This window comes from Myotis nattereri (genome assembly GCF_964212035.1).
Source record: "Myotis nattereri genome assembly, chromosome: 2".
Classification (NCBI taxonomy): Eukaryota; Metazoa; Chordata; class Mammalia; order Chiroptera; family Vespertilionidae; genus Myotis; species Myotis nattereri.
In genome coordinates, this window is record NC_138076.1 from 185,764,529 (window position 1) to 185,908,707 (window position 144,179).

A 144,179-nucleotide genomic window follows, 5' to 3' on the forward strand; every position below is an offset into this window, starting at 1 on the left:
GGAAAAAAATATCCTTGGGTGAGGATTAACAAAAATAAAATAAAATAAGACATATCCTCAGAGAGCGTGCCAAATGGGTACTCTAAAGAAAGGCAGTAAGAGTCCCAAATAACAGGATTATTGATTTTGGCACTAGGCACCCAGACTCACACCTAGAGTAACCTGGTTTCACATCAGCATCTGGAAGAACTAAGGGCCAGAAGGCCCCACACTGGGGGAGTAGGCATTTTGGGGGGAGGCCTCAAAAATCTTTCCCTTACACTGAAAGACTGTGGGTTCAATTCCTGGTCAGGGCACATACCCAGGCGGCGGGTTCGATCCCTAGTTAGGGCATGAATAGGAGGCAACTGATCAATGTTTCTCTCTCACACATCAATGTTTCTCTCTCTCTTTCCTGTCCTCTCTCTCTAAAAATCAATAAAAAACATACCCTCAGGTGAGGATTAAAAATATACTCCTTCCCTTGACCTAGAGGGAGAGACTTGGGCAGGGGCTCTTGTCATAGTTCACTGTCACTAGTAGGCTGATCTCAGTTATGACAGAATGAGACCATCATTGTCTTTTACCCAGGCTGTTACTCCATGTTACTCCACGCAGCTGATACCTGTTACAAAATGAAGGAGGGCAATTTCTCCACTGGAAAATGTGTACTCTTTTATCATATAATTCAGGCCCTTTGTCATATAATTCAGTGATATTGACTGAAAATTTTTATACTTCATGTTTTAAATTTTTGTTCATTTTATTTGCCATTTTCTGCTGTTGGATATACAGCCTTATTGGTCATTGGATACCAGTATTTTAACTGCAAACCTAAACCCCTCTTCATGCATGCTCCTTCTTTCTAAACAACTATTTTATAATGAGAACTTTGTATAGTTCTTGGTCAATCGTTTTGACCTCATGCTGTCTTCTCTCTCCTGATCCAAGCTTGAGCCTGCGAGCCCTCAAATGTCATTCCTCTTCCCTTTCCCAGACTGCCTTTCTGGGGTTCCCTGTAGTGAGAGGATCTGAATCAGCCAGGAGGGGGGCAGAGGGAGACTGCAGACATGGAGGAAAGAATGGGGCACCTCTCCCCCTCCTTCTCCACCTTCAGCAGCACCTCCAGCAGGGCTCGCCTCCCCCCTCTAGTGCCATCTCATACCACCCAGGCTACAGTGGCTTCACTGTCCAGGGAGTGATCCTGCCCCCAGGCTCTGGTAACACTAACTCCGCCCTAGGAGTGGCATTAACTTTCTGCCATTGCCCGTATCGGGGTTGGCTCACCGCCTCCTGTTTGCCTACTCAGCAGCTCCATCCGCTGTGTGACCAGTTCCCACAGTGAACTCCCTCAGAGTGGTTTCTGTGTTCCTGATGGGCTCTGAGGCACATCTACAAAATCAGAAAGCTGGCAAAGTGCTCCCATCCCTCCCCGGAGAATATCAGTCTGTAAGCCCCAGAAATAAATTCTTCCCCTAAATTGCATGTGCTGTATCCCTGCTCTAATTTTTTTTTTTTAATTGCAATCTTCAACAGCAAGAATTACAAAAACCTACCCCTGCCAGGCCACCATAGCTAGTGAATCAGGCTGTGCCTGACACAATAGCCTCTTGCCAGGCGGGTGTAAGAGATGGCTCTAATCTGGCCCTCTGACCACTAGGGCTTGTGTCCTGCCCCGGGCTGGCTTGGTCAGGATGCCTTTTTCTGATTGGTCTTTGCAAAGGGAGAGGGAACATATATCACAATTTATCTGCACAGAAGGGGTTTCTCTTTCTAATTTGCACAATGGGAACTTTATGCTAGAGGTGGCCCCCTACCTGTGTATTTATTTTCCTATCCTAACATACATAGTACTATTTTTTAAAATATGTTTTTATTGATTTTATTTTATATATATCTGCTGTATATATTATTGATTTCAGAGAGGAAGAGAAAGGGAGAGATAGAAGCATCAATGATGAGAGAGAATCATTGATTGGCTGCCTCCTGCACGCCCCACACTGGGGATCGAACAACCCAGGCATGTGCCCTGGCTGGGAATCAAACTGTGGCTTCCTGGTTCATGGGTCAATGCTCAACCAAATAAGCCAAGTCCATAGCATTTTTTTACGTTCTAGATCACAATGCATTATAACTATGGATTCATCTGCCATTTCCATAGATTGTTAGCTCTTCGAGGATAAGGACTGTGCTCTTTTTCAGCTTCATATCTGCAGAGCTTAACAAAGTGCCTGGCACACCGTATGTGCTCAATACTGTTACTGAATGGAGACTAAGTTGTGTTTTACAGTTTGCAAAGCACTTTTGTATATGTTATCACCTTGAAAGCTCACAGCAGCCCTGTGAGGTAATCTAGGTGATTTTGCAATGAGGAAATCGAGACTGAGAGAAGCTAAGGCCACATTCATGACCAGTGATGCAGAAAGGACTGACCCTTGGGCCTACATAATAACAGACCAATGTTCTGTCACACCTATCCAAGCACTCCTCCTGCTCTTGATTTGTTGCACTAACTCTACACAAGACTTGGGGTTTTTTTTCTGCACAAGACTTTTAATGAATTAGGAAAATGCGCCCCCTCTTGGTGGATGAATCACAAAAAGTAATTTCCTCTGAGTAAATAAATTAGAAGAGACCTCCTTCCTCCTGGCTAGGGCAGCCCCCTTAGCGCAGGCACCTTGTCCATGTGATTCTGTGTAAAGCTCGTCCCACCCAGTCATGCATGGGCGTACGTACAGTGTGATTTGGTATAGCTCGTCTGTAAACTGAAGTTCACGAATTCCTTTTGGTTTTGTCTTTCAATTACATAGGGTTTCATTTATTAATTCTAATCCATTTTTATGCTATAAAATTCTTTTTCTGATTTTGTTTTTGACCTTTTATAACGTATTTAAACTCAAAGCATTATTGGGGAGGCTTTTGATGGCAGCATCACATTTATCCATATCTCAATGAAATAGCTACTTTATGATAGCTACTGGCTTATGTTTTCAATCACTATCATCTTCAAATGTTTATAGCACTGGGCACGGCAATTCTGAACAGGTTTACAACCTCTTTCCCATAAACCTTCCATCTTGCTTGAACAGATAAATTTCCCTGCTTTGCCTCTATTTTATTTTTTGCAAGTCACCCATAGCTATTTCTAATAGAGATGTGAGCTCATTGTCTTTTATTAGCTGTCAATTTTCCATAACTTTTATTTTACTTTTAATTCTCATTTCAAATAGCAAATGTACCAGAATCAACATTTTGAAGGCAAGTTTAATCTATAAACTGCACTTTATATCATTCCAGGCCTGCGCTGTTCTTGTTTCAAGATCATTTAACAGATGTCAGAAACTGCCCTCCAGACTCATGGAAATGGTGATGTTAAACCCACAGGAGAGGGGGGAAAAAAGCAACCCTGCAAAATTTTTTTGTAACTTTGTTTGGTCTTCTCCTGAACTTCAAAAAGGAACCACAGCTTCATTTCCTGATTTACATTTTCCCCCTCCTTTACGATATCAACTGGGCTCTCTTTCTTTACATCTTTTTAGGGAATTGTTACAGACACTTCTGGCATTTATACAATAATTTCCTTCACATTAATGTAAAAATTCTGTTACTTCCCAACTCAATAGAAGCAGAAGTTATGATTCCAATTTTATTTTTCTCTATTCTCTTTCCAACCTTTACCTCATGTTCCTTTCATCTCACCTTTTTCATTTTTAAGCCTCAAGATCAATCTTTTTCTTCTGCTGCTCCATACCCTCCAACCCTTGCACAAGTCAGGAATTCAATCATTTCAAACATGTTCATAAGCATGCTCGACCCTCGTTTCTTTCTATCACCTGTCAGTCACTGACACTTGCTGAACACTGCTCTCCCCTCCTCAATGTAGACCGGTCTTGAAAAATAATGCACCACTAACACCTTTATCCACTGAAGGATACAAGCTTGACATTGATCTGGTAAGATGTGTATATTTTTTAAAAATCAATCTGGTCACCAGAAGAATGAGCAGAAAGATAAGATGGTAGTTGGGAGACCAATTAGGAAATAATTGCAGTGGTCCATAGAAAATGTCATCAGGGCCCAATTGAGGGGCCCAGATTTCAAAGGGATATCTGCAGTCCCATGCTCATTGGTGCATTATTTACAATATTCAAGCTATGGGCGGAGGGGAGAGGACCTAAGTGTTTGTCAATGGATGAATGGATAAACAAAAGTTTGGTGTAGAATGGTTTGTATGGCTCAGTGGTTGAGCATCAACCCATGCACCAAAAGGCCACTGGTTCAATTCCCCATCAGGACACATGCCCAGGTTGCAGGATCGGTCCTCAGTTGGGGGCATGCAAGAGGCAGCCAATAGTTGTTTCTCTGTCATTATTGATGTTTCTATCTCTCTCTCCCTCTCCCTTCCTCTCTCTGTAAGCAATAAAAACATATTTTTAAAAAAGATTTGGTATATATACATACAATGAAATATTTTTCAGCCATGAGAGAGAATGGAATCTTGACATAAACGGCAACATGGATAAACCTTGAGGGCCCTGTGCTAAGTGAAATAAGTCAGGCAGAGAAAGACTAAATATCAGATCTTCTCATATGTGAAATCTAAAAAAAAAAAATGAATTTATAGAAACAGAAAGTAGAATAGTGATTGTCAGGGTCTGGGAAGTGGGAGATATGGGGAGATGTTAGCCAAAGAATACAAACTTTCAGTTATAAATTGAATAAATTCTGGGAATCTAATGTGCAGCATTGGTAACTAGGGTTAATAATACTGTGTTATATACTTGATAGTTGCTAAGAGAGTAGGTCTTAAGTGTTCTCACCACACACACAAAAAAAAGGTAATTATATGAGGTTATGAAGGTGTTAACTAGTCCTATTGTGGTAATCATCTTGCAAAATATATGTGTAGCAAGTCATATTGTAAACCAATTTTATATGTCAAATATATTGCCGGAAGCCGGTCCATCCTTGCTGCTTGACACAGTCGCTGCAGGGAAGAAACATCTGCACAGCATATGTTTCAAGGGACCTGGCGTATATGGCATACTGTTCTTAATATGTTTGCTCCCCTTCTTGGCACTATTTGTTTTAACCAAGATCACCTCTCTGAGAAAGGTTGTTTCCCCAGGTAGGGATTTTTCCCTGAAGTTAGGGAGGGAATAAAACCCCTTAACTAAGTGCCAGGTGGGTAGTTAATCACTTTAATTGTGAACAATCACGCTTTAAGCTACATAATCTTTACTCCCTGGAATGGAGATAAGAAACGCCCTAACCTTTGGAATAGAAATTGATAGGATTAAAATCAACTGGTATAAATACAGATGTAACAAGACAATAAAACACAGAACCTGGCTGGAGAACCTAGAGAGAGAACATGGCAAGAGAACCCGGACAGAACTTGGCTGGATATCCTGGCTAGGGAACCTAGCTATGATGATCACCTGAATGCTGCCTCCATGTCATTCCCTCTTCGCCGACTCCGTTCCCACCTATGGGAACCCCTGGACCTGCTGGGGCTGGACCCCAACAATATATCTCAATAAAACTGGAAAAATTAACACAATTTTATAAGTCAAATACATCTCAATTAAAAGGGAAAAAGAAAAATGTACATATACCCTAGGACCTGGCAATTCACTGTAGATATGTGTCCAACAGAAATATATGCCTATATACCCCAAAAGACATGCCAGAGAATGCTAATTGCTGCATTATTTGTAATAGCCTAAAGTTGAAAACAATCAAAATATTTTAACAGTAGAAAAGGTATACTAGTATGTATCATGCTTTAGGCATGCAATTGAATGATTCAACTATAACAACATGCCTCAACTCATTGAGCCTTGAAAACATACATACTGTTGCATTTACTAAACATAAATACAATTGCATTTACTAGTACATTAAAGTTCAAAAATGGGCAAATCTAATGGTGGTGGAATATTTTATTGTTTCCCAAGTGTGAGGTGCCATGGCTATACACTGAATAAATGTATTATGTTAGGAATTATAACAACATTTACCTTTGGGAAGAAAAGGAGGTAGTGACCCCAGGGAGCTCTGGGGAGGCTTCCGTGTTGCTGATAATGTCCTACTCCTTGGTCTATAATATTGTGCCTGCCCGAATACCTTTACTCTAGGATAATTTATTGAGCTTATTCATTGTGTACTTTTCTACATGTAGATCAACAAGCAAACATTTATTAAGCACCTAACGTGTGTATGTAAGATTGTATTGGGCATCGTGTTCTCTCTTCTTGTACCTACTTTGTTAGCATCACCCCAATGGAGGGAGCCCATTCTTACTATCTGGCTCAAGGGACATCACAGTAAATGAGTGCAGCCAGCTCTGCACGTCCATTCTGAGAGGGGAAAGGAGGGACCAGTTAGGCTTGGGCCAGGGGTCCAATCACTTTAATTAGCAGAGTCCACTTTAGCACTTCCCAGTTTGTGACAGTTCTGTGCCACATTTAAACTTCCAATGTAATTACACTGCTGATGGCCAGGAGGCCCCTGCTGCAAAGCTTGAGCGACTCTCCTTGCTCCCAGCATCTGGCTCTGCCTTCTGGAGGCAGCAGTTGGTAGGAGACTAGAGAAAGAGTTTTCTGCGACCTCAGATGCTTGAACGGGTGGGAGGCAGGCTCAAGTCTGAACTTGTGGAGAATTGTGCTCTGGTTACACACTAACTACATTACAGTGGGGCCTTGACTTACGAGTGTCCCGACTAATGAGTTTTTTGAGATACCAGCTGTCTCTCGGCCGATTTTGCATTGAGTTGATAGAGTAATTTCAGTTAACAAGCTCGGTCTCGGAATGAATTAAACTTGTAAGTCAAGGCCCCACTGTACTTATTTTCTCAGCTATAAAGCTGTAAGAGTCACAATACATCTGTTAGTATCTGAGCACGATTGTGTGATCAAATTGTTAATGACATCAGTGTGTGAGACAGCCTTGCCTGTATCCAGATGAAAATTTCAGTTATAAAGTTAAAGAAATTTTTAAAAAGTGGTTCCCCCCAAACCCCGAATGAAGAAAGGCCCTTCAAGTTTCCAGAGGAGGGGACAAAGACTCTTCCTCTTGATAGGAGAATGGCAAGTTTCTTAAAACTAAGACTTAAAAAACTGCTAAGTGAAATATGCTTGTCACCGAAAGATAAATATTCTATGAGTCCACTTATATGGAGTGCCGAAAGCAGTTGAATTCATAGAATCAAAGATTGGAATGGTGTTGCCAGGGGCTACGGGGAAAAGGAAATAAGACGTTACTAAGCAACAGGCCTACATTTTCAGTCAAGCCAGATGAATAAGCTCTAGAGATCTGCTGTAGAACATTGCACCTGTAGTCAGCAATAGTATATTGTACACTTTAACACTTGTTACGAGGGTAGATTTCATGTTGTTTCCTTTTCATAATAAAGTAAATTTAAAAAAGAAAGAAGGAAGAGATATTGTCTTGATCGTCCTTAGAAAATATAATCTCTTTGGAGGCAGCCCAAGTGCCCATCAATAGATAAGTGATTAAAAAGCTGTGGTACATTTATATAATGGAATACTATTCAGCAGAAAAGAAGTAAATCTTAACTTTTGTGACAGCATGGATGGATCTAGAGGACATTATGCTCAATGAAATAAGCCAGTTAGAGAAAGACAGGTACCATATGACTTCATTTATATGTGAAATCTAATGAACAAAATAAACTAAAATAGAAACAGACTAACAATTGGTTGAGGGGAGTGGGGCTGGGGGACTTGGTGAAAAAGGTGAAGGGATTAAGAACGAAAAAAAAAAATTCATAGACACAGACAACAGTATGGTGATTAACAGAGGAAAGGGGTCCGGGAGGAGGTAGGAGATGGTAAAGGGGACATAAATGGTGACGGAAGGAGAGTTGACTTTGGGTGGTGAACACAATACAATATACAGATGATGTATTGTAGAATTGCACACCTGAAACCTATGTAATTGTATTAACCAATGTTACCTTAATAAATTCAATAAAATAATAAGTAAAGAAAGAAAGAAAAGAAAATACCATTTTCTGTGTGATCTTAGCATATTATCTGGGGCTATGAGGATGAGCACCCGAAGAGCTAAATTCAGAATTGCTTTAAAAGAATGAAAGGAGGTTGACCCTGCAGGATGGGACTTGTGCTGATAAACAGTAGGGTGAGGGGGGAGAACCAAGATGGCGGCATAGGTTAATGCCGGAGTTTGCTGCTTTGAACAACTACTTCAAAAGTGAAACCAAAAAACGGAAGGGACATCACCCAGAACCACAGGAACGCTGGCTGAGTGGAAGTCCTACAACTAGGAGGAAAGAGAAACGCATACGGACACTCAGAGGAGGCGCAGTGCTGAAGTCAAATCCTGAGGTGCGGAGTGCGCGGAGCGGTCTGGCGGCGGCGGGCTGGCAGCGGAGGGCGCGGTTGGCGTTTTCAATCGGGAGGGAGTCGCAGACTCTGAGCTCCAGATCCGGGCGAGTCTTTAGGGACCCAGACTCAAACGGGAGAAGCGGGACTGTCTGGCTTCAGTCAGAGCGAGTGCAGCTTTCTCTCCGAGGTTTGCAGCCGTTGCTGGGACTCAGAGAGGCAGAGCCCCTGGGGACAGGACTGAGAGCCCCCATAACTGCTCTCTCCGCCCACTCTATTGATCCCGTGGGACCCGCCCCGCCCAAGCCCTGCACAGAGGCATTTGCCCCATAGCCTCAGGCAAAGGCTAGATTAGCACCTCCCTAGAGGACAGAAGTTCTCTCACTGCAGACACAGCTGATTCTCATAGCCACTTGGCCTGGAGGTCAAACCCTCCCTGGAATTAGCTACAACAATCAAGATTTAACTATAAGACTGCGAACAAAGACCACTAGGGGGTGCACCAAGAAAGCATAACAAAATGTGGAGACAAAGAAACAGGACAAAATTGTCAATGGAAGATATAGAGTTCAGAACCACACTTTTAAGGTCTCTCAAGAACTATTTAGAAGCCGCCGATAAACTTAATGAGATCTACAAGAAAACTAATGAGGCCCTCGATCTTATATTGGGGAACCAACTAGAAATTAAGCATACACTGACTGAAATAAAGGATAATATACAGACTCCCGACAGCAGACCAGAGGAGCGCAAGAATCAAGTCAATGATTTGAAATGCGAGGAAGCAAAAAACACCCAAAAGCAAAATGAAAAAAGAATCCAAAAATGCGAGGATAGTGTAAGGAGCCTCTGGGACAGCTTCAAGCGTACCAACATCAGAATTATAGGGGTGCCAGAAGATGAGAGAGAGCAAGATATTGAAAACCTATTTGAAGAAATAATGACAGAAAACTTCCCCCACCTGGTGAAAGAAATGGACTTACAGGTCCAAGAAGCGCGGAGAACCCCAAACAAAAGGAATCCAAAGAGGACCACACCAAGACACATCATAATTAAAATGCCAAGAGCAAAAGACAAAGAGAGAATCTTAAAAGCAGCAAGAGAAAGAAACTCAGTTACCTACAAGGGAATACCCATACGACTGTCAGCTGATTTCTCAACAGAAACTTTGCAGGCCAGAAGGGAGTGGCAAGAAATATTCAAAGTGATGAATACCAAGAACCTACAACCAAGATTACTTTATCCAGCAAAGCTATCGTTCAGAATTGAAGGTCAGATAAAGAGCTTCACAGATAAGGAAAAGCTAAAGGAGTTCATCACCACCAAACCAGGATTATATGAAATGCTGAAAGGTATCCTTTAAGAAGAGGAAGAGGAAGAAAAAGGTAAAGATACAAATTATGAACAACAAATATGCATCTATCAACAAGTGAATCGAAGAATCAAGTGAATAAATAATCCGATGAACAGAATGAACTGTTGATTATAATAGAATCAGGGACATAGAAAGGGAATGGACTGACTATTCTTGGGGGGGAAAGGGGTGTGGGAGATGTGGGAAGAGACTGGACAAAAATCGTGCACCTATGGATGAGGACAGTGGGTGGGGAGTGAGGGCGGAGGGTGGGGCGGGAACTGGGAGGAGGGGAGTTATGGGGGGGAAAAAAAGAGGAACAAATGTAATAATCTGAACAATAAAGATTTAATTAAAAAATAAAAAGTAGGGTGGGGAACTACTCTTTTTCTCAAGCTTTCTGCAATATTTTCTTAGTAAGTGCAGGTGTTAGTTTGTAAATGCTTTTAAGATTGTACTTAGAAAAACAAACATAGCTAAGAAATCAGCTGTCCTCTGACCTTCCCAAGCTGACACCTCCCGCCTGACAACAGCCAGTACGTAGAAACCCGCTCCTTCCCTGGTTTCCATCAGAAAAAGAATGGCTGCAAACTTGGCAGTTGTGTACATTCTTTACGGAGGTTTATGGGACCACAGAAGAGGATCAGATCACAGACAATCAACTGTTACATTTGTTTTCCTAAATATAATTTTTAAATAATTTTTCAAACTTTTATGTGCCTTTGGTTTTTAAAACTCAAAAACTACAGGAGGTTTATGGTGAAAAGCAACTGCCTTCCCCAATCACACCTAATCCATTCTCCAGGACCAACCTCTTTCAGTTCTTTTCAACTACCTTTATATTTCGTTCTTCTGGTGGCTTTTATCTGAAAATTCCTCCATTTGAAATGTCTCTCCTCCTGTCGGGTCTCTTCTCTCCATCTTCTCAACGTTGCCCTCCAGCCCCACCACACACTCCGGCCTGTTCCCTAAGAGGACCTGACCTCCCAGTCCTGGGACACCTCTGCGTAGCCCTGGGGATCAGCTCCTGCCAAGCTTGTCAAATCGGCCTGACCCCTCTTCAAGGACTCGCATCTCCCCACAAGGAATTTTATACTTGCTGCTCATAAGAGAAAGTTTATCTTATTTTACACAAATAAGTAAAATGTAGAATGATATAGAGCAATTATGGGAGCATATAATCAATGTTCAGAAGAAAAAAAAACCCACACACACTAAGAAGAAATGGTTAACGCTAAGGATATCAGGAAAACATTTTCCAGGAGAAATAAAATACTGTTGTTTGGTAAGAGGGGAAAGCTCTTCAGATAGAGGGAAAGGCCTGGAAATGGTTAAAATCACAGTGTGTTAAGGGAAACTGTATTTTTGAATTGTAAACTTCAAGAGGAGAAAATGTGAGAAATGGACCTAAAAAGTTAATAAGAGTCAGATGGTCCTTGTATATGAAGGTGAGGAGCTGGACTTGAGCCCACAGTCCAGTAGTTGAAAATGTAAGTACCTGTAAATGCCAAACAGATCATGTCAATGAGCAAAACGAAATCGTGTAAATGAGAAGAAAGGCAGGAAGTGTAGGACCCTGTGGGAAACTGGGGAAATCAAGCCCTTCCTAATGGAACGGTCTGATTATTTTCATACAAAATGTAAGGTTAGTGTTTCCAGAGCTTCCAGTTTTTTTAATACTAGCAGAATGTCCAGAGTTTTCTGTCAAATTCTCCAATTTTCAAATGTTGGCAACTATTCCATGTTTTTTCAGTCTCACGGTATGTGGTCAAATGAAAATTATATTCAGCCAACGGACCACAGGTTTTCACCTCTTCTAGAAGCAACCATTATAACATTTTAAGGAAAAGAGGAGCCATAGCCAAATCTGAAGTGTTAAAGGTTATTCTGGTGCCAAAAGACAGAATGGATTGACTGGGGGGAAGGAAAAATTGAAATTGAATATCAGAGATCAGTTTGAAGGCTCTTGCAACCAATCATTGGTAGTAGATGTGCTGAGGGCCTAAAATAAGGCACCACACTTTTATCATTGATTATTATTTTTCAACCCAAGTAGGTGAAATGATTCCGGGCATTTCCACCAGAATTCAACTACAAATGATCACTGAGAACTTTCATGTTTCTGTAAATCTTGGGTGTTATGTACACTTTCAAAGGCAGAATGGATTTATCTCTGCATTATTTTGCATAACTTCCATCTTTTTTGTCATAAATGTACTTGCCAGTAGTAATAAAAAGAAAGATTGTACATCTGGCTTTAGAAAGGCAGCCTGTTGAACTTCTACCCTCTGCTTCTGTATTATATCAATCGAAGAAGCAAACAAAGATATTTTCTGCAAATGGTTCCCACGTGCCCACATCTCTGAATATAAAATAAACAGAGCAGGCCATGAAAACAGAGTCTTTTAAGCAGAGCATTCCAGCTGGGAAAATTGTCTAAACATGAACCTTATTTTTTATAGTCATTTAAAGATGTCCTTAATCTATTCATCAAATTAACTGTTAAAACGGAGAAAATGGGGGAAGAAAAAAAAGAGAAGGGGTGTGGGATGGACAGAGAGAGAGGTTATCCATCTGTTTTTCCATAACACCAAATACTTCCATTTCCGTGTGCTTATATATCGATAATATTTTTTCCAACACAAAATTATTGCATCTAGGGAACAGACATAATAGAGAAAATGTTAGCCACTTTCATTGTATTTTTAAGATTTTTCTGAACCAAGTCTGTGCAAGCCAGATCAAATGCTATCTTCATCTCATGTTCTTAACTATGAAGTCAGTGAGAAGCAATGGTGACTACTCCCACTGACAGGACCTGTCACGTGCTGGCCAAGCTTAGCCCTATTCAATTCCACGAATTCACAGGATATACCCAAGCAGCAAGTCCATCCCATTTGCCCCCAGAACAAAAAGGACAGGAGATATTACAATATGACATTGTGTGCTAGGCAGGCTCTAAAGTGAGTCCGGGATTCAGTGACATTACCAGCCACTGGCACCCTAACCAACACATGGAGAAGTAAGGACTGACATGCAGGAAGGGGAGCTCTAGCCTGTTTTCCCGCCAAGTCCTGTGCTCTGGGCTCTGTCTTCATGTTCTCCAAGCTTTTTTCCTTTTCACAACAATATACTGGTATGTATGGATGTGACCCAGGCACCGGACACCCTACTCTCCTTGCTGTGAAATCCCCTTTCTCCACGGAGATAAAAGTCACCGCTCCCATCCACCACGTGTGATTTGGGTTGGCTTGTTCCTGCTTCTGTCTGTGGAGTCTTGGCTTAGAGGGTAGAGTTCCCACCTCTGTGATCAGAGTAAAAGGAAATTGAAATTCCCAGGAACCATTTTGGAGTTGTGATAAATGGAGGTGTGTTCCAGATTTCCTCAGTCGAAATTGGATTACATTTTCTCACAGAAATAATCATGAGCTTCCCTAGCAGGTTCATAAAATCCCATTTAACCCATAACGTTCTCAGAAAATTTGAGAAACTTCTAGGTAACCCATCTGCTCCGTTCCCATTCTTCCCCAGCTTGTTCTTCTAACTGGGTAGCTTTGCCAGGTTCTCCAGTCTGCTCCACCCAGGTTTACGACGTTCCAGTTGAGCAATCCCCCAAATATTAAAAACCACGGTAGGCTCAGCTGATGCGTTTTGCAGGTTCAGTGCTGCCTGCCCACCTCAGGCCACTGACAGAGTGTGAGATGTTCCACGGCTTCTCCCTTTCTACCCTTCAGCTGTCATGGTAAACAAGGGAGAGTCTGAGGCCTTGTGGGAAGAGCTAAGGAGATTTATCTCAGTGCAGTGGCAGATGCAATGGCGTGAGCACACTCCGCCTATACAAGCTTCCTCGGCACACCGGGAAGTGGCAGCGCCCGCCTGAGTAAGCCCCCTAGAGCCCCTACATAGTACCCTAACTTTCCTACCATTGGTTGCCCTAAGGATGTTGTAAACTTCTGATTGTTCCAGAAAGTTATATATGTCCCTGTACTTAAACAATAAAACTCAGACTGTGTCTTGAACCGGTCTCCAGAGTCGGGCATGCTTCATTAGGACTCCGTCGGCCTCACCCCCATGGGACCCCCTGCCTCATTCTGGCGCCCGAACAGGGACTCCGGCAAGCTTCAGGACGGAAGGTGAGAAAAATCCCGCGTGGATTCCTGCCCGTAACATCAAACCCTGCACCACCAGCGATGAGCCGTAGACCACCATCACCATCACCCCCAGTAGAGGAAATGGAGGACCTGACCATAGAGGACAACCAGCCCCGACGGCAGAGACGACCAAGACATCGATGAGCCCACAACATTACCTGGGGAGACATCAAGAATCTACAGGACCAAGCTGCACGCATGGCACCAGAAGGCAATCCATCAGAAGGGACATTATTCCTATTAATGTGTGCCATCATAACAGCAAACTCTCAGACGCGAGCACAACATGTATGGGCAGCCATACCTCATCCAGGGTTGCTCATGCCTGTCAGCGCCGACAGCCTACAATTCCCTGCTGTCCAAGTGTCTAACTGCTCTGTGGGCTTACACTGTGATGGAGCGGAACCGATCTCATTGCCATAGAATGGGACAGTATGGGCTGGTAGCAGTAGCCCTAACCTCCTTAAGTGGACTCTAGATAATGGGACTGCCCCAAGACAAGGGTGGCTATACCTAGCACCTCATGCAATAATACCCGAGTAAAACCCATTGAGTTTAGTTTCTTAAGTGATGCCCGCAACCATCTAACCTCCTAGTTAAACCCAGCCAACCTCCTCATTTGGGGAGTCATGATAATAGGATTCGTCATAGAAATAGTATTATTTCGCTGTTTATACAACATGTTCAATAAGCTAAGTGCCCAGCAAACCATGACCATACACGTCCAGCAGGCGCTAATAAGAAAAGAAGGGGGAGATGTGGGAAGAGCTCAGGAGATTTACCTCAGTGCAGTGGCGGATGCAATGGCATGAGCGCACTCCGCCTACACAAGCTTCCTCGGCACACCGGGAAGTGGCAGCGCCCGCCTGAGTAAGCCCCCTAGAGCCCCTACACAGTACCCTAACTTTCCTACCATTGGTTGCCCTAAGGATGTTGTAAACTTCTGATTGTTCCAGAAAGTTATATATGTCCCTGTACTTAAACAATAAAACTCAGACTGTGTCTTGAACCGGTCTCCAGAGTCGGGCATGCTTCGTTAGGACTCCGTCGGCCTCACCCCCGCGGGACCCCTGCCTCAAGGCCTCTTATTTTAAATGGTGGCTGCCCATTTAAGAAAGGCCCACTATATGTATGAATTTTATAGGTGATATCAATTGATTAATGGGAGGAGAATAGATTGCTCATTCCTGTATGGGGGGGAGGGGAGGGACTCATCCTTCTGGATCTTCAGACTCCTCCCTGCTGTGTTATTGGAGTAAAGAGGGGGGGAAACAAAGCTATACAGACAAGATCATCTCAGGAGAGCTTGTCAAAGTCTCAGGGTCTGGACAGCTGACCTGCTAAAGTACAACCCACATGGGGCACGTGATGTGCCCTTAGAGCAGTGGTTCTCAACCGTGGCTGCACATTAGAATCACCTGGGAATCTTTTTTTAAAATCCTGATTTCTGGGCCTCATCCTCCGGAAATTCTGTTTCTTTGTTATGGGGTGGGGCCACACATTAGTAACAAAGAAACAGAATTTCCGGAGGATAAGGCCCAGAAATCAGGATTTTAAAAAGATTCCCAGGTGATTCTAATGTGCAGCCAAGATTGAGAACCACTGTTCTAGTCTATTTGAACCTCAATATGCCAACAGCCCCAAACAGCATCACATAGAGCAGAAGAATCATCCAGATTGTCATAGTCAAGCCAAAGAATCGAGTGGTAATAAAATGTTCGTTTGGGGTTTTTTAAAACATATTTTTATTCATTTCAGAGAGGAAGGAAGAGGGAGAGAGAGATAGAAACATCAATGATGAGAGAGAATCATTGATTGGCTGCCTCCTGCACACCCCCTATTGGGGATTAAGCCCGCAACCCAGGCTTGTGCCCTTGACCGGAATTGAACCCGGGACCCTTCAGTCTGCAGGCCGATGCTCCATCCACTGAGTCAAACCAGCCAGGGCAAAAATGTTTGTTTTTATAAGCCACTAAGTTTTGAGGTGGCTGGTTGTGCAGCAATAAATACCTGAAATAGTTCTCAGGTGGCAAGGAATAGGAACATAGATTTGATGATAATGTAGAAAATGAAGTTAGGTCACATGACTAGAAACACTGTAAAGATCATCAGTGTGTTCTTCACTCCAGAAGAGCACAGGCAGGCTACACAGCAAGTTCGTGAAGAGACCATTCTAGAACCCACTCCCCTACCTTATCAATCTGGTGAGGCCTTAAAGCAAGATCATTCCACAGACCTGTGGACCCTAACTCACAGCCACGTTTCAGAATTACTCTTGAACATAATATAAATCCTGTTTTATTCTTTTGTTGGTTTGTTTCATTAAATATTTTATTCTTTTGAAAAGAAGCAGGGCAGCAACTTCTTAGAGGTCGATGTAGAGTTTCTGAGAAGACATTTCTATGACTATGTGATATAAATGATACATTTATTCAGATGAATGATTTAGAGAATGTCTCTCTTCGTATAAAACTTCAGAAGAGAAAAGGTTAATGGAGGAGAAAAAAATGTTCATCTAAAAATTTTTTCTGTAAAGAACAGGAAAGATCTGGCTGTTCACAGTCATTTTTCAGGTGGCAAGATCTGGAGACCATATGTTGCTGTTCTAGGTGAGGAGGATATGCATGGAAAGCGAAGTCTTAAAACAGCTCTACTGTGAATGGCAAGTCAAACTGAAGCTACCCAACATGGAGGTCTCTACAAACGCATTCTCTTACCCTCTGAAGGGAAAAGAGCAGGCGCTCTTTTCCTCAGAACTTTTTAATGATTAACTCTCAAGCAGGGTTACAAGCATGATTTCATCTCCTTACGTTTGATTTTTCTGACAACCATCCTATTCTTTGGGAGCACAGACCAAGGATTTCTAGTCTTTTCAACTGAATTGTTGTCTTTTTAAATGAATACCCATTAAAAACTTTGGAGGAGCCCTGACCAGTTTGGCTCAGTGGATAGAGTGTCAGCCTGCGGACTGAAAGGTCCCAGGTTCGATTCCGGTCCAGGGCACATACCCTGGTTGCGGGCACATCCCCAGTGGGAGGCGTGCAGGAGGCAGCCTATCAATGATTCTCTTTCATCATTGATGTTTCTGTCTCTCTCTCCCTCTCTGAAATCAATTTTTAAAAAATACTTTTTAAAAAAAAGGATGGATGAAACAGAAGAAAGAATATCAATTAGATTATAGGACCTTTGAAATTATCCAGTCAGAGAAGAACACAGGAAGAAAGAAAAAAAAACTTTGGAGGAAAAACACTTGGCAACAAAAGTTTGATTTCATTTTCTATGTTGAACAAATGAGACATAAAAGAGAAAAATATGCCCAGCCTGTGTGGCTCAGTGGTTGAGCACAGGAGGTCACAGTTCAATACCTGGGTTGTGGGCTCAATCCCCAGTGCAGGCCATGCAAGAGACAGCCAGTCAATGATTCTTTCTCATCACTGATGTTTCTATTTCCCTCTCCCTCTCCCTTCCTCTCTGAAATCAATTTTTTAAAAAGGAGGGAAAAAAATACTCTGGTTTCTCTTCAGATCGCATAAATCTTTCGCCTTTTAAAAAGGAGGAAATATAACCTTTTCATTGTCATACAGTTGCAAGTTCTTAAACTTAACACAATTCAATATTTTCAGTTTAAATGACACCATGTGTCATATTATACAAGTATTTGACTGACTTGCTAAATGTTACCAGCCAAAGTATCAAAATCTAGGGGGAAATTAAAATGTTTAAAAGAATGATATCTGGCCCTGGCTGGTGACTCAGGTGGTTGGAGTGATATACCACACATCCAAAAGAAAGGGTTGCATGCAGGTTTGACTCCCAGTCAGGGCACATACCTAAGTTGCAGGTTTGATCTCCTGTCTGGGAGCATACAGGTAGCATCCGATAGATGTTTCTCTCTCTCTCCCTTCATCTCTCTAAAATCAATGAAAATAGATGATGAGAAGAAAAAAAAATGTATCTGTCTCTGGTAATTATATTACCACTAGAGGCCTGGTGCACAAAAATTCATGCACTCAGGGTGGAGGGTCCCTCAGCCCAGCCTGTGCCCTCTCGCAGTCCAGGAGCCCTCAGGGGATGTCCGACTGACAGCCTAGGCATGCTCCTCACAAACATCCCTGTGGGAGTGCACAGACCACCAGGGGGCAGCTCCAGCCCAACTCCCCAATTGCTCCTCCACTGCCGCCAGTTGCCACCACCCGATTGCTGTCCCCTCCCTCTGCCCGCTGGCACCCCCCTTGGCTGGCCTGGCACCAGCCCTGCCCCCCACCAACCGGTCGTTCCACCGTTCAGTCAATTTGCATATTAGGCTTTTATTATATAGGACTAGAGGCCCGGTGCACAAAAATTTGTGCACTCGGGAGGGAGGGGGGGTCCCTCAGCCTGGCCTGTGCCCTCTCGCAGTCTGGGGCCCCTCGGGAGATAACGACCTGCTGGCTTAGGCCTGCTCGCCGGTGGCAGAGGGCAGGCCCAATCCCTAGGTGCAGCCCCTGGTTGGGCTCAGAGCAGGGCTGATTGGGGAGTTGGGGCGCCGCCCCTGTCATGCACAGAGCAGGGCAGATCGGGAGGTTGTGATGCCACCCTCAGTCACGCTCAGGGTAGGGCCGATTGGGGGGTTGGGGCACTGCCCCCTGTCACGCACAGAGCAGGGCCAATCAGGGGGTTGGGGAGCTCCCCCCTGTCACGCACAGAGCAGGGCCGATAGGGGAGTTGGGGCACCGCCCCCTGTCACACACACAGCAGGGCGGATCAGGGGGTTGGGGCGCCACACCCTGTTACACTCAGGTCAGGGCCGATGGGGAGGTTATGGCTCTACCCCATCACACACAGAGCAGGGCCCGTGGGGGGTGGTTGGGGCATTGCCCTCTATCACCCACAGAGCAGGGCCGATCAGGGGGTTGGGGCGCTGCCACTGTCACACTCAGGGCAGGGCCGATGGGGAGGTTATGGCTCTACCCCGTCACACACAGAGCAGGGCCCGTGGGGGGGGCGGGGGGAGGTTGGGGAGCTCCCCCCATCAGGCACAGAGCAGGGCTGATCAGGGGGTTGGGGCGCCTTCCCCTGTCACGAACAGAGCAGGGCGGATAGGGAGGTTGTGGCCCCACCCCCTGTCACACACAGAGCCACAGGGCGATCAGGGGTTTTGGGCGCTGCCCCCTGTCATGCTTATCCCGGTGCCGGGAGGCCTCATGGCTCCGCTGATCCCGGTGCTGGGAGGCATATTACCCTTTTACTATATAGGACAGAGGCCTGGTGCACGGGTGGGGGCCGGCTGGTTTGCCCTGAAGGGTGTCCTGGATCAGTGTGGGGGTCCCCACTGGGGTGCCTGGCCAGCTTGGATGAGGGGATGATGGCTGTTTGCAGCTGGTCACACACCCTTCAGGGTGGGGGGTCCCCACTGGGGTGCCTGGCCAGTCTGGGTGAGGGGCTGAGGGCTGTTTTCAGGCTGGCGGGTGACTGAAGCTCCCAACCGCTCCTTTTTTTCTTTTTCTTTTTCAATCTGAGCCAGCTTTAGCTCTGAGGCTCCAGCTCTTAGGCCTCCGCTGCTGAAAGCAGGTTTCTGGCCTTTGTTTACCTTCTGTATTTGAAACAATGTTGCAATCCTGCTGGCTGAAGCCTGGTGACTAAAGCAGGTTTCTGGGGTTTTGTTTAGCTTCTATATTTGTAACATAGTTGCTTAGAATTGCAGCTCAGAGGCCCGCAGTGGCAGGCGGGGAACGTTGGAGTCCTCCATCACTGAAGCAAGCAGTCCTCATGATCACTTCCAGCTGCCTGGCTGCCAGCCACCATCTTGGCTGGCAGTTAATTTGCATATCGCCCTGTTTAGCCAATGGGAAGGGTAGCGGTCGTACGCTAATTGCCATGTTTCTCTTTTATTAGATAGGATTATTTGCATCAGAGTAAAAGAACTATAGGCTTTTAACAAATTGCATGTTTTGCCTTGGTCTCTTGCCAACAAGTAAATATTTGGTGTTAATTGCTAATTAAGCCAAAATTAAGTCTCATTTCATCTCTTTAAATGGTCTTAGAAGACCACCTTCTTCATTCTTCACAGGCTTTCATGAGTTATGTTTTAGATTTATTTTTTAATAGGAATAATTATTGCTTTCCCTTTTTTATTAATCAAAGATACATATATATATATATATATATATATATACACACACATACACACAGACACACACACACACAACTATTAGAGCTTTGCCAGTTAAACATTACCATATTGCCATATTACCAAATCACCACATTGAGTTTATGTAAATTCCTAGAATTTTTCTTTTTCTTGGTTTCTAGATCTTAGAATCTCTTTTCATGTGAGATCTTCTTACATAATCCTCCCTGTCCCTTTTATCTTCATAAAAATTCAATGAACTTGAACCAGGACATTGTGCCTTTAGAAGGTTTCACAACATGTTTATCACTATGAAAAGAGGGCATAGTTTCCCAACTGTAGCCATGGGAAGTTTAATAGTGATTTTTCTTAGCAAAACATGAAAATGAATACTGAATATCTAATAAACAAGATATTTAGGCACAGAACACTCAATTTTCCAAATCAGCATTCTTATGAATTAAAAGACTAATCTGATGTTTGGATGAACTTCTCTCTGAAATATGTGTGGGTTAAACAAAAGGGGAAAGAATTAGATAAAAGCATTTTAAGTTTTGTTAACACAATTTAGACAGCTATTTAAGACACTGTCATATCTATTGACATCATATCTGTTTATTCTGATCTGGAAGAAAATATTTCTTTCAAATTACATTATTTAAAACATGCATTAATATCAAAATAACATATCTTTTTCATGACAGTTTTATTATTAAAATTTCTTTTTAAAAATTGTATTGATAACCAACTCTTGTACGTTTTATTGTTTACATTTTATGATCTTTTCAAAATGTAGATATTGTTTTTACATAAGCTTAATCTTTATTGATAAAAAATTCTTTTAAAAATTTTACTTAAAATCCATACATATACAGTCTTTATAACTATCATTTCTAATCATTGTAAAATAGTCCACTAAGTTAGCAGAGTATAAGTTACTTCATATCGCCACCCCACCCCACCCCACCCCCACACCCCCACCTTTTTAGCCTGGCTGGCATGGTTGAGCATTGATCTATGAACCAGGAGGTCACAGTTCAATTCCTGACTAGGGCTCCATCCCCAGTGGGAGATGTGCAGGAGGCGGCCAATCAATGATTCTCTCTCATCATTGATGTTTCTACCTCTCTCTCCCTCTCCCTTCCTCTCTGAAATCAATAAAATATATATATATATATATATATATATATATATATATATATATATATATGAAGATTGGACTAAGAAAAAAGAAAAGGATGAAACTAACTGGATCAAGCTGAATACCATGGGCTGAGAGCTCAGGCTGGTCTGAAATCAGTCAGTATAGAATTTAACTATTTTTTAAAATAAATTTTTCTTGATTTCAGAGAGAAAGGGAGAGGAGAGAGAGAGATAGAAACATTAATGATGAGAGAGAATCATTGACTGGCTGCCTCCTGCATGCCCCCCACTGGGGAAAGAGCCCGGGCAACCCTGGCATGTGCCCCTGGCAGGAATCAAACCCGGAGCCCTTCAGTCCACTGAGTCAAACCAGCCAGGGCAGAATTTAACTATTTTTTAAATGTTGTTAAAGAAACACCAACTTTGAACACATTGGAGACCACCACTGTGTTACTTTCCAATCAGGTTTCTTCATTTGTATGCAGACCTTGAATGATAGCTTTTTAGCCATCTCTAGCATACATATAATACACTTCATAGGAAGTAATTCTGCGCCAGTCTTTTTTTTTTTTTAATTCAGACTTGCACACAGCCTCTCCCATAAAATTATGTGGGGGAGCAGACTTCCCCTAGAACAGTGGTCGGCAAACCGCGGCTCGCGAGCCACATGCGGCTCTTTGGCTCCTTGAGTGTGGCTCTTCCACAAAATACCACGTGAGGGAGCGCACGTACAGTGCGATTGAAACTTCGTGGCCCATGCGCAGAAGTCGGTTTTCAGAAAGGAGATAGACGAAACAAGTACACAAGATGAGTGTGGATGGGAGAGTTGGAAGGTGTCGACTTCAGTGAACGTACCTCAATCAGATTGAGGACGTTTTTTAGCAAAGGTCAGCTTAGGAACACCCTAATTAAGTTAATAACAATATACCTACCTATATAGTTTAAGTTTAAAAAATGTGGCTCTCAAAAGAAATTTCAATCGTTGTACTGTTGATATTTGGCTCTGTTGACTAATGAGTTTGCCGACCACTGCCCTAGAACATACTAATCCAGTTCATCAGATGCCAGATGAGGTTCAGACACTTCTGCTCAGCACTTGCTCTTGTCATATGTCATGATAATTATTTGAGCTGAAGTCTTAGGGTAAGTTTTGGATACTTTTGTTTTAATTTATTTTTAATTTTCTGTGAGATACAGTAATTATCTCTAAAAGTATAAATGAATCATTGGTTTAAAAATTAAATTTAGGAGAAAATACAATCAGTAAAATAAGATTGCCTCATGATGAAAAGTGCCAATTTGGCACTAGGTAATATTCAATTAATATCTAACCACACCACTATCACACCACTTTCATTTCATATGAAATGAAAGCAATTGCCTATAAGTTTCACATAAAAAATTTTTTAAGCCCTGACTGGTTTGACTCAGTGGACAGAGTGTCAGCCTGCAGACTGTGAGGTCCCAGGTTCGATTCCAGCCAAGGGCATGTACCTTGGTTGCGGGCACATCCCCAGTGGGAGGTGTGCAGGAAGCAGCTGATCGATGTTTCTCTCTCATCAATGTTTCTAACTCTCTATCCCTCTCTCTTCCTCTCGGTGAAAAATCAATAAAATATATTTTAAAAAAATTTTTTTAAGAAAGGGAAACTTTATTTTTTATTTACTTATTTATTTTATTTATTTTTTAGAGCAAGGAAAGGAAAGAGAAACATCGATATGAGAGAGAAACATCGATAGATTGAGTTGTTCCTGCCTAATTCAACTACTTAGTTTCATCAACAAAAAGTTTATGTGAAAATTTTTTTAATTAAATCTTTATTGTTCAGATTATTACAGTTGTTCCTCTTTTTTCCCCCCATAGCTCCCCTCCACCCGGTTCCCACCCCCCCTTCCGCCCTCACCCTCCCCCCACCACTGTCCTCATCCACAGGTGCACGATTTTTGTCCAGTCTCTTCCCGCATCCCCCACACCCCTTTCCCCACCAAGAATAGTCAGTCCACTCCCTTTCTATGCCTCTGATTCTATTATAATCACCAGTTCATTCTGTTCATCAGATTATTTATTCTATGTGAACAAAATTTAAATCTGAGAAGGACAGCTCCTGAATAGGGCCATCCAGAGTGAGGAAAAGACAAATTCTATCAGAAAAATCTTATTAAAGTCTGGGCTATATTAGGTAAACAGACATTTACAAAAGCATCATCACCCTCCTTTTCTACTGACCTTCAAGATGAGACAAGTGTGGGTCGCTTAGCATCATTGGCTCACAGAAACCAAGTGCCACCTGTACCCTTAGGTCTTGAGATAACCAAACATGCCCCCTACATATTACCAAATATGCTGGTTAGCATCCCTGTTCAAACCCCAAAATACACATTCAAAATACACATCTGGCCCTGGCCAGCATTTCACAGTGGTTACAGCGCTGGCCCGAGGACTGAAGGGTCTCAGTTTCAATACTCTGTCAAGGGTACATGCCTGGTTGCTGGTTGGATCCCTGGCCCTGGTCAGGGCCATGCGGGAGGCAACTGGTAGATGTGTCTCTCTCGCATCAGTGTTTCTCTGTGTGTGTGTGTGTGTCTCTCTCTCCTTCTCACCTTCTTCCCTCCCTTCCACTCTCTCTAAAGATCAATGGGGAAAAAATCCTCCGGTGCGAATTTAAAATATATGTATATGAATTCCTTTAAAGCTTAGGTTTTATAATTCAGCTGAATGAAAATGTCTATTTGCTGATATCAATGTTTTGCTTGTTTTCCTACAGAATCACGCAAATGATCCCAAGGAAGATTTATTAGATAAAACAAAACTGGAGAAAAAAATCAATTTGTAGATTAGATTATAATTATACCATTGAATAACTTTGCACAAGATATAGCCATATCTATTCTGATGATATGAAGAGTTGCTGAGATGAAAGCAGTTGCTGAAATATGTGTGTGGTCATTATACTTGTGTTAAATAGTTATCTATGCAACATTTTGAAAGAAGTTGGATCAAGTCATAAAACTTGTCAAATGTATAAAGGCTTAGTCTTTAAACTGGGGACTTTTCAGTTATTTTCATGATAAGGGCAGTGCATTTCATAAAGTACACGTTTACATTGAAGTTTTTAGTAGTTTTAAGACAAGCTCCTAGAACAGATATGTCAAATAAAAATATAAATAACGTTTTCTGTTTAAGAAAACTCCCTTAATTAAACATCTCTCAACTGTAAGTTAGTTGTACCAGCTGGAGTATTCTACATGCTATTTTTAACCAGCTTAAGGGGCTCACTGTGACAATTCCCAGTCCCCCATGTTACTGTGCAGAAAAGCAAAGAAAGTGCCAGCAATAAAACTGAAACCAAGTTTAGACTCCAAATACAAAATAACACTATTTTAACTCATTTGAAATTTTGAGGGCATGCCAGACAGAATGCACCACTAACAAGATGTTTTCAAATGGCACCACTGAATAATTCAGGGTATTGTGACATTTAAAAACACATTGTTAGCCCAATATAATGGTGATGTAAGCTCTTCAGGAGGCCGCTTAACGCCTTTAAAAAAGTGAACCCTCTCGCCTGGCTGGTGTGACTCAGTTGGTTGAGCATCATCTCCATGTACCAAGAGGTAGCCAGTTCGATTCCCAGTCAAAGCGCATGCCCAGGGTTTCAGGCTTGATCCCCAGTAGGGGGCATGTAGGAAGCAGCCAATAGTTGTTTCTCTCTCATAGATGGATGTTTCTATCTCTCTTTCCCTCTCCCTACCTCTCTCTGAAATAAATAAAAACTTTTTTTTTAAGTAAACACTAGTAAGGAAGGAGAGTGTTTTTTAGGATATTCTCAGTAATTTAACATGGAAAAGTAAATTTCCTAATGTGGCTCTTTCAAACCTCATGATCAATTTAATGGAAGGTGTTGAGGTTGAGATTGCAAGATGACATGTTCTAGAAAGTTTTTAATATCATTTACTAGAGGCCCGGTGCACAAAATTTGTGCACAAGGGGGGAGGGTCCCTCAACCTGGCCTGCACCCTTTCACAATCCAGGACCCCTCACAATTCGACCCCTGTGGGATCGGGCCTAAACCGACAGTTGGACATCCCTTTCGCAATCTGGGGACACTGGCTCCTAATCGATGGCCTGCCTGCCTCATCGCCCCTAACTGCTCATCTGCCTGCCTCATCACCCCTAACCACCTCTGCCTGCCTGATCACCCCCTAACTGCTTGCCTGCCGCCTGCCTGATCGCCCCTAACCACCTCTGCCTGCCTGCCTGATTGCCCCTAACCGCTCGTCTGCCTGCCTGATCATACCTAACCACTCTGCCTGCCTGCTCGCCCCTAATCACTTGCAGGCCTGCCTGATTGCCCCTAACCACTCTACCTGACTGCCTGATCACCCCTAACCACCTCTGCCTCGTCCCCTGCCACAGTGGCTTCATTCGGAAGGATGTCTAAAATAACATCCGGAAGGTTGTTAGGCTGTCCAGTCTAATTAGCATATTACGCTTATATTATTATAGATGATTTCTTATAAGTGTGGGCCAAGATTTCTCTTCATATTGTGCCTCCAAACAAAATACAGAAATAAATTAGGTACTGATGTTAACAGGGCACTGCAATTGTCATCTATAACTCTTACTGTTGAATCGCATCCCCCAAATGATATGTTGAAATCCTAACACCCAGTACCTATAAATGTGATCTTATTTAGCTCTTTGCAGAAGGTGCTGAGCCATGGGCATCTCTTGGGACAATTGGCACATGTGCTGCAAGACCAGGGGCAAGAGAAAGCCCCATCACAAGAAGCAATAATCTGAGCTGGGACGCCCTGGGATGCCCTGCTGCCAGCACTAAGATTGGCCCCAGCCACATACACACAGTGCGAGTGCAGGGAAGCAAAAAGTACCAAGCATTGAGGCCGGACGTGAGCAACTTCTCTTGGGGCTCCGAGTGTTATAGGCACAAAACAAGGATTACTGATGTTATCTACAATGCATCCAACAACAAACTGGTACCCACCAAGACCCTTGTAAAGAAATGAATGGTGCTCATTGACAACACACCACACTGACAGTCGGACAGGTCCCACTACACATCGCCCTGGGCCACAAGAAGGGGACCAACCTGAGTCCTGAGGAAGAAGAGAATTTAAACCAAAAATAAACAATGAAAAAAAATTCAGAAGAAATATGATGAACAGAAAAAGAATGCCAGCATCAGCAGTCTTCTAGCTAGAGAGCATCAAGCAAGCTTCTTGCAGGCCTCGCTCCAAGACCAGGCCCGGTGGCCACACACATGGTTACATGCTGGAGTTCCAGGTGAGGAAAATTAAGGCCTGGAAAGGCCTTCCTATCTTAACTCATGTAATAAAGTTGTTTCTTGTTTTAAAAACAAATAAATAAATGTAATCTTATGTAAAAAACAGATATATTCAAGTTAAGAAGAGGCCATACTGAATTAAGATGGGCCCTAAACCAGCCGTGGGCAAACTATGACCCGCGGGCCGGATCCGGCCCGTTTGAAATGAATAAAACTAAAAAAAAAAAAAAGACCGTACCCTTTTATGTAATGATGTTTACTTTGAATTTATATTAGTTCACACAAACACTCCATCCATGCTTTTGTTCCGGCCCTCCGGTCCAGTTTAAGAACCCATTGTGGCCCTCGAGTCAAAAAGTTTGCCCACCCCTGGCCCTAAACCAAATGACTGATGTTCTTATACAAAGAGAAAACAGGCACTGCCCTCAGAGGTCCTGGATCTGTCTCTTGCTTCAACAGTGTTTGGACGGAACAGACCCAGGGACACCCCTTCTTCCAGCCTCCGGCCACTCTCCTGCATCTCATCCAGTCACCACCTCAGAACCACCTCCGGGACCAGCCAACACACCGATTTTTTTCCTACCTTAACTCCTTATTGCCAGACAACCATGAGCTCCCAAATTTGTCAGAATTATTCCACCGAGGTGGAGGTTGCCGTCACCCACCTGGCCAGCCTGCATCTGGGGCCTCCCGCACCTACCTCTCTCTGGGCTTCTATTTCGACCTGATGATGTGGCTCCTCCAGGGCATGAGCTGCTTCTTCCTCGAGTTGGTGGAGAAGAAGCACAAGGGCGCTGATCGCCTCTTAAAGTTGCCAAAACAGCACTGCAGCTGCGTTCTCTTCCGGGACGTGCTGAGGCCTCCCAGGATGTGTGGGCAAAACTCAGGGCCATGGAAGCCGCCCTGGCCTTGGAGAGGAACCGAACCAGACCCTTTTGGAGCTGCAGGCCCGGGGTTCTATCCACGCAGACCCTCATCCTGTGACTCCTGGAGAACCGCTTCCGGGGTGAGGGGGTGAAACTCATCAAGAAGATAGGCAACACCTGACTCATATCCACAGGCTGGCCGGCCCCCAGGCTGGGCTGGGCGAATCTCTCTTCCGAAGGCTCACCCTCAAGCAGGACTAGGAGCCTTTGGAGCCCAGAGGCCTTTGAGGGGCCCCTCTACATCCCCTGGTGTCTGACTTTACCTGAGCCTCTTCCCGAAACTGCTAGCCATTCTTTTAACCACCTGAAGCCCTCTCCCATGCATCGGACCAAAAAAAACAAACAATAAAGCTTTTTGCAGAGAGAGAGAGAGAGAGAGAGAGAGAGAGAGAGAGAGAGAGAGAGAGAAAGAGAGAGAGAAAAGAGAGAGAGAAAAGAGAGAAAAGAGAGAGAGAAAAGAGAGAGAGAGAATAGAGACATGGGAGGATGTCTCTTGATATTTTTGTTGTTAATCCTCACCCAAGGGTATGTATATATATCCCTATTGATTTCAGAGAGGAAGGTAGAGGGAGAGGTAGAAACATCAATGATGAGAATGGAGGGATGGAGCCCCTGTAGGGGGTATACAGGAGCCAGTTCATAGGTCAAGATCATCCACTGAGTACATTGGCTGGGCACCCAAGGATATTTTTTCCATTGGTTTTTAGAGAGATTAGAAGGGAAGAAGTAGGAGGGAGGGAGGGAGACAGGGAGAGACAGAGAGAGAGACATCAATATGAGAAACATGGATTGGTTGCCTCCAATACTTGCCCTGACCCGAGGCTGGGACTGAACCTGAAACCCTGGAATGTGCCTTTGACTGGGAATCAAACCGGAGACCCTTCGGTGGAGGGACTGACACTTTAACCACTGAGCACCACGGGCCAGAGCTACAGCTCTTGATTTTTAATCCAGCATTTCTCCACTGTCCCTCTGGAATACGGCTGCATTCTCCAGGGCTAGAAGCCAGAAAGGATTTGATAAAGACAGCCTTTCCAGCACAAGAATATTTAAATTGCATGGTTCCCACACAATGCTCTCAAGAGATTGCTTTTCATATTTAAATAAATATAGATTCTTTACCAAAGACAAGTCTAGGATTTGTCATAAATCCAAAATCAATTTCCACGTATTTGGGTAGAGAGCTAAATTTTGCGTTTGATGGCAGCAAAAATAAACTTCAAATGTAATTAGTATGTTCTATTGAGTCAGGAAAAAAAAAGAAAGAAAACAAGAGGGATTTATTATGGCTACCACTTCCAATAGGGACAAAATAATTACTTTTTTTTCACCCTAGGATATTACTTATTAAAAAGAAATTTTAAGCCGAAACCGGTTTGGCTCGGTGGATAGAGCGTCGGCCTGCGGACTGAAAGGTCCCAGGTTCAATTCCGGTCAAGGGCATGTACCTGGGCTGCAGGCACATCCCGGTGGGAGATGTGCAGGAGGCAGCTGATCGATGTTTCTCTCTCATCGATGTTTCTAACTATCTCTCTCCCTTCCTCTCTGTAAAAAAAAATCAATAAAATATATTTTAAAAAAAAGAAATTTTAAAATAGTAACATCCTCATCTTTCCTACCACGCTGTGGCACTGAGTGAAGTAACTTCCAGGGGTTATTTGGTCCCTAATTCAGGGCGGTGTTTGTTCTGGACACTCTTCAGAAGTTTGATCCCATTTAATTTCTTGGCTGAGTTCTTGCCTTTGTTGAATTCTCTCCAAAGGTTAAGGTCAAAGGGGCCTTGCTAACAACAGGCAACCCGTCTCTCCAAACGGAGAAAAGCCTCAAATTGGGAAAAGAATGCAGAGGCAGCGATGCCTTTTGATTCCTGCAAACCACCAGTGATATGGAAGGTCAAGCAAGCAGGGCTGAGATGGAAACAGGGTGTTTTTCCCATTGTAAAGGCTGGGGGAAAACTTGCAACTACGAAGATGGGTGGCGTCTTCCTGAGGCTCAAAGACTAAAGGCTGAAAGTTCCTAAGCTCCCAGCAGCATCAAGATATCCTAGGCAAAACGTTACTCGTCAATGGAATCTGTACTTAAGAAAGAGTTATGGCGCCAACGGTGATGAAGGAAAACACTGCCCTTGATTATAAGGAAAATTTTTAAATTTAATTGTAAAAATCCTCCAAAGGAGCTCGTGTGCCTCATTGCTGAACTGCCTGCGGGTGCAGTGCTTAACTTGAACATTATTACCCTGAGGCCCTCCACCCCCACCCCTGACATACTTAACACCTTGTTTTTCAAACATGCTGTGTCTCTAGGCAGATCTGGAGCTTGTCATAAATCTAAAAATCATCACCACTACCTGGAAGCTATCCAGTTAGCCAGAGAAGCAGCCTTTGCACACCAGTCCACTCTACAAAAAAAACAAAAAACAAAAAAACCCTGCAAGCTGAGTTTGTGCTTTTGGACAGGCATTGCAAACTCCGTGTGAGAAGCTGATGGTGACTGCCCTGAACACAGTTTCAGATTATTTCATTCTTCCCTGAAGCTTTGGAGGGGGGGGGGGGGGGGGAAGCTTGCCACCAGATTTGAGAAAATAAAAAAATTCCATCTCACGTGAGTGATTTCTTGGCACGAAGAGCCTTTCCTTTCATGTTCTACGAAGAGCGTGTGCGCCACATTGCTTCAAAGGGCAAGTTTTCCTCCCACCAACAGAAAGCCAGCTCCAGGAACGGGTGGCAATCCGAACAAAGCTACGTTTGGGAAGCCCACGTCCCAACTTTAGGAACTTGAAGTGTACTTACACCAAACATCTTCATTGCTTCGCCTGAACCGGTCAATATTTTGTGATGGTACTTATATTTTATTTTTTATTTGTTTGGCTAATATGAAAACAATTTCCTTTGATTCTGGGTGCTAAAATCATAAACAGTCTTTCTTGCAGCAATGGGAAATACGATTATGACACGGAAAACTATGTTGACTGCCCCGCACACGCATGCCCCAATTCTCTGGAGTGGAAATCAAAGGCATTCATTGCGTCAATTGCCCGTCAATTGCCGGCCTCTGGAATCTCTCTTTCCAGGCAAACAAGAAGGTGGAGGCATTGCAGGGCCTGGGGCAGCATTCTCTTGACTAGAAGCAAGTTGATTTGTGATTGATAAGAATACTTGCCTTGCCCCGTCCGCAGAAAAGCAGATGTTCCCTTTCTTCCACCGACTTTCTGACGTGCACTCAGATCCAGAGGAGCAGGGGCCAGCTCACGGCCGCGCTGGCAGTTCCCTCTCTCTCCTGCTTTTCACCCAAAATCGTCATTAGACTTTTGAGGTCAAGCAAAAGATTTGATACAAAACATTGAGAAATGCAGTTCTCCAGGCTGTGTTTTGAAATTTATTTTACTCCACAAAAAAAGAGTGTTGGGCAAACAGGTGTGTTATTCCATTTATTGGATCTGAAATGGCCCGAGAAGTAACATTTTCATTTAGAAATCTGCTGTCTTCTGTCTGCATTCCTTTTCCAGGTGACGCTTCAGCGCTGACCATAAGTAACCAGATCACATTTCCCTGTTTTTTTCCTCCACACCAAGAACAAGCTTTAAGATTATCAAGGATTTCAAAATACAAGATCTTACCCCCTCTGGTTTTAGGTCAGAAGTGGTAGAAATACAGGGGACTTGTCAGATGGGGTTAGGCTCTCTGATTGTGCCCCGCCCACACCCTGAGTTATGGCAAGCTAAGGTCACCTTCCTCAATACCAGCGGTTCTCAACCTGTGGGTTGCGACCCCTTTGGGGGTCGAATGCCCTTTCACAGGGGTCGCCTAAGACCATCGAAAAACACATATATAATTACATATTGTTTTTGTGATCAATCACTATGCTTTAATTTGTAACAATGAAAACACATCCTGCATATCAGATATTTACATTACAATTCATAACAGTAGCAAAATTACAGTTATGAAGTAGCAACAAAAATAATTTTATGGTTGGGGGCCACCACAACATGAGGAACTGTATTAAAGGGTCACGACATTAGGAAGGTTGAGAACCACTGCTCTAGAACTAGAAACAATGTATTATGTAAAGTGGTTGGCTTATTATATTACTCTTGTCATTGTTATTATTGCCAATACTACTAATGCCTAATAAAAATTACATGCTTAAAAGATATCTGTTTTGTGGAGGAATGAATATTTTAAATGGTTCTCCACAGACCCCTCAGTTGCCTGTGATGTAATTAATATGCTAAAGCAGTGCCAAACTTTAAGGGACATACTAGGCCCCTGGGAACCTTGTTAAAATGCACATTCCAGATCAGTAAGCCTGAGATTCTGCATTTCTAACAAGCTCCCAGTCCATACTGAGACTTTGACTAAATTCCTAGATAATTCCATTATCAAGGAATGGACTAATTCTTAGATATTCACATGACAAACTTGACTTGGGGCGGTGAATACACAAAGCAATATACAGATGATGAATTGTACACCTGAACTCTATATAATTTTATTAACCAATGTCATCCAATAAATAAATAAAATATATTCTATCCTAACAAAAATTAAACATCAGTTAGATGGAATTGTTTTTTTCTCACCACAGCAATAATGGAATCTCAACAGTATTATTCTATTTGCTCAAGTTATTAGGGACTTGAGCTCCAATCACCTCATCGATGAACTTACCACATGAAATGAGCTAAGAATCAAATTTCAGCCTAAGAAGAGCTGGGTCACACCTATATTCTAAACAAGAGCAAGGGGTCCCAACCCCACACCAGACCCCCAGCTGAGGGTCCCAGAGCCAGGAAAAGAAGTCCCTATGGGCAGTAAGAACTACGGGCCATAAAAAACAGTGGGGGTTGGAGCTCAGTGACACAGAGGCTGCTGGAGCCCCAGCAATTCCTCTTAAAAGGCTGGCATCATGAAATGAACTTACAAGGTCCCACTTCCTCTGAGGTCCAGTGCCAGGCGAGGCTTCAGGGAGCACAGACACATACAAGGAAGAACTGGATTGTCTGGCATCAGGGCAGGAACTCAGGGCGGCTTTCTCCCAGACAGAAGTGCTCGCAGGGATCATTGCTCCTATGCTGGGACCTCTGGGTCACAGGGCTGACTGGCAGCCATTTCTGTTTGCTCTGCCCTCGTGATTCCCTAAGACCCCACCTCATCCAATTTACAACCCACCCAAGCTGTGTGTAGCGGCTTTTGCATATGAATAGCCTGTCCTTGCTTAAGCTAAATTCTCTCAAACAAGCTGCAGCTGGGTCAGGAAGCCCCAAACCTATCACTATAAGGCCCAAGACCCAGCACCAGCACCAGCCTGCCTTGCTTCATAGCAGGGCCTCATCTGGGCACTTCCAAACCTGATACAAAGAGGAGGAATCTGCAGATCTCTCTGTAGCTCCTGCTGGGTGGCCCCAGGCAGTGGCTGACTGCAACTCCCTGGAGACCCAGGAGCCAGTATGCCCAATGGTCAGTGTCAGACCATACCAGATTACATCTCTATATATCCATAAGTGACACACTCAAGGGGCAGACTCAGTGAGCCCCAAAGCCCCACTGAAGCAAGTCCTGCTCCATAGGGGTACCTCCTGCACAGCAACTCTCCCACTGTAGTCGCAGCTGATCCTCACAGCCAAATGGCCTGGAGGTCAAGTACTCCCAGTGATACCAACAGCAATTAAGTCTCAACTACAACAAGATTGTGCTCATAGCCCACAAAGGGGTGCACCTAGAGCTCCCAGCTCAGGTGACTGGGGAGGCTGAGCCACTGGGCCCTATAGAACACCTACTACACAAGACCACTCTACCAACTCAAGGAGACATAACAGCTCTACCAATACATAGAAACAAACACAGGGAAGCAGCCAAAATGTGGAGACAAAGAAACATGTCACAAATGAAAAAAATGGAAGAAAGCAAACTACTGGATATAGAGTTCAAAACCACGGTTATAAGGTTACTCAAGAATCTTTAAGAAACCTCTAAAAAAAATGGAAATAGACCAGTCAGAAATTAAGCATACACTGACTGAAATAAAGAATAATATACAGGGATTCAATAGTAGAGTAGAGAACTGGAGAGCATTATGGTAAGTGAAATAAGCCAGGCAATGAAAGAAAAATACCACATGATCTCACTCATTTATGGAAAATAACATTATAACCTGATGAACAAAAAGATAGATACAGAGGCAGTAAAGCATCAAACAAACTGTCAAATTACAGCGGGAAGGCTGGGGAGTGTTGGGGAGAGGGTGGAAAAAGATCAACCGAAGGACTTGTATGCATGCATATAAGCACAACCAATGGACACAAGACACTGCGAGGGTGGGATGAGGGAATGTTCCAGGGGGTAGGGAAGGCTGGGGAAAGTCAATGGGGAAAAAAAAGGAGATATATGTACTACTATTTGTAATACTTTAAATAATAAAAAAATAGTAGAGTAGAGAATTCTGAGAGTCAAATCAACAATTTGAAATATGAGGAAGCAAAAAACACCCAAGCAGAAGAGAAAAATGAAAAAAGAATCCAAAAAATGTAAGGATGTTGTAAGGAGCCTCTGGGACAACTTCAAGCATACCAACATTTGCATTATGGGGGTGCAAGAAGAAGAGAGCAAGATATTGAGCCTATTTGAAGAAATAATGACAGAAAACTTCCCCTACCTGGTGAAAGAAATAGACTTACAAGTCCAGAAAGCACAGATAGTCCCAAACAAGAGGAACCCAAAGAGAACCACACCATGGTAATGACATAATAAAAATGCCAAGGGCAAAAGACAAAGAGAGAATCTTAAAAGCAGCACGCGAAAACAGTTAGTTAACTACAAGGGAGCACCCATACAACTGTCAGCTGATTTCTCAACAGAAACTTTGCAGGCCAGAAGGGAGTGGCAAGAAATATTCAAAGTGATAAATAGCAAGAACCTACAACCAAGATTACTCTACCAGCAAAGCTATCATTTAGAATTGAAGGTCAGATAAAGAGCTTCACAGATGAGAAAAAGCTAAAGGAGTTCACCACCACCAAACCAGTATTATATGAAATGTTGAAGGGCATTTTTTAAGAGGAAGAAGAAGAAAAAGAAAAAGATCAAAAATATGAACAACAAAATGGCAACAAATACATACCTATCAACAATTGAATCTAAAAATCAAAATAAATGAATAAGAAATCTAATGGACAGAATAAACTGGTGAATAAAATAGAATCAGAGGCATGGAAATGGAACAGACTGATGATACTCAGAGGGAAGGGGGGTTGGAGGAGTGGGAAGAGATTAAACAAAGATCTTATATGTATATATGCATTACCTATGGACAGACAATAGGGTGGTGAAGGCCTGGGGCGGGGTGGGAACTGGGTAGAGGGGAGCAATGGGGGGAAAAAAGAGGGACATCTGTAATAATCTCAACCATAAAGATTAAAACAATCAAAAAAATAAATTTTCATACCTTAAAAAAGAAAAAGATTCACAATGGAGGATATGTTATTCAGCCTTTTTTGATAAAAATATGTATATACTTATGTTTGTATGTGCAGAAGTAGACTGGCTTTCATTGTTATACACTTTTGTACTCTGAAACTTTCTGTATGAAGTGCATGCATTACTTTCTCAATAAAACCTAATCTATAAAAGATAAAAAACAAACAACAATTTTAAGTCAATCAGAAAAATTATATTGAATAATTGATACTAGGGATTACTGTTAAATTTTTTACATGTGATATGGTACTGTGGTTATGTTTTAAAAGTGAAATCCTTATCTTTTAGAGATACAATCCCAAGTATCAACAGATTAAATGATCCTCAGATGTCAGAAATTTACTTCAAAATATCCCAAGGGGACAGATATAAATGGAACAAGATTGGCCATGTATTGGCCACTTGTTAAAGCAGGTTCACTAAGCTCCTCTCTGTATTCTTAAATATGCTTGAAATTTTACATAATTGTTTTGTTTTTGTTTTTTTACAAATAAAACCACATAATAACCTGAAGAAATTAACTTACTTGGACACTGAATAGGAAAGGACTTTCTCCATATTAACCAAGAAAAGGTTCATAATGAAAAAGATTGCAAGAGTTGATTTAAAAATCTGTATAAAAATAACAAAAGTTGGACATTGTTTGCATTGTAAAAGGATTAATATTTTTACACTAGAGGCCCAGTGCACAGATTTGTGCACCAGTGGGGTCCCTCAGGCTGGCCTGCACCCTCTTGCAATCCAGGACTGAAGCAGGGGGTCCCTCAGGAGTGAGGATGACGGAGCCCCAACGCGCTAGGGCATCTGCATGCACGACTCCGGGGACCAGGTTCAGTGATGCAGATCCGTTTTATTGTGGAACTACAGGGGTATATATAGCATGAGGGGACCAATCAGAGGGAGACACGTTGCTATAGGCGACCAATCAGAGGGAGACACGTTGCTATAGGCAACCAATGGCTGAAAGGCTGGGGTACTGTGCACGTGGCTCTAGGAGTTAGTTCAGGCGGGCGTGCTACTTCCTGGTGTGCCGAGGAAGCATGTCATGGTGGAGTGTGCTCACACCATTGCATCAGCCGCAGCGCTGAGACATACTTCCCGAGCTCTACTACACAGGACCCCTTGGGGAACGTCAGATTGCCAGTTTTAGCTCGATCCCCGGGGACCAGGCCAAAACCAGCAGTCTGACATCCCCCGAGGGATGTAGAAGTGGCAGTCGAGCACCGCGCCACTCCCACTCATCCCCACAGCACCTGTCTCTGCCACTGCTCAGTAGCGCTGACGCGGAGGTGGGAGAGGCTCGCACCGCCGCAGCTGTGCTAGACAGGCATGAGCCCACATCTGGCGCCCATTAGTCAGCTAAGCAGCGCTCCCACTGTGAGAGTGCACTGACCACCAGGGGCCAGCTCCTGCATTGAGCGTCTGCCCCCTGGTGATCAGTGAGCATCATAGCAACCAGTCAAACGGTCAACTGGTTGTTTAGGGTTTTATATATATAGTTTTACATAGTTGAATAATAACAAACATAACTATAAGAATATACCCAGGCTTTATTGTCATAAATATAAATTAAAACAATAGCTGTCCTTTATACTTTTTTTATTTTCATGATAGTATTCAGGAATGGAAGGGCACAAGGCCACATACCATTTGTAGCATACAAATAACAAAGCACGCTCCAAATTTTCAGTTCGAGCATTATTTACACTCGTGAGACAGTGGAAACTAAAATACTCAACGATAAGGGGCCAGTTAACAAAAGTATGTATGGCACACACACACAATGGGAAGTTACATTGTACCAGGAGTCCAGTGATGTAGAAATGCTCAGCATATACGTGATACATTATTAACCAATCTGGAAAAAATCTTTTCTGTGTAGATAGAAGAAAATATCCTCATACATTGACACCTAATATATTAATAGTGATTTTAAAAATATGATTGGATTTTAGTTTAAATATTTTTGTATGAATTTTCTAAATCTCTATATTGAATATATGTCACATATTTGGAACATTTTCAAGGAAATTATTTGATATTTTTAGAAAATGTACTGCACTGACCAAGAATTACTCATCGTACTATTTTTCTTTTACCAAAGGGTTCAAGAGCAATACAAAATGCTGAGGCAAAAAAATGAAGTCACCATTTTTCCTTGTATGTTATCTAGCTATCAAAAAACAATTTAACTATTAGAGTGCTACAGTTTCTTCTGAAATTTGTACATCTTCGAAAAAAATGGGGTGGGGATGCTATACAAATTAAATTCAGATTTTACAAATAGTTCCTCTTTATAAATTAGGCAATCCTATAGACCAAAAAGGAAAGCTTCCTTCTGACACTCTATATAGACTCCTGTAGGATTGACCAGTCTGGCTGGGTCTTGTCACTGAAACAGTAATTGGTTTAGGACTGAAATAATCTTCTATTCAATACTCTGTGCAGGTAAGACTGGGAACAACTTAGAGGTTTCTTCACCAATTTTCTAAATACTGACCTAAGTTTTTCTCCTTACTTCTTACCTGAGAGAAAACAAAAGCTATCCCCAATTCCTCCTCCTAACCACGGCCAAAGGAACGTCTCCCAGCCGGCTGTATAGCACCTGGCAAATACTGATTCAACTATTTCAGAGTGAAAATTTATGACCATAAACCCAAAGCAGTTTGCACAGATGATGGCTGTATATAAAAATTATTGTTTAGCCGAAACCGGTTTGGCTCAGTGGACAGAGCGTCGGCCTGCGGACTGAAAGGTCCCAGGTTCGATTCCGGTCAAGAGCATGTACCTGGGTTGCGGGCATATCCCCAATAGGAGATGTGCAGGAGGCAGCTGATCGATGTTTCTCTCTCATCGATGTTTCTAACTATCTCTCTCCCTTCCTCTCTGTAAAAAATCAATAAAATATTTTAAAAAAAATTACTGTTTAAAGCAGTAGGCAAATAAAATGTCAGAAACTTCAGCCTACTTCACTTCTGTTTCCACAGGGAAATCATCTCCATTCTTGATCACTAACACGCATAATGGTTTTAGGATATTTGTAAATTTTAAAAGAATTCCAGAGACAAAATCTAACATTAAAAGCTTGATAACAGCATCACCTTTCATTCAATACTTCTTCAGCCCAGCCAGTGTGGGCTGAAGTTCAAAGCGTCCACCTATGAACCAGGTCACAGTTCCATTCCCAGTCAGGGCATATGCCTGGGTTGCGGGCTCCATCCCCAGTGTGGGGTGTGCAGGAGGCAGCCGATCAATGATTTTCTCTCATCATTGGTGTTTCTCTCTCTCTCTCCCTCTCCCTTCCTCTCAGAAATGAATAAAAATATTTTTTAATTTAAAAAACGTTGAAACGCCCTAGCTGGTTTGGCTCAGTGGATAGAGCGTAGGCCTGCAGACTCAAGGGTCCCAGGTTCAATTCCCGTCAAGGGCATGTACCTGGGTTGCGGGCACATCCTCAATAGGGGGCGTGCAGGAGGCAGCTGAATCGATGTTTCTCTCTCATTGATGTTTCTAACTCACTATCCCTCTCCCTTCCTCTCTGTAAAAAATATCAATAAAATATATTTAAAAAAACAAAAAAAACACATTGAAACACTTAGACACAGAGCAGACTGGTAATAGCCAGAGGGGAAGGAATTGGAGGACTGGGTGAAAGAGGTAACTACAAGTTGGTATTTCCAAATTGTCACAGGCTGTAAGTACAACATAGGGAATCTATACTAATAAAAGGGTAATATGCTAATTAGACCGGAGACCTTCCAGACATCCTCTGGACAAAGCCATGGTGGTGGGGCTGAGGAAGAGGCAGTTAGGGGTGATCAGACCAGGAGGGGAGGGCAGTTGGGGGGTGATCAGGCCAACGGGGGGGGGGGGACAGTTAGGGGAGAGCAGGCTGGCAGAGGGGCAGTTGGGGGAGAGCAGGCCGGCATGGGGGGGGGGGGCAGTTGGAGATGAGCAGGCTGGCGGAGGGGGCAGTTAGGAGAGCGCACGCCGGTGTGTGTGGGGGGGCAGTTAGGGGTGATCAGGCCAGAAGGGGGGTGCAAGGTTAGGAGCCAGCGGTCCAGGATTGTGAGAGGGATGTCGGACATCCTCCAAGGGGTCCCAGATTGGAGAGGTTGCAGGCCAGGCTGAGGGAGACCCCCCAACTGCACGAATTTCATGCACTGGGCCACTAGTACAGTCAATAATATTGTGAAAGCTATGTATGGTGCCAGGTAGGTACTGGGAATATTGGGGAAAACACTTTCTGAAAACGTATAATTGTCTAGCCACTGTGCTGCTAGACCAAAACAAAGCAATGTTGAAGGTGAACTGTAATTGAAAACTAAAACTATTTCAACTAATTTACTGTTTTTACAGAACAAAGTGTGCCAGTCCGTCCTTCATGATGTGCCTCTAATACCCCCCGCCCCCCCTCCCCCGTGTTCCCGCCACACGGGTGGCTTTCTATTCATGCAGCAGGCCAAGCCTACCCTCCTCAGACCCTCGTACTTACCACATCTGCCTCAAACACGCTCCTCACGCACACCCACCTGCCAGGTCTCTCTCTGCTCAACCATGACCACCTCAGAGAACTTCCAACTGTGCTGACTGAAACAGCACCCTACCTTCTTTCTCTAGTTCCACTGCTTGTCTTCATGGCCCTTTTCACTGACTTCAACTATTAGTTTATTACCTTATCCCTCCCCTCCTCACTAGAATTTAAGTTCTATGAGAACAGGGCCTTTTGCTCTATCCGTTCCTGTGTCCCTCAAAAACACTGAACGTAATGTAGAATTAAGTACTGAATTGATACATTTTCTTTTTTCTAAAACATATTTTATTGATTTTTTACAGAGAGAAAGGGAGAGGGATGGAGAGTTGGAAACATTGATGAGAAACATCGATCAGCTGCCTCCTGCACACCTCCTACTGGGGATGTGCCGGCAACCCAGGTACATGCCCTTGACCAGAATCGAACCTGGGACCCTTCAGTCCGCAGGCCGGCGCTCTATCTACTGAGCCACACTGGTCAGGGCTGATACATTTTCTTGATCCCTCCTTTATTGCTCCTTTGATTCCGTTTTCTTTGAGTTCCTCTGTTTTGAACAGAGTCAAGTTGAGGGGAAAAAAAACTAAAAAATCATATAAACAGTAATATTTTACTTTAATTTTGCCTGAAAATGCTTTACGGTATGTAAGATGATATAAATTACACTGCAGGCCCTAGCTGGTTTGCTTAGTGATTAGAGCATTAGCCCACGGACTGAAGGGCCTGTTTCAATCCCAGAGGTATGTACGGCGGTTGCAAGCTTGATCCCCAGCCTTGGTCAGGGCACATGCAGGAGGCAACCAATTGATGTCTCTCTCACATCCATGTTTCTTTCTCTCCTCCTCCCTTCCACTCTAAAAATATTTTTTTAATGGAAAAAATATTCTCCAGTGAGGATTAACAAAAAAATAAATTACAATGCAGCCTGAAAACACATCCCTGAGCCTTGTATAGGCTTAACTCTCGTTTACAGTAATGGAGCCAGAGCAATGGATGAATCGATATATTACTATTCAAATTGGTTTGAAAGTCTAGTTTCTAATCTGGAATGTAAGGAGCTCAGAAGTCGTCTGTCCCAACAGGTAGAAGTTGAATTGTGTATCAACAATTCTTCTTAGATCCATCACAGAACGGAGGTCACAAGGCAAATCACTGACCCAGACAGGAGGAGCTGGAGAATCACAACCTACCAGAGCAGAACCTCCATGGGGACCAGCAGTGGGGTAGGAAAACCTAAACTGTAGTTGGCGAATTGCTGAAAGCTCAGTGTAGATACGGTGGAGTTAAAAACTCCAAGGGACCCAGTCATACACACAGCCCAGCCCCACACACTTTGTGTTTTACCCCCAGGAGTCCTACCAGATTCTCACAGCAAAGACAGGGAAAGTCCCCTCTTGCTTTTTGCCGGAGGACGGGAAAGTAGCCATTTTCAAAGAGACCCAAAGCATTCAGCAGTTTTAGTTTGTTTTTTAATTGATTCCAGAGAGAGGAAAGGGAGAGGATAGAAACATCAATGATGAGACTCATTGATTGGCTGCTTCCTGCCCACCCCCTTCTGGGGATCAAGCCCACCCCCCTGGCATGTGCCCTGACCGGCAATCGAACCATGACCTCCTGGCTCATGGGTCACTGCTCAACCTCTGAGCCACACCAGTGGGACGTTCTGCAGTTCTTGAGGAGGCCTGCCCTCTAGGGAAACCATTTCACCAGAGCCTAACCCTACTGAGGTTTTATTGGGGCCTAGCTGACCTGGGAGAAGTCTTCCAGGTGGGAGAAGGGCAAATACCCAACTACAGCCACCTCCAGCCATCCTGCTCCACCTAAGGAAGGAAACACCGAGAGGCCTGGCAACCCCTTTTGGGTCTCCTCCAGCCTAGAGCTTTGTTACTTTCACCTTAATAAACCTCCCCTTTGGTTAAAAACAACCACCACCACAAAAACCTGAGAGGCCCTTGTGAAGGTCATAGCCCAGGGGCACAGGCTCACTCCCCCCCCCCCCACCTCCCCCCACCACTAAAGCCTATTGACAGTGGTTCTTTAGCAGGCACATAATGTCCAGCTTTCAACAAACAATTACTACGTGGATGACAAAATGTAAAAAAACACATTTCAAAGACAAAAAGCAAGCTGACTCAGATACAGCAGGCACGTTGGAATTATCAGGCCAGGAATTTAAAATAATTACATCAATATGCTAAGATAACATGTATCAATATACTAATGGAAAAGTAGACAACTTTCAGGAACCAATGGCTAATGTAAGCTGAAAGACAGAAATTAAAGGACTCAAGAAGAAATCCTAGAAATAAAAACACGATAATAGAAATGAAAAAATGACTTTGATGGGTTCATTAGACTGGACACAGTTAAGGAAAGCATCTGTGAGCTTGGGAATATATCAAAAGAAATTTCCAGCCGAACCGGTTTGGCTCAGTGGATAGAGCGTCGGCCTGAGGACTCAAGGGTCCTGGGTCCGATTCCGGTCAAGGCCATGTACCCTGGTTGCGGGCACATCCCCAGTGGGGGGCATGCAGGAGGCAGCTGATTGATCTCTCTCATCGATGTTTCTAACTCTGTCCCTCTCCCTTCTTCTCTGTAAAAAAAAAAATCAATAATATATATATATATAAAAAAAGAAATTTCCAAAACTGAAAAGCAAAATACTTTTTTAAAGACTAAGGAAAAGGGGAACAGAATAGACACAAACTTCGGGACAACTACAAAGGCTTAGCATATGTGTGAGGGGAATACCAGAAGAGAAAAAGGAACAGAGGAAATATTGGAAGCAATAATGACAGAATTTCCCCCAAATTAATGTCAGACAGCTAAACACAGAATAAGAATAAATGCCCCCCAAAAAATCTACAACTAGGCCTATCATATTCAAATTGTAGAAAAATAAAAGAAAAAAAATCTTGAAAGAAGCAAGGGTGCAAAAATACCATATATAGAGAGGAGCAAAGATAGAATAGCAGCAGGCATTTCCTCATAAACCATGCTATGGAAGAAAGTGAAATATGTAATGAAAGAAAAACAAAAACACCAACCTATTAATTCTTTACTCTGTGAAACCATCCTTCAAAAGTGAAGGAGAAATAAAGACTTTTTCAGACAAACAAAAATAGGGAGAATTTGATGCCAGGTCTGCCTTGCAAGAAATTGAATTTCAGAGAGAAGGAAATGATATATAGGCCAGTGTCGACATAAGAAATGTCCGAACCTGTAGAGAAGTTTTGATTTAATTTCAGTCAAGATGACAATTGCTGGGAAGCAAAATTTTAACGGATTGAGAAAATGCTCCAAAGAATAGCAGTTTTACAACTTTATACATTAGAAGCAAAAGAGGATGACTCATTTTTGGTTAGGAAGTTTTATGTTCAGAATATCCTATGTGGCTATTTTTGGTTTCCGAGTATGTAGGATCTAAGCCTGTCAGGTTTAGTATGTGGCCCCTTTCTCGTCCACACAATATCTACATAAAGAAAGGCAGAGCATTAGAGAAGGAGTAAGTGAGGATAAGATACTTCAAATGGTTTTGTATCATATTTACCTTGTTGTTTGTCATAAATTACTCCACAACATTCCCTAAAATTAACTTAATAAACTTTACTTAAAGTTTTAAGTCAACTTCGCACTGTACGTGCATGCCCGCACGTGGTATTTTGTGGAAGAGCCACACTCAAGGGGCCAAAGAGCCGCATGTGGCTCGCGAACCTAGTAATTTCAATCACTAGGCAACAAAAGTTGTATTAATAACTGGAAATTGTTTGGAATCAGACGAGGAAAAAGATGAGCAAAATGTGGTTAAGATTTCCTTGGCCCTAATTAAGATTCTTTCTGCCCAACCAGTGTGGTTCTGTGGTTTAGTGCTGACCTATGAACCAGGTCACGGTTAGATTACCATGCCGCCCAGGTGATCTGAGAGTCTCTCTTCATCATGGATGTTTCTACCTCTCTCTCTGTCTCCCTTCCTCTCTGAAGTCAATAAAAATTAATTTATAAACAAGGATTCAAAAAAGTCATATACATAAGAAAATTTTTAACAAAAATTTGTCCTAAGAAATTATTTTCTGCACATTTTAAAAAATATTTTTCATTGAAACCCCCCCAAAATGTACTTGTCTTCAAAACCTAGGCTTTGTTATTCAGATAAACATCAGTTTTACAATATAAGAATTTGTTTGCGCCGAAACCGGTTTGGCTCAGTGGATAGAGCGTCGGCCTGCGGACTGAAAGGTCCCAGGTTCGATTCCGGTCAAGGGCATGTACCTTGGTTGTGGGCACATCCCCAGTAGGAGGTGTGCAGGAGGCGGCTGATCGATGTTTCTCTCCCATCGATGTTTCTAACTCTCTATCCCTCTCCCTTCCTCTCTGTAAAAAATCAATAAAATATATATATATATATATAAAAAAAAAAGATTTTGTTTGCCTTTTAGAGAACTGTTTTAAAGACTTTTGACCATATTTTCCCATTTTTATATTTTATTCAAGTATCTAACTTTTGTTAACTATATTATTAAAATTTCAAATAGCAAACAAAGATAACTTAATCGTTGCAAATTATATCCTTTTAAGAGTACTTGAATATTTAAAGCATTAAAGTGTAAACAAAAAGATAATTTTACAGTCAGCACTTTACTGATATGATTATCATTGCTTTCAATGAGAATAAACCAAATCTTAAAATACACATTTAGAGTTCATTACTCCCCATCTTAATTTCCTTTCATCTGAAACTCAGAAGCAATGTGTGTCCACTTTAGGGAAGATTTAGATATGAAAAATTTATTTTAAAAAAATAAACAACTTTCAATTTTACAATATTTTCCACTTCCAAGATTCTTTTAGCTAGAGCAATATATGCCTTGTGGTTTATAAAATTTCCTTTAGTCCTACTTAGTAAAACAAAACACACAAAAACAAATGGTGAAATATTAATAACTATTAAGAAACCCAATGTGAAAGTGTAAAAAAATACCAAAAAAGCAAAAACACCATTTGTTGCAGTTAGCTAAAATGGCCATTTATATGAAGCAGCTTTCACTGAAATGCAATGTACTGGTTCATTTTACCAAGATTAAAACTATTATATTAAAATGTAGGCTCTGTGGACTAGGTTTATTTTTCCAAAAATTTTATCATCTGTACCAGGGATTGGCAAGTTTTTCCTTAAAAGGTCAGATAGTAAATATTTTAGGTTTGCAGGCCATACGGTCTCATTGCTCCACTCCGAAACTATAGGAAGAAAGCAAGCGCAGACACCACATCAATGAATGGGTATGCCTGTGACTGCAGTTTGACCACCACTGGGCTAAACAATGGATTCTGAATAAGAGACTAATTATATTTCAGGTACCATATTATAAATGTCATATATGGAAGTTAGGAGGAACAATATAGATGGATAGACATCATTCAAGAAACATAATTAAAAGGTTCACAAGTAGGCCCTAGCCAAGTGGCTCAGTTGGCTGGTGTCATCTCATGAACCAAAAAGGTTGTGGGTTAGATTCATGGATGTTTCTCTCTCGCTCAATCCCCCCGGTCCTCACTCTCTAAACATCAATAAAAGCATATCCTAAGGTGAGGATTAAAAAAAAAAAATGTTCACATTTACTTGCCAATCATAATTGATGGTGTGTAATAATGTTTACATACAAATTAAATACACTTTCATTTTAATTCCATATTTTTTGGTGTGTTAATAGAATCAGACTAAACTCAGATAAGCAGCAAAGTACCATGAGTGAGTACTCGGAGCCTAATCAAGAACCATGAAATTTGGTTTTGACATCTAAATATTTCTACACAATGAAAAAACTTTTATGTACTGAATCCCTAAAGAAAATGTCAGGTGTTGTTTTAAAATTTAATTGTTACAATTTTGAAGCTAAATGTGATTTGGTTTTGTTTTATTAGAAAAAATACTCAGCAAGGTCTACAATCATTGGTCAATTAAGAATGACTTACAAGAACATGAGGCAATAAAATAAAAAATACAGGTACAAACTATATATCTGAAACACTTCTATTTGGCAATTTTTTAACAAACCAAAATTTAAAAAGAACAAAGAAGATTGCAGATTACTTCCAGATACAGAATAAAGCAATTAATGAAGTGCTTAAGCAAAAGAAACAAAAACGGTAAGAAAACACACTGCTTTTCTTTTCTTTTTAAAAATAAAATCACATTTGCTACAGATCATATGGATAATACCCTTATTAAACAACCATTCCAGAATGTCTTATAGTACCAGTGCTTTTATTTGCACTTCATTTCATTTTATATGACTCATTTCATGTATATAGCTCTTTACCCCATTGTTTACGAATAAAGTCCCCATAACTTTTATTTTAAAATATTTTAAAGTAAATGAGATATGATTTATGTATCATGAAACTTTCCCATTTTGGAACCAAAGGCTTGGTTCTATATTTTTGTCTATTCTTTAAAAATTTAGTGTAAAAACTGCTGGTTTTTATATCACTGTAGTAAAGTGAAAACTCCTCAATCAGGAGTATTTTCTGCAGTTTGACTGCATATAACCACATACTTTACAATATGTCCTTCCAACAGTAAGGAAATGATTGATTTCACAGTCACTGTCAGAAATGAGTGCCATAATTCTATTATGGGTATAGGTCCTCCCTCAAAGACTTTCTGGAAGGATGTTCAATGTGTTTTGTTCTTAAAGATATTAACAGTAGTACATAGTCCCTTAAGTCTGCAAAGACATTTATTGTTAAAGAAGGTGCTTTATTAACAATTCCTCTGGCAGCACTAGTGAATTACAATATCCTTCAATATTATTTCTACCCATAATATATACATTTAACTTTCATGCCTCTAGAAAAACATCTACAGTACATTTCATAATATAAAAATATATTACAAATCTGCTGAATTATTTACAAGCAATGTTCTATTATCTCTATGCAACATTTATTTGATACAATACTAACAAGTTACACATATTTCCATTTCTGTAAGTTAAAAAAAAAAATCCATATGGCTTCTTGCTTAACCAAGCAAGAAAGTGATTTTATTTTCTTTTTCAAAACCAACTTTGGTGCATAAAGGATTCATTCAGTTTGACAACACTTAAAAAATACAATTTTTCTTATGTTAAGAAAAAACTAATTAACGAAATGCTTTCCTCAGAAAAAAAAAAAAATTAGAGGCTTATGTAGGTTAAAATGAAAATAGAGGATTATTAAAATATTTGAAATAAAGGTTTTTCAAAAACCGTTAACAGATTAGTTATATAGGTAAATATTAACATACTGTACTCCATTAGAAAACCCTAGTCCTGAAAAGGGAGCCACCAGACATACGGCAACACTCTTTAACAGAAATTTGCAGCCCTAATTCGAAAGACGAATATTTAGTTGATTGCAAATGTCGTTCACTGTTTGCTTAAATACAAATTGAACACTTTTCTTATCAGAGTTCTGCAAAAGAACACAAATGGCAACCAATCACATCTATTTATAATTGATAATTTTCATTGCCTAATATGTCCTAATATGACGTCAAATCGATAGACACTGTCAAGATAAATATCCTTACAGTGCTTTTGGTATTTGTATGGGCACACATTGTAATTGTTTTTCTTTCCAATATAAACTACTGCAATCACTAAAGGGGGGAAAAAGCAGCTTAAAGCAGCAAGCATGCAAAGCCTTTAAGAAGCTATTCCACTAAGTTGCCAAAAGAGTGTTTGCTCAGTCTCCCACAGTACCATTCCATGAAAATGTGGACATACAGTAATATATTAATATATTCCACAGAAGAGCCTACTTCATTCACAGAATGTTTACACTAAGCATAAATATTATTCTAAATATTGGATTAAAAAAGAGGAAGGGGTTGAGTCTAATGTGCAACTTTTACTAAACCCATTGTCAGTGACTAAGACTGCAGGTGTCCCCGCTTGTTTGCTTTTTAATGTATTTATTTATTTTTTACCTCTTCAACCTCTTCTGCGGCATTGTTCTAGAAAAAGAGAAAAAGGAATATTCTTTTATTCAACTATATCAAAAACACATTAAGTATTTCAAGAGACATTAAAAATATTTATAAAATATAAGCAATGTGATGATCATTGATCATCATTAAAGTTTATTTCCAAAGCATTCACACATAATGAATACAAATTTAGTTACATAGTATAGCCTTTTAATTAATCCTTTTTATGTAGCCTGCTAGTGTATTTCTAAAAAAGCATTTCATGTCTAACACATACATTTTAATCAACTAATACTACGGAAACTAATGTTTTAAAACCTCAAATAAATAGGTTCTTTTTAGTCTTTTTAAGATATTTTTAGAAGGTTTGCATGCTTTCATTTTGAAATGTGCATAAACAAAGTATTTCTCCTAAAACTAGTTAGAATAATTGCTTTTCCCCCTTTTACTTAATTTCACAAGTTTTCCCTACCAAAATCCAAAACATTGTTAATGCTACACCACAATAAATGTAAGGAGTTCTATTACTCTGTACCACTTTAGGGTAAACTAAATTCTAACTTTCAGAATACCAGAAGCATGAAAGTTTAGACTCAAATGTTAAGATTGAGGTAATTAAAAAAACAACAAAAACCTCCCAGAAGTACCTACATGTGTTAAGAACATCTTCATTACCCAAAAATGAAATCAGTAAGTACTGTAGAATTACACTGAGAACATGCAATTCCTATGCACTATAACATCAACGGTTCTGAGCTTGAATGATTTAAGTCACTTTCACTGTAATATCTAAATTGCTTCCTATAGAGCACAAGGGGGGGGCTGTTTCTGTGAGAAAGGAGACCCTTAGAGAGGGGGGAGTACAAGGCAGAGCAGAAACACTGAAGTTAGTCTTAATCATATAATTAAGATTCATGCCCTTTGTCAACTCTGCCTAGATGTTTACAACCAGTTGTAATAGCAGGGTGACTCTCCCAAAATATCACTCTTTTCGAATGCTAATTTTAATTACATCCTTCAAAGAGGAACCAGAAATAACCTTAAATTAGGTAATAGTAAATAAACAATATTCAATTATTTCTTAAATAGTGACTTTTCTGTATTTTCGGTGGTGGATTTACCTCAATCTTCTTCCTTAAGATATTTCATTGTTCTCTATACCAGTTAATTTCTTGATAACCCAGCTCGGTCCACAGAAACAAGATTTTATTGAACTTAGCACTTTCACCAAAAGATATTTTAAAATTTATTTTTGGAGTAGGAAAACCTGAGTCTCAGTGTTTCCACATGGCAAGGCCCATTATGTTAGAATTTCATTCTCAGAAGATGTCTCAAATTATAGAAATCCTATTGCATTGACTAACATTCCAAAAAGTTGTGTCGTGGAATGAACCAAACGTTCAAAGTGTTAATTACTTCAAAATCTGGCACAGTCTACTTATGATAGCTAAAATTCACATTTGGGATTATCCCAAATTTTTATATGTCCTCTTATTCTTATCCAATCTATTCCTATTATAAAATACATACTAAATTAAAATTTATCTTAAATAGAAATTTTGTTCATTAATAGTGCCTTTAGCCAGGCCGGTGTGGCTCAAGGGTTGAACATCAACCTATGCCAGGACATCACAGTTCAATTCCCAGTCAGTGTACATGCCTCGGTTACAGACTCAAGAGCGTGTGTGCATGTGTGCGCGCACGCGTGCATGAGGCAGTCGATTAATGATTCTCTCATTACTGATGTTTCTCTCTCTCTCCCTCTCTCACTCTAAAATCAGTAAAAAAAAATTTTTTTGAAAATCTGCCTTTAAAGCATTTTCATCACTTTTAAATATATTTTTATTGATTTCAGAGAGGAAGGGAGGGAGAGAGAGAAACATCAATAATGCCCCCACTAGAGATTGAGCCCGCAACCCAGGCATGTGCCCTTGACCGGAATCGAACCTGGGACCTTTCAGTCCACAGGTCAATGCTCTATCCACTAAGCCAAACGGGCTAGGGCTCGCCACTTTTGAAATTTGGGTAGAGGCAGTATGGAGTTCAGTCACATAGTATCTGTGTAACTTTGGGCAAGCTATCTAACCTCTTGCTTCAGTTTTCTAATCTGTAACACAGAGACAGTGGCACCTATTTCACAGGGCTGCTGTGTGAGTAAAGTACATGTAAAGCACCTAGCAAAGTGCCTTAGCACATAGTCAGGAAAGTTGGGTCTCTTTTCCCCACCTCTACCCCCCCCCCCCAATAACTCCCTAAGCACAGGACACTAAAGCGAAGGTCAAAGCAGAAAATTATTAGAAACGTAAACACTGGGAACTACCTCTTAAAAACAAACAGTACTATATTATCTTTCTCAATTCTATAATTTATAAATCTTTGTGATGTAACTGCCATATAGAAAGCTCGAGAAAACAAGATTATGCTTGGTACTGAATTCAGTACTTAAAAAATAAATCCTAACCTTACACCAAATATTTAGAGAGATTTAAAGATTTCAATTCAGAAAGTAAAACATCAAATCAACAATTAAATTACCTGTATATGTTTGGGTCCAAAAGCAAGGCAGTATCTTTGGGTAGCTTTGATAAATGAACTACTTTAGTTTTTAATTGATGTCGTTCACTTTCATTCACCCACACGTCAGGCAGACTATAAATTAAAAAACAAGCCATACATCAAATAACATTAATTTTAAATTTACCACTCATATACCTTCATATTACCCAGCCATTTCTGATAGTTTGACAGGGCCGCCTAGGTTATTAACAAGCTTCTCATAAGCCAAATGAACTTAACAATCTAGGTAGTGGGATGAGGAGAAATAGCAGGGTGAAATTTGAGGCACAAATTTGGGATGCATTAGGAATTTTTGGTAGCCAAGTCATATCAAACTTATACACTGCCTGTCCTTTAGCTTGCTGAGTGAAATTCACATTTGAGCTTGACATGATGGAAATTTGACACCAAGTTTCTTCATGAAGAAATAAGAAGTAAAAACACCACCAAATTCCACTTTTTAAAAAATGCACATGTGCCCTAACCAGTTTGGCTCAGTGGATAGAGCATCGGCCTGCAGACTGAAGGGTCCCAGGTTCGATTCCAGTCAAAGGCATGTACCTTGGTTGCGGGCACATCCCCAGTAGGAGGTGTGCAGAAGGCAGCTGATCGATTCTCTCTCTCATCGATGTTTCTAACTCTCTATCTCTCTCCCTTCCTCTCTGTAAAAAAAAATCAATAAAATATATTTTTTTAAAAATGCACATGTAACCAAAATTCCAAAATCAAAGAAATGTGATCCTATAAGGAAATTCAAATAAAAGCAAATTGATATTTGGACTGATCAATTTCCAGAACACCAAGAATAGAGACATTTAAATATATATATATTTTAAAGAAACTACAGGGTTGGCAAAAGCAGGTTTATAGTTTTTCATGTGAAAAATAATGCAATAGTATATAATAACACGTTTCATGTACTCACAACTATAAACTACTTTTGCCCTACCCTCTATATTTATGACCTTAATATATAAAAATAGCTCTTACAAATCAGTATGAAAGAGGCGGTGAACATTCATTAGGGATAGAGGGATAGGGTAGACAAAGCACACTAACCATCAATTTATCAAAGATATGAGCAGTTTAAAAATGATCTTACTGCCCTAAGCTGAAGGGTCCCAAGTTTGATTCCGGTCAAGGGCACAAACCTCAGTTGCAGGCTTGAGCCCCAGCCCTGGTGCAGGAGGCAATCAATTGATGTATCTCTCTCACATCAATGTTTCTCTCTCTGTCTCTCCTCCTCCCTTCCACTCTCTCTAAAAATCAATGGGAAAATATTCTCAGGTGAGAATTAACAAACAACAAAAAATAAAAATGATCTTACTTGTAATCAAAGAAATGCAAAATATAAGAATGTAATAGCCAGTGTTGATAATAAAGAAGAGAAAAAAGCTCTCTAATGTAGTAGATGGGATTAGAAATTGCTAAAAACTCAGGAGGGCAATACTTATCAAAATTGTAACATTTTGCATAGTTTGTATATTAGCAGACTTTAGAATATCTTTAACAGTAAAGAAAAATGGGTAACTTCAATGTTCAGAAAAAAAAACAACAGCTCATTAAATACATTTTACAGGGCCATGTACTTACTTTAATATGTTTTTATTGATTTTTAGATAGAGATAAAGGAAGTGGGAGAGAAACAACAATCGATTGGCTGCTTCCTACACGTCCCCTCCTGATCAAGCCCAAACCCGGACATATGCTCTGATCAGGAACTGAACCGGTGACTCTTGGTGCACAGGAAACCGCTCAATCCACTGACCCACTCCAGCCAGGCTTCAGGACCATTTGAAAATGTCTTACACCAGTCAGTGTAAGGCAAGTACAATATGACTTCACTCACGTGGAATCAAATTTAAAAAATAAACTAACGAACAAAATAGAAACAGACTCATTAGAGAATAGACTGACAGCTGTCAGAGAGAAGGTGGGTTGCCAGGCTGGGTGAAAAAGGTGAAGAGATTAAGCAAAAAAAGAAACAAAACAGCGCGCGCGCGCACACACACACACACCACTCACAGATACAGACAATAGCATGGAAATTCCCAGAGGCGAGTGGGAGAGGGTAAAGAAGGGATAAATGGTGATGTAAGGGAACTTGACTTGGGGTGGTGAACACATAATACAATATACATAGAGATGATGTACACTAGAATTGTACACCTGAAACCTATATAATTTTATTAACCAATGTCACCCCAATAAATTCAACTTTTAAAAAAGATTTTAAAAATGCATTTTAAGCTCTTTAAGTAGGAGTGGAATTACTAGGATGATGAATGTATGCTTAAAGACTTGTATAGATTTAAATAAAAAATGGAGGCAAAGAGAAGAGGTTAACCAAAGAACTTTTATGCATATATGCATAACCCATATATGCATAATCCATGGACACAGACAACAGTGCAACGAAGGCCTGGGGAAGGGGAGAACTGGATGGAGGGGGTCCAGAAGGGAAGAAAGGACATCTGTAATACTTTCAACAATAAAGATAATTTTTTAATTATTATTTTTAAAATGTCCTATAGTTTAATTTCCATAAAACCTGAAAGGGAAGGAGGAGAAAGTGGTGGAAAATATGTTCTACACTATTAGAAGCTTAATAGTCAAAGGATTTTTTAAAAACTAAATGGATTTCTTTACATTGATATACTAATGTGCACTGTAAACTCACAAACCTACTTAAGAATATTTAATTCACATCGCATTCATTAACATTTTCTTAAACAGAGTTTATTTATTTATTTTTATATTTTATTAATTTTTTACAGAGAGGAAGGGAGATAGAGAGTTAGAAACATCGATGAGAGAGAAACATCGATCAGCTGCCTCCAGCACATCTCCCACTGGGGATGTGCCCACAACCCAGGTACATGCCCTTGACCGGAATCGAACCTGGGGCCTTTCAGTCCGCAGGCCGACGCTCTATCCACTGAGCCAAACCGGTTCCGGCAAACAGAGTTTATTAAACAAATTTTAAAAAGGTTTCAAAATCCAGGACAAATATTACCACATATTGCTAATTTTTTGAAGAATAAGTATACACAATTTGATTCTACTTCTTAAAAATTTATTCTATTCTTGGTGCTTATCAATTCCATTAAAAATTTCTACAAGCCGGGACCGGTTTGGCTCAGTGGATAGAGCGTCGGCCTGCGGACTGAGGGGTCCCAGGTTCGATTCTGGTCAAGGGCATGTACCTGGGTTGCGGGCACATCCCCAGGGGGGATGTGCAGGAGGCAGCTGATCGATGTTTCTCTCTCATCGATGTTTCTGGCTCTCTATCTCTCTCCCTTCCTCTCTGTGGAAAATCAATAAAATATATTCTAAAAAAAAAAATTCTACAATATTACCTATTATAATAAGAGAAAATTTTTTAATAAAAGGATAAAAAGAAAATTAAAACTAAAATCTAAATTAAGGAACATCTGGGTCAGAAGTGCTCTAAAAGGTACTAAAACACCAGGAAAAATGTAATGGTGCTGAAAACTTGGTCAACTGCTTTTTCTATAAAACACTGTGGGTTGGATAATGTTTATAATTTTTTTTAAATAAATGATTCAAACAAAGGGCCAACTAAGGCTGCTTGCATACTACTATAGGGCCATTGAAAATTCTAAAAATAACCACATCCAATTAAAAATCTTTCACAGATTATCTCTTTAATCCTGACCTCAAAATATTTCATAGTTTAATTTCCATAATTCTGTTATATTTGAATCCAATAATGTTAAGTAATTTTTGAGTGTAAGATTTAATTTTTAAACATATTTTTATGAGTTCAAAGAAGAGAGAAGGAGAGAGAGAGAGAAATATCAATGATGAGAGAGAAACATCGATTGGCTGCCTCCTGCACGCCCACACTGGGGATTAAGCCCACAATCTGGGCATGTATCCGGACTAGGAATCGAACCATGACCTCCTGGTTCATAGGTCAACACTCAACCACTGAGCGACACCGACCGAGTATGAGATTTAAATAAAAGATATTAGTCTATTAATTACACATAGTATTCCAAATACTTACATGTCTTCAGGCATCCAATGAAGCAAAAGTTTTATCTTTCCAGAATCCTCTTTTCTCTTAGCTATTACCTAATGATAAGAAATCATAACAATGATTTGTAACACATTATTCTAATATCATTAAAGGCACTTTTAATCCTAATCAAGAACTTTTAAGTGTTGTATCCTGAACTAGATATCACCACCACATCTTGTTCTGCCTTGTTCCCCCCCCCACCCCAATTTTACCTTTGATTATGTACTTTCACAAAAGAGGAAAAAACGAACTGAAGACAAGGTGCCAAATAGAAAAACCAGCCCAGCCGGTGTGGCTCAGTGGTTGAGCATCAACCTATGAACCAGGAGGTCAGAGTTTGATTCCTGGTCAGGGCACAGGAATCTCGAGCAGGGGATGTGTAGGAGGCAATAGATGAATGATTCTCTCTCATTACTGGTGTGTCTATCTCTCTTTCCCTCTCCCTTCCTAAAATCAATAAAAATATATTAAAAAAGAAAAACCATATTATGTTTTCTTTTTTTTTTAAATATATTTTATTGATTTTTTTACAGAGAGGAAGGCAGAGGGATAGAGAGTTAGAAACATCAATGAGAGAAACATCGATCAGCTGCCTCCTGCACACTCCCTACTGGGGATGTGCCCGCAACCAAGGTACATGCCCTTGACAGGAATCAAACCTGGGACCCTTCAGTCCTCAGGCAGACGCTCTATCCACTGAGCCAAACCAGTCAGGCCATATTATGTTTCTTAAGGGACTAAAAATGCTATTTACTATCTCCTAAGTCTGTGGCTTAGCTAGAATGCTGCCAAGGTTCTACACTGGCTAGAATATTTTTAAAGAACAAACAGTAAAGAAAAAATACTTCTAGGAAGGGAAAAATCTGTAATTTACAACGGAGACATTTTTTGTTTGCTTGGAGGTTCTTGGTTGGTTTGTTTTATTTTAAATGAACATCAGCCGAACAGTGTTAGGTTCAATCTTAAGGAATCCACATAAATTAAAAGGTGGATCAACCTGAACAAAAAGACCTGTAGAAGGGTCAGAAAAACAATGTACTTGCCATTCATTACCAGATTCTGAAAACTGAGATAATACTTAAATTAAATAAAAATAGATCAAGGTGGTATTTTGTAATTTACAATTTCCATATTAACAAAATTAGCACGTTAGTGTTTTAATAATCTAAATCTCAATATTTTACCAAGTTTAAATTCTAAAAAGCCACACAAAATTGTCATCCTCAAAACATATTAGAACTAAGTAACAACAGCACTCTATGCAAAAATGAAACACTTTCTATCTCCATTCTGAAAAACCTCTAGTCAATACCCCATTCTAGACTTGACAATGAGATTAATTAAAAAGCACAAAGATAGAGCTGAAATACCTCGACAAAAAAAAAAAAAGATATGAAAACAATGCAAACCAAGCAAGCACAGCAAGCCAACTGACTGGTAACTAGGAATCTGCTGACCTCTTCTGGAGAAGGCTCGAAAGAAAATGTTTCAATTAAAGAAGACAAATTAGGTAAACTGCACAGCATAGAGCCTCACAGATACATTTTCCTCCAAATGGTTTCACTATCGGCATGATTATTTCCTATAAAAGTTAATTTAATAACTAGGAACCTTAAAATCTGACTGCTAACAGAAGTGATTATGCTTAACACATACTGCCTCCATCAAAATCTTCCCAGCCATGGAACTTCGAGAAACAGCTCCTTTCCTTTCTACTGTGTCCAACAAACACCTTTTCCCATTATGGATGTCTCTTCCTTCCACTTTCCCCAGGAAAAAAGCATTCTCCAGATCACACTCCACCCTCAGTCAAGGTTACCTGTACCTCCCCAGTGTCGCTTGGGGGCGGCAAGTCACTCTTATTCCTGTTTCTTAAATTTATGACAAACATAGGTTTCATGTTCTTAAAATCTCTCAGATGTTTTCTACAGCTAGAAAACTTATTTTCAAGGTCACAGACTATTTTGACTTTCAGTAAATTTTTAAATTTCTTCCAAACTCCTTATATCACCATTATTGGTAGTTGCTTCATTTTTTTTTTTTTTTAATCATCTCAATTTCTCCACAGTAAACTTAAGGATTTTATCACAGGAGCTGCTCTAATGAAAGCATGTGAAAGTTGAAACTTTGTTTTTTAAAATACAACCTTCTTTATCACATCACCACTCCCTATTCCTTAATATGCAGAGACACTTGCTCATTATTAGACCATTATTTCATTGGGTTTACTACTTATTAAATGTTAATGAGCCCCAAACCTGTCCTTAAATTTCTTCTTTTCTATTTATACTTAAAGAGTTCCTGGTGATTGTATCCTGTTTGATACCTTTAAATACCACTAATTATGCTGAAGACTTCCTTATTTGAATTTGTGGCCACTCCTATCCTCTAAGTTCAAACTTGTGTCCATCTCCCTATGTGGTGACCACACAGGCATTATATGACTCTACAGAAAGTGCTGAAATTAGAGCTCTTAATACATCCCTCTCCCTTGATCTACTCACCACTACAGCCTCTGTTTTAAATGGCAATTCCATCCTTTGGCCAGCTGCCCAGGCAAAAAAAATCTGAAGTCATCCTTTCCTTCCTTTATTACATCTGGCATGTGATCCATCCATAATTCTTATCAGTACTACTTTCAAAAGCTATCCAGAATCTAACTAAATAGCCCATACCATCACTTTCTCTTACTAGTTAATATGTTTATCCTGTCTCTTCCACTAGAGTATAGGCATGCATGGTTTACTGTTTTGTTTTAGCCTGTTTTGTTCATTGCTACATCAATAATATGTGGCACACAGTAGGTGATCAATATTTAAGGAAATGAACTATCCTAGTTACTACACTATGCGTTTGGGAACCACATCTTATTGAACAATTTATAGACCTACCAAATCATAAACCTACATTATGAAACTTCAAAGAAGGCAGCCAACAATCCCTGCTGAGCAAGCTCCTGATCTTGCTGAATTCCAATAAAATTCCTAGTGCAAGCACTTTGCCTTCAAACCCTCTAATTTTCCTTCCAACCCTTCCATCTTTATTTATATAACTACTAGAGGCCCGGTGCATGGGATTCGTGCACTGGTGGGGGGGTGTGGCCTGCAGGGATAGGCCCGCTGTGGGAGCACCGGACATCCTGGTCAGCTGAGCGGCTGTGGAGCCGCCCTCTGAGCACCAGGGAGAAGCTCCTGTGTTGAACGTCTGCCCCCTGGTAGTCAGTGTGCGACATGGTGACTGGTCAACCAGTCATTCTGCATTCGGCCACTGGGCTTTTACTATATAGGGCATCTCTAATGTTCTTTAAAAGAGTGTAAGATACTATACCTTTCCTTCAACCCAAACTCACTTCTCTCATGTGTTTCAATTTCAGAAAAGGTTCCCTTTCTTTTGTCTAATCTTTGAATTTCCTGCCTTTAATTTTGGAAATAAAAATCAAAATTGGAAATTTATTATAGGAGATGGAAAAAATACAGATTCAAACCAGTGGAGTCACTGATATCATCAATATTGACATTTTGTATGTAAATCCTCATGCATTTTAATTAAACTATGAAAATACAACCTTAATTTAGTGTGTTTTATATTTCAATAGCCAAAATTAAACAACTCTTTTTCCAGGGATTCAAATCACTAAGAGCCGGGTCTAAAATTTTTACTTCTACTAACTTACTGTCACCAAACTATAGTAATTTAAAGATGACCGGACAATAAAATGGCAAGTAGCATGGGAAGAGAGAACACTCTATTAACTCCTAGTCAACCAAAACTATGTTGTGTACTGCTTTTTCAAATTTGATAGCTTTCTTTTTCTATACTGAGCAACATAATAATTCAGCAACTATAATGAGTACCTAGTATATGTCAGAGACAAACAACTGAAGAAAGTTGGGATACATCACTGGAAAAAAACAGAATGAAAACCCCTTCCCTTCACAAAGCTTTGATTTGATAGCCATTATCCATTTTCTATTTAACACAAACTTTAGATGTATGTTTGTGTGTGAGAGAGGAACATGCAGTATACAGGGATGTGAGCTTAAAAGTTAAGTCTGGCCGAAACCGGTTTGGGTCAGTGGATAGAGCGTCGGCTTGCAGACTGGGGGGTCCCAGGTTCGATTCCTGTCAAGGGCATGTACCTGGGTTGCAGGCACATCCCCAGTAGGAGATGTGCAGGAGGCAGCTGATCGATGTTTCTCTCTCATCGATGTTTCTAACTCTCTATCTCTCTCCCTTCCTCTCTGTAAAAAAATCAATAAAATATATTACAAAAAAAAAAAAAAAGTTAAGTCTGATGTTCTAATTTTACAAATGAGGAAACCAGGTAAAAAAAGACACCAACTATGCCTAGTGGCCCAAATGCCAACCCAATATTCCCAAATAGCTCAAATTAAAGGATAAAATACTCAACCTAATAATAAAATGTCAAATTGTAGACAATATTGCTTTATAACCAATAATAGAAAAAAATTTTTAATGTTTTTAAAGCAAAAAGTTTTGGTTTTTCTTGTTAAAATGTATTTTTGTAGATTTTGAGCAATTTAGAAAGTTAAAATACACATTTTCACAAACCTATGCAATTAATTTGAAAAACAAAAACAAATACTTACAGTACTATGAAAAACAACACTGTGTCCCTTCCCTAAACTTTCTATATGAGCTGAGAGGTTAAAGCATATGGCTCGATGTCTTATCGCATCCAGTGTTTGTGCATCGAAGAAATCATGTGGTCGTGCTAAAAATCAATACAAAAGAGATAAAGAATACATACATAAGTACAACAGTCTGCTAAACAACCATGTAGTCCATTTTTCACAAAAATATGTAATAAGAAAGATGGAAACAATTAAGAAGTATCAATCTAGTGTTTAAATCCAAAATTTTCTTTGCTTTCAAAATACAGAGTCTAGCTGACAAGATAAGGATGTACAAAAGCAAAATCCCAACTAATGAATGCATATAAGTTAATTCAGCCTCTTGGTGTGTGAGGTTCTAACTTCAGAACTTATGATTCCACATTTCAGCTACTATACTTTTCATATAATTTTGTATTTTATTCCAGTATCTCTCCGAGCACCACTCTGCATTTTCTTTCAACAATCTGATGACCACCTCCATCTATGTAACACACTGAGATTTCATTCACCACAAATATTTGGAATGCATTTCATGAACATTTTACATTAATATGTAATCAAAATTTTTCCAAATTTAACAGTGGTAATATTATTTGGGGGTTTTGGGTAAGTATTTCTTGATTATAAATAAGTCTTCTAAAGCAAACTTTTAGTGTGTTCACAACAAACTTATACATTGAAGATTTAATTTGGTAAGAACATTTAAAAAATTTTATTTTCATCCCACCAATATTACAAATTATATTATTTTTATTCTTAATTAGAGCATTACTCAAAATAAGGAAAATTAATTTGTTGTTTTACAACTATGGAGCTTATTGATACATGTAATCTTATAAGATCATCTGTAATTAAAAATTAAAATTTACCAACAACAGAAGAAATGGCTTGATTTCATAGTACAGCATATTCTGAATTACATGTAGCTGATTTACTATTCTGATTTACTACTATGTGTAGTGGATTTACCTCCACCATTCATGGAGCTGTCAGAACATCTACACTAATCCACCAGAGCTTTTGGGGAGAGCAGGGGATATTTTACAAGCTGGCATTCACAAAGCAACCTAGATACCTCTGTTGTAATTGGATTTTTCTCAGAAAGAAATAAGAAAAACACCAACTAGTAACAAACTAGCAGAACCCATAAGACTAAGAATGAAGTAATGAGAAATTAAAAAGAAAAAATATTTAACATTTATAAGAGAAAAGGGGTATGATTTTACTTAATCCTAAGAAACAGATCCCCTTCCCATTAGATCTGTGACTACTGGGAAAAAAGTATACTTTCTCTATGCTCTCCAAATATGCTTTTTCCTGGGAAGGATAAGCACTTGGAGAAAATAAAAATAGGTGGAGGTGGGCAAACGTGGGGGGAAATGGGGAGGGGACATCTGTAAAAGTGTCAACAATAAAAATAAAGTTTAAAAAGAAAAATAATTTCTCTAAATCATTCAAATCTACCACTCCCCATTCAAGATTCAAACATAGATGTCATCACTAGAATTAAATTTATAAGGAGCCCTCAAACTTAAGATCCTATTCTATTCAGACCATAACCATGTTATGTCCACTATTAAAGTATCAAAGTATACTAAACTTGACCTGGCTGGTGTTTCTCAGTGCTTAGTGTTGGTCGCAGGTCCAATTCCCAGTTAAGAGCACATACCTAGGTTCCAGGTTTGATCCCCAGCCCCAGTCAGGGCACATGTGGGAGGCAACCAAACCACGTGTCTCTCTCACATCCATGTTTCTCCCCCCCCAACACACCTCTCTCCACTCCACTCTCACTTTTTCAATGGAAAAAATATCCTCAGGTGAGCATAAACAACAACAAAAAAGAATACTAAACTTGAACAATAGTCTCCAAAGTAGGTGAGTGTCATGATCCATTAGAGCAGTGGTTCTCAACCTTCCTAATGCCGCGACCCTTTAATACAGTTCCTCATGTTGTGGTGACCCCCAACCATAAAATTATTTTCGTTGCTACTTCATAACTGTAATTTTGCTACTATTACGCATTGTAATGTAAATATCTGATATGCTATATGTGTTTTCCAATGGTCGCGACCCACAGGTTGAGAACTGCTGCATTAGAGTAAGGAAGAAAATATCACTTTTCAACTCACTGCTTTTCAATAGTCTTTCTTGGTAACTGTTTTATGATGTGCATTAGCAGTATTACCCATATATACTACATACATATGTTAGAATTATGTACACAAGCATTTTTTTAAAACTGGTAAACCTCATAATCAAAAAGTAACTGGATCCATAACCTACATTCAATAGAACTTTGAAAAATAAATGTTTAATTTCAACAATAAGGAAGTTAAGAGTTTAAAGAGGTTTATTTTTCACTTGTGGTGTGTTCATTTGTCCACTGTAGCTTTGTAGTAACAAAAATATTTCAATGTTTTAGAGATAACTGTCTGCTTTATAGTCTGGATTAGTGTCTGGAGTTTCTCCTATACTCTACTCAAAAATCCCAAGAGAAAAAAACAAGATGCAATCTTTTTTTCTTTCTAGTTCACCCTTATAGTGGCCTCCCATTTCAATGATAGCTTCCCTCATATTTCTTCATTCAAGATATAGTTTTGCTATTCACACACACATCACTTTGGAGCAGGTATAACCTATCTTAACTTTTACTTGTACTTTACCTTTAGCATGTTCAATTTTTCAGAAAAACTATTAGAAACATCAACACCGCCACCATGTTTTAAATTTTCTTAAAACAAAATCAAAGTAGCCCTCAAAATATAATTCTATATAGTTTGTATTCTAAAGCCATATATATAGACTCACACTCTCTTAGCTACTGCAGATAAAACTGTTATTGAATTCTCACATTGTCCCACAGTTATCCTATCTGTTTATTACTGCTAACAAAAGTAGATAAGCAGAGTTGAAGAACAGTAAAAACTGTTTTTCATGAAAGAATAAGATATGAACAAAAGCACTGTAATACACACAGATTTTCAGTGAAACACTTACGTAATGAGCGTCGTCTTTTGTTCTTTAGTTTCCTTCTTTTGTTCATTCCAGCTTTAGAAGGAGATTCTTCTTTGGCCTTTGGCTGGCTAGAAACTTTTGAGGAGTTCTGCTGACTGAAGTGTGTGGGTACGTGGCGAGCTAGCCCTCCCTGAGAAGCAAAGCTGGCATTGCAGCCACCAACAACACACTAAATAAAAGTAAAAAAGCAAATCAGGGATGCTGTATTGGGAACAAGTAAATTTTCAGAAGTAAATCAGCAAGCTATAGAACTAATTCCAGAAAATAAGAACCCTTTCATTTTATTTCATAAGTTGCCCAAAGTCATATACATTAGGTAGTGGCAGAGCTGGAAAATAAAATCCAAGCTTCATGACTCCCCAATTTATTGCTCTTCCCACTATTCACAAAACAAAAACAGTGTAACCTTCTTTCCAGAAAAATCTGGTTTTGAATTAACCACTTTTGTAAGAGGAGCAATACGTTATTTTACACCAAAGAACTAGATACCTACCAACTACTTGCATTCTAGATTTTTAAAATTATTTTTATCTTACAACATATGCTATTTCAAAACCAACCTGCTATTCTAACAGATAGGAAAGAAATGTAGTAATACAGGTATTTTTAAAATATGTTTTTATTGATTTTTAGACAGAGAAGAAGGGAGAGGGAGAAAGAGAAACATCGATGAGAGAAGACGAACATCATCAATCTGCTGCCTACCGGGGATCGAGCCAGCAACCCTGGCATGTGCCCTGACTAGGGATCAAACTGGCGACCTCTTGGTTCCTGGGTCAACGCTCAACAGCTGAGCCATACCGGCCAGGCAGTAACACTGATTTTTTTTATATTTTTATTGATTTCAGAGAGGAAAGGAGAAGGAGAGAGAGATAGAAACATCAATGATGAGAGAAAATCATTGATCAGCTGCCTCCTGAATGCCCCTACTGGGGCTCGAGCCCACAATCCTGGCACATGCCCTTGACCGAAATCGAACCCGGGACACTTCAGTCCACAGGCCAACGCTCTATCCACTGTGCCAAACCAGCTAGGGCAGTAACACTGATTTGTAAACTATTAAATCTAGCCTCTCACAGAAGACTTATGCTCAGAGTTGGGCTTATGCAGCTTCTCTATAAGTTCCATTAATTACTGCCTCTTCAGCCTTCTATACTTACAAGATTGAGAAAACAAAAGATTAGCTATTGAAGTCAACCTGGTGGACCTGTTATTCCAACAATGAATGCAGAACACTTGGATATCACTAAAATTAGCATATACGTTAAAAATCACAATATACAAATTAGTTATAGTAAAAGTGGATGATTTCTAGTTAGCTTTTAGGAAATAATATATGCAGATCTTCTAACAAATGAGTGTTAAATAAAACAAATAACATTTTCCAAAATAAACCCCAAACAGCAAAACCCACAGCTAGATTGCTGGTATCTTTTCTATTAGTAATTTATTGACTTAGTTTCTGACTTGACAACCAAAGTCCAGCCTTACAAATCTGTTACATTTAACCAATTACATGCATGAGATTATTCCTAGGTGGTTCAATTTATATTACACTTTAGGTAGATAACGTCACAAAAAATCTACATGTTTCAGGTTCTTTCTATCAATAGGCACCTCTACCATTTTAAACTTCTAAAAGCACAACCCAACCCTCTATTAGTAGAGATCCTAATTTTATTCACAAAGTCTCTCTAAAACTGCCTAAGTGAAAAGGAGCTCATCCTCCTTTGAGGAGATCCTTACACTTTCACTGCATATCTAGATACTTCTCCCAACTCAACCCTTCCATTCATTTTACATCATAGGTATATTTCTATGTATCAGCAGAAATGAACTGCTTAGAGAAACTGATAAAACCAAAGCTGGCTGAAACACTTTACAGCAAGCTCCTTATATAATGCCATTAATCATTATTCTTTTTACTTTGAAATTCAGAGACATATGGGCTCTAATGGTACTCAGCATTACTAATAAAAATCTTTGCCCATTCTAGGCTGCACACTAAGTTAAGAGGCAGAGGAGTGATTCAAGGTTTTAGTTCAAATCATTATCTATTTTATGTCCAGTACTATGCAAGATTCTGTCAGTATAAGGATGACAGATATAGTTCTCACCCTGGAAGTGCTTACTTACATGTGGTCACCAAGACATACATATAAAGTAACTTCAAAGGACTACCATCAGGGGTGAGGCACAGAGTGTTATGGGAACCCTGAAAAGAAGGTTGTCAACCATATCCTGTACTTTAAAATAATATTGCATTTACTTCTTACAAGGACCCTATGAATATTGTGTGGTCCTCCGATAGCCTGCACCAAGAATGTTCAGCTATAGACCCCATTAGTATCTAATGGTTACTGAATTCTTAGAATGTAAAAATTTATTACACATGCTTTGAGTACCAAGAAAGAATAATGCTTTATAAAGTTTCCATATTCTACAGTTTACTATATTGCCATAGAATGACCCTGTTGACTACAGGAGCCAAGAGCCAAGTAAGGCTACTATAACTAAGAAACCAAATTTTTAATTGTATTTAAATTAATTTTTATTATTGATTGAGGTGAAATTCACATATCATACTGTTAAAGAATACCATTTAGTGTTGTCTATTCAAAATGTTGTATAACCATCAGCTCTATCTCCTTGCCAAATATTTTTCTTTTCTTTTATTAAAACCATCTAGTAAGAAGTAGTACCTTTATGGTTTTTTTATTATTATGATTGATTTCAGAGAGGAAGGGAAAGGGAGAGAAAGATAGAAACATTACTGATGGGAGAGAATCATTGATTGGCTGCCTCCTGCACACCCCACACTGGGGCTGGAGCCCGCAACCCAGGCATGTGACCTTGACCAGAATCAAACCTGAGACCCTTCAGTCTGCAGGCTGACACTCTGAGCTAAACCAGCTAGGACTCTTTATGGTTTTTAGTTGTACTTTCCTAATAACCATTTTGATTTTTAATTTAAAACACAATACTTAACTACTGAAAAACTTTTAAGTATGTTTGAACTTGGGTATGTGACTCTACTTCTGAAAATGCAAATTTTATAGTATCTAAACATAGACCAACTGTTTAGCATCTGAATTGAGAGTACTTTTTAAGTGGAATTATACTTACTAGTATAGGTTAGTTTTGCACTATCCAATACATTTTAGCTATTAGATAAATATAACTAACTGAGCATTTGAAATATGGCTATAAAATACACACCGAATTTGGAAGATTTTGTATCATAAAGAGTAAAACATTTCATTAATTTTGTACACTTATACGATATTGAAGTAATGTAATGGGTTACTTCAAAGATATTTAAGTTATTTTAACCTGTTTCAGTTATTTTAATGTAGCATTGGAAATTTTTAAATGACCTATCTGGTTTAAACATATTTCTATTACACAGTACTGCCACAAAATAAGCCATACAATACTTACTTTCTTACTTTCCAAGAAGATACCATCCCTATATTCCCTAACATATATTATAAAAACATACATAGCTGGGACCGGGTGGCCCAGTGGATAGAGCATCGGCCTGCGGACTGAAAGGTCCCAGGTTCGATTCCGGTCAAGGGCATGTACCTTGGTTGCGGGCGCGTCCCCAGTGGGGGGTGTGCAGGAGGCAGCTGATCGATGTTTCTAACTCTCTATCTCTCTCCTTTCCTCTCTGTAAAAAATCAATAAAATATATATGTAAAAAAAACCCATACATTGAAATAAGCATCTTTTGTAGCCAATGTGTTAGATACTTCAAAGAATCCTATGTAATAAAAGCCTAATACACTAAGTGTCTGGTCATCCAGTGACCAGTCAACTATTCAACCAATCAAAACGCAACATGCTAATGATATGCTAAGGCCACTCAACTGCTCACTATGATGTGCACTGACCACCACAGGGCAGACAGTCGACTGGTCAACCAGTTGCTATGACGTGCACTGACCATCAGGGGGAAGACACTCCAACCGGTAGGTTAGCTTGCTGTTGGAGTCCGGCTGATCTGGACTGAGCAAGATGGGCCAGACACGCCCTGGAGCCCTCCCGCAGTCTCTCCCTGGCCAGATCTTGCATTAGTGGGGTCCCTTGGCCTGGCCTGCGCCCTCTCACAATTGGGACCCCTCAGGGAATGTCAGAGCTGGTTTCAGTCCGATCCCAAGGCCACTCCCCTCAGGAGGGCGCCCGACACAGGGCTCACGGCTGGTGAGCGCTGCTGCGGCAGTGCAAGCCTCTCCTGATCAGGACTGATTGGGCACGAGCCCGCAGCAGTTGCAGTGGGGCCGGGATGAGTAGGAGTGGCAGGTAGGAACTGCAGGCGGGGTTGGACTGCGGGGTTTCGGCCCAATCCCCTCAGGTCACCCAGAGGGCCCCACCGTGCAGGAATTCATGCACCGGGCCTCAAGTATAACATAAGTAAGAGTCTTTGCCCTTGGGTTCCCAGTTTAATATTGGTTAGTCAAACAAATTTGCTGAAAAAGCTCTGCATTTTAAAATTTAGAACAGCTACTTGACTATAATTAAAAGGCAGAGATGACAGTAACAGTGTAGATCCAACCCCTCAGGTTTAAAATCAAAGGGATTTTGTGGTATGATTCCACTGGCATTAGCCTTAATTATAAGGTTCCCAGTAGATTTAGTGGATTCATTTTCTCCTGGGATCCTTCAAGACTGCAAAGAATACATCCTGGTACATCTAAAACTGAGAGCAAATATCACAAGTTTATTTTAATCAACAATTAAATCAATGATTCAATGGTCTAAAAATAAAGTCAATAATGAGAATTCTAAGAGAAAACTGTTTTCTTTGATTTTGATCATTCATCAATTAAGGACCATAAACATACCTATAAAAATTTAGAATGAAAAACAGTACTTTTATTAAAAACTAGTGGCCTGGTGCATGAAATTTGTGCGGGGGCAGGGGGAGATCCCTCAGCCCAGCCTGCACCCTCTTGCAATCCGGGACTGCTGGCTCCTAACCGCTCACCAGCCTACTGGCCTGATTGCCCCTAACCACTCTGTCTGCTGGCCTGCTCGCCCCCAACTGCCCCCCGCGCCAGCCTGCTCGCCCCCAACTGAACACCACTGACGGCCCGCTCATCCCCAACTGCCCCCCGCCATTGGCCTGATCACCCCCAACGCCCGCCCCCCCCCCCCCCCGCACCGGCCTGATCACCCACAACTGCCCTCCCCTCTTGGCCCCTAACCGCCTCTACCTGAGCCCCGCCACCATGGCTTTGTCTAGAAGAATGTCTGGAAGGTCTCCTGGAAGGTCTCCCAGTCTAATTAGCATATTGCCCTTTTTTTAACATATATATTTTATTGATTTTTTACAGAGAGGAAGAGAGAGGGATAGAGAATTAGAAACATCGATGAGAGAGAAACATCAATCAGCTACCTCTTGCACACCTCCTACTGGGTATGTGCCCACAAGCAAGGTACATGCCGTTGGCTGGAATCGAACCTGGGACCTTTCAGTCCGCAGGCCGATGCTCTATCCACTGAGCCAAACCGGTCAGGGCAGCATATTGCTCTTTTATTAGTATAGAGGCCTGGTGCAGAGGTGGGGGCCAGCTGGTTTTCCCTGAAGGGTGTCCCAGATCAGGGTGGGGGTTCCCTTAAGGGGCAGGGCAGCCTGGGTGAGGAGCCTGTGGTGGTTTGCAGGCCAGCCACACCCCCATTGGGGTGGGAGTCCTCACTGGGCAGGGTGTTGGCCTGGGCAAGGGGCTGGGGCAGTTTGCAGGCCAGCCATGCCCCCATGGGGTGAGGGTCTTCACTTGGGGGGCGTGGCCAGCCTGGGTGAGAAGCTGAGGGCTGTTTGCAGGCTGGCCACATCCCTCACCCCATGGGGCGTGGCCAGCCTGGGTAGGGGGCTGAGGGCCATTTTCAGGCCTCGACAGCCGGCCCGGGTGACCCAAGCCTCCCGCCTGCTCAGGCCGGGTCCGTGGCCGCCGCCCACAGGCCCCTCCTTCAGCAGCCAGCCAGGGCAAGCGGGAAGCTTGGCTTGCTCCTTCGCCGGGGGCGACCCAAGCCTCCCACCCACTGGCTCCGTGGCCGCTGCCATCTTTGTCCCGCTAATTTGCATATTCCCTCCTGATTGGCTGTGTGGCACTGCGGATGTATGGTCAATTTACATATTTGTCTATTATTAGTGTAGACTAGTGGCCTGGTGCATAAAATTCATGCACATTAAAAGGGAATTAATTAGAGGAAATATTTTAATATTGCTATTTGCCCTTTCTCTATAATAGAAGTCTCAAAGATGAAAGAAAATTAGTAAAATATATATGAAAATCTTCCTCCTGTCAGAGTCTGGGGCACGACTCGGGACCCAGAGTCAAGTCCCGGCCCACCCACACGCACCCCGAAATCATGCGAGACCCAGACCCAGCCGGCCCCACCCCCATCAAGCCCCACTGGGTGGGGGGCGCAGCCTTAGGTCCCCCGCCCTGGCCTGGCGCCACACAGCCTCAGGTCGCTGCTGATCGCTCATTACAGCTAGTTACGGGAACTCCACCTCTGCTGTGGGCACAGCCATCTTGTGATGGTGTGATGGAGTGAGGGTCAATTTGCATATTGCCTCTTTATTATATTAGAGGATAAATATACAATCACACACATTTCACTTAAATACAAATCCTTAAGTGTCATCTAATCAATATTCCACTCAGTGTGTGTCACAGAGAACAGCTGAGAGACAGTTTGCTGTTGCCTCAAATGGCCTGTAGCACCTTCATTCCTGGTAACATGAGCATTTCATGGTACTGAGTGGTATTTTAGTGTTCAAATATTCATGTTTTCACCCACACATAAAACAGTGACCCCTGAACTTAAGCCACCTCACATGGTGTTCTGATGAAAAAGCACCATTTCAACAATTAGGAAAAAAAACCTGGTTTTTAGAGATTGAATGTTTTACATGTTCTATCTCCCAAATCCACTGAAACACTCTATGTCCACTGTGGTGAATGAAGTGGCTGTTCTAAAATGTGAAATGTGGAATGAGGCTTTTTCCTCCCCTCAATAGATTTATTCAAATGACTAAGACTGCTTTGCCAGGACTAAGACTATGAAGTACTACGAAACCCCATAAGGGGCTCCAGAAACATCAAGCAGAAAATACCAGTTTCACAAAAGATGTACCAGTATTTATTAACAGGTAATATTAAGGAAAACAAAAATTCCAGGTAAAATGCCGGTTTCTTAGTTTTGATAAATGTACCAAAGTAACATGAGATGAGAACATCAGGGAAAACAAACTGGGTGAAGGTACAGGGGGACTCTTTACTATCTCTACAACTTGTCCATAAATCTAAACATTTTCCCAAATGAAGGCTTTTTAAAATTCCAGGTAGAGCCCAGTTAGTTAGAGTGTCATCCTAAAATGCTAAGATTGAGAGTTCCATCCTCCGTTACGGCACACACAAGAAACACCAATGAGTGCATACACAAGTGTAATAACAAATTTATGTTTCTCTCTCAAATCAATCAATAAAATTCCAGGTAGGAAGTACAGCCTACACAAAAAACCATAATGAAGGTACGGTGTGATCCATTTGAGAACTACAAATAGCCATACTATGGCCAGAACACAATTTCCTATGAAGATATAGTAAGGGAACAAATGAGATTAGAGATGAAGGTAAGAATCAGGAATGAAGAACTTGCATAATGCTAAGAAATGTGAATTTTGCCCTGGCCAGTTTTGCTCAGTGCTAAGAGTATTGGCCCTTAGACCTAAGAGTCACGGGTTCATTTTCTGGTCAAGAGCACATACCTCAGTTGTACCTGTTGCAGGCTCGATCCCCAGCTCTGGTCAGGGCATGTGCGCAAGGCAACCTATTCATGTGTCTCTCTCACATAGATGTTTCTGTCTCTCTCTCTCTGCCCCCCTCCCTCTTACTCTCTCTAAAAGGTGGGTGGGTAGAAAGAGATTAACCAAAGAATTTGTATACATATATGCATAACCAGATAATAGGGTGGTGGAGGCCTGGGAATAGCAGACTATAAGGGGTAAATAGGAGATAAAAGGGGACCTATGTAACACTTTCAACAATAAAGATTTTTTAAAATAAAAAATAAAATACATCCAATTGAAAAAATAGTAATAAAAGTCAATGGAAAAAATATCCTCAGATGAGGATTTTTTTTTAAAAAAATGTGAATTTTAATTTGGAAAGAGTGAGAAGTTACCAAGAATTTCAAATAGTAGTGACTAACAATCACAGAAGATGAACTGGGGATAAAAGAGGAGGGTAAGAAGTAGCAGTCAAATTCAAAATGTACTGCAGGTCAGACTAACAGGAGTATACAGAAGTTTAGAAATAAGTCAAGAATAATGCAGGGCTCGTGAAACCAGAGTAACTGTATGGATGATCTTACTATTTACTGAATCTCAAGTAGAACCATTTTTGAAATGGAAAACCTCAAGATTTTGTACATGTTAATTAAGTTCAAAATGCTCTATTAGACTTGCAAGATGAATATTCTATTCTGGAATCCAAGAAGGAAAGTTAGGGCTAGAGATACACATCTAAGAGTAACCAGAATATAAATAGTATTTATATTCTCACCAAGGGTGAGAGCTCTTAAGAGAGTACTCTCCAACAGTTAGAAGTCAGGTAGGGCAGAGGCCAGCGAAGCAGACTAAAGGGAGCAGCCACTGAGCTTGGAAGCATGGGTGAGGGGGGATGAAAAATAGGCAAGTGTGGTATCAAGGAGGCCTAGAGAAGAGTAAGTTAATAAAAATCCCACATGCAACATGCACATGGTAAACACAGCATAGACTTTCTTCCTTTCAAAGAGCACATTTATCAGAGAAATGTTTAGTAGTAGCTACTATATCATAGGTGATATTTCTCTAATAAGGGAACTATCTCGTAGAACAGAGTTTCTTATGTGTGGGTGCACATCGGAACTATTGGAAAGATCTTTTTTAATAAAGCAATGCCTGGCAACATGCCCCAGAGAATCACATTTAATTGGTCATGGGTGCAACTCAGGCACCAGGATCTGGATACCTCGTGGCACAGTTCATATAATAAAAGAAGAACCTCTCAATTCTTATGGCTTTCCAAATAATGAGATTCCTACCATTCTCCAACAGTGACCATTCTTTTTTGGGGGGCAGGAGAGATCATTTTTTATTTTTTAGAATCATGATGATCATTGCAGCTATATTATCCTTATTTATACTCAACTAGAGGCCTGATGCAAGAAATTCATGCAAGGGGCTCGACCCTCGCAGCCCCGGCTTTGTCCAGAAGGTCGTTCAGCCGGTCTAATTAGCATATTACTCTTTTATTATTATAGATAGACACCATCTTTGTATGAGTGGGAGCCTCTTAAAACTTGGCTGCCAAGGCTACCCATGAGAGCTTCGAATGCAGATACACAGAGACATACAAAATGGCAAAGAATTAATGAAAGACAGCAAATTAGGGTATTTAAAGCTTTCTATTATTACAGAGAAAGTCTTGAAAAGCAAAAGATTCTCACTGCAATGTATGTGTTGTGTGTAAGGTGATGGATGCATGAAGTACATGAAGGGAATCCTTTCACAATTATATATGCATATCAAGTCACAATGTACTTTTAGCTATCTTATTTTTGTCAATTCTACTTCACTAAAACTGAAAAGAAGTAAAATATTTTAATATGAGCAGTATCACTACCATTACAGAGCAAATAATAAAGGTACTGAAGAAATTATTTCATCACTCATCACAGTGAATGATGTAATATTAGTATCACTCACTCTGTCCTGCAACAAATCACCAGAATGTGCTTGAATGCACCAACTATAAGCCACCTTAGAGTGAGTATGTAATAGTTTGTCTGGTTTGATAAAATTTCTTCTACTCTTCATCAACCTTTTAGGTTAGGTTCTTAGTTCCAAAATACCTAAAAAGATTGGCCAATTCAGACTTGAAAGAAAGGCTGTTTTTTAAACATTACTCTACCACAATGAGAAGTTACTCAACTGTCAATATTATGAAAGGAATCCATCGTGTTGAGCTATAGAAGACTAGTTGCTGAGGAAAAGTTACAGTAAATAAATTAACCCAAGACAACTAAATAACTATAAATGCTGTGCTCAAAGTAAACAAAAACAGCAGAGTAGGGGGGAAAATGAGCTTACCTGAAACAGTTTCAAACATATACATACAAATTTATCCAGACAAACCACAGCCACATTGACAAGAAAGAAAAAGGAAATCAAAAACAATCACTAAACATGCTGTATACAACTGATTTTCTTTTTCAGTTAAGTAAATATTTGTAAGCAATATTGGGTTGAAACAACTTAGCCATGATGAAGCTTAATATTAGCTGACTAACAAGAATCAAAATCACAGTTACAAAAAGAAAAGATCAAGAGAATAGTTTAAAGAATCCCAAAACCTGAGTATGGGAGGCAACCAATCGATATGTCTCTTACATTGATGTTTCTCTCCCTCCCCAAACTCTTCCCTCCTTCCCTTCCACTCCCTCTAAAAACCAATGGAAAAATATCCTCAGGTGAGGATTAAAAAAACAACAACAAAACAAAACAAAAACACATGCATTCAAGTCACTGATCTGTCCACTATTACATGTACTAACATATTTAAAGAAATGGTTCTTTTAAATTTAAGGGCAAAAGTATGCCCATTAAGAATCTTGTCAATTTACATTGAAATTTAAAAAATAAAACTCACATACGTTTACTTACCTTGAAAGGTTTGTCTCCACTGTGTGTCAGCATATGCCTCTGTAACCAACTCTGACTGGTTGACGGAGTGTTATATACTTTACAACCTTTCCATAAGCAAACAAATACCTGTTAAAAAAAAGAGCAATAATAACTTTCAGTACTTATTTCAACAGTTTTATTCCTTCTAAGCTCAAATGAGCATGTTGTAAGCCTTCAATTGACAAAAAGAGCCAATCAAATGCTTAATGTTAAACTGAACTTCCAGTATGATAAGCAATTGTAACCCTTCCTTCCCCCTTAAGGCTGTTGTCCATTCCCTCAATAAGGAACTAATACACCAATGCCAAAGTACCATTCAAAAGGAAATACACAAATTAACAAAACATCCCTAGGACCTAGGTGTATGAACCATTTTGTATTTACTATATGAGGAAACAGGCACGTATTAACTGTAATTATCAAGAAAACATAACCCTGGCCCATGTTTCTCAGTAGTTAGAGCGTCAGCCCACACACCAAAGGGTAGAGGGTTTGATTCCTCGTCAAGGGCAAGTACCTGGGTGCGGTAGGCAACCAATCAATGTCTCTCTCCCTCACATCGATGTGTTTTCTCTCTGTGTCTCTCCCCCCTTTCCTTCGCTCCCACTCTAAAAATTAATGGAAAAAAAATCCTTGGGTAAACATTAACCAAAATAAGAAAACAGATATAAACAATGAAAAAAAAAACAAGAGTCAAATGTTCCTTTGATAGTTGCATCTTCAAAGAATGAGTAATACAACTATCAAATTACAACTAAATTTCTATTATCACATGCACACTACTTATTCTTACATTGTTCTAGTCATTAAAAATATTTTTAGCCCTAGCGGGTTTGGCTCAGTGGATAGAGCATCGGCCTGAGAACTGAAGGGTCCTGGGTTCGATTCCAGTCAAGGGCACATGCCCAGGTTGTGGGCTCAATCCCCAGTGGGGGACTTGCAGGAGGCAGCTGATCCATGATTCTGATTCTCTCTCATCATAGATGTTTCTTATCCCTCTCTCCCACTTCCTTTCTTTCTGAAATCAATAAATATGTTTAAAAATAAAATAAATAAAATTTGAAAAAATATATTTTTAATTATCTTAAATTGGAAGCAAAATCTAATGCAAAATGTCAAATTAACATAGTTCCAAAAGCAATGTGCATGAGCTACTCTATCATCATAGTAATTTACATTTTTGACTGGGTTTAGATAATCAGTTTTCTAATTGATTATACTGCCATCAAACTGGATATTAAAACAGATCGCTAAAATCAGCAAAAAAATTATGAATCCCTCCCAGGCTATGGGCCTCAGTGTAGTGCCTGAGCATAGACCCTGAACCCAGATGTCATGGTCGATTCCCTGTCAGGGCACAGGCCTAGGTTGCAGGCTCGATCCCCAGCAGGGGGTGTGCAGGTGGCAGCCAATTGATGGTTCTCTCTCATTGATGTTTCTCTCTCTCTCTCTCCCCCTCTCCCTCTCCCTTCCTCTCTCTGAAATCAATTTTTTTTTAATTTTAAAAAAAGAAATACAAATCTACTGTAATCATCACCTTCAAAGTACCATTTCTTAAGCTCTGCTCTTTTCTGAAGTAAGAGCAATTATAAATAGAGCCACACTTTGAAGACTACAATGTACTACACATAAACAGAAAAAAACACACAGAATTAAGGAAGCAATCATTAAAATAACAGATCAATTTTTACTCAAAACCAAAACCATTTTACATCAAATAGGTCTAACTAGGCAACACTGTTTGATGTGACTATTCAGAAAGTTATATCCTGATTCCACAAAAGATTTGTGAGTCTTTTTAAGAAGATATGTCATTAACATTTCTTCCTTCATACTTAAAATTTCTGACCTAGTACACATTTATAAAATGATTGCTAAAGTTCCCAAAATTAAAAGCTACCTTTTCAATGCATTCAGAAAAAAAGGGAAAAAATGTGAAGCTACACCTATGATGTTATGGAAACTAATTCAGTAATATTTGATAATCACTAAGATAATCAATGCTATCTATCAATTTCCTGACTGAAGACTTACTAGACTCTTAAAGTCTTAAATTTTTAATCCAGGTTACAAACAGGAATCAAAGCTTAGTTTAAAATTTTCATAAATCATACCCGAAAATCAGAAATGCCTTAAAACAAGTATTTGGGTACAAAATTAATATAATTTATGTAATAACTTTTATAACAGTGAAGAATTCTGCTGATACAACTCTTAAGTGACCCCTGTGCTGAATTACTCTCAAAAAACTTTTTCCCCAAAAAATATTCAAACACTAACCTAATATTAACCAACCACTACATTTGAGAGAAACCACAAATCTCTAACTTCTAATTTTTTCCCCTATGAATACACATAAGTATGGAGGCAATGTAATTCCATCAGATAACAGCCTTAATTGTGAGTAGGTATGGTCTAGAGATGGAATAATTTCTAGTAACAGTATTAGGGCAACACCTTCAAATTCAAAGAAAAACCATAACCTTTAACCTAGTGAATATTTTAGGAAATGAAATTAAATGTAAAGAGACCAAAGCTAACTATGTTTGCCAATATTTGAATGAAATACTTGTGAAATATTTGAAAAATAATTAGGGGGCAAGAAGAAGGAAGCAATAAACTTGCATAAGGATAGTCTTGATATACACAATGGCACTAAAAATCCACATCAAGGATCCACAAAATTTTTAAAAGCTAAATTTCCTTTCCTAATTTATATTAGAAAATCCCTTGGATAAAAACAGGTAGTCCAAAATCTGACATAAGAATCTTTATTCAAACCTCAGTTCTTTTCTGATGCCAGTTTGTTAAAAATATTTTTATACCTTATTTTTAGAAACGTTCTCATTGCAAAAATCCTAAAAACCAAACACCATAGGAATTAAACCCAAATATGAAAGAAAGTTCAAAAATAAAACCTCTTAAGGTTCCTCTATCCTATCTTAAAATGAATTAAGATTTAGCCATATTAATTAGAACATTGGATGTATGGTATATCGGGTTGTATTATATGTAACAGAAACAGAAAGAACAAAAGTAAATGACTAAATTCTAGTAAGCTTTCACACTTCACAGCTATGTAATTTTGGGAGAAATCACTTATCTAAGTCTCATTTCCTTTTTCATCAAAAACACTATGAACACACATTTGATAACTCCAAAACACGGTAAAAATGTAAGATGATGTATATTCTCTAAGAAAGACCAGTTAACAGAAAAAATGTTTGTATTAGACATTGGAGATAGCTTCTCAAAATAACCGCCACCAGATTTTTCTGCAACTGTGGATGAAAAAGAAAGCTACACATGCACGGCCAGTGCTTCTCCATGGTGAGTGTCAAGCTATGAACCAGGAAGTCACGGTTCAATTTCTGGTCAGGGCAATTGCCTGGGTTGCAGGCTCAATCCCCAGTGTGAGGGGTGTGTAGGAGGCAGCTGATCGATGATTCTCTTTCATCATTGATGTTTCTATCTATCTCTCATCTCCCTTCCTCTCTGAAATCAATAAAAATATTTTTTAGCCCTAGCTGGTTTGGCTCAGTGGATAGAGAGTCAGCATCCGGCCTGAAGGGTCCCGGGTTCGATTCCAGCCAAGGGCACATGCCTGGATTGCAGGCTCCATCCCTAGTTGGGGAAGGGCAGGGGGGAAGGGGGGAGAAGAGTGTGCAGAAGGCAGCCGATCAGTGATGCTCTCATCATTGATGTTTCTATCCCTTCCTCTCTAAAATTAATAAAAATGTATTTTAAATATATATTTTCTTTAAATAAAATAGTAAAAAATAAAATCAGGAAGGGGTTAGATCAGGGGTGGGCAAACTTTTTGACTCGAGGGCCACAATGGGTTCTTAAACTGGACCGGAGGGCCGGAACAAAAGCATGGATGGAGTGTTTCTGTGAACTAATATAAATTCAAAGTAAACATCATTACATAAAAGGGTACGGTCTTTTCTTTTTTTTAGTTTTATTCATTTCAAACGGGCCGGATTCGGCCCGCGGGCCGTAGTTTGCCCACAGCTGGGTTAGATGGATGATTTTAGAGTTCCATTAAGTTCTAATATTTCTCAGGGAAAAATTCTTTCTTTTACAAAATGTGAACATACAAAAGAGAAGCATATTTTTTTATATCTATTTTGTCTCAAACAATTTTGCTCTTTCAAGATCTGTCTAAAATGATAGCTATAATTTTGTATCATTAATTTTAGCCACAGTAAATGTATTAACATTTTCAATTTTCTGTTAAAGATATGTAATAAAGCAGAGGACAAAAATGTTTAAAAACCTAAAATATTTTTCATGTATTGCAAAAGATATGACAAATCTCATGTTGTATTCAGGAGATATCAGATTGGTGATCAAAACACAAAGTGAGCCCTGGCTGGGTGGCTCAGCTGGTTGGAGTGTCGTCCCATACACCAAAAGGTTTCCGGTTCAATTCCTGGTCAGGGCACATACATGAATTGCAGGTTCCATCCCCAATTGGGGGGCAGCTGATCGATGTTTCCCTTTCACATGGATGTCTCTTTCTCTCTCCCTTCCTTTCCCTCTCCCCCCAAAAATCACTAAAAACATATCCTCAGGTGAGGATAAAAACAAAACAAACAAAAAAACGCAAAGTGACCACCAAAAATTGATGTCACTTCCTAGCAGAAATCTGATGTAACCCTGAGTCTACAAATGTCATTTTATATAACATAAAGGTAACTGGTCTCATTCAAGTCTTTGAATAATACCTTACTGGCCCCCCACTCCTAATAGCCCTCTGGTCCTCTCCCCTCAAACACACCAAAGAACATATACAAATGCAAACTTAATAAAAGGTGTAAAATAACTCCTGCATCAAGAAACATGAACATATTTCTTTCTAGCAACTGTATTTAAAGAAATAGTTAAAAGAGAAAGAACAGAAGACTAATGGATCTTATTGGACCACTGAAATCCTACAAGATGAAGTTGCATACCTATCAAAACACTGGGGTTTGAAATTTGATTAGTAAAACAGCTCAGTCTAGTTTTGGAAATCCAGGCATACATGAATGTATGGACACAAGAACATAATTCTATTACATTTAACAATAAAGATTAATATTTTGTGCCTGTTTTTATTTTTTAAATAGCAGAAAAACCATTTCCTGACTTTTTAAAAAAACGGTATATTTGTAATTTGCTATTTCAATGGTTAGTATAACTTTTAATATAGAGTTAAGTATCCAACCACTTTGATACATGAAAAGGTCAGGAAAACTTAACTCCATCTGGCTTCAGACTGTAAATATAAAGTCCAAGTGACACAGCAACATTGTTTAAAGGGGGAAAAAGGAAGTTTTTAAGCTGTTACATGGTTTTGTTTTTTTCCAGAGTGAAGATCAAAGTGGGATGAGGAAAAAAAAAAAAAAGATTTAATATAATATTTAAATCTTACTAACCTACTGCTCCAGTAAAATTATCTTTCAATAATTAAAAGCACAAAGTCCTCTAGAGTTACCAATTTTTTCCTCATTTGCTTCTATTCCATTATGATAGTATAATACACATGGTAGAAAGAAGAAATTAAAAGATTAAAAAAAAACAATTATGTCATCAAAATCTGCTATTTTCCACTTACTATATGCAGAAAGTAGAACAGCAATTACCAGGGGCTAGGGGAAGGGAAGTCAAGGAAGTTATTATTTAATTGGTACAAACTTCAGTTTTGGATAATGAAAGGTTCTGGAGATGGACAGTGATTATAGTTGTTCAACAATGTAAATGTACTAATGCCACTGAAGTGTACACTTAAAATAATTTTTTTTCAAGTTCCAAATTTCAAAGAGGCCATTTAAACACACACACACACACACACACACACACACACAGACACACACACACGTTCCAACCAACAGCTACTCTATTTTTTTTTTAAATATATTTTTATTGATTTCAGAGAGGAAGGGAGAGGGAGAGATAGAAACATCAATGATGAGAGAAACATTGACCAGCTGCCTTCTGCATGCCCCTTACTGGGATCAAGCCCGCAACCCGGGCATGTGTCCTTGACCAGAATCGAACCAGGGACACTTTAATCCGTAGAGTGGCACTCTATCCACTGAGCAAAACCAGCTAGGGCAACAGCTACTCTATCTTTAAGCATAAAACCAGATCAAGATTTCCAGGTTTTCAAATTCTCATTCACACTTTCATTCTAAAAGCATAGTCTGTATATACACCAATGATTGGTTTGTAGAAAAACTCAGATGTATTTTCTACATTTCTCCAATACATATGTAGTTCAGCAATTAACGTCCTTCAAGAATGAGGATTCCTGCCAGACCAGCATCACTCAGTGATTGAGCGGCGACCTGTGAATCAGAAGGTGACCTTTCGATTCCCGGTCAGGCTACACGATTCCTGATGAAGGTTGTGCAGGAGGCAGCCAATCAATGTTTCTCTAGCATCACTAATGTTCCTTTCTCTCTCTTCCTCACTGAAATCAATAAAAAAAAATATTTTTTTTTTAATGAAATCTCCTTTCTGTGGTCAAAATAACATTTTTCTTGCCCTGGCCAGTTTTCTGTGGTTAGAGCATCCACATGCTGGATTCCCGTCAAGGGCACCTACCTCGGTTGCAGGTTAGATCCCCATCCCTGACCCTGGTCAGGGCTCATGCAAGAGGCAACCAATTGATATCTCTCCCCCTCTCTCTCTCTCTCTCTCTCTCTTCCTCCTTCCCTCCCTCCCTTCCACTCTCTAAAAAAGAAAAAAGAAATTCTCAGGTAAGGATTTATACACATATACGCGCGCGTGCGAGCGCGCGCGCGCACACACGCGCACACACACACACACACATACACACATATGCGCTAGAGGCCCAGCGCATGAAATTCATGCACCTGGGGGGCGGGGAGAGGGATCCCTCAGCCTGGCCTGTGCCTTCTTGCACTCTGGGAGCCCTTAGGGAATGTCTGTCTGACAGCTTAGGCCCATTCCCCGTGGGGAGCAGGCCTAAGCCAGCAGTCAAACATCCTTAGCGCTGCAGCAAATGCAGGAGAGGTTCCCGCCACCACCACTATGCTCGCCAGCCATGAACCCGGCTTCTGGCTGAGCAGCGATTCCCCTGTTGGAGCGCACTGACCACCAGGGGCAGCTCCTGCATTGAGCGTCTGCCCCCTGGTGGTCAGTGCACCTCCTAGGGACCAGTCCTTCTGCCATTCTGTCGATTTGCATATTAGCCTTTTATTATATAGGACTAGAGGCCCGGTGCACAAAAATGTGTGCACTCGGGTGGGTCCCTCAGCCCGGCCTGTGCCCTCTCGCAGTCTGGGGCCCCTCGGGGGCCCCTTCCCCTGGCTGCTGGCACCAGTTTTCCTCCGGTGCCCGGAACCCAGGCCTTTGCTCTTCGCCAGGAGGGGCCGGCGCGGCAGGCGAGGGGCTTAGCTCCTCGCTGCTCGCCGCGTGCGGGCCCCGGGGGCGTGGCGGAGGCCGGTGCAGCGGGCTTCCCTCTTTGCTCTTTGCTCGCCATGCCGGCCTTCGCTCGCTGCTCCTGCCCAGGGCCAGCCAGCTTCACTCCATTGCTTGGCGCCTATGTATGCAAATTAACCGCCATCTTTGTTGGTGGTTAATTTGCATATCACCCTGATTAGCCAATGGGAAGCGCAGCGAAGGTACGGTCAATTACCCTTTTTGCCTTTTATTAGATAGGATGTTTTATATATTTTATGCATATATATATTATGTTATATTATATAATATATATAATAAGATTACTCTTAAAATTAGCCAGAGGATCATTATTTGTAACAAAGTAATTTTATGAGTAAGGATTCAAGAAATGACATAGGGGTTTTCATTTCAACAAATTTATACTTATTATAGAAATTAACAAGATTTCATGTCTAGCTCTATAATATCAATAAGGTACATGTATCCCTAGCTGGTTTGGCTCAGTGGATAAAGCATCAGCCTGCAGACTGGAGGGTCCCAGGTTTGATTCCCACTAAGGGCACGTGTCCCGGTTGTGGGCTCAATCCCCAGGAGGGGGCATGCAGGAGGCAGCCAATCAATGATTCTCTCTCATCATAGGAGTTTCTATCTCTCTCTCCCTCTCCCTTTCTGAAATTAATAAAAATATATATATTAAAAAATAAATAAGGTGCATGTAGTTGCAGTGACTACATGATACATTCAATCTATAAGTCATATTTTTTCTACAAATCTGTAAAGAGCTGAAAACATTCTCATAAGGCTGTGTGCCAACTCAACTTGTAAAATCCAAGACTTAGAAATGTGAAATTCTTCCACATTTACTAAGAGAAACCCAGAGATCTTCTACATAGCTCGGAATCCTTTACATAGCTGCTAAGTCAAGTTACTAAAAAACATCATGCCATGGCTCAAAAGACTACTGTAGTGATATATACCAAGTGACATCAAGCACTGTCTCGCAAAAGGCAACTCAGTAATGACTAGGAAATCAACTTGGTTAAGAAAATTCTCAGCCCGGCCAGCATGACTCAGTGGTTGAGTGTCGACCTATGAACCAGTTCATGATTCGATTCCTGGTCAGGGCACATGCCCTGGTTGTGGGCTCAATCCCAAGTTTAGGGCTTGCAAGAGGAAGCCAATCAAAGATTCTCTCTCTCTCTCTCTCTCTCTCTCTCTCTCTCTCTCTCTCTCTCTCCCCCTTCTTTCCTGATATTAATAAAAAAAAAAAATTTTTTTTTAAAAAAAAGGAAAATTCTCACCAAAAACCTGATTGGAGAGGGGCAGGTATGGTGGGGAGAAACATGTTACCAAAGTTGCCTAACCAGTGAAAAACCACAGGATGAACACAGTTTATTCATACACCATCTGGTATCTACCCAGACACCATATATATTAAATCTAATAAGATAAATGTTTACTCATCAAGCTTGAGTATTCAAAAGACTGCTAACACATTACAACATATGGTGACAACAGCAAATACTTCTTAAAAGAAGTTTTTAAATGTAATACCACGGGTAAATATGTTAGGGGTGCTTATATGATTATATTTTTTTTGATTAAAGATCAGCAATAGAATCTAATCCTATCTAATAAAAGAGAAACATGGTAATTAGCGTACGTCTGCTACCCTTCCCATTGGCTAATCAGGGCAATATGCAAATTAACTGTCAGCCAAGATGGCAGCCGGCAGCCAGGCAGCTTGAAACTAACATGAGACTTGCTGGCTTCAGTGACAGAGGAAACCAACCTCCGCACCTGCCTTGCTGGCCTCTGAGCTTGCAGTTTGAAACATAGTTACAAATATAGAAGCTAAACAAAACCCCAGAAACCTGCTTTCAGCAAGCCAGGATCTCAGAGGTGGAGTTGATACAGTGTTTCGATTATAGAACACAAACAAACCAGATACCTGCTTTCAGCAGCAGAGGCCTCAGAGCTGAAGTCAGAGCGAAAGCTGGCCCAGAATTTAAAAAAAAAAGAAAAAAAGGAGTGGTTGGGAGCTTCAGTCACCCACCAGCCTGAAAACAGCCCTCAGCCCCTCACCCAGATCGGCCAGGCACCCCAGTGGTGACCCCCACCCTGAAGGGTATGTTACCAGCTGCAAACAGCCATCATTCCCTCACCCAGGCTGGCCAGGCACCCCAGTGGGGACCCCCACCCTGAAGGGTGTGTGACCAGCTGCAAACAGCCATCATCCCCTCACCCAGGCTGGCCAGGCACCCCAGTGGGGACCCCCACCCTGATCCAGGACACCCTTCAGGGCAAACCAGCCAGCCCCCACCCATGCACCAGGCCTCTATACTATATAGTAAAAGGGTAATATGCCTCCCAGCACCAGGATCAACGGAGCCACGAAGCCTCCTGGCACCGGGATCAGCGTGACAGGGGGCAGCGCCCAAACCCCCTGATCGCCCTGCGGCTCTGTGTGTGACAGGAGGCGGGGCCACAACCTCCCTATCCGCCCTGCTCTGTTCGTGACAGGGGAAGGCGCCCCAACCCCCTGATCGGCCCTGTTCTGTGTGTGACAGGGTACGGAGCCCCAACCCCCCCACCACCACCACGGGCCCTGCTCTGTGTGTGACGGGGTAGAGCCATAACCTCCCCATCGGCCCTGCCCTGAGTGTGAGGGTGGTGGCGCCCCAACCCCCTGATTGGCCCTGTTCTGTGCGTGACAGGGGGGACCTCCCCAACCCCCTGATGGACCCTGCTCAGTGCGTGACAGGGTACGGAGCCCAACCCCCCTGATGGGCCCTGCTCTGTGCGGGACAGGGGATGGCACTGCAACCTCCCCATCAACCCTGCCTTGAGTGTGACAGGGGACAGTGCCCCAACCCCCCAACCGGCCCTACCCTGAGCGTGACTGAGGGCGGCATCGCAACCTCCCGATCCGCCCTGCTCTGTGCATGACAGGGGGCAGCGCCCCAACTCCCCAATCGGCCCTGCTCTGACCCCGACCAGTGGCTGCACCTAGGGATTGGGCCTGCCCTCTGCCACCCGGGAGCAGGCCTAAGCCAGCAGGTCGTTATCTCCGGAGGGTTCCCAGACTGCAAGCGGGCACAGGCCGGGCTGACCCCCCCCCCCCCGCTCCCCCCTCCCCACCCTGAGTGCACAAATTTTTGTGCATCGGGCCTCTAGGTATCAATATAATCTTGGAAACAGCTGCATACTCACTTAAACCCTAATGATTTTAACCATTTTAGTATAAGTATATCTCAACAGTGATGGCAGGGTGATGGAAAATGTGTGGCCTAATAAACTATCAGTATTTACAATGTAACATTAATTCCTAGAAAATGTACTAAACATGGTACTTATTCAAGACAAACCTAGATAAAGCTGAAAATAGTATAAATAGAAATATAATATAATAATATTATATTATATTATATCATAATATTTTAAAGATTTTGCTCCATTCCACTTTGACTAACCTAATTAGCTCAGCTCTTTATTTACTATCCAATAAAATTATCAGAACTGCCCTACCCGGTTTGGTTCAGTGGATAGAGCATCGGCCGGCGAACTGAAAGGTTCCAGGTTCAATTCAGGTCAAGGGTACGTGCCTGGACTGTGGGCTCGATCTCCGGGAGGAACTTGCAGAAGGCAGCCGATCCATGATTCTCTCTCATCATGGATGTTTCTATCTCTCTCTCCCTCATCCTTCCTCTCTGAAATCAATATATATTAAAAAAAAAAAAAAAACTATAAGAACTGACAAAATGTATAAATGTATTCCTGAAAGAATGTAAGTCAGTACTGACTAATCAGAAGTTTTCATCTAAATCAGCTCTTATAAGACCTGGGAAAAGATAATCAGTTTTCATTTGCAAATAGTAAATGCAGATTTTCATTTAATAGGATTGTATACACTAATCCTGATACCAATGGTCTCTCCAGTTAATTTCAGCATCAGGGATAATTCAGAACCACCCTAACAGAAATCGTAAACAGTGTCAATTCCTAAATGTCCTCAACTGAAAACATCAGAACTTTGGAATACACTGTATTCATTTATAATATTCCGACTATACTTTAGAAAGTCTAATATACCTAAGAGCAAATCAAAGACAACATCATATGTTCTATTTAATTTGATTGCATCAAGTGGAAATTTGCAAATAAAAGGTAGAAAAAAATTTTTGAAAAAATAAAGCCTGTATAAAAACAATCCCAAATTACTTGGAGGGGGAAAAGCCTATCAATTATAAATTAATAAAACTAATGAACACAGGGAGTAAAAAAAAGAAATGACAAAACAAACCCCTCCTCGCTGACCATCTACATGTATGGAACGGATGTGATCTGCCAGATCTGGACTAGAGTTGAAGCAAGCCTGGCACTGGTCCCAACAACAATTATAGGCAATATTTTTGCTTGAAGAAGTAGTGCTTCCTTGTCCATTCATCATTGCTGGAGTTGAACGCCCACTGGAAATTGTGCTGTCTACATCCATTATAGTACTGCTTATGCTACAAAAGAAGAAAAAAGGCTGTGTTATTCCTAGAAATTCACTAACATGAATATGATCTTATAAATATTTAATTACGGTTACCATTTGATATTCTGCCCCATACAAAGCATACTACCCGTATTTTCCGTTAGAAAGTAACAAATAACTTCCTTGAGATTATATAGTTGGCAATAAAGTACAAATCAAAGTGCAAAAAAAAAAAAAAAAATGCTACTACCTCAAAACCAGGTATGCATGGGGTAATTTAAGCAACTTTTGACAGTCATGAACTCCCCAATACTATCCACTACAAAAAACAAACCAAACACACACACACACACACACACACACACACACACACACACACACACATACATATGCACACAGGTCACCACTTTTCATCCCTCCCATAGTTCTAAGCAAAATGGAGGAATAAATAGTTTCCAGCTATACGTATATCAGAATCAAAAGATTATCTTTACAATTTTGCAAACCACTAGATGACCCGACATCCTTGTGTCTTTATTAATCTAAGAATATAACTGCCATCACATCCTACCTCTTTCCATCTCAAATAGTTGGGAAATTAGGCTGTATTTTCCCTTTTAAATAAAAAAGCAGAAGAGAGAAAACTGGGTGCAACAAATTTCTCTGATTTTACCCAAAGTCCAAATAAAATGTCTTTTAATCTAATCTAAAACAATTGAAAATGCCCATCAATCCCCTTTACTTTTTATTTACTAAACAAAGTATGACATGTTAGTAACCGTTTTATTTACCAAAAATTCTATTAGTAATAAACGTTATTGAGTAATTTTAAGTACTTAAAATTTCACATCTTAAGAAATGTAACACAATTTCTCCTTCATTTTAAAAGCAAATCACTTTTTAAAAAAAATATCTTCCCAACAGAACTACATGGAAGTAGTTTCAATTACAGAACAGTCAATGGAAATTTTCAGACTAAACCCATCAAAAGCTATCTATAGCAGTTTGCAATGTAGTACCAGTAAATTATAAAAACTGTATTATATTAATGGGTATGCTTCCCTACCCCAAGTTTTTATTACAGAAAATTTCAGACACAAAAAAAATGTATCTCAGTCTGATACTGGCTATATGTAATTTGTTTTTCTCAATCATCTGCAAGTTGCAAACATACTTCAATCACAATTATTTCAGCACACATTCTTCTAAAATGAAAAACATTCACTAATACCATTTCAACCTTATTTGCTCACACCTAAGAATTAAACTGAATTTGAACCTATTTAGTAAGCTTAATGATTTGTGTCTAACAACAAATGCACCCCAAGAACTAGCAAAAATATTCTTCCATGATGCTTCAGTTACAAAAATAGTCTTATCCTGGCCGGTGTGGCTCAGTGGTTGTGCATCGACCATGATCAGGGTTCAATTCCCAGTCGGGGCACATGCCTGGGTTGTGGGCTCAATCCCCAGTAGGAGTGTGCAGGAGGCAGCCAATCAATGATTCTCTCTCACATTGATGTTTCTATCTCTCTCTCCCTTCCTCTCTGAAATCAATAAAAATGTATTTTTAAAAAAATACTCCTTCCTTTTCCACTACATATCTGTATGAGGCCAGATTTTCATCACAAAGTTCAACCAAACTAATTCATTTCAAGAGGCACGGATGAGAACTAGCTGTTAAGCCAGACATTAAAGACATTAAAAATAAAACAATGTCACTTCTATTTCTTTAACTGGAAAAGTTATTTTACATTTTAAAAAATACTCTTTAGGCTCTGGCTGGTGTGGTTCAGTGGATGGAGCACTGGCCCCCGCACCAAAGGGTGGAGGATTCCATTCCCGGTCAATAGCATGTCCCAGGGTTGCAGGTTTGATCCCTGGTCCACTTGGGGCACATGGAGGAGACAATCAATCACTGTGTCTCTCTCACATCAATGTTTCTCTCTCCCCCAACCCTTTCTTTCCATTCTCTCTAAAAATCAATGGAAAAAATGTCCTTGGGTGAGGATTAACAAAAAAAATAAAACAAAAACTCTGTATTCTTCAGTAACTTTTTTAACATTTTTTACTGATATAGAATTCATATTACTCAATATTTAAGAAAGCAAAAGAGTCCTTAAGAGCAAATGTTTGAGAAACACTGATCTAGAGTATGTATCAGGAGTAGGGAATGTCCGGCCCAAGGGTCTTATAATCAATTGATCTAGCCCTGCCAAAAATACAGCAGGCTAATTTCTTAAGTTGATAATTTTGTATGGTCCTCGAATGATGTTATAAACATCCAAATGACCCTTGGCAGAAAAAAGGTTCCCTACCCCTGGTATATAGGGAGGAAAGCTTAAATGTCTCTGGAATGGAAAGAGTATGTTTGTGACCTGGAATATTTTTATTTTATTCTTAGGTTAATTGTTGAATTTAAAATTCATCCTGAGGTCACATGGATAGGGACAGCTTTATTTGCAGTCTTCTTTTCAGCTATCTGTGAGGAAATTCATTTGTGTTGTGGATTTTTCTGGCCAACTTTGGGTCCTTCTCTTTTCCCCCCTGCTCTGAAATGATTTCTAAGCTACTAAAATGTCTAACTTTAAAGATGAGTTGAGAACAGGGACCTGAAGAGGATATGGGTGCATAATTTGAAATCAAATATAACTTACTCTTGTCACAAACAAAAATTAAAATATAATGTCCAATTCCTATGAAGACTTTGATTAGTAAAGTTGCAGCTCTGCACTCGTGTTTCCCAACCATAATTTAGGCTTCCACATGTCCATTCATTTAAAATTAGTCTGCAGTCACATATTTTATGCTTTTCCCAATTAAACACTTTCCAAGAAGACTCACAAGTTAACTTGCTGCATGCTCTCCTCTCCTAGGGGAGTAGCCAGGTGGCTGGTTCCAAATTAAAGAGCTAACATGAAACAATATTAAGTTTTGTTGTTTAAGTTTGAGGGGCTGGTCACTTTTGCATTTGTGATATTAAGTAAAGATAATTAAGATAATTAAGTAATGGTGTCTTTCAAAACAAAATGTCTATACTAGAAATACTCTTTTATAGCTCTCCACCAGTACAACTAAAGTATAAATGGAGTCTGAAAGACAAGCTGTACGTATCTGCAAGTCACATTTTCATGACTTAAGCAGCCAAAACAGAATTAAGAAAACAATGATAAAACAAACCCTACTTCAAATTTAAATTCTTCTAAAAGCTTTACTGTTCTTGGTTGATTTTATAAAAAATGTTTTCAGCTTATAAAAATAAATACTGCCCTGGCCAGTGTGGCTCCGTTGGTTGAGCATCCTCCCATGCACCAAAAGGTCACGGCTAGATTCCCCTACAGGGCACATCGCCCCCCCCCCCGCCCCCCCAAGTTCGGCTCAATGCCCAGTAGGGAGTGCAGGAGGCAGTCAATTAATGTCTCTCACATCTTGTTTCGCTCTTTCTCCTCCCACCCTTCCTTCCTCTCTCCCTCAAATCAATAAAAACATTTAAATAAATAAATACTAATAAAATACTATATTAATATGTCTTTATGTATTGGGTTCCATATAAATATTCATTTGGAAAAAAAGTTTCATCCACTACTCAAAGTCTGTAAATTGTTTTTAGTTTACTTTCTCAACCATAGACCTCGAAATTGTCAAGTTACTAATTATGAAATGGATAGTACTTTCACACCAAAAAGTTAGAAACAACTGCGCTATCTTATACACAGAGTGACAGAAAGGATAAAATGTACCATAAACAAGGAATGTAGTAGGAAAACAGAACGAGCAAGGCATCTAACCACTTTTCTTCAGGATCTGGAAGTTAAAGAACGAGGTTCCACCAAAGAACCTACCTCCCTAATCTCTAATGGACCAGGCTGTTTTATTTTTGTTCAATCAATAAAAAACATAATCATTAGGAAGTCTTCAGTCCTAATTTGTATCTTAATTATTCTAAAACAAATATTCTATAAGTCTAATATTTTAAGACTGGAACATGGTCTTCCACACAGAATGAAGAAAAGTGGTATGAAAAAAAGGGACAGTAATTCCACTGGTCTAAGGAATATTTAGCAGAGTCAGAGCAAGTATTATAAACTTTATCTTTTTTTTTTTTAATATATTTTATTGATTTTTTACAGAGAGGAAGGGAGAGGGATAGAGAGTTAGAAACATCGTTGAGAGAGAAACATCGACCAGCTGCCTCCTGCACACTCCCCACTGGGGATGTGCCCGCAACCAAGGTACATGCCCTTGACCGGAATCGAACCCAGGACCCTTCAGTCCGTAGGCTGACGCTCCATCCACTGAGCCAAACCGGTCAGGGCTATAAACCTTATCTTTGTAATTGGTAACATGCTTTGGATAGAAATATACTATGTATAGTTTTCAAATTATTTATCAAATTGTAGGTAAACAAAACCACACACAGGAGTGCTAATCTAATCATATAGCAGAGTAAGCTAGCAGGCAATGTTTCATCTATCAAAAAAAAATTTTGCCACTCACTACTCAGAAGATTACTGTCTCTCCCACACTTATAATCAAAATTATTAAACGTTAAAATTCAAAACAGTGCAAAGCATTTAAGAGGATTTTATATTTTTGAAAAGTCTGAAGTTGTGTATCAGACATTATACAACTTTAAGAGTGAAAACACTTTGAGTTTTCCATACCATTCCCCACCCTCATTTGTTGGAATGAACAATTGTTTTGTGCCATGCTCCTTAATCTAGGCATTGACAGGGGGATTAAAAGCTAAAACTGAATCATTAAAAAAAACAGGCACTTCAAGAAAACTATAAACTGCCTGCCTGTTACATTTTGACTTCCTCTTAAGGAAAAAGAGGGATTATGTAATTCACTACATCAAAATGTATATCACAAATAATAATAAACTATTTAAATCTGACTTCCCATTCTTTATCATAACAGCTTACAATTTCCTGTATATCCTGCTTTTGTTCTATGTGCTGTGTTGTCAGACTGAAATATGGCTACAGCAATATTCATCCTCCCACATGCTCTTCTTACAACATGGCATCAAGAGTTGTGGGGGGTGGGGGCGGCTGGCATGGCTGTGATTCAGCGTTTACCTATGAACCAGGAGGTCACGGTTCGATTCCGGTCAAGGGTACCTGCCTGGGTGCGGGCTCAATCCCCAGTGTGGGGCATGCAGGAGGCAGCCAATCAATGATTCTCTCTCATCATTGATGTTTCTTTCTCTCTCTCCCTCTCTGAAATCAATAAAAATACATTTAAAAAAAAGAGAGATGGGGGGGGTCTATATTTGGGGGGAATTTATATTATCTCCCCTTGAATCAAAGCAGGTCAAAGACTACTGCAGAAGTTATGATACTACCAGACATCTTACAGCTAAGTCATAAAGGCAGTACAGCTTCAGCCTGGCTCTCTCTCGGAACACACAACTTGGGGGCGCTGAACTACCCTGTAAAGAAATCTGACTGCTCTGAAGACACCATGCAGAAGAGATCCTTGAAGAAAGTACACAGACCAAGGAATTTATATGCATATATGCATAACCCATAGATATAAATCAGCGGTCGCCAACCTTTCGGACCTCACGGACAACTGGTTGGCGACCGCTGATATAGACAATAGTACAGTGAAGGCCTGAGGAGGGGGCAGGCGTGAGGAGGAGGGAGTCAATGGGGGGAAAATGGGGGGAAATATAGTTGTAATACTTTCAACTATAAAGATAAATTTCAAAAGAGAGAGAGACACAGGGGAGCTCCAGCTGTTCTAGCGCCCAGCTATTTGAGTCTTCTCAGCCCAGGCACCACATATATGACAGGTACTTGAATGAGTTTTCTGTAAACTGCAGTCTCCAGCCTTTATGCTTCTCCAAGCTGACACCAAGTGGAATGACCTAACCAGGCTAAACCCTGCTCAGATAGAAGATTCATAAGCAAAATATCTGTTTTAAACCATTCAATGCTTGAGTTACTGTCATGTACTGAAACATGTATTAACTCATTTAATGCTTACAATAACCATACAAGGTAAGCACTATTAGTATCTTCATCTTACAGATTAGAGATTGAGACACAAAAATATGTGACTTGCCCAAAGTCACATAAGAACACTCACTAATGCCAAACAAATTCACTTGCTACATTTATAAATTTGGGTAAATTACTGATTAAAGAAATAATTAAATAGAGCCAATAATATACTTCAAAATAACTGTCACTCAAGTTTCATCTGGTATGCACACACCAGTTGTTTCTTTGCTTTGGTACATCTATGGCACACACAAACAAGGTATTGTTTGCATACAATTTGACTTATATGGGCAGATAGTTTTACTATCAAGATAAACTATTAAATACTAGAATCTGTGGCCTAGTGCATGGATTCATGCACACTGAAAGGAAATTTATTAGAAGGTGGCCAGCGGGGCAGGACTGGGCGAGACAGACCGGACACACCCTGGAGACAACCTCCCATGGTCCCTCCCCAGCTGCACGCACCTGGGGTAGCATCGCAGCTCGAAGGGCATCTGCGGAGTGAGCGGGGTCCCTCCTGCAGGTAGGGCCCCTCAGTCTGGCCTGCAGGGATTGGGCCGAAACCGGCTCTCTGACATCCCCCGAGGGGTCCCAGAGTGCGAGAGGGCACTCTGCAAAGTTGCTGTCATACAGGGTGTGGAACGCAAATGCAAGTGTGCAGTAAACCAGATTCGAGGCCAACAGTGCCCCAGCAACAACATAATCCACGGCCAAAGGTGGAATCGCAAGGTCTCGCAAGGACTTGGGCTCCCTCCTCTCTGGTTCCAGGGTGCATCATCCGAGAACCACCATTGCCAAGTCACCACAGCTCGGCAGCTCCTGCGTTAAGCATCTGCCCCCTGGTGGTCAGTGTGCGTCATACCTACCAGCCAATCACTTAGCCTTTTATATATATACACTAGAGGCCTGGTGCACGAAATTCATGCACAAGTAGGGTCCCTAGGCCTGGCCAGCAATCAGGGCCGATCGGGGCCTTCTTTCCCCTGGCTGGTAGCTGCCAGCCGGGGCTTTCCTTCATTCCACGCCGCCCCCTAGTGGTCATAGTGAGCAGTGGAACTCCTAGTCGGTCAAACTCCCAAGGGGACAATTTGCATATTAGCCTTTTATTATATATTGACTTGTAATTCCTACAAGTCAATTAGCTTCATAAAAAATTAATTCAGCCGAAACCGGTTTGGCTCAGTGGATAGAGCGTCAGCCTGTGGACTGAAGGGTCCCGGGTTCGATTCCGGTCAAGGGCATGTGCCTGGGTTGCGGGCACATCCCCAGTGGGAGATGTGCGGGAGGCAGCTGATCGATGTTTCTCTCTCATCGATGTTTCTAACTCTCTATCTCTCTCCCTTCCTCTCTGTAAAAAATCAATAAAATATATTTTAAAAAAAAAATTAATTCAAGCCCTAACCGGTTTGGCTCAGTGGATAGAGCATCGGCCTGCGGACTGAAGGGTCCCAGGATGTATTATAGAACTGTACACCTAAAACCTACACAATTTTATTAACCAATGTCACCCCAATAAATTCAATTAAAAAGTTAAATAAATAAAGCAACACTCCCTGAGGTAGAACTTGTCCCACATTTAGAACTAAAACAGATCTGAGCCTAACAATCTCAACATAAAATCCAACCCCAAAAATTCATCCCAGAGACAAAGGGGCAGTCATTTTAGTTTTTATTTATCAAGAACAAAAGTAACATGAAATTGGTCTTAAATGGGATTCAGGAATTTAGACCATGTTAGATTTCTATAAGGCCAACTCATTTTCCCTTCCAAATTACTATGGTGCTGTAGGCTTTTAGGTCTTTAAACTAGAAAACAATTTCTTTTAAAAGTAAAGAGAAGTGCCTATTTTATTACATGTGTTACATATACACAAGTCAATTTTCCCCAAGGCCCTTCCTACTCACCTAAGATGGAAGGAATTCTGCTTTCTTATGATCTGAACTGTACTAAGAGTCACATATAAACATCTCATTTGTAGTAAACTCCTAAACCTAAAGATATTCAAATAGTTTTTAGTAACAAATTTAAGTATGACCTTTTTTTTTGAAGTATGATTTTTAAGGCAAGTAAAATATGTCACAAGAGATAATCATCAAAATTAATTGGAGGCACACTACAAATTATTAGCTAAAACCAAGGTATTATTACTATTACTATAATTACAATCTATTATCACTATAATTTAAAAAGATAAAATGGATTTTTCTAATCAAGAAAAAAGACTATTCTCTGTCCCCACAATTATTTCTGTGACTAAAGAAAAAAGATTTTTCCCCAAGACCCAGCAGCATTCACTAAATTGGCCAAAAGGGACTTAATGTAACAATGATGAAATATAGCCTATGGAAAGCAAGTAGGTGGCATTCTTCTACCATCACTATGCACTGTGCACATTTTAAATTTGTTTCTCATCTCTAGTCTATTGCCCTTTAAGATACTCCACCCACATTTTTCATCATCCATTGAAAAATCATCATCTTTCTTTGCTTAAGAGATCAGCAAGCAACTATCTTAAAAAAGTAATACTAGAAACATTTTACTTCAACACAATTACAATATAAGGAGTTATCTTTTACCTTCTTTAAGTTTACAGAAAAATGGCTATATACGCCAAGAAGGTATGTTTAAAAAAATATGCTATGAGGACTTCCACCCATTTTATACAGAAGCAATCACATATTTAGTGTTTGAAGTTAGTGTTAGATCATAAAAATGTTTCTGACAAAAATGACTATACTAGTGCTCAATACCTCAAAAGATATGTTCGAATGACTGCCAACATGAACTGAAAGCACTAAAAAGTCTACTGCTGATTCATTCACTCTCAGTACTTTAACAAATATTTTTTTTTTAAATATATTTTATTGATTTTTTACAGAGAGAAAGGGAGAGAGATAGTTAGAAACATCGATGAGAGAGAAACATCGATCAGCTGCCTCCTGCACATCTCCTACTGGGGATGTGCCCGCAACCCAGGTACATGCCCTTGACCGGAATCGAACCTGGGACCTTTCAGTCTGCAGGCTGACGCTCTATCCACTGAGCCAAACCGGTTTCGGCAGCAAATATTTATAAAAATGGCAAAATTTTGTAATTTAGAAATGAATTAGCAAATGTATTTACTGAGAAATACTAATACCCTTCTAAAACGTGTTTTCTCAAATTGGTAAACACTTCATCTTTCTAGAAACTCAAAATATAAATGAAAACCAAAAAGCAAGTCAGGAACTTCAAAAAGTGTTAACAGAAATAAAATGTCAATAAAGAGCTTCTATTCCTTGTAAAACTGAATAACTACAACCCAAAAATTAACTTCTATATTTTAAAGTCTTAAAATGAACCTGGGCTAAATAATCTATGTATATATAAATATTACAAATGAAGGTTCAGAAATGTATATGAATTCTTTGCAAAAGAGAAAGGTTGAAAATTTAAATAGCCATTTATTTATATGATTTTAATTAGATTTCCAGTCAAGGTTGTTAAAACAGTCATATAGACAGTACAGTAGCTAAGACAACACATCTAAAGCCAGGACTGGGCTTTCTCAAGAAGTTTGTGACTTGGGCAAGTCATAATCTCTGTGCTCTTCCTCACCTCATTGCTGTTGGTGAGGATACAATGAACTGCACTTCTTTTACTTTTTTAATATTTTTATTGATTTCAGAGAGGAAAGGAGAGGGAGAGGAAGGGAGAGGGAAAGACAGAAACATCAGTGATGAAAGAGAATCATTGACCAGTTGCCTCCTGCACGCCCCACCCTGGGGATTGAGCCCACAACACAGGCATATGCCCTGACTGGAAATCGAACTGTGACCTCCTGGTTCATAGATCGATGCTCAACCACTGAGCCACGCTGGCCGGGCTGAACTGCATTTCTCAAAATCCTTTCTATAAGCTCAAGAGTCTGAGATTCTTAAGCAAACTAGATAGTAGTTTCCTCTTAAAATAATATGCAAATTTATTTTTTTGTTGGGAAAGTCTGCTCTTTAAAATTATCCAAATATTCACAACTTTTTTTCAGATAATCTTTCCACATATGCCGTTAAAAAGAATTGGAACCCTGGTCAGGTGGCTCAGTAGATTGAAGAGTCGTACCATACACCAAAAAGGTTGCTGGCTCGGTTCTCAGTCAGGCCACATCCCTATGTCCAGTAGGGGCGCTTTAGGGAGCAACTGACTGATATTTCTCTCTCTCCCTTTCCCTCTCCATCTTTCTCTAAAATCAATAAATATAACATCAGGTTAAACGGGGGATGGAGAAATATAAGGCATAGAATGGTTCTCCTTGTTTCATGCAGCCACACTAATGTCAGTAAGAAAAAATCTGTATTAGGTACATCCATATTCAGTTGAATTCAACCAACTACTGAGTTACTGAATATAGGCAGTGTAGTAGATGAATGTAAGTAGGTATGTGCTGGAAGTACAAAGATAAACAGGACCTGATTTTAATCTTACAAATGTTATAGCCTAGAGAAGACAAACAAAAATGATATTTCAATTCAACACCATAAAGATAAATTAAAAATTCTGGTGATATTTGAATTCAGAAGAACCTATCTAACGTATCTTTGAGATCCTGAATACAGCAGAGCCACACCTGCAATATTCTGGGTTTGTCTGGAGGGTGGGAACCTTTTCCCTGCCAAGGGCCATTGGGATATTTATAACATCATTTGTGGGCCATACAAAATTATCAACTTAAAAATTAGCCTGCTGTATTTGGTCAAACAATTAACTCACCCCTAATGCCTTGGCAGGGCCAGACCAAATGATTGTGAAGGCCGTGGCAGATGTTCCCCACCTCTGGTCTAAAGGATAACTCCAAATTATATTGTGGTCAAAAACCCTCACTTTAAAGAAAAAGAATCTTAAGTTCAGAGAAATGAAATGATTTGCCAAATTTTCTATAGGCAGGATCTAGTAAAACCAGCACTATAATATTGATTACTTATTCCCACTAGAGTATTCTTTTCACATTTCTATGCATGAGAAATGGGAGAGTAAATGACTCTATGAATTAAATACGAGCCCTTTTCCGTTTTACATATTCAATTTCACTTGTTCATAACACTAAGACATTTCTCCTATTTTATAAGGAAACAACTTCTGAGATGGTTAAATTAAAATAACCCAAGTCTTTCTGACTCAAGGTTCATGTTTTTTTACTACCCAATGTTCCTTGTTTCAGCAATAGATATGTCTTGGGGGGGGGGGGGGGGCAAGCTATTGTTATAATTAAATCAAAGAAAAAATTTTTTACTCAGAAATAGTAACATAACCTCCTAATTGGTCTCTCTGCTCCAAACCCTCCTTCTCTTCTTTCACCACATAGTTAATTTTCCTGTTTCAGGAGTTTCATCATTCATCCAAAATATATTTAAGAATACTTAAAATTAAGTGTCAAGGACTGTGCCAGGTGCTGCGATGATCCTATTCTCAGGGAACACACATTCTAACAGGATAGGCACTAATTATTCAAATTGTGATAAGGACAATGAAGAACTTTGTAACTACAAGTTACAAAGACAGAAGCAGCAGAGAGGCAAAAGACTCTGATCCACAAACCTACACTGAGAAAGATGCGCATGTGTTGGTGTGAAAGGTCCGACTTCAGCCATTAAAACTCTTATTTTCCAGTTCCAATGTGCATTCTCTGATCTAGGCAGAAAGTCTAGAAATATGGTATGGTCTTTCCTTTGTGTGTTTCATTTAGGCTTTCTAGAAATTTCTATTCATCACTCACCTAATCATAAAATCCAGTCCCATACTCCCACCAAAACTTTAGTCATTAATTACAATACTCTCCAATTTTAATTTTAATGTACTGTGTCACAAACAACTGACAGATAAACTAGAAAATATTGGAATTATCTTTTTAGTCTTCTTAAAACTTACCACCTGGAGAAGTACCATTACATTTCTTGCTTATCACTGAAAGGGGTACAATGGTAACCATGATTTAAAATTACTTTTAAACATTCAAATATCCACCCCAAAATTGTCCTTTAGTTCTAAGGTCAATAACTATTATTTTCACAAGCAAACTATTAGTCAGAAAAATGAACTCAACATGTGCTAAGATCACTGCAAACCCATTACCATTACAAGAAAACATAAAGCTTTTTACTAATAGATCAGTAGATTCACTTACATATTAAAAACTATTAAAAATAAAAGGTATTATGAGGCCTTTAGGTCAACTGCAGAATAGATATACAGGGTGAGGCAAATGTAGATTTACAGTTATTCATAGAAAATAATACAATAATGCAAGAATAAACTGTTTCCCATACTCACAGCTGTAAGCCTACTTTTGCCTCACCCTGTATTTGTTAAATACCTATCACATAGTAAACGCTTAAATTGTGCTAAATACTCTATATGTAATCCCCACAATAGTCTATTATTATTCCCCTTTTGCAGGGAAGAGACCTGAAATAGTAATAAGACACTAAATAAATAAATGTCCCATGGTCACCCACCTTAAGTGAATTCCAACTCCAAACATTCTGACTCATAACTCACTTCTCTCCCAATACTCTTTCCCTTCTTAATGTCAAAATTTTCACTGATAAAATGTTAAAGCATTTTTATACACTAAATGCTTTTAAACAGTGGTGTTTAAAAAAAAAAAAAAAAAGCCCTCTGGTAACTATCCATTTCAAATTTCCATACTCACACTCATTTTTATAGAAATTTTCCATTTCAGAGTTGTCAAATCTTTTAACATTTACTATGCACCTCTTGTTTCCTCTAAATAGGTAATTCTTAGACCAACTCTTTTGAAAAATTGCTGGTTTCTGCTCAGAGAAAAGTACTTACAAATTTTGCATAAAATGTCACAGGCAAAGCTGTCCTTAAACTCATCAATACCAGCTACAATGATCCAACCAAGGGCATCAAATTCTTGGCCCTCAGTTTAGTCTCCTTTATTTATATAAATTCTATTGTTGGTATTTCAATTTAATTCTAATAAATGAGTACTCACCATATCCAAGGTATTGTGTTAAATACAAAGTTCTAAACCAGCTAAACTATCCCTGCTCTCAAAAATATACCATTCTACAACAAAAAGCATCCAAATAACATGGATTCTTCAAAACAGTTCACAGGAGTCATTAACAGAAATTCATTTGGAACTTAGAACACCTTCATGGTAAAATCTAAGCCTGTTTTGCAGCTGAGGAACTAAGGCTCAAAGATATTAATTAAAATCATAATACAGGCAAGACTAAAATGTGAACTGTTCCCTTTGACTCCAGATTACAGGCTCTTTATATTGTAATATACTACATCCCTCTACCTAGAGAACCATAAAAGGAGAAGAAAAAAATATAAAAAGAAATTAAAGCCAAGTTTTAAAAGGCCAGGAAAGGGGTTTGTTGTGGTATTTTGATGTGTTTTGAAAGGTGGTCTCAGTCATCAAAAATTTGAAGCAATACCTAACTGGCATGGCTCAGTGGTTGAGCATCAAACTATGGGGACCAGGAGGTCACGGTTCGATTCCCTGTCAGGGCATATGCCCAGGTTGCAGGCTCCATCCCCAGTGCAGGGCCTGCAGGAGGCAATCGATCAATTATTCTCTCTCATCATTAATGGTTCTATCTCTCTCTTCCTCTCTGAAATTAATAAAAATATTTTTTTTAAAAAACCTACACTTTGGAATTAAGTACCACAGCAATTTGAAACAAAATGGATGAAGAGGGAATCATTTTGTGTCTTCCACAATATTCAGTAAAGAGTCCTTAACATAGTAAAAACCTATTTGGTAGCAAACTAGCTTACACACGGAGTCCCTAACTGACCATAGTTGTCTTACCATTTCTTTTTTAAAAACTTAATTTTATTGGCAGTGCACTCAAAGGTCCCGGATCTGTCTCTTGCTTCAACTGTGTTTGGACAAAACAGACCCCTTCTTCTTCCAGCCTCCGGCTACTCTCCTGCGTCTCATCCAGTCATCACCTTCAGAACCACTTCCGGGACCAGCCAACACACGGTTTTCTTTTTCTACCTTAACTCCTTAGCTTAACAACCATGAGCTCCCAAATTCGTCAGAATTATTCCACCGAGGTGGAGGCTGCGGTTACCCGCCTGGCCAGCCTGCATCCTCCGGCCTCCTACACCTACCTCTCTCTGGGTTACTATTTCTACCGTGAAGATGTGGCTCTGGAGGGCGTGGGCCCACTTCTTCCGCGAGTTGGCGGAGAAAAAGCGTCACGGTGCTGAGCATCTCTTAAAGTTGCAAAACAAGTATGGCGGCCGCATTCTCTTCCAGGAGGTGCAGAAACCTTCCCAAGATGACTGGGGCAAAACTCAGGATGCCATGGAAGCCACCCTGGCCTTAGAGAAGAACCTGAACCAGGCCCTTCTGGAGCTGCATGCCCTGGGTTCTACCCGTGCAGACCCTCATCTCTGCAACTTCCTGGAGAACCACTTCCTGGATGAGGAGGTGAAACTGATCAAGAAGATGGGCGACCACCTAACTAATATCCACCTAACTAACATCCGCAGGCTGGCCACCCCCCAGGCTGGGCTGGGCGAGTATCTCTTCGAAAGGCTCACCCTCAAGCAGGACTAGAGCCTCTGAGAGACCGCCCTGCATCCTCCTGGTGTCTCTGGCTTTTACCTGAGCCTCTTCCCAAAACTACTAGCCATTCTTTTAACCACCCTGGAGCCCTCTCCCATGCACTGGACCAAATGAGATAAAGCTTTTTGCAGGAAAAAAAAAAAAAAAAAATATATATATATATATATATATATATATATAGTATTGATTCAGAGGGGATGACAGAGGGATAGAAACATCGATGAGAGAGCAGCCTCCTGAACACCCACTCCTGGGGATCGAGCCCACAACCTGGGCATTTGCCCTGACCAGGAATTGAACCATGACTGCCTGGTTCATAGGTCGATGCTCAACCACTGAGCCACACCAGTCGGGCAGTCAATGTTTCTTAAAAGTAAAATGATCCCTTAGAATCTCCCTATATAAATTCGACCCTAAAATCTGTGGGTTTTTTTTTTACTGTTGCCATACCTTCCTTAACTGAGCATTACAATGTTATCAATGAAAACAGACTTAAATTTAATCAAAATAAAAGGGTGGTGAAAAAGAGGTATTCTAGAGACTATGAAGAGCTGATTGCTTCAGAGATGAAAGGGGTAGTGAAAAAGAGTTTTATTATGAAGTATGAGCAAAATATTATTCTACATAAAAGTATTTTATTGCCTCAAACATACAGATCCTTAATAAATCTTGACAACAACCTCATTAGCCTTCTAGTATTAATCTGATGTTAAAATTTAGCCTCTATATTAGAAAAAGATTTCCCGAACCATACTATAGGGAAACTGAGCAATATTAAGTCTGTTTTCCCCATTTCAAAGCAATCCTAATTATACCTCAAAGTTTACAACCCAAAAATTGACAAAATTTTATATCCACAAGATGGTAAGGGCCTGTGTGTGGCCTTTGCTGAACATTTAAAATAAGTTTCATTCTAATGAAACCATGCACTTTTCATTTGATACCTCGATTTATCCATAAAGGCTGATAAAAGTGGCTGAAACAGGCCTTGGCTTTTTCAAAAATAAGTCATGGTTTATACTCTAGTTTCAGGGTGGGGGGAAGGGAGAGACGATTTAAAAAAGAGACAACCACAAAATGGAATAGATCGTTATTATCAATTCACTTATACAGGACAAGTAGCTCAGAGTACTTTCAATGTAAGTAAAATTTGATTCAATAGCTAAAACTATTTTGTAAACTAAAAACATTTGAGGCATTTAAAATTCTAAAACTGTATTTAAGATAGCCTCTGAAATTTACTTAAAAGGTGATAACTTTTTTAAAAATACTTAAGCTTAGATTCAAAGTAAAAGAAAAACTAGTTTTTAGTGTTCTTGCACAGCTAAATATCCAATGCCCCCAAAGAAAATGTCATTATCTCTATAACCAAAGTAAATTACCTATCAACTTTAAGTTTGCTAACTTGACTAAAATAAACACACTAATACACTTACATGGTTTTGAATAACTCTCTCCTGGGGAAAAGAATCAATGTTTTTTGTACCAAATGTCATTTAATCATTTTATAAATTAGTCAGTTTTCACCACACAACACTTCCAATACACGATGATAAAGTGGTACCTTGGATCACAAGCTTCAAAATCTAAATCTTTGTATTAATTCTTTCTTAAGAAGCTCTTACAGTTAAAAATATTTAAGATATTTTTACAAATTCTAAAGTATGCTAAATTCAAAGATACTACCTAATTTCAAAGTTAGAAAAAAATGAACAAGCATCCTAAGAGAAACAGTAAATTCTAATGATGAAATCGTTGTGATAGGATTGCCTCAAGTTTTTTAAAAGCACTTTAAAACCACAATATCCTTTCATCAGTTACAAAAATAAAGACTTCCTACCATGAAATCAATCTATAAAATCCACACAGATTAGTGTAATCTGCAGGACAGTTTATAAGAATTATGAATCCTTTCCAAATTTAAAATAGTTCTTTAACTCAATGGCAACAGGGGGCATTTCAGAATTAAGATTATCAAGACCACAACCAGTTTCACTAGTAATGGAAGGCTTTTTCATACAAGTGATAAATCTACTACCTTGAAATGGTAAAATGACTACAATATTTTGTAGTCTCTAATGCTTAAGCATTAAGAAAAGCAAGTATGCTTAGTTATCAAGTTTTAACCTTATTTGGACTTGTGGCACCAATTATCTTACTCCTTACTCTGAAGTATGATGTATAAAGTAGATACTCATATAAATATCCAATAAATATAAAATGAAGCCCAAACTCCACTTTCGGAAATTTTACTTGACCAATAATTCATTGTCCCCTAATAAAAGGATGCAGTGGACAAGATATTAACTCAAACAAACAAAAACTGACACATACAGCTTGTTATTTAAGGTGAATTATTCTTACTCTTGTGAAGTGGAAATAGCAAGGGACTTAAGAACCTTTGTTCAGCTTCACCACTACCGTTCTATACTTACTGTTTTTAGGAAGACACTCAACTTGCTTCTTCATCTGTTAAATGGAAGTCAAAATAATATCTAGTTTGCACCAAATAGTGAACGAAATGACTGCAACGTTTAAACTGTGCAGTGCTAAACAAGTGTGTGTCCATAACTAAATAGAACTGTGGAAACTACCAACTTTCAAGTATCTCTGGGTACCAACGAAGGAGGTTGTAATAAAATGATAAATAACATTCTTCATTGTGCAGTTCACGTCAATTTTAATTCTCTTGAAGACATTCTCCTTCCCGCCATGCCTATATAGTTCAGTACAATTTTTCTAAGGTTTGTACAGTCTGTTTGACCCCAGCCAAAGTGTCCTAACTAGATATTTAAGTGTCAAACAGATTCTAATACTGTATTTCCAAAATATTTAGGTCCTTGTATTCCTCATTACATAAATTTTTCTCAGTTAACCATCGTTATCCCTAGAACTTTAGAATACTTAAAACCTTTAAATCCAAGTCAATAGAGAAGATTTAAAAATCGACTGCTCATCTAAACATGAGCAGATGGTCAAAACAAGTGCTAATATACTTTAGAAGCAGTACAGCATGAATGAGGGAGTGCTGTTGTTAAAAAGTACATTAAGAACCAATTACTTAAAATAGGAAGTTTTCCAAAGAGCCCAAAAGTAACAGCAACAATCGAAACATAAGAATGGCAGTCATTTTAATGTCCCGAAAAAAAGGAAGCGCATTTCTGGCCAGTCCCCACGCTACTCCCCACGAACTTTAGAAGAATGCTAATTCCTTCAGCGCTCTCCAACACAGGGCTGCAAATCCTGCCGCCCACAATCACGAAGCCTCACTACACAAGGATACTACACCGCCTACCATCATGCAGGTCCCTTCGCGAGCGTCTTTCGTTCCCACTCCAACTCTCTCTGCTCCCGCCAAGTTATTGCAAACGCCATAAATTCATCTTTCTTGGCTACACCGATGGATTCGCTTTCAACTTTCTCCCGGATTTGTTCGCGGGACGCACAGAAGTTATTTACATCCCTTTGGAGACCACGTTAACGACTACCCGGGAGGCGTTTTGGAAGCAGCGGTTAAAGAGAAAAAAGAACAGCCTTTTCTTGTTCTTTTTCCCTTTTTTTTTTTTTTTAAGTAAAGAAGAGGGGCAGCTGGGGGTCTCCTCCCCGAACAAGGAAGTTCTGTGCAATCCGAGCGAGACCAGCCATGTTGGAAAGCACTTGTCAATTGCAGTTCTGACAAGTGTTCGCGCTCGCGGCGGACGCTAACCTCGTGGGCCGGGCGTGCGCCCCCGGGGCCGCCGCAGCTCCCACCGAGGGCCGGGCCTGCTCGGGGGGCGGCTTCCGCGTCGGGGCCGTCCGAGGGGCCGTGCGGGGCGCCGGGCAGCGCGGGGGGACAGGGTCTGAGAGTTGGGAGCCGCTATCCGCGGCCAGAGGGGCGGGGCGGCCCGGAGGTTTCCGAGGGGGGCGCCTGGGGGAGGGGCCCTGGGCTCGGGGAGCGGGGGGCATCGCGGCCAAAAAGTCCCCCCGGCCCGGGAGCGCGGGAGGAGGGCGGGAGGGAGGGTAGAGGGACCGGGAGACGCCGCCGGGCACTCACCTGTCCTCCGAGTCCATGCGGCTCAGGGGTTCCCCGTCCGACGACATCTCCAAACTGCCGCGCCGGCCCCCGGAGGTCGCGCTGCTGCCGCCGCCCCCGGTCCCGTAGCCCTCGTCGCCGCCGCTGGAGACGACGCTGCTGCTGCTGCTGCCGCTGCCGCCCCCGCCGCCGCCCTGGCCGCCCCGCGGTCCCTTGGGCTCCTCCAGGCCCTCCTTGCCGTCCCCATCGCCGCTGCTGCTGCTGGCGGCGCCCGGGCTCAGCGAGCGCGTCTCGTCGCCGCTGCTCCCGCCGCTGCTGCCCACCAGGCTCTCGGCGCTGCTCTCCTCCTCGCCGCCGCCGCTGCTGCTGCCCTCGTCCTCCTCCTCCTCGTCCTCCTCGTCGTCCTCGTCCTCGTCCTCCCCGGCCTGGCTGGCGCTCTCGGGGCTCGGCTCCGACATCGTCTCCGCCTCGCCGCCCCCCACGCCGCCGCCGCCGCCGCCGCCCCCGGCGCCGCCGTTCAGCAGCAGCGCCGCCACCGCCTCGGCCTCCGCCTCCTCTTCCTCCTCCTCCTCGTCCTCGTCCTCCTCGGGGGGCTCCGCCCGGCCCCGCGCCGCCGAGCCGGGGCTGCCGGGGGGCAGAGGGCTCAGGCGGGAGAGCTCCTCTAGGTCGGCCATGTCGGTGAGCGCGGCGGCCATGGCGGCGCCTGCTCCTCCTCCTCCCCGCCGCCTCCCTCTCGCGGCTCGGCTCCCGCGCCCCCTCCCTTAACGCCCAAAACTCCACCGACGCCGCGGCGGAGCAAGAGGAGGGCCCTCGGGCTGCGTCAGCCTGCACACGCGCTACGGCGCCCGCGCGGGGACAGCGCGCACGCGGAGACGGCGGCGCGCCTGCGCGGCGGCACCTCCCCGCCCCGGTTCCGCGCCCGCGCCCCCCGCTCCCCCGCCCCAGACCGGCCCCCGCCCCGCCCCTCCCGGCCGCCGAGCGCTCAGAGTTTCCCTCGGGCCTTCCCACGCCTCCGCGGGCCTGGCCTCGCAGCGGGCGGGACGCGCCGCGCAGAAACCCGAGCGCCAGCGGGGATGTAACAGCCCTCGAGTTCTCACGGCAGAGTCATTCATTGCGCGGGGGTGCGGGGAGTGTCCCCAGGGCACAGGCACTGAGCCCAGAAATCGAGCAAGCCCTGGTCTTCCGAGAGCTTACAGTCTCACGAGGAGGGGCGATTTCAAACGAACAAGAAATAATACAATGCAAGGGACTAAATCCACAAGCGCCCACGCAGAGCCACAGGTTTCACTCCAACCTGCGTTTGCGTCCCTCCAGGAAGAGTTCAGTCCGTCTCCGAGCAAGGACATCTTGGCTGTTCAGGATCCTCAAACTTTTTGGCTCGTGAGCCCTTTGGAACAATTTTGTTCAAAGGGACATCTACATTTCTCCCAGCTTGTTACAAATAGTTCGTAACTGTCACACTTTTTCACATATAGCGAGTGAACTTTAAAAACCATAGAGATTTATTAACCTTAACTAATACCTACTTTTTAAAATACAGTCTCTTATACTTGGACAGTTTTCATCCTTTATCTTCTGGAATTGATCTTTGCATTCCACATCCTCTCCAGAGTTTTCCCGTAATATATTTTGTATTTGAACTCTTATGATCATCTTATATTTCCTTTTAATAAAAATGTGTATATAAATTGAAATGTAAGGGTAGTTTATAAATTCCCTGATCATAAAACTCTAAATCTTATTATTTCAACTGATAAAACAAATAGATTGCAAATATTTATAAATAAACATAAAAGTAAAATTTTGTTGGGAATGCATCTTACGGAAATGGAATTGGATGCATTTTATTTTTCAACCAGCTTATTCCATCCGTGGATGAGTATTACTAGAATGAGAATGAATTCAGCATTAATTCTATTCCAAGTTTTCAATTCCATGAACGTAAGCATTGAGAAAACTAGTCCATATAAATAAGTAGATGAGAATGGACTTTTGTTATAATAATGCCATTCATTGAAACTCATTCCAAATTATATGCCAAAATAATCACATAAAGATCTAACAAAGAGAAAATGTTTTTCATGATCTACCAGCTGACAACTCTGATTAGGTTCTCTTTCAACTTTGTTGAAATAAGCAACTGAAAACCACCTAACTTATGAAAGGATGTGTTAACGCTTTCTGTTTCTCCAGCCCATTGTTTCTTTTTTATTGTCTTGAAGGTTTTGCATCCCCCCTGGGTATTTCACTTTAGTAAGATTTGGGCTGGGAAGAATTATGCCATTGTTTGTAAAGTAGGGGAGGGACATTGGAATAAGGGAGGCAGGAAAGTAGGGTACTGTCACTCTGACCCCAGGGCACATTTTCAGGCAGATGGGTTTTGGGGATGGCTACCATGGGAAGTAAGGATCAGAGAACTGATTACTTTAAAACAAATTCTCCGTGTTCATGCACACACATCTTGGAAAGTCTTCAAATAGCTTGAGTACCCCAGTATTATGTCCACTGTCTTAGGCCTTGGTCAGCTTTTATATTCCATAAGTTGCCTCAAGGAAAAGCAAAAATAAAAATAATAAATAGTAAGAGGCATTATGGTTGACACATACCTTCAGATGGGTACAATGCAAAATACTAACCTCAAACATTTTAACCTCCATGCCATTCTTTGAGATAGACAAGTAATGTATTATCATCCTGTATTGTTGCTGGAAGCCAGTCCATCCTTGCTGCTTGACACAGTCACTACAGGGAAGAAACATATGCACAGCATATGTTTCAAGGGACCTGGCGTATATGGCATACTGTTCTTAATATGTTGGCTCCCCTTCTTAGTGCTATGTGTTTTAACCAAGGTCACCTCTCCAAGAAAGGTTGTTTCCCCAGGTGGGGATTTTTCCCTGGAGTTAGGGATTAACAGGACTAAGGAAGGGAATAAATCAGTAAAACCCCTTAACTAAGTGCCAGGCGGGTAGTTAATCACTTTAACTATGAACAATCATGCTTAAGCTACACACTCTTTACTTAGGATAATCTCCTTCAGTTACTTCCTTGTAGCTTAACATAACAATAGAGTAGTGACCTTGGAATGGAGATAACAAATGCCCTAACCTTTGGAATAGAATGGATAGGATTAAAATCAACTGGTATAAATACAGATGTAACTGGAGAATAAAGACAGAACCTGGCTACAGAACCTGGCTGGAGAACCTGGCTAGGCTGCTGATCAACTGAACACTGTCTCCGGGTCATTTCTTCTTCGCCGACTCTGTCCACACCTTTGGGAAACCCTGGACCTGCTGGGGTTGGACCCCAACATATTGTAATTTAAGAACTATTAGAGCCCTGCTGGTGTGGCTCAGTTGGTTGAGCATTGTCCCATGAACCAGGAGGTAAGGGCACATGCCCAGGTTGTGGGCTTGATCCCCAGTAGCGGGCGTGCAGGAGGCAGCTGATGGATAGTTCTCTCTCAAAAATGTTTTGGACAGTCTTCGGGAAGAGTCCCGGGCACATTTAGACTCTTGGGAGTTGTAGTACGAATCCAGTCAGGGTTGGAACCATGTCGGTGGCCAAGGAGCTCTTACAGATGGACCTGTATGCGCTGCTGGGCATTGAGGAGAAGGTGGCAGACAAAGAGGTAAAGAAGGCATATAGGCAGAAGGCCCGCTCCTGCCATCCAGACAAACATCCAGGTAATCCCAGAGCAGCTGAACTCTTCCACCAGCTTTCTCAGGCCTTGGAGGTACTGACTGACGCTGCAGCCAGGGCCACGTATGACAAGATCAGGAAAGCCAAGAAGCAGGCAGCAGAGAGGACCCAGAAACTAGATGAGAGAAGGAAGAAAATGAAGCTTGACCTGGAGGCCCGGGAGCGGCAGGCCCAGGCCCAGGCCCAGGACGAGGAGGAGGAGTGAGAGGAGGAGAAAGAGGAGAACTGGAGCAGGAGATCCAACGCCTGTGAGAAGAGGGTTCCCGGCAGCTGGAAAAACACCAGAGGCTGATGCAGGAGCAGATACGCCAGGAACGGGAGCAGAGGTTGCGAAGAAAGGCAGAAAATCCTGAAGGCAAAGGCACTCCCAAGCTAAAGCTAAAATGGAAGTGCAGAGAGGATGGTTCAAAAGGCGGCTACTCCAGAGATGTCCTCCTGCAGCTTCTTCAAAAGTACGGGGAGGTGCTCAACCTGGTACTTCCCAGCAAGAAGGCAGGCACCGCCGTGGTGGAGTTTGCAACCATCAAGGCTGCGGAGCTGGCTGTCCAGAATGAAGTGGGCCTGGTTGATAATCCTCTGAAGATTTCCTGGTTGGAGGGACGGCCCCAGGGCAAGGATGGCCCCGGCCACCCAGGATGGTCACAGGGCTCGGTGGTGTCCGAGAGGGACTACGAAAGCCTCGTCATGATGCGCATGCGCCAAGCAGCCGAGCGGCAGCAGCTGATCGCCCAGATGCAGCAGGAGGACAAGGTGGGCAGCTGACGTAGCATCCAGCCCACCACCCCACAGCCCCTTTCACTAATAAACTTCTTTTAAGTCTAAAAAAAAAAATGTTTCTACCTTTCCCTCTCTCCCTTCCTTTCTCAGAAATTAATAAAAACATTCTTAAAAAAAAAAAAAAAAGAACTATTAAAGAAGTTAAAAGTATATACTGTACTAAGTGTATATGCTACCAGCCGTGGGCAAACTACGGCCCGCGGGCCTAATCCGGCCCGTTTGAAATGAATAAAACTAAAAAAAAAAAAAGACCGTACCCTTTTATGTAATGATGTTTACTTTGAATTTATATTAGTTCACACAAACACTCCATCCATGCTTTTGTTCTGGCCCTTCGGTCCAGTTTAAGACCATTGTGGCCCTCGAGTCAAAAAATTTGCCCACCCCTGTTAGACACTGGATTAAGCCCTGGAGATTAAGGTTAGTGTTTGGCTGAGTTAATCAAGGAAAACTTCATGGCCAATGTAGGATTTGAACAATTTGTATAGTAAGATATATAACTACATCTAAGTTTAATTAATTTGAGCTTGATCTTGAAGAGTGTATAGAATGGAATTCTTTTTAAGGGAAAATTTCGAGAGGTGTGAAGCAATAACATGGGAAAGCATAAAAATTTTTTATGATGGTGTTAACATGAGAAAGCAAAGCTAGAAAGCTAAAACAAGAGTTAAAGATTAGATTGCAGAAAATCTTGAATAAAACATTCTACTTTGAAAGACAACAGGTACACACTGAGATATTTTTTTAAAGGTGTGATATGATTAAAGTTATGTCGTAAGGGTATGAAATATATAGGAGACATTCTGAAAAGAGTGAAAAGTTAATGGAGATTAGACATGTGGTAATGGCAGGTATCAAAGCCACAAATGAATGCTCGAGCTGCAATATATATACTGAAGAGTAAAGTGAGCTATCTTGGAACTGGGCTTTTGAAGAAAAGGGTGTTTCCTATCACTGGAAAGTTTTGTTGTCCTTGTTTTTTAAATATATCTTTATTGATTTCAGAGAGGCAGGGAGAGGGAGAGAGAGAGATAGAAACATCAATGATGAGAGAGAATCCTTGATCGGCTGCCTCCTGCACGCCTGAATCCAACCCCGGACCCTTCACCCTCTATCCACTGAGCCAAACCGGTTAGAGCTGTGTTGTTGTTTTTTAGAAAGTGTTTTTTTTTGTTTTTGGGGGGTTTTTTTGAACTACAAATCTCATAATTAGAAAGAACTAGATAATAAACACCTGTACACCTGCATAACATCAATTACTAATATTTTGCCAAATATGTGCAGGCTGTGTCCCTCTGTCTTCTCTCTGGTCTCTTTCCTCCTTTCTCCCCCTCCCCCTCTCCCCTTCTCACCTTCCTTTACCTCCTCTCCCATTCCCTCTCTCCCTCTGTGTTTAGTTGCAGACATCATTACTCTGCACACATCTATTTAGAACAAGGGCACTCTCCTACACGGCCACAGTGTCACAGTGTCGTCATCCCATTCACTAACGTGTGTGACTAGAGGCAGGAGCTCCAGGTGATGGAGTCCCTTCAGGTGGCATCAGGTGGAAGCTTCATAAAACCGGGAAACGAGTTCTACAGATCAGTCCCATCCACGAACTGTTCATTACCAGTCTGCAGTTAGAGAAGTATTGAAAACTTTACCACAACTTGATAGAGTAATTTTATGACTGTTGAACCTAATAATAATAATAAAAAAAACCAACCAGGGCTTCTATTTTTTATTTCATCTGTTTATTTGATTATTCTCATAACTAACTTGCACATATTTTGCAAAAATATTAGTCCACTGGAAATTTAAAAAACACACACACACACACACACAAAAACCCTGGTCCCTCATAGATTGAGAACCAGTGTTCTATAGTCCCCTCCTTCTTGCTTGGTAATTAATAATTATGAATTCCCCCAAGAACACACCATTGCATAAGAGCTATTTGATTAGGAATAGCATTCAGACTCATTGACTACAGCACTAATGGGTCCGATATAGCAACAGTAATTTCTACGTCACTGGTTCTACCTATCAAGCCTACTAACCTAGTGAGGACACCTCCAGCTCTCTGGCCCCTGGGGTGGGGCCTCTCATGTGCTCACAGACTCCTCTCTCCCAGGGCCCCTTCTGCTCTGCTCCTCTAGGTGCTGCAGGCTCCTGTCAGGATCTGTGATACAAACAAAACACCCAAAGCCATGGTGTCAGCTAAAGAAATGGAGATCCTGGTGTTTGACCTTTTTTAGGGGAACCCCAAAGCAGACTGCTTGCACCTAATATCATAGTTTCCAGTGAAATGGCTCTTTATGCTTTTACTCAGAGCTCTGTTTCTCTTAGGGACCCAGACATGCTTTCATGGGCCCAGATTGGCGACAGACTTGAGTAACAGCTACCCCACGCCGTATTTATTACTCCCCATCCAATGACTAAGTCTTTCTTATAGGGCTTCTCTGTCTAAATCTCTCTTCCATTAAAATGAGTTCTGTTCTAGGAAGCAGTCTCAGCCCCATGTCAGCAGGTTTCCTTCTGTCCTGACTCACCCGTTTGCCAGACGTGCCCAGACATGCTTGACTCCCAGCAACAGACCCAGTTGAGATTCAAGCTGAGATGACTGCCCCATGTGAGACACCTCCCTACACGTGAGATACTTCCGAAAAAGTCTCTAGACTATGCAGCGATAGCCCGTTTTGCACCTTTATTTCAGGTTCCTCATTCTGTGGTTTGATACTGCCGTATTGAGCAGGATCAATAGCAGCATAATGACCGTATTCTCTGATTGACTGGGAATCTAAAGAAAATATGCATGAAAAGACAGAGCATCTTACAGGAAGATCGGAAAACTGGAAAGAACTAGAAATCCAATAAAAGCTTTCCCAGTTGGTAGATTGCAATTCAACCAAAACACAACCGAATAATGATTCTACTATTTAAAAAATACGTTTTTATTGATTTGGGAGAGAGAGAGAGAAAGGGAAGGGGGTAGAGAGAGACACACACACATCAGTGTGAGAGAGAAACACTGATTGATGGCTGCCTCCTACACTCCCACAACTGGGGATCAAGCCAGCAACATGGACATGTGCCTTGACCAGGAATCGAACCAGAGACCTTTTGGTGTATGGGACCATGGTCAACCAACTGACCCACACCAGCCAGGGGAATGATTATCGTTTTGAGTTATAATATTTCTGTCAATACAACCATTTTGAGACATAACTGCTTTGGCTGGCAACTTTCCACAATAAGTAGATCATAGGCATGTCTAGTATTTTGGATAATTTCTCGTTGTGTTTTTTGTTGTTGTTGTTTTTTAAATATTTTTTATTGATTTCAGAGAGGAAGGGAGAGGGCGAGAGAGATAGAAATATCAATGATGAGAGAGAATCATTGATTGGCTGCCTCCTGCATGCCCCCTACAAGGGATCAAGCCTGCAACCTGGGCATGTGCCCTTAAACAGAATCAAACCTGGGACCCTTCAGTCCACAGGCCAACGCTCTATCTACTGAGCCAAACCAGCTGGGGCTAATTGCTTGTTTTGAATTTAGTAAATGATTTTCCTATAAACTATCAATAAAAAGGTAAGCAAAATGTGAAAGGTAAATAACACACACCACATTTTTTATCCTTTCATGTATTTTATATCTGACTTGCTAACCAAAAAACTTTTTTCAATGTTTAAAACTCTCAATTATGAAAATTGAATTTGATGGATTAGTTATTGTAGCATACAAATTACAATACCAGTTAATATTTTATCCATCAGCCTTCGAAGGTTTGGCTCAGTGAATAGAGCATCGGCTTGCATGCAAAACAAAGGGTCCCAGGTTCGATTCTAGTCAAGGGCACATGCCTGGGTTGTGGGCTTGATCCCCAGTAGGTGGCGTGCAGGAGGCAGCTGATCAATGATTCTCTCCCATCACTGATGTTTCTCTCTCTCTTCCTCTCAGAAATCAATAAAAATATATTTTTTAAAAATATATTTTATTCATCAAATCTCTAAAAAGTCAGTAAAACCGGCCAGGGCAACTGGTAGATTCTTTTAGCAAATATCAAAAATATCCATTGATTAGACTAGATAGAAGCATGCCTTCCTCCAACATCAATATCAGGTGGTAGATTACAAGGAAAACAAGGCTGAGCCCAAACTCTTCCAAACATATAAACTTGTTTGAGCAAGTGAGCAGAAAGTCATATAACCTACTCATGTTTCAGGAAAGTCTCACTCTCTGTCCTCAAGCATGCCTTCAAATATCTTATATGAGAGGTTCACTCTGAGAGCATAATCAGCCCAACTGTTCTGGTCTGTCAGTAGATGGAACAGAAGGTAATGGGGAGAGGTGGACAACACAGAATCCAATAAAACAGGCCTAGGAAGTAGTAGGTTACTGGGCTTTCCAGCAACTTATTCGTCATATAGAGGATATCTTTAGTGTCTATTATGTGTCAGGCCCTGTTCTTAGCACTGGGTCTATAGTTATGAGTAAAGCCAATAAAATTCCTGCTCTCATGGAATTGACACTCTGGTCAAGTGTTCTTGGACCTCTTTTCACAAGAGTGCTAGGGCTGTGAAATCTTTTTAGCTAGCCATGTATCTGGAACACCATTTATTTCACTAATGAAAATGTATTTCTAATATCCCTTATGCTAATGAATGAATCTCTTGGTGTAAATTTCGACGAAGATCTTTGAAATGCTTAAGTAGCCACCTGGGGAGTATGGCTTTCTGATTAGGGCACTTCAAATTATAACTAACCACCCCTAGAGTGTGAATGCCTAATAGGTAACTCTAATGATAACCAACCTCCCTGAGAGTGTAGATTAAAGTTAATTTACACACAAATACATGACACTGTTTATAAGGAAGTATTTTAAAGTAAATTCTAACAGATGCAATACATATGGCAGGGAGTATGGCTGACCAGAGCTTTCAAGTTTCACATACAGATTTTAAAATACTAAAAGTTACCAAATCCTTTGGTTCCCCTGGTTCTTCCCATGATCCAGCAACTACCAGAACAACAAAAGGTATATCAGACCCAGCCAGCAAGGCTCAGTGGTTGAGTGTTGACCTATGAACCAAGAGGTCACAGTTCGACTCCCAGTCAGGGCACATGCACAGGTTGCAGGTTCAATCCCCAGTGTGGGGCGTGCAGGAGGCAGCCAATCAATGATTCTCTCTCATCATTGATGTTTGTGTCTCTCTCTCCCTCTCCCTTCCTCTCTGAAATCAATAAATACATATATATATATATATATAGATATAGATATAGATATATAAATATATATGTATATACATATACATAGGCATATCAGGTGCCTCCAGGCCTCTTGTACTGTGACATGGTTTGCAACCATTCTGAATGGCCAGAGCCCATACCATTCCAGTCATTGAATCAGCGGCTCTCAACCTGTGGGTCGCGACCCCTTTGGGGGTCGAATGACCCTTTCACAGGGGTCGCCTAAGACCATCGGAAAACACATATATAATTACATATTGTTTACAGTAGCAAAATTACAGTTATGAAGTAGCAATGAAAATAATTTTTTTTAATATATTTTATTGATTTTTTACAGAGAGGAAGGGAGAGAGATAGAGAGTTAGAAACATCGATGAGAGAGAAACATCGATCAGCTGCCTCCTGCACATCTCCTACTGGGGATGTGCCCGCAACCCAGGTACATGCCCTTGACCGGAATCGAACCTGGGACCCTTCAGTCCGCAAGCCGACGCTCTATCCACTGAGCCAAACCGGTTTCGGCAGCAATGAAAATAATTTTATGGTTGGGGGTCACCACAACATGAGGAACTGTATTAAAGGGTCGCAGCATTAGGAAGGTTGAGAACCACTGCATTGAATATTTTGAATACCACTCTTGCTCAAATCTTTAGCCTTGAAGAAAGTGACTAAACTCTCTGAATCTTACCCCAAATAACTTGGGGATAGCATTGCAACTGTCTTAGCTTAGTCTGGGATTCATGCCAAAATTGATTGTCCAGGCTGCAGGACCTTTACACTCTCATTTGGTGGGGTGATGGAGATGCTTGCAGGACTTCTGTGGGAGACCGCCTATTGTCTTCACTAGCAGAGAGGTGTGGACAAGGAACCCAGAAGGCTGGTGATCCTTGAAGCCCTTGCAAAGGTCAGGGCTGTGCAGTCATTGTTAGTCCAGACAATGGTAGCTGAAGCAACTTTCCCGCTTATTATTATGTAAATCCTTGCTGATGGGCTAGTCTGCCTGTTACTGGAAATTGCCTGCCTAAGGGCTATGGTTGGATCCCAAACCAATAAAAGGTTGGTGCGGCCTGAGCACCAGTGGAAGTCCTTCCTCTTGAGTTGGACTGACCCGCCTGGCCCCCCAATATTTCCAAATTATCTCTTGTCTTTTCTCTTTCATTTGTGTGCGGCTCCTCGTCCAGATCCTGAGCTCTGTACCACGCAGGATGTGGAGGGAAACATTTACAACAGACTTCTGTAGGAGTCTGTGACAGGCATACTGAATTGTTCCAGCGTCAGGGTGTTTCCAGAAGGGTAAGTCAAACGGGCAAAGAACCAAAAAAGTTAAAGATATAAGCAGGAGAGTGGACAATGGAATGTAAAATGGGTAGAAAGGAAAGTAAAAGCAGGACTTTATTGAATCATTTGCATTAGAGAATTTTATTTATATAAAAAATAACTATCAATGTGCATTTGAAATGCTAAGGTTCTGGTCCATTTATGTAAGTAATCATATACATGTATGTATATGTAGTTCCACATGATCTGATGACAGTGTTAATAATTGCTACTTTAGAGCAATTACATTTTCCATATCTTATTGTGATATAATATAATAAATATAAATTTTGGTTTTCATCCCTGGTTCCTGGTAATTTCCTAAGCAATAAAGATGCTAGGGTCCAGCTGGTGTGGCTCAGTGTTGAGTGTTGACCTATGAGCCAGGAGGTCACAGTTCCGATTCCCAGTCAGGGCACATGCCCGGTTGCAGGTTCAATCCCCAGTGTGGAATGTGCAAGAGGCAGCCTATCAGTGATTCTCTCTCATCATTGATGTTTTTATCTCTCTTTCTCTCTTCCTCTCTGAAATCAATAGAAATACATTTAAGAAAGAAAAAAAAGATTCTAGGAACTTCTTTTGTTTTTATATATGGTCTTTGACCCTGGTTCCTTAGAATTTCTAAATCACTTGGAATTTCCTGGGTGATAGGAGCATCTTTTGTTTTAAGGAAGGGACTCTCTGGGTAGGCTCCTAGATAGCTTCAGGATGCGGGCTGGTGAGCAGAAAGACCAAGCCATGATTATTAGGAGCTTGGAATTTTCAGCCCCTACCCCCATCCTCCAGGGAGGGGAGAGGGGCTGAAGATTGAGTAAATAATTGATCAGGCCTAAGTGATGAAGCCTCCGTAAAAGTCCCAGAACTATGGAGTTTAGATAGCTTCCAGGTTGGTAAATACCTTCACCTGTTAATATTCTTCTAATTTCTGTGAGCTGTTCTAGTAAATTATTGAACCTGATAAGGGGTTTTGGGAACTCTGATTTATAGCCTATAGATCAGAAGTACCTATGATTGGCATGTGAAGTAGGGGGACAATCTTGTGAGATTGAGCCCTTAACTTGTGGGATCTGACTCTAATTCCAGATAGATAGTGTCAGAACTGAATTGAATTGTAAGACACTCAGCTGGTGTTGGAGAATTGGTTCACACATCTGGTATCAAAAGTACTGTGAGTGTGAGATTTAAGGAAAACACGATGTGATTTTTCTAGACACATATAATAACAAGGAAAATGAAACATGCATCCTTGACATCAACTTCTGAGAAATATGAACAGAATGGGTCTTCAAGGACACCATGGTGTTCTTTAGTGTTTACATTATATCCAACATTTCATTTCAAATAAAGGGAAATTATATGGGGATTATTTAGATGACCTAGCCAACTATTGAATTATCAGTTTAGCTGGAGTGTACAGTAAGTAAAAGAGAGTGGGACATTGCTATTTTGAAAAGATAGCTAAGAAGACACCACATATCTCAGATTATTTACAACAATAGAAAGTGCAAAACTGGGGAATGGAAGTAATATGTAAATATTGAGAACCTAGTATATGTAAGTCCTATCTTGCAAACTAACCTGAGCCAATTTGGGTATGCACAACTTTTAGGTTCTTTTTGGTAGATAAAAGTAGCCACACACACACACACAAAAAAAAAAAATTTCTCTTTAACTGAAAGCCAAGATTATATCTAGAGGGAGAATTGGGTCAGTCATCCAGGAGCTTCCAGGGTTCTTGGCCAGAGGTCCCTTGTAGGATTTAGCCCAGGCCATCATTGCTAAGGGCCTCTGGGGATTCCTACACGCATATGTAAGAGCAGGCAGAGTCTCTGGGATATTTTAGATAATCACAAATCTTCTGTATGTTTCATTTTGTTAGGAAAAAATCTTATTGCTAGCATTCATCATGTTGGTCAACAGGCCCCATTTTTTTTTTTTTTTACCAGTAAAACCCATTTCTCACATTTAGTAAGCAAATTAAAGTGTGTCAGTGTTGATCAAGATACTGGTAACAGAAGCATTTGAAGCCTGAGTGTCAGAAAGCCACCGCCCCTGGACTGTGCATTCTTGTTTTCTTTCTTTAGCTTTTCATTATGAACATTTTTAAACAAAAATGAACACCCATATACTCATCACCAAGACTTTATGTCTTCACATTTTATCATATTTGCTCATATATTATATAGTTAGAGACATCATGACATTTCACCTTTAAATACTTTCAATATATTTTTATTGATTTCAGAGAGAAAAGGATAGAAACATCAATGATGAGAGAATGATCGATCGGCTGCCTCCTGCATGCCCATCACTGGAGATCCAGCCCAGAGCCCACATCCCAGATATGTGCTCTAACTGGAAATCGACCTCCTGGTTCATAGGTCCACGCTCAACCATGAAGCCATGCCAGCCAGGCCATCCTTAAATACTTTAGTATGCAGTTCTCACAACCTAAGTACATTTCCCCATGATTACAATACCGTTACACACTTAGTAATCCCCTAATATCCTCTAATGCTCAGTCTGGTCTCAAATTTCCACATTTTTTCCCCAAAGTGGATTTCACAGTTAATTTTTAAAAACCAGACCCAACAAGAATTTGGTTGTTACTGGCTTGTCCCTTCTGGATTAGAATGCTGGCAGCATCTGGGTGATAGATTAATCCAAATGATACACACGCAACATCACAACGTATTTGCTACAATATATTAAAGAAAATTCCAGACCTCACAATGACTTCACTAGAAATTTTCAGCATTTTCTTAGTTATGCCTGTCCTGAAGGCAAAGAGGAAGAAGATTTCCGAAGGACTCGGCCAGGCTACTGTATTCTCTATAGAAAAGACCTTTCTAATTCTTTTAGAAATTAATACTGATGACAACATTAATAACTGCTACTTTAGGGCAATGACATTTTCCATATCTTATTGTGATATCATGGGTGTAAGTCCTATCTAAAGTTAAATAAAAATAAAAAGATGATTTCAACACCACACTTTGAGAAACACCATGATATCACATACAAACTGTCAGGGATGACTCTGAAGGTTCTGTATGACTTGGCCTCAAACCACTTTTCTACCGTCTCTTTTGTACCCACACATACATCCTGAGCTATTCAGTGTTTACTGGCAGGGCCAGGATGAGGGTGAGGTGAGAAGCCTGGAACAGAAAACAGAAAGAGGCAGCATTCTCTGGTTCCTGTGAGAGTAACATTTCCTTAAATGCTGGTCCTAGGCATCTCTCTCACCTTACCCTAGTCTGCCCTTTTCCCTGAAAATCTCAGGCACTTCACGTGTGCCATTTCAGCACATCCTAAAAACCCACTCAGTTTGAGATTCCCTCTCATAAAAACTTTGGAAATCAAAACATGCAATCGTTTGTTGTTGTTAATCTTTACCCTAGGAGATTTTTGTCCATTGATTTTTAGAGAGTGGAAGGAAGGGAGGGGCAGGGAGAGAGAGAAAAAGAGAAACCCAGACCAGGGCTGGGGATTGAACCCAGAACCCAGGTACTGCAATGCAGATACATGCCCTTGAGCAGGAATTGAACTATGACCTTTCAGTGCACGACCAACACTCTAACCACTAAACCACACTGGTCATGGAAACATGCAGTCGTGATGACAGTGTTCATAGGTGACTTGAATTTTGGCACAAGATGTAAGATTCCCAGGTCTGTGGAGAGTCCATAGAAACCTGAGTGTGACTTCAAAAGGCACTCCCTGAGGAGAGAGACAGCCCTGTGGAGGGCAAAGGCTGGGCAGGTAGTGGCCGGGAATGTGCAGAACAGAACGCGCACCGCCTGAACAGCAGGGACTGATGATCCCTCGCATGTGGGTGACGTGAAATAGGTACCAGGTTTAGAGACAGGTAGAGTTTTCCAAATCCAAGCCAGCAATTGCCAGGAAACTTTGGGCTTCACCTCACTTGTGGCGTCTGTTTCCCCATCTTAAAAATGTGGGCAATAATGGTGACTTTCTTGTGAGGAGTAAAGCAGTAGGTATATATAGGAATGCTTTTTAAATTTTAAAAAAAAAGCCCTAGTTGGTTGGAAAATCATTCTGATATGCCAAGGTTTCGATCACTGGTCAGGGCACATACAACAACCAACCAATGGATGAATAAATAAGTAGAACAACAAATTGATCTCTCTCTCTCTCTCTCTCTCCCTCCCCCTCTTTCTCTAAAATCAATACATTTAAAAAATAATAATGAAAATTAAAAAGTGCCTAGTCGGGCCGAGACCGGTTTGGCTCAGTGGATAGAGCGTCGGCCTGCGGACTGAGGGGTCCCGGGTTCGATTCCGGTCAAGGGCATGTGCCTGGGTTGCGGGCATATCCCCAGTGGGGGATGTGCAGGAGGCAGCTGGTCGATGTTTCTCTCTCATCGATGTTTCTGACTCTCTCTCTCTCTCCCTTCCTCTCTGTAAAAAATCAATAAAATATATTAAAAAAAAAAAAAAAGTGCCTAGTTGGTGTGGCTCAGTGGTTGAGCATGGACCTATGAATCAGGAGGTCACGGGTTCAATTCCCGTCCAGGGCACATGCCTGGGTTGCTGTCTCCATCTCCAGTGGGGTTGTGCCAGAGGTGGTCAATCAGTGATTCTCTTTCACCATTGATGCTTCTCTCTCTCTCTTTCTCCCTTCCTCTCTGAAATCAATAAAAATATTTTAAAAAAGAATGACACATACTCATTTTTTTTAAAAAAAAAGAAAGAAAATGAAAAGGTGCTTCCTGCCTGTAACATAGTTAGTGCTGGTTTCCCTTCACTAAGCGCTTGTAGGTTCCATGTCTGCTCAGGGCACATGCCCAGGTTTGGGGCTGCATCTTCAGTAGGGGGCGTGCAGGAGGCAGTGTCTCTCTCCCCCTCCCTGCCTCTTTCTCTAAAAGCAATAAAAACATAGTTTAAAAAACAAATAAATGCTAGTTTCCCTACATAAGCTTAATAGAAATTTAATAAATATGTTTTCTTTAGGAGACGTTCCAGCAGTGGTGGTGGTCTCAGATCTGGCAGGACTTGAAATGATGCTGATTAATAATAATAACAAGCATTTATTCAGTTTTTACTTACGCCAGGCATTGTTTTAAGAGCTTTACATGGATTAATTCCCTTCCTCTCTCTGAAATAAAATAAGATTTTTAAAAATCTCAAATGCTCTCCAGAACATGAGTTTTGCAGTTTGTGTTTTTTACTTTTCCCACGCTGTGCTCCCAAACCACAGAGTGGGAGGCCGGGCAGTGGTTCCAGGCTGTAATTTACTCTGGCGTGGGTGCACTGTGAGACGCCCACAGAGAAGGGCCCACCAAAAACCCATTACTGCGCTCTGCAGTTTTTATATATATATATAATAGGGTTTTTTAATGTTTTTTTTTTACAGAGAGGAAGGGAGAGGGATAGAAAGTTAGAAACCTCGATGGGAGAGAAACACCGATCGGCGCCTCCTGTATACCCCCACTGGGGATGTGCCCGAAACCAAGGTACATGCCCTTGACCAGAATCGAACCTGGGACCCTTCAGTCCGCAGGCCGATGTTCTATCCACTGAGCCAAACCAGTTAGGGCTTTAATATGTTTTTATTGATTTCAGAGAGAGGAAGGGAGAGGGAAAGTTAGAAACATCAATGATGAGAGAGAATCATCGGTCTGCTGCCTTCTACATGCCCTCCCTCCCCCTGCCCGCCCCCCCCCCCCCCGACACACACACACACATACACTGGGGATTGAGCTGGCAACCCTGGCATGTGCCTTGACTGGGAATTGAACTATGACCTTCTGGGTCAACGCTTAACCACTGAACCACAAGGCCAAACCTGTAAATAATTTTGTGAGTTTATTTGAACCAAACTGTCGACAGTTGCTGGGAAGCAAACTCTCAATGCATTGAGATGATTCTCCAGAGAATGGCAGTTTTGCACCTTATTTTATACATTACAATAAAAAAAGATGTGTGAGTGGGTTACATGAAATTCATTGGTGCTAGATTAGCAAGGAGGGAGAAAGCAAAGTGGGAAGCCTCTGGGACTGGATAAAAAGTGAAATGATGCATCTTTTACATAGGTGGACACAGCATAGTTACTAGTCAGCAATTAATAGGACAAAAATAAAGCGAGAGGATGTGTAGCTCTGCTCTGGTGCCTTGGCTGCTCCCTGAGGTCTGGAAAAAGGGAAGTCACCCTGACATTCCAATGGTATGTCATCATAGATGCAAAAGACAATAGACAGGCTCAGTTAAGGTAAAGACTGACTTTTGTCAGGGGAGGTACTAGCCGAGGACTTGACTCCCTGCCATAAACTGCTTTTAATTAAAAAGTTTTAATTTCAGACCATCCTTTGTGGTTACTTTAAGTCTCTGAATTTGAAATGCTGCCAAGCAGGCCTTCCCTGAACTTGTCAGGTTAGCACATGGCCCTTTTTGCCCACAGTTGTATACCTGAAACGAATATAAAATAATATTGAATGTCAACTGTAATTGAAAAATAAAATAATGCCATGATATTGAAAAAAAAAAAAGTGTGTGACCTTGATGCACAGAAACAATGGACAGGGCTTCCTTAAGATAAACCTTTGGCTGAAAAGTTGTAGGGCCCTAACCGGTTTGGCTCCGTGGATGGAGCAGTCTGCACTTATCTCGGTTTTGGGCTAGTCCCTGGTCAAGCCTTGTGCAGGAGGCAGCCGATGGATGCCTTTCACATCAACGTTTCTCTCTCTCTTTCTCTTCCCCTCCCTTCCACTCTCTCTAAAAATCAATGGAAAAAATATCCTTGGGTGAGGATTTTTTAAAAAAATTAAGTTATAGGGCATGATGACCTACCCTGTTAAGAATTCATGATTTGCCCTCGCCAGGTTTGGCTCAGTGGATAAAATGTCGGCCTGCAGACTAAAGGGTCTCTGGTTCAATTCTGGTCAAGGACACATGCCTGGCATGTGGGCTCGATACCCAGTAGGGGGTGTGCAGGAGGCAGCCAATCAATGATTCTCATCATTGATGTTTCTATCTCACTTTTCCTCTCTGAAATCAATAAAAATATATTTTTTTAAAATAAAAGAATTTGTGATTTATTACAGCACCTCTTTTTCATCCGCAGGCTCCTCTGGCCCTGTAAGAGGTAAGACTAAAGGCCGAAGAAGAAATTCTCTCTTTGTATTTTATCCTTCTCTAGTCCAGGTGGATATCTGGGCAGCCTGAGTCTGTTTAAGATGGGGTCCATCAGTCAGGGCACACTGCCTGGCCAGGGGGTTCCCATGCTAATGGTGAGCTATATCCTCTCTCTTGACCAATCTCTAATATTGTGAACTCTCAAATTAGCACTAATTCTCAAATAAGCTGTACGTTTTTATGTTGTTATTTTTTAGTTAAAAATATTTGTATTGCCCTGATCGGTTTGCCTCCGTGGATAGAGCATCGGCCTGCGGACTGAAGAGTCCCAGGTTCAATTCTGGTCAAGGGCATGTACCTCGGTTGCCGGCACATTCCCACTAGAGGTTGTGCAGGAGGCAGCTGATCAGTGTTTCTCTCTCATCGATGTTTCTAGCTCTCTATCTCTTTCTTTTCCTCTCTGTAAAAAAATCGATAAAATATGGATGCTCAACCACTGAGCCACACTGGCTGGGCTGTATTTATTTTATTCTTATTTACTGATTTGAGAGAGAGAAGAAGGAAGAGAGGGAGAGAGAGCGATAGAAATATGGAGATTTTTGTTATTTATGTATTCACTGGTTGATTCCATTGGTTGATTCTTGTATGTGCCCTGACTGAGAATGAACCCACAACCTTGGTGTATCTGGATGACTCTCTAACCAACTGCGGCCAGGGTCAGCTGTATACTGTAGTCATTTTTTTTTTTAAATATGTTTTTATTGATTTCAGGGAGAGGGAGAAAGTTAGAAACATCCATGCGCGAGAAACATCAATCACCTGCCTCCTGCATGCCCCCTACTGGGGATCGAGCCCAAAACTCGGGCATGTAACATGACCAGGAATTGAACCCTGATCTCCTAGTTCACAGGGCAACACTCAGTCAACTGAGCCATACCGGCCACCTTACAGTATTTATTTTAACACTTGAGCTAATGAACACTAGACCCTAAGATGATTTCCCTTGTGTTTTATGAAATGTGTTTGTTTAGCGGACTTAAACAGCTTTAGAAGACCCACTCCCAAATTGTAGTCCTCCTCCCACACACTGACCTCTAATCATTTTCTAACAGCCTTGCCAGTACTTTAGTTTATCTGTCAGCAAAATAAGCCCGGCTTTTCACATCTATTAGCATTCCTGAGAGCTTTCAGTGAGCCTAATCATTGTTGTCATCATCAACTCCTCTGTCATTGATATGGAAGTTAACTTTAGTTTAAGTAACAAAAGTTCGTTTGCCCATAACAAATTATGCACTTTAGCACTTGAAAAGCATGTTAACCTTTTCCTCCTCTGCCCCAAAAGCAGCTATCTATGTGTATTGGCATAACAATGACAGGTCTCTTCAAACGCACCTCAATGAGTGGCCTTCAAGACACTTCCCCTCTCAGAATTCTTAGCTATTAAGATCCATGTGGGCAGAAACAGTTCAGATAATTTCCAAAGTCTGGCAGACACGTCCCATATGGCCATAAGGTAGTAGTATTTATATTTATTCCACGGATAATTTCTGAACACCTACTAGGTGCTAGGATTTGTAGGGTCAAAAAAACTCAGAAATCTCTTTTTGGTTGGAGAAAGGGATAGATAAAGCTTAGAAACGAGAGAAGCAATTGCTAGAGGCACCAGGAGGCTATGGAGAGAGCGGGGGAGTTCTCACGGGCTCTCTCAGCTAGAGAACATATCGGTAAACAACCAGACGTGATGCAGGTTCTGTTCTCAGATATTTGAATCTATTCCATTTGTGGTAGGCGGTTAGACAGACGTGAGCAGAGCAAGGACGAAGGGCCAGGTAGAGGTCACCAGGGTGGAGAGCCCCAGGTGCCTAGCAACGGGCAAACCTGGGAAAACAAGATCCTCACCTCCCTGGGTAAGTTTCCCTCCCCTAGAACATCTCTGATCCTGCCCTTTAGACCGCTGACCTTTCATATCACTGGCCATGGGTTCGGACCCTCCCCTGACCTTTCCTCCCCTGGCATGTTGCTATTATGCCGGTTAGACCTCCCCTAGAGGGGGGAGAACAAGGGAGAATAGCCTTAAGCATGAAGCTCCCATGACAGCGAGATTCCGACCTGCATAAAGCACATCTAGGCCTCACTTGTGTTTCAGCCCCAGGCTCAGAAATGCAGCAAAACCACTAGAGACGCCATGGCTGACATCAGGACCAGCTGCGCTGACTGACTAACGACCCTCCTGCCTGGTGCCAACTAGTGAGAGGAGACCATGGCCCTGAAAGAACACACCTGGAAAACTGCGGAATATTCTACTGAGATCCTCCCCCTGAGACCTCCAGAAAAACACCCTCCAGAGAGGTCCCAGTGCGTCGCTCTCTATGGAGCATGCCCATGCCTTTTTCCCACCGCCACCCTCCAGGCCATTTTCCTGGCCTCTCTCGTTCTCCTAAGCTCCAAGGTCCTGCTTTCGCTTCTGTAAAACTTGTTTCCTGGGCCCATTTCTTCTACAGCTCACTTCTTCTACCTCTGTCACTTTCTTTTTTAAAAAATTTCTTCCCCCCGCCCCGCCTTTTTTGTTTTTTTCTCTTTTTTTCTGTGACTTTCTAAATAAACTTTCTCTTATAGTTTGAGTCTGGACTCTGAGTTCTTTCTTAGGCAGAACTCAAGTACCGAGGCTGCTGAACCAAGGTCCCTTCTGACTCCCCCGGTCGAGCAGCTGGTGCTGTTACGCCTCCAACACATCCACACCATTGGGCCGGCCAGGAGGTCCGCCCTCTGTGGATTTACTGACCTCTGACATAATGAGGGAGCAGGAGGTGTGCTTTGCTGCACCTTCCCTTGAAGGGAGTTAATCCCAGGTGCACATTTACATGTGGGTGTGCATACCGTCTCTTAAATCCAACAGGCTTCAGCGCTGCAAGTTACAGTAATTTAATTCATTTATATTCTCAAACAGTAAGAAAAAGGAAGCTTAGCAGTGAAGTTAGGACACTCGGCCTTATCTTAGAGTGAGACAGAGTCTGATCCCTGAGAAGAGCGGTTCTAATTGTACAGATATCTTGCCCTGGTCTGCTCCATCCTTGCACATTTCTGACAACCACACAAACAAGCTACACAGGCTGAAATCAGTTCCCTTGAGCATATTGAGCTACCAATGAATCTGGTGGAAACTCTAGATTTTAGAAGGCAAAATCAGAGGATGATTCAGAAAGTTTGCTTTTTAATGAGAGGCAATAGAACTATTGCTCAGTAGAAAATGTTAATACAGCGCAAATATAATTAGGTAGAAAGCTTAAATTAAGTGCAGCACTTGCTAAACGGACTCTCTGTAACTTACTGAAAAGATTCCTAAGCTAAGCCTACAACATTTTAATGAAAAAAGCCATCTACTAAGCCTGGTCTGATTGACTTGGTCAAATGGTACATAAATTAAATCCATCTGAAGAATCTGATCTCCAAATGGGACTTTCATTTCCATAAGACTGCAGTTTAAACAACTGTGAGGTAAGAAAGTAAGAGTAAAATCATTCCCCCCCACGGCTGGTGAACTTGGCAGCTCACGTGGAAAATGAGCTAGCTCTTCCCCTGCTGAACAAATCCATTCAAAATGATTTCATAGTTTTCCTTCCTCATCCTTTGGAATGTGGAAGCCATTTTCCAGTGGGCTTAAATTTTTTTCTGAATTTAACCCTTCGAGAGAAAATTTTTATTCTCTCTTTTTTTAAAAAAAATTTTCCAAGGGTATGTGGAATAATGCAATGGAAAAAAAATTTTTTTAAGCACAAATGCTGTAGGCAGAAAGTTGATTCAACCTTGTTTAATTATAACCCAAGGGGAATAGCTGTGCCTAATATAATGCAAAGTTTTGTAATTGAACTAATATGATTTTGCAACCACCTGCCAGAGAAATAACAATGCAGGTAGATTAAATGACACCGGATTTATTTTATGTTTTGCTTTTGTATTGCAAAATTAAATAAACTAATTAAAAATTAGCTTATTGGTTGGAGGCTGCTAGCTTTTATAGTCAAGTTGGATTCTTTCGGGGATGTCTTATTTCCCTTGCCTATTTCCTCCTCATCCTATGCCAAACTCTATTCCAGGCAGAAAGAATGTATACATATTTGCTTCTACATACATAAAATATATCTCCTAAAACAGAAACACACATAAAACTTTTACATTTTTGCATATTTTGTATTTCCTGGGTTGTTTTTTTTTTTTATTGATTAAGTTAATTTGTATACTGGGACCCATGAAATGAAGGCCACACCAGTGGCCTGCCTGGCCCACATCACAAATCTAAACCTGAGTCAGCCTGCACTTAGGGAAACACCTGTCAAAAAACATACACCAATCACAATCCTCCAACTCAGCTTTAGCTGGCTTATCTTTCTAGAAAATAGGACCTGCTGGCCTTATAAGGAAATCCTGTCCAGCTAGTCAATCATCAGGCTTCATTTCCACTGTTGCCTTTCCTGACAGTCTATAAAACACTAAAACTCGCACTTGCCCAACACCCCTCGGAAAGAGTGCTAGCTGTGTGCAGGACACTGCATTTCCTCAATTTATAGACTACCCTTCCTTGTGTAAAGAACGTCAAACTCATGACAAAATTGTTTTACTTTTACCTTTTGACAGTATAGGTAATTCATTGACATTATTCCAAAACAAGGAAGGGTACACGGAAGGCTTTCTACCCCCTATCCCTCAGCTGCCCAGTTTCCCTTTCCAAAGCAACTAACATATATTTTGCATATTTTTATTGCTTTCAGAGAGGAAGGGACAGGGAGAGATAGAAACATCAATGATGAGAATCATTGACTGGCTGCCTCCTGTACACCCCCTACTGGGGATCGAGCCTCAACCTGGGCCTGGGCCTGGGCCCTGACCAGGAACGGAACCGTGACCTCCTGGTTCATAGGCTGACACTCAACCACTGAACCACACTGACCGGGCTCCAAAGCAACTAATATTTTTAGTTTGTTTTTATTTCATTGTGGTTTTTTTATGTCTTTGCTGAAAAAAGTATACCTTCTTTTTTTTTTTTTTTGGAGACATAAAGAAAAAGAAACAACAGGTCTAAGTGGAATCAATTTGTCTAACCCATGTCACCAAACCAAAAGTTAATGAGGCCTAATTGCAGTTTCGGGCTCACCCAGGACTGGAATTTTTAAACTAACCAGGCTGGAATTTTCTGGTCAGCACTGTCGGGTAATCTTCTTGATAAGACTCCCTGCTGTCTAAGGGAAGGTATCCTGGTCTGAAATACCCACTCTTCTAACTTCTTATTCCGCCCTCTTGCTGCCTATGGTGAATGGAAAAAAGGGGAGACAAGCTCAGGGGTCTGAGATCTGCATGTCGGGTCCTTAAAACTCAGAGGTGGAAAGTAACCACATAGGATGGTCTGAACATAAAAATTCCCAACTAAAAGTGAGTCATGGTGGGTAGTTATGTCCTAGGTCAGGATCTTCTCTGACAAAGGTCAATCTTTACCTTATCCAAGCCTTTCTATTGTCTTTTTGCATCTAGGTAACAAGCCTTTGGAATGTCAGAGTAACCCCCTTTTCCCCAGGCACCTCAGGGCACAATCTCCCACTAGATCCTTTTTTTTTTTTTAATTTATATTTTATTGATTTTTTACAGAGAGGAAGGGAGAGGGATAGAGAGTTAGAAACATTGATGAGGGAGATCGATCAGCTGCCTCCTGCATGCCCCACAGTGGGGATGTGCCCACAACCAAGGTACATGCCCTTGACCGGAATCGAACCTGGGACCCTTCAGTCCGCAGGTCGACGCTCTATCCACTGAGCCAAACCGGTTCGGCCTTCCACTAGATCTTATCTTGTTGCCAAATACCATCTCTGTGCTATAAATGTTCATTGTTCATTATCTTACACCCACCAATGTAAAAGAAGCATTTATCTCTCCATTTTACTTTTTATCCAAGGTCAGAGATTTACCTGCTTTGCTTTCTCCCACCTCCCTAATCTACCAGCAAACTGCCATTTTCTGGAGCATTTTCTCAATCATTGAAATGTTTCTTCCCAGCAATTGTTAGTTTGGCTCAAATAAACTCATAAAAATTCTCTTCAGGTTTGGATGTTTCTTACAAAAACCTTCCATTTTGTACAACTCCTCAGCGTGCCCTTCTAGTTGCTAAGTGGAATTCTGCTTGGCTCATGAATCACTTCATAAAGCCAATTAGATCTTCAGATTTACTCATGGAATTTTTGTTCTTTAACACACATTGGATGGATACTTAAGTAACTACATGTATATATTCTCTAAATACCAATCTTCATTTTTATACAAAGAGTAACATAGCAAAATATCCATTTATCTTACTGTTAAAACAATTTTATTGATTGGTTTTGGGGAGAGAGAGGAAGGGAGGGAGGGAGGAAGCAAGAGGGAGAGAGAGAAGAAAACCAATTTATTGTTCCACTTATTTACGCATTCCTTGGTTGCTTCTTGTATGTGCCTTGACCAAGGATCAAAACCACAATTTTGGTGTATTTCGACAATGCTCTAACCAACTGAACTACCTGGCCAGGGCTGTGACTTACATTTTTAAACTAAAAATATATATAATTTGACAACTGACTATCAACATTAAAAAAAAAAAAAGAATACAGATACAGACCCTTCACAAAGTTCACTCAAATGGATCATAGACCTAAATGTAAAATGCAAAAGTATCAAACTCGAGAAGATGACATAGGAGAAAAACTACTGACCTTGGATATGGTGGTGTCTTTTTAGACATAGTACCAGAGGCACAATCCATGAGAAAAACAGAAATGCTATTCTTCATTTAAAAAAAAAAAAAAGTCTGCTCAGTGAAAGACACTGACAAAAGAAAAGACAAGCCACAGACTGGGAGAAAATATTTGCAAAAGACGTAAGTGTGTGAGTTCTCCTGAGTTCTGTGAGCCATTCTAGCAAATGAATGAATCTGAGAGGGGTTCATGGGAACCCCTAAGATGTAGTTGGTTGAGCAAATATGTGGGTAGGTGGGCATCTCATTAGTAGTTGGCATCTGAAGTGAGGGCAGACTTCGGAGACTGGGCCTTTTCATTTGTGGGACCTGAGACTAGCTCCAGGTAGATAGTGCCAGAAGTCAACTGATTTGTTGGACACTCAGTTGGTGTCAGAGAATTGGAGAATTTATTGGTGTTGGAAAAGACACCATATACTTGATGTCAGGAGAAAAATACCCTCACATTAAGAAAATGAACAACCTGATTTAAAAAAGCATGAAAGACTTGAATAGACATCTTATTAGACAAGTTATACAGATGGCAGGTATGCATATGAAAAGATGCTCATCATCATATATCCTTAGGGAACTGTAAATTAAAACAACAATGAGGTACCACTGTATACCTATTAGAATGACCAAAATCCAAAACACTGACAACACCAAATGCTGACAAAAATGTGGAGCAACAGGAACTCTCATCCATTGCTGGTGGGAATGCAAAATGGTACAGATACTTTGGAAGACAGTTCTTTACAAAATTAAACATTCTCTTACCAGATAATAAATACAGTATCGTGCTCCTTGGTATTTACCTAAATGTGTAGAAAATTTCTATCTACACAAAAACCTACATATGCATGTTTTATATCAACTTTCTTCATAATTACCCAGTCCTGGAAACAATCAAGATGTCATTCAATAGGTAGATGGATAGACTGTGTTATATCCAGACCATGGAATATTATTTAGTACTAAAAGGAAATGAGCTATAGAATCATGAAAAGACATAAGGAAAATTAAGAAGTGCATATTAGTAAGAAAAAGAAGCAAATCTGAAAAGGCTATATACTGTATGATTCCAACTACGGGACATTCTAAAAAAATCAGTGATTCCTAGGGGTTAGAGGAGGGAAGGAGGGATGAAGAAACAGAGCACAGAAGATTTTAAGGCAGTGAAACTATCTACACTAATAAAAGACAAACATGCAAATTGACCGTACCTTCACTATGCCTTAAGCCACACCCACCAGCCAATCAGAGTGACTATATGCAAATTAACCTAACCAAGATGGCAGCCAGCAGCCACGGAGCTGGAGCAAGCAGGAGGCTTGGTTGCTCCAGTGATGGAGGAAGCCAAGCTTCCCGCCTGCCGTGGCCAACTCTGAGCTCCACTCAAGGCAACAAAGTTTCAATTATAGAAGATAAATAAACCCCAGATACCTGCTTTCAGCTGGCCGTGGCCACGGAGCTGGAGCGAGCAGGAGGCTTGGGTTGCCCCTGGCGATAGAGGAAGCCAAGCTTCCTGCCCGCCCTGGCCAGCTCTGAGCTCCACTGAAGGCTACCAAGTTACAATTATAGAAGGTAAATAAATCGCAGAATAAAAAAAAAAAGAAAAAAAGGAGAGGGTGGGAGCTTCCGTCACCGGGGGGCTTGGACAGCCTGAAAATGGCCCTCAGCCCCTCACCCAAACTAGCCAAGGACCCCAGTGGGGACCCCCCCCCCACCCTAAAGGGGGTGTGACCAGCCTGAAGACAGCTATCAGCCCCTCACCCAGGCTGGCCAGGCACCCCAGTGGGACCCCAACCCTGATCCAGGACACCCTTCAGGGCAAACCAGCCAGCCCACACCCTTGCACCAGGCCTCTATCCTATATAGTAAAAGGGTAATATGCCACCCAGCACCGGGATCAGCGGAGCCGAGAGGCCTCCCGGCACCGTGATCAGCGTGACAGGGGCAGCGCCCAAACCCCCTGATCAGCCCTGCTCTGTGCCTGATAGGGGGGAGCTCCCCAACCCCCTGATCGCCCTGCGGCTCTGTGTGTGACAGGGGGCGGGGCCACAACCTTCCTATCGGCCCTGCTCTGTTCGTGACAGGGGTAGGCGCCCCAACCCCCTGATCAGCCCTGCTCTGTGCCTGATAGGGGGGAGCTCCCCAACCCCCTGATTGCCCTGCGGCTCTGTGTGTGAGAGGGTGCGGCGCCCCAACCCCCTGATCCGCCCTGCTCTGTGTGTGACAGGGGGCGGTGCCCCAACTTCCCTATCGGCCCTACTCTCTGAGTGATGGGGGGAGCTCCTCAACCCCCTGACGGGCCCTGCTCTGTGCGTGATGGGGGGAGCTCCTCAACCCCCTGATCGACCTTGCTCTGTGAGTGACAGGGTACGGACCCCCAACCCCCCTGATAGGCCCTGATCTGTGAGTGACAGGGGGCAGCGCCCCAACCCCCCAATCAGCCCTACCCTGAGCGTGACTGAGGGTGGCATCGCAACCTCCCGATCCGCCCTGCTCTGTGCATGACAGGGGGCAGCGCCCCAACTCCCCAATCAGCCCTGCTCTGAGCCCAACCAGGGGCTGCACCTAGGGATTGGGCCTGCCCTCTGCCCTCCGGGAGCAGGCCTACGCCAGCAGGTCGTTATCTCCCGAGGGGTCCCAGACTGCGAGCGGGCACAGGCCGGGCTGAGGGACCCCCACTCCCCCCCGAGTGCACAAATTTTTGTGCACCGGGCCTCTAGTCCTATATAATAAAAGGGTAATATGCAAATTGACCCTAACAGCACAATGACTGGGAATGACTGGTCACTATGACACACACTGACCACCAGGGGGAAGATGCCCAATGCAGGATCTGTCCCCTGGTGGTCAGTGCGCTCCCCAGGGGGAGCTCTGCTCAGCCACAAGCCAGGCTGATGGCTGCCAGCACAGCGGAGGTGGCCGGAGCCTCTCCCGCCTCCTCAGCAACACTAAGGATGTCCGACTACAGCTTAGGTCTGCTCCCTACTGGTAAGTGGACATCCCCCGAGGGCTGCCGGGCTGCCAGAGGGATGTCTGACTGCCAACTTAGGCCCAATCCCCCAGGGAGCGGGCCTAAGCCAGCAGGTGGACATCCTCCGAGGGGTCCCAGACTGCAAGAGGGCACAGGCCGGGCTGAGGAACCCCGCCCCCCCCCAGTACACAAATTTTTGTGCACCGGGACTCTAGTAGTGTATCCTATCTAATAATAGACAAACATGGTAATTGACTGTACCTTTGCTACACCTCCCATTGGCTAATCAGTGTGGTATGCAAATTAACCACCAACAAAGATGGCGGCTAATTTGCATACTGCAGGCGGGGCCAGCAGCACGCGAAGCTGCTCGAAGGACCCGGGCCACGGATCCGTGACCTGGCGAGGGAGCAAAGTGGCGGAGAAGGGAGAGAGCCCAGGGCTAAGTGGGGATGGGAGGGAGCCAGGCAATGGAGAAGGGAGCGAAGCCTGCCTAGGTGGGCTTTGCTCCCTTTTCTTCTTTGCTCTGTTCTCAGGAAGCCCTATTCTTGCAGGAATAGGCCGGAGGAAGCCCTATTCTTGCAGGAATCTTCCTGCACTGGGCCTCTAGTAATACTATAATGGTGAATACATGTCATTGTATATTTGTCCAAATCCGTAGAATGTACAACACCAAGAGCGAAGCATAGTATAAACTACGGGCTTTCAATATGGGTTCACTGAGAAACAAAAATACCACAGCAGTGCTAGATAGTGGGCAACGCTATACATGTGAAGGGAAAGGGGGTATATATAAACTCTCTGTATTTTCCACCCAATTCTGCTGTGAACCTAAAACTGCTCTAAAAAATAGTCTATGAAAATTTAACCCCCCCAAATAGGACATATATCTTGGAGATATTTCTGTATCAGCATTTTAAGTTTTTCTCAATCTACCTGGTAGGTCTATGCCGTTGTGATGAAAAGGGAGTACTCTAATAAATCATAAATTCCTAACTGCATAGGTCATGGTGGGTAGTCACACCCCAGGCCTATAACGTTTTAGTCAAAGGTTTATCTTCGCCTTAAGCAAATCTGGTCTATTGTTTCTGTGCATCTAGGTTAACACACCTTTGAAATGCCTCTTTTTCAGTTCCCTTTTTGTAATGTGTGAACCACTCCTTCAGACTTCTTTCTGCTTTTTTGACACAACTGCCCTCAAAGAGCAACTAATTGTAGTCATCCTGTAATCCAATCCCTGTCTTATTTTCTCCCACCTTCATACAATCTCCTCATGCCCCCTCCTTAATTTCAACTGCATAAAATCAACTGCAAAACTGTTATTCTCTGAAGTATTTGAGATCTTGCTCATTAGAATATATTGTCAGTTTAGCTCAAATAAACTCATAAAAATTCTCTACAGATTTGGATGATTCTTACATTGACACTATGGATGTGCCATTTTTTATATCCCCAGTTTCTTGTCAATGGACATTTAAGTTTAAGCATTTTTTTCTAATCTTTTGCAGTTATTGCAAACCATATTGTTACAATGTCTGCCATTTCACAGGTGTACATGTATATATTTAGGATAAATGTGCCTTTGTAATTTCTATAGGTGCCACCAAATTGCCTCTATAGAGATTGTATCAATTTGTACTCTTATCAGCAAAATAAGAGAGTTCCTGTGTGTTTCCCACAAACTCACAAGAGTGTTTTATCAAATGTTTGGATCTTTGCCAATCTGATAGGCTCAAAAAATTTTATCTGTTTAAAAAAATTTTTTTTCTCATGAGTAATTTATATTTCCTGCTCTGTAAGATTTTAACTTTTTGATCATTAATCCATCTGGAATTTATTTAGGGAACAGTGTGAGAAAGAGATATTTTTCCTTCAATATTATATTCATAGAAACTTTATTCATAACTGTACAAACTTAGAAACAACCAAGATGTTGTTCAGTAGGTGAATGGGTAAATAAATTGGTACTTCCAGACAATGGATTATTGAGAACTAAAAAGAAATGAGCTATAAAACTATGAAAAGATGTGAGAAATAGAGAACTATCTTTCAATATTATGTATGTAATAGGAGACACTGTCCACCCTTTCATATATATATATATATATATTTTAATTGATTTCAGAGAGGAAGGGAGAGGGAGAGATAGAAACATGAAAGAGAATCATTGATTGGCTGCCTCTTGCACGCTCCACACTAGGGATCGAGCCCACAACATGGGCATATGCCCTGACCGGGAATTGAACTATGACCTCCTGGTTCATAGGTCAATGCTCATCCACTGAACCACCACAGCTTGGCTGTACTCTTTTTTTATCCATTTCAAAGGCTCCCTCTTCCTGGATGCTGTTGTGCTTTGTGGCTGTATTTTGTTATACCCAATACCAATCCCTTTATAGTTTTAATGACTGTAGTACCAGACTGTTTTAATATCTAACAGGGAAAACCTTACTTACCAGTCTTCCTTGTCTAAAATTGCTTTTCTACTCACTGTCATTTATTCCACCAAATGAATTTTAGAGTCAGCTTGTGAATATGCATAAAGAATCCTTCTGAGAAATAATGAGGACTTGCATTGAATTCATAGACTGATTTCATGGCACAAACTGCTATATTTCAATTTAGGAATGGGGTATGTCTCCCCACTTGTTTAAGCCTTCTTTTATTTTCTTCAGTGATATTTTATATTTCTTGTTAAGTTTATTTCTAGGCATTTTAGAGGCTATCTTGTTATTGTGACCCAGATTTTTCTTTATTACATTCTTTTGAACTTCCAAACAGTTAGTCCTAGTGGATAGGACGACTTAAAACAAATGTTTTTTATGAGATATATCTTCTATCTGGACTCGCCTTCAGAATGACTTACATTTTCTTTTCCTGAATTGACATACAATTTTGAACTGGTAAATAAAGCCTAATATTTTTTATGTAAGTAGAACTACTGTTTGCTGAATAACTACTACTAACAACAGCTAATATTTACTTAGCATAACTGTAGGTCAGCCACTACAGTAAGTGTTTTACATACTCTAGGTCCTTACAACAATCTTGTGAGGGAGCTTACAGGGGTTGGTAGAAATAGGTTTACATTTGTGAGTATGGTAAATATGGAGTTTATTCTTGTATTATTATTAAATATACTACAACTGTAAACCTAATTTTGCCCACTCTATATATTATTATATTTATTTTATAGATGTATATAAACTGAGTCAAAAAGAAGTAATCGGCTCCAAATCATGCCGCTAGAGCAGCGGTTCTCAACCTGTGGGTCGTGACTCCTTTGGGAGTCGAACAACCCTTTCACAGGGGTCGCCTAAGGCCATCGGAAAACACATATATAATTACATATTGTTTTTGTGACTAATCACTATGCTTTAATTATGTTCAATTAGTAACAATGAAATTGGGGGTCACCACAACATGAGGAACTGTATTAAAGGGTCGCGGCATTACGAAGGTTGAAAACCACTGCGCTAGAGAGTAGTGGAGCTAGGAATTAAACAGAGATCTTCTTTTTTGTTTTTTAATATGTTTTTATTGATTTCAGAGAGAAGGGAGAGGGAGAGATAGAAATACCAATGATGAGAGAGAATCATTGATCAGCTGCCTCCTGCATGCCCCCTACTGGGGATCAAGCCTGAAACCTGGGCATGGGCCCTCACGGGGAATCAAATCGTGACCTCCAGGTTCATAGGTCAATGCTTTACCTATGAGCCACACTGGCTGTGCCAGTTATACTTCCTCTTGCACTTGGCAGGTAGTCCACTTGTCGCAGGTGGACTTCTGAAGGTGGTAGGCCTTCAAGCCACAGCAGCCACAGCACAGCGCATGCCTCTTGTTGCGGTGCTTGCCTAGCAATGCTGTCCCCTTCATCATCTCGCTCTGCCACCAAAACCAAAGAGAACCACTGATCTTTTTACTGTCTCCCTAGTTTTGCCTTTTCTCAGTGGGAGATGTGCAGGAGGCAGCTGATTGATGTTTCTCTCTCATCGATGTTTCTAACTCTCTATCCCTCTCCCTCCCTCTCTGTAAAAAATCAATAAAATATATTTAAAACAAAAAACAAAAAACTCGCCACCTTTTACTAGTAGTTTAAGGGACAATGCTTCAAACATCTGAGCCACACTGATCAGGGTGCTTCCAAGTTTTGACAATTATGAATAAAGCAGCTATATACAGTATAATTGGAATTATACTGTATGTAGCCCTTTCAGATTTGTTTCTTTCACTTAGTAGAAATCACTTAAGATTTTTCCCATGTCTTTTCTTGACTTGAAAGCTTTTTTTTTTTTTTTTTTAGTGCTAAGTACTATTCCATTGCCTGGATGTACCTCAGTTTATTTCTCCACTCACCTACTGAAGGACATCTTGGTTGCTAACAAGTGTTGCTGTGTTTCGTTTTGGTTTTTTAGTTTTTTTAAATTGATTCTTAGAGAGAGGAATGGACAGAGAGAGGAGAGGGTAGGGAAGGGGAAAGGAGGGGAGTGGAAAATCAATCAGACCCGCAACTTGGGCATGTGCCCTGATCAGGAATAAAACTTGCCACCTTGCCCTAACTGGTTTGGCTCAGTGGATAAAGCGTCGGCCTGCGAACTGAAAGGTCCCAGGTTCAATTCTGGTCAAGGGCATGTACCTTGGTTGCAGGCACATCCCCAGTGGGAGATGTGCAGGAGGCGGCTGATTGATGTTTCTCTCTCATTGATGTTTCTAACTCTCTATCCCTCTCCCTCCCTCTCTGTAAAAAATCAATAAAATATATTTAAAACAAAAAAACTTGCCACCTTTTACTAGTAGTTTAAGGGACAATGCTTCAAACATCTGAGCCACACTGACCAGGGTGCTTCCAAGTTTTGACAATTATGAATAAAGCAGCTATAAACATCCATGTGCAGTTTTTTTATGTGGACATAAATTTCCACTTCATTGGGGTAAATACCATGGAGCATAACTGCTGGATCATATGGTAAAAGTATGTTTAGTTTTATGAGAAACAGCCAAACGTCTTCCAAAGTGGCTGTCCCATTTTGTATTCACACCAGCAATGAATGAATCGAGTTTCTGTTGCTCCACACCCTCCCCAGCACCACTACACACCCACTAGAATGTCCAAAATACCTCAACATTTTTTTAACTTTCTACCTAAATGGATGGATTATATTTATTGGTAAAGTGATATGAAGTAGCTGAGAGTTAAGAACTACTTAGGGGTTTCCCATGTAGGAAAACCCCAAATTCAAACTTCTAAAACTTTGAGTAAAATTAGACTCAGAAAAAAAATGTAGATTTGATGTATTTGGCTCCACTACCATACAACAAGTGTTCTCTATATTCTTATAACATGTGTAACATAGGCAGATTAATAAGGACAAGCAAGAACTAGTTACTGAGCATATGCGCAGGTTGATTAGTAGTAAGAACATCTAAATGAGGAAGTTAATTAAAAATTTAAAGGCATGTTTTGGGAAGTGTATTAATCTTTGCTGATTAAAATGAGTGATAATTTATTGTTCTATATCAGTTAGGAAGGAAAATGACATTAGGCTGTAAGATGAGCCCAAGTCCTAAGTTATGTCTACAATGCTGTTCTTATTCACTTGAAATGCCCTTTAATATCCTACTAAGAACCCTCTTATTCAATTACTTAAGAACGCTTTAACTTCATAAATGGTGAACTGTTTGGACAGATTGATTCAATTCACAGTTTACAAAAAACAACAACCCACCCTATAACCATTGTCATACAATTCTTTAAAATTATGCAAAAGCCACATGATCTTCCTGAGGTAGGACTAAAACACAAACAGAGCTGTTTTCTTTCTACTGCATGTTATTAAGTTTAATTGCTTCATTCTCGTGATTGCTTTTGAAAGAGAAGAAATCAATCCAGCTTTCACCAAAAGCAGATGCCACTGGATTGTGTACGAGGTTGGCAAGGGAAGAGAGACCTGTGACCTAGAAGGAAATCAGGATCTAAAGCACAAATGGGAGGCTCTTACATGTCCCAAGTCTCCTTGGTCAAGAGCCATGTGGCCTTTGAACATGAACTTCAACATTATTCACTTAATTTAAGCTTCTCAAGTTTATTTTTTAAGATAGAGCAACCTCTTGAATATAAAGATGATGCTACTGATTCATTAAAAATATGTATACAGACACGCTTCGCCCAGGAGTGTTGAAAAGGCTCTGTCTACACTGCCTCCTTAAAAGCCCTTGGGAATTTATAGCATTCATATTTGAGAAGGCAAAGCAGGATTAGGGGTGTTGATGATGGGAGAAAATTTACCTGTTTGAATCTCCTGGCCCCCCTTGGGGCAAGCCCCTGGCCTCATTGGCACCAGAGTTCAAAAAACTGGCTGAAGTGGCATAGATTCTTCCTTTAAATCCCATTACTGTATTTCACATAAGTTAGATAGTAGGGGTAGAAAAAATCCTTGAGCTTTTCCTCTAATTTCCAAGTCTGTCTCCACATTAATGAGTCTGTTTCCTTGTTAGAATAGCAGGTGACCATTGGGAACCACAAACATCCCTAGATTGATTGATTGATTTAACTGATACACAACCAGAGTTTTAAAGCCATGTTATAACCCACGCTATTCTCACCTTCCCATCCAGCAAGACTGGGATTCATTAATATGTAACTTGTTAAACATCTTTGTAGGCAAGATTTAGCAGGCAGCAGAAACAGTTAGCAAAGCCAGGATGTTTTAGGTGGGGTGTAATCTCTAGAGGGAAAATAAGAATTTGGTAGAAGTTTCTAGAGAAACCACATGGTCTTCTGTCCTGACAGAATATGTAGTTCCATTAAGCCTCCATTATCATTAAACAACCCAAAAGCAATGTTTCTGCCAAAAGAGGCATTCTTTTCCTAAGTGCTAGTTTCCCTTTTACTCAGTATCATTTTAGTCTACTAAATGTTCGAATCTGGAGTCAAACTTCCTGAACACACATCCCCTCTTTCATAGTGTTAGTCGGACGGAAAGGAGGAAAAGGGAACTGCCTTCTTGAGAGTCTCCTTAGGGCCAGGTACAGACCTGGGTCACTTTCCCACTTTCTTTATAATCACATGAGGAAACGCTGGGAGAAGCTTGTCTGATTGAGGAGAGAGGGGGATAAACTGTCTGAGGGGGGGAAGATGGTTGGGCAAACTGTAAGCAGGGACCACTGTCTGATTCGTGCCACTCTCCTTGCTCAAGAACTGGTCTCTGGTAGGAAGGGAGAAAGGGAGGGACCATGGTTGTGCAACTAGAGAGGGTGGTTTAGAAAAGTAATGAAGCTGTGGGTGCCCCCTGCTGCAGCAGTACTAACAGAGTGTCTCGTGCTGGAACTGTCTTACATACCCTACACAACACATAGCACATTGCTGGAGACACGGTGGCTTCTCAAAGTGTGGTAGGCGGTTAACAGATGTGAGTAGAGCAAGGACAAGGGTCCGGTACAGAAGGACACCAGGGTGGAAAGCTCAGGGTGCCTAGCAACGGACAATTGTAGGGTAGGACCTTGTCCCCAGGGTGGCCTTTCCTCCTCTAGCATATCTTTGGTCACGCGGTCTGAATGCCTAGACCTTTCCTCCTTGGAGATAACATCTAGGCCTCAGTTGTATTTCAGCTCCAGGTCCAGAAAAGCAGTAAAACCAGATCAGCAACCCATGGCGGACGGGACGTGAGAACGGCTGCATTGAATAATGACCCCCTGCCCTGGCCCCCACCCATCCATCAGTGGAGACCCCAACCCTGAAAGGACACACCTGGAAAGCTGCTGAATATTCTATTGAGATCTTCCCCAGGGACCTCGCCTAAAATCTCCAGCGTTAAAACCCTTAGGACTGAGGACCCAGTTGGTTCCCTCTCCTGGGAGCATGCCCACGCCTTCCTCCCAGTCCCCCGCCCCCGCCTCTCCACCCCAGCATCTTTACCTTACTCACTTCTAAGTTCCAAGGGCCCTTCCTTTACCTTTATAATTTGTTTCTTAAGCCCATTTCTTCTACAAATTATTTCATCTACCTCTGTGATTTTCCAAATAAATGTTCTCTTATAGTTTGAGTCTAGGCTCTGAATGTTTTCCTAGCCAGAACCCAAGTACCGAGGTTGCTAAACCCAAGTCCAGTCTGACCCCACCAGTCTAACACCCGGTGACGTTCCTGCTGCTGCCAACCAAAGGAGATTTTTGGAACGGATTCACATTCACATCATTTAAGACATATGTATAGTGTCAGTGTCACCACGGCCGTAAACAGATTTGGGTCATCATTTGAATTCATTGTTTTCTTTTTTATTAAATTTATTGGGGTGACATTTGTTAATAAAGTTATATAGCTCCCAGGTGTACGATTCTATAATACGTCATCTGTATATTACATTGGGTGTTCACAACCCCAAGTTGAGTTGGGTTTTTCTTTGCTGGAATATAATGACAGAAGCAAGTGCTGGGTCGTGAGCTCCCACTGTAATTCCAGCAACAACAACAAAATCTATTATTAACATCACATTAATAGCTCAGAATTTGGTTACTCTCTTAATTAAAAGGCCCTATGCAATAAGGACAAGCTGACCCACTAAGGTTAGCTGTCAGGGCTGAAATATGTCTCATGCGCTGCAGAATTCCTCAGGAATGTCCTCTGGTTAATTCAGGGCTCGGAAAACATAGGGTGAAAGGCTCACTTGGAAGGCAAGAGGGAATGGAAGAATATATTGATTATGAGACATTGAACAGTGTTGCCAGAGAGCAGCAGAGTAGTAAACAGGCATCCTGCCTCTGGGACAAAGGGTCTCACTTGTTTTCTGAAGTTAGAATAGAGTCATTTTACTTGGAAGCATGCCCTCTCTCTCTGTGTCCTTTTTAGAGATGTGGGGGGAGAAAGAGTTCTCTTTTGCACAGTTTTACAGTGAATTCAATAGGTAACGGATGTCAGTGCAGGGGAAAACGGAGACATATGTGACACTTTCAACAATAAAGAATTATTTTTAAAAAATAGGTAACTGATTGACCAAGTCCTCCCCAAAAACTTAAATACTAAAGTTTGAGTCTTGTATTTAGAATTCTATTCCTGGTATTAGTAATCTACGGGCTTAAAACAACCCCCAGGTATTAACTCACAGTTCTGTAGGTGAGACGTCCTGGTGGGCTCCACTGAGTCCTCTGCTTCAGGTCTCACAAGACCAAACTCAAGGTTACCAGCTGGGCTGGGCTCTTAGCGGGAGGCTCTGAGGAAGATTCTCCTTCAAGCTCATTCACGTTGTTGGCAGAGCTCAGGTCCTTGTCGCTGTGGGAATAAGGGCAGCAGTTCCTTGCTGGCTGTCAGCCCAGGGCGGCTCTCTGCTCCTACAGGCCACTTACATTCCTTCTTATGTGGCCTCTCTATCTTCAAACCACCAATAGCGTGGCCGTGAGTCCTTCAAACATGAGCCCTCTCTGATCTCTCCGGCTGCTCAGCAGAGAATGCCCCATGATTTTAAAAGGCTCCTTAGAGAGATCAGGCCCATCTAGATCATCTCTTTTCCATATAAATGTGTCCAAATACAGGAGCGATGGCTCATCACAGCTTCCACCCCCAGTCTAAAGAGACAGCCAGGCACACCTTGAAGGAGGGTCAGTTCTTCCCTTCCGCCTTGTTATGAAGATTGGAAAAGACAATATTATCTTGATGGCGCCGGGAGCAATGCTCTACCTGGAGCAGGAGGAGCTGGGTGGGTCTCACCTTCCCACTTGAATGTGTTGTTCTCTTAAATATAGGGTCAGACTTTTAGAAAGTTAAGGCATTTCCTGTTGTTCTTTTTCCCTATCTGTGACCCCACATTCCTGTAGCCTTGGGGCAGAGAGAGATAATCAAATTTGATTACGAAAAATACCACATTTATTACGTACTCATTCCTTCAGTAAAGATTTACTGCGTGCAAAGCATTCTGCTAGGCCATGGGGCTACAAGGATGATACATACAGTTGCTGAACTCACAAGGTTGCTATGTGCCATGATGGGGAGAAGCTAAGGCTGGGAAGGACACAGGAGGGTGTTTCATGCCAAGAGGGATGATGCAGTCAAGAAAGTCATCTAGCCTAGCTGGTCTGGCTCAGTGGATAGAGCGTTGGACTGCAGACTGGAAGGTCCTGGGTTTGACTCTGGTCAAGGGCACATGTCCAGGTTTCGGGCTTGATCCCCAGTAGGGGGCCTACAGGAGGCAGCTGATCAATAATACTCTCTCATCATTGATGTTTCTATCTCTCTCTCCCTCTCCCTTCCTCTCTGAAATCAATAAAAGAATATTTTTTTTTTCCTCAAAAAAAAAGGAAGTCGTCTAGAAGTACTGAGGTCTAAGCTGAGTCAAGTTTTGTTTTGTTTTTCAATATATATATTTTTTTATTTCAGAGAGGAAGAAGAGGGAGAGAGAGATAGAAACATCAATGATGAGAGAGTATTATTGATCGGCTGCCTCCTACATGCCCCCTACTGGGGATTGAGCCCACAACCCAGGCATGTGCCCTTGACCGGAATCGAACCCAGGACCCTTCAGTACGTATGCCAAGCTCTATCCAGGAAGCCAAACTGGCTAGGGCTAAGTAGGAATTTCTTAGAGGGCAAGATGGTATGTAAGTGAGGGCTTGCATGCCTGTAGGGAGTGTCCCAAGCAAGCATATCTTTCTGGTTAATTTGGATCTCCACACTACAGGAAGCATGAGCAAGCAGTAAGACCTGAAGTGACAGGTAGTCAGAGGATTGTTGTAATTAAGTTCACAGACTTTGTATCATTTTTTTTCTAATTATGGTAAAATACATGTAACATAAAATTTACAATTTTAACCTCTTTTAAAGGGTGCATTTTAGTGCCATTAAGTACATTCACAACTATCTAGTGTGCAAACATCACCACTATCTAGTTACAAAATTATTCATCAATCCAAATGGAAACCTCATAGTTTTTTCTCATTTCCTTCATTTCCCAGCCTCTGGGAGCTATTATTCTGCTTTCTTTTTCTTAAATATATTTTTATTAATTTCAGAGAGCAAGGGAGAGGGAGAGAGAGATAGAAACATCAATGATGAGAGAAAATCATTGATTGGCTGCCTCCTGCACGCTCCACACTGGAGGTTGAACCTGCAACCTGGGCATGTGCCATGACCAGGAATCGAACCGTGACATCCTGGTTCATAGGTTGACACAACCACTGAGCCATGCTGGCTCGGCTGCTTTCTTTCTCTATGAACTTGCCTATTGTACATATTTTATATTAGTGAAGCCATGGAATATTCGGCCTTTTATGTCTGGCTTCTTTCACTTAGCATAATGTTTTTGTTTCTTTTTGTTTGTTTGTTTTTAATAGATTTTATTTATTTATTTATTTATTTATTTATTTATTTATTTATTTATTTTAGAAAGAGGAAGAGAGAAGGATCAAGCCCAAAACATAACACATCTCTGACCAAGAATGAAATGATGACCTCCTGGTTCATGGGCCAACACTCAACCACTGAGCCACATTGACAGGGACACCGGCCTGGCCTGCCTGCTATTTATTTATTTATGTATATATTTTTTAAAAAAAACATATATCTTTATTGATTTTAAAGAGGAAGGGAGAAGGAGAGAGAGATAGAAACATCAATGAAGAGAGAGAATCATTGATTGGCTGCCTCCTGCACACCCCCTACTGGGGATTGAGCCCGCAACCTGGGCATATGCCCTTGGCCGGAATTGAGCCTGGGACCCTTCAGTCCACGGGCCAAGGCTCTATCCACTGAGCCAAACTGGCTAGGACAATTATATCTTTTTAAAAAAATATGTTTTTATTATTTTTAGAGAGAGGAAGAGAGAGGGATAGAAACATCTATGAGAGAGAAACATCATGGATTGGCTGGCTTCTGCATGCCCCTTGGGGATCAAGCCCACAATCTGGGAATGTGCCCTGCCTGGGAATCAAATTCAGATCTCTTAGTCCCTGGGTTGATGCTCAACCATTGCGCCACACCAGCTAGGCAAGGCTTGTCTGCTTTTTAATCCTGGCTCTATAAGTCACTTGTAAAGTCCTTTGCGTCTCTGTATTTCAGTTTTTCTCATCTGTAAAATGATGAAAATAATAGTGCCTCCTTTACCAGTTTGTTGCAAGAATTAAATTTAGCTAATATGTATACATTTAGTTAATATGTAGAGAGCAGTGTTTGGCCTGAGTTCACTGAACCACAGTAAGTTGCTGATTGATTGTTACTGATGTACAGAAAAGGTAATTTTATATGACTTAACCTAGCAGCAAGCAGTTTATAACAATTTGTGGGAGCATTATCTCAATTCATTGAGGTTCTGCTTCCCGACATATGTCAACAGTTTGGCTCAAATAAACTCACAAAATTCTTAAAAAACAAACAAACAAAAAAAACACAAAAAAATTTGTTTCAATTAGGTAAGAGCCATGTCAACACACCTTATCTTTTGTCTGAGATTAATAGGGCCCTCATTAATAGGGGTTACAAATAGGACAGTAATATGATGACAAAGAAAATAGATTGAAAGTTGCCGGAACCGGTTTGGCTCACTGGATAAAGCGTCGGCCTGCGGACTGAAAGGTTCCAGGTTCGATTCCGGTCAAGGGCATGTACCTGGGTTGCGGACACATCCCCAGTAGGAGGTGCGCAGGAGGCAGCTGATCGATGTTTCTCTCTCATCAATGTTTCTAACTCTCTATCTCTCTCCCTTCCTCTCTGTAAAAAATCAATAAAATATATTTAAAAAAAAAAAGAAAAGAAAGAAAGTAAGAGGTAAGTCTGTGTTCAGTTTGAAGACTGGTATAGTAATTGAGGTGGGAAATAACAGTGGCAATGAGGATGAAACTAAGTAGATGTAATCAAGAGAGTTTTAGAAAATAAAATGAATAGGAAAGGCATATATGTGTTTTAAAAATATGTTTTTACTGATTTCAGAGAAAGGAAAGGAGAGGGATATAGTGATAGAAACATCGATGAGAGAGAAATATCATCAATTGGCTGCCTTCTGTACACTCCCTACTGGGGATTGAGTCTACAATCTAGACATGTGCCCTGACATCCATTTGTGACCTCCTGGTTCATGGGTCACTGCTCAATCACTGAGCCACACTGGCTGGGCCCAACAAATATATTAAAAAATACAGCCCTAACCGGTTTGACTCAGTGGATAGAGCATCGGCCTGTGGACTGAAGGGTCCCAGGTTCGATTCCAGCCAAGGGCATGTACCTTGGTTGCGGGTACATCCCCAGTAAGAGGTGTGCAGGATGCAGCTGATCGATGTGTCTCTCTCATTGATGTTTCTCACTCTCTATCCCTTTCCCTTCCTCTCTGTAAAAAATCAATAAAATATATTACAAAAAATAAAATAAAAAATACAAATACATATGGTTGTGTCTCTCTTCTAACTCCCTCCAGTCGTATTTTCCTCACCTCTTTCTATCTGTAATAAGTATTATACATAGAGGCAACTCCGATCCTGATTTTGGTATTTATCATTTCCTCATAGATCTTTTATAC

At 41.2% G+C, this 144,179-nt stretch overlaps 1 protein-coding gene and 2 pseudogenes across 3 annotated transcripts; 2 read left to right on the top strand and 1 right to left on the bottom strand.

Annotated features, from left to right (window-relative positions):
* Window positions 1–45,356: 45,356 nt before the first annotated feature.
* AEBP2 (AE binding protein 2) lies at window positions 45,357–103,578 on the bottom strand. Its single transcript, XM_081084242.1, has 9 exons — window positions 102,846–103,578; window positions 84,025–84,232; window positions 72,285–72,392; window positions 61,550–61,736; window positions 58,526–58,650; window positions 53,901–53,968; window positions 49,847–49,960; window positions 47,312–47,338; window positions 45,357–46,794 (listed from the first exon to the last, which is right to left on the bottom strand). Exons 1-9 carry the CDS (start codon window positions 103,517–103,519, stop codon window positions 46,749–46,751), a joined length of 1,557 nt encoding a protein of 518 aa, XP_080940368.1. The 5' UTR covers window positions 103,520–103,578; the 3' UTR covers window positions 45,357–46,748.
* On the top strand, window positions 98,260–98,803 carry LOC308512792 (ferritin light chain-like; annotated as a pseudogene). The gene has a single exon. The product of its transcript is annotated as a ferritin light chain-like (transcript).
* A 2,802-nt stretch (window positions 103,579–106,380) lies between the features above and the next one.
* Window positions 106,381–107,319, top strand: LOC308514487 (dnaJ homolog subfamily C member 17-like; annotated as a pseudogene). The gene has a single exon. The product of its transcript is annotated as a dnaJ homolog subfamily C member 17-like (transcript).
* Window positions 107,320–144,179: the final 36,860 nt, after the last annotated feature.

What these genes read in the sequence shown, in the direction of transcription:
- AEBP2 (XM_081084242.1), bottom strand. Translation starts at nt 103,519, where the DNA reads ATGGCCGCCGCGCTCACCGACATGGCCGACCTAGAGGAGCTCTCCCGC. An exon ending in CAAAAGACGACGCTCATTAC is followed by an intron (nt 58,651 to 61,549) that starts GTAAGTGTTTCA and finishes ATTGATTTTTAG; the next exon opens with CACGACCACATGATTTCTTC. An exon ending in GTGTTGTTTTTCATAGTACT is followed by an intron (nt 53,969 to 58,525) that starts GTAAGTATTTGT and finishes TCTTATCATTAG; the next exon opens with GTAATAGCTAAGAGAAAAGA.